This window comes from Rhinoderma darwinii, chromosome 2, assembly GCF_050947455.1.
Source record: "Rhinoderma darwinii isolate aRhiDar2 chromosome 2, aRhiDar2.hap1, whole genome shotgun sequence".
Taxonomy (NCBI): domain Eukaryota; kingdom Metazoa; phylum Chordata; class Amphibia; order Anura; family Rhinodermatidae; genus Rhinoderma; species Rhinoderma darwinii.
Window position 1 is genome coordinate 252,380,673 of NC_134688.1, and position 141,760 is coordinate 252,522,432.

The following is a 141,760-nucleotide window of genomic DNA, read 5'->3' on the forward strand; positions in this document are numbered from 1 at the left end:
CTAAAAATTCTAGACTGTTCATGTCTTTGACAGTGGGCAAACTTACAAAATCAGCAAGGGATCAAATACTTATTTCCTTCACTGTATATTTCTATCACATTATAAGAATTGTTATTATAATAATTTTTTTATTTAATGAAAGTGATTATATTTCACCCTAACACCCCCTTATTCTTTTATTGTCTTAGTGACTTATATTTCTATGGATGAGGATTTGTTGTAATTTAGAATAATACATATTATATTCTTTTACATCACTTTTCTTTGGTATCGTGTGACCTCTAAATCTATATATAGTACACACTATACTTTGAATATAACATGAAATACCTCGGGTTGTGCATTGAGCGTCAGGTGATCTCTCCCAGAGTTTTTTGCTCTGGCTGTCAATTATACCTGTGCAGTTTCTGGAGCCGCGCGTGCGCAGTATGGTCTTGACGTCTTGGGGCTTTGCTCAAGTGATATTTCGCTTGGCACGCATGCGCCGCCGATAAGGCATCTCATTGGTTCTTTACACATCACTTGACTAATCTCGCACTGTATTTAAACTGTTCTATCAACACTGCTTTAATACCCCTTGATAAAGCTAACCACGGGAAACGCGCGTCAGGGCGCATTCTTGGCATACAGGATACAGGAAACACGACTAGTATGGGTAAGCTATTTTATCTACAATTGTCTATACACTTATCCTTAGGAGACACTTTCCTCTTTAAAGTGTGAGGGGTCACTCCCTCTATATGACAGTGCATATAGATTCTCACAAACATGTTATTCAATGTGATTTACTGAGTAGCACGCACGTAATACTTATAGTACCGCTTCATCTCCTCTATAGACTTATTCTGCATGCACAGCGTGTATCTTATACATATGCTCTGTGTAAAACTTTATAATTATAGTTAACCCTGATATGGTGCACTAGCCCTTTGTATATGAGACTCTGTTGCTATCTTTATGTGTTATTGCTCTGTATGTAGCCCATATACAGTTATTGATTCAAATTCTATATGCAATATTCTATTTGCAAAATTTTAATAAGTGTTATTTAATAAAATTGTGATTTATTTTCCCTACTTTTTGAAATACTGGTAATAGTATACGACTCCTTTCTTTGTGTATACACTACCGTTCAAAAGTTTAGGGTGACTTAGAAATTTCCTTATTTTTGAAAGAAGAGCACAGTTTTTTTCAATGAAGATAACATTAAATTAATCAGAAATACACTCTATACATTGTTAATGTGCTAAATGACTAATCTAGCTGCAAACGTCTGTTTTTTAATGCAATATCTACATAGGTGTATAGAGGCCCATTTCCAGCAACCATCACTCCAGTGTTCTAATGGTACATTGTGTTTGCTAACTGTGTTAGAAGGCTAATGGATGATTAGAGAACACTTGAAAACCCTTGTGCAATTATGTTAGCACCGCTGTAAACAGTTTTGCTGTTTAGAGGAGCTATAAAACTGACCTTCCTTTGAGCTAGTTGAAAATCTGGAGCATTACATTTGTGGGTTCGATTAAACTCTCAAAATGGCTAGAAAAATAGAGCTTTCATGTGAAACTCGACAGTCTATTCTTGTTCTTAGAAATGAAGGCTATTCCATGCGAGAAATTGCGAAGAAACTGAAGATTTCCTATAACGGTGTGTACTACTCCCTTCAGAGGACAGCACAAACAGGCTCTAACCAGAGTAGAAAGAGAAGTGGGAGGCCCCACTGCACAACTGAGCAACAAGACAAGTACATTAGAGTCTCTAGTTTGAGAAATAGACACCTCAAAGGTCCTCAACTGGCAGCTTCATTAAATAGTACCCGCAAAACGCTAGTGTCAACGTCTACAGTGAAGAGGCGACTCTGGGATGCTGGCCTTCAGGGCAGAGTGGCCTTCAGGGCACAGATTTGTACAAGGTAAAAGGGATTTTGAATAAGGAAGGCTATCACTCCATTTTGCAACGCCATGCCATACCCTGTGGACGGCGCTTGATTGGAGCCAACTTCATCCTACAACAGGACAATGACCCAAAGCACACCTCCAAATTATGCAAGAACTATTTAGGGAAGAAGCAGGCAGCTGGTATTCTATCTGTAATGGAGTGGCCAGCGCAGTCACCAGATCTCAAACCCATAGAGCTGTTGTGGGAGCAGGTTGACCGTATGGTACGCAAGAAGTGCCCATCAAGCCAATCCAACTTGTGGGAGGGGCTTCTGGAAGCATGGGGTGAAATTTCTCCCGATTACCTCAGCAAATTAACAGCTAGAATGCCAAAGGTCTGCAATGCTGTAATTGCTGCAAATGGAGCATTCTTTGACGAAAGCAAAGTTTGAAGGAGAAAATTATTATTTCAAATAAAAATCATTATTTCTAACCTTGTCAATGTCTTGACTATATTTTCTAGTCATTTTGCAACTCATTTGATAAATATAAGTGTGAGTTTTCATGGAAAACACAAAATTGTCTGGGTGACCCCAAACTTTTGAACGGTAGTGTATATATAAGTGCAAAGTTTCTATTTAATACTTGGGAGGTGGTAATCTGGATTTAAAGACACCTAGCCCACTAATAACCGTCCTGCTGAGACCTATGTGTATGATATTGTATACAGTCAGCATCCATGAGTTTCTCTTCCGGTGCCAACTATGTCGAAAGTGCCTGCTGCCAATTCTTCATTCTGGAGTTTTATTCACGTCTGGCAACAAACCAAGTCCACCATCCTTCAAGCAGTTGATCGCATGAAAGCATATGCCGATAAGAGGAGAATGGTTCCTTCTTAGTTTCTCCCTAGAGTCAAGGTCTGGCTCTCTTCAAGGAACATTCATCTGAATATCCCTTGCCACAAATTCGCTCCCTGGGCTTGATTTTTGCGGGACGAGTTGTAGTTTTTTGTAGCACCATTTATTTTGCCACATAATGTACTAGGAAACGGGGAAATAATTAATTGTGGGGTAGAAAATGAAAAAAACAGCGATTCCTCCATGGTTTTTTGCGCGCCGTTTTTACGGAATTCACTGTGCAATTAAAACAACATGTTAACATTATTCTGTGGGTCAATACGATTATGTATGACTACAAATATATATCGTTTTTTCTATATTTTACTACTTTTACAAGTAAAACTCTTAAGTGTAAAAAAGAAAATTTATTTTGTGTCGCCAAATTCCGAGAGCCATAACTTTTTTATTTTTCTGTTGATTAAGTGGTATGAGGGCTTATTTTTTGCGGGATAAGCTGTAGTTTTTAAAAATAGACATTCTGGCGTTTACATTTTGTTTTTGTTCACCGTTCACCGTGCGGGTTAAATAATGATATATTGTAATAGTTCAGACTTTTACGGACACGGCGATACAAATTATGTTTATTTATTTATTTTTTTACTATGCTCTAGGGGGAAAATGGGAAAAGGGTTTTTTTTTTACTTTTTTTTTATTTTTTACACAAAAAAAAACCTTTATTTAACTAATTTTTACTTTTTTTATTAGTCCCACTAGGGGACTTCAACCAGCGATCGTTAGATCGCTTACACTATATACTGCAATACTAATGTATTGCAGTATATCGTGATTCTGACAGGCATCTATTAAGCCCTATTTAAATGCTGCGGTTGCTATTGACCGCAGCATTTAACGAGTTAAACGAGCGGGATCGCGCTCGAGCGCGATGCCCCTCGTTACTCTGAAGTGTCGGCTGTAACATACAGCCGACACCCACATCGTATGGAGCGGGTTCACTCCGTGAGCCCGCTCCATACTTCCCCTACCCGGCTATGACTTAACTGTATGTCATGTCGGGAAGGGGTTAATAAAATATAAACAAAAAGTTTATTTATTAGTGTTTTTGTCACGTTCTAATTTTTACTGTGTTCAAAATGTACTTCTCTATGGGGGCTGACATTTTTCTTTCATCGATTAACGACACATACAGAGATGGAATAAGGCACACACAACCCCATAGAGAATGCGCCGCTCCCACACAGACCAAAACAAAGCTCGTTCGCAGAGCGAAATCCGGCGCCATTTTCATGTGGACCGGAAGCCGCTGCCGAACAGTAAGATGACGACTTCTGGCCGCGGCTTCCGGCCATATGTTCAGGCGCAAGGAATAGGAGCGTAGACCAGCGGAGGCAGGTAATCTATGTTCGTGTATGTGATGTGTGTATTATGTTTGTGTGATACTGTCTGCTGAGCCCCGTATCTAATCCTCCTACACTGTGCAGTCGCTCAGAAAATGGCGGCACACAGTGTAGGAGGAAGATTCAAACCCTTCCTTCTCCTGTCACTAGCCAAAAGAAGGGAGGGGGGATTGTGTGAGGACACTAGAGGAGAGTGTGTCCACCCCAAATTTGCATAATAAATCAATGAGGTTGCTTTACCACAGTGACGATGCTGCAATTTTGGGAACTGCTCCCTCTAGTGCCCAGCACATGGAAATGTTATAAATTAGAATCTAATTTATAATATTTCCTGACTTGTGAAAAAATTGAAACAATTAAAACAATGTGTAATCACTCAAATACTAATTGTTTAACTGAAAAAAAGAAATTTTTAAAGCGACACATTCCCTTTAAGTCTGTGGTCCCGAACCGTTACAGCAAATCCCCTGGTTCTGCAGTTGCTCCTAGCGGTTATTCTTACACCTTTGAGGTAAAGGATATCCTGGACTTTAAGAGAGCAGGAGGAAAGACTTTCTTTCTGGTGGACTGCAAAGGGTTTGGTCCTGAGGAGAGGTCTTGGGAGCCTGAAGAGAACATTGATGCTCCAGCTCTGATTAAGAAGTTCCTTTTACACTCTGGACCTAAGAAGAGGGGGCATAAGGGGGGTACTGCTGTGCCTGCTGACCTCCGGCACACCCTACTTACCGGCAGCTGCGACCGCAGGACACACTCTTCATTCCGGCTTCACCCTCCCCAGAGACGTCGGCACACGCAGCTCCAGCTTCCCCACTGAATTCTGTAGGGTGCACGCGCTCGTTCATGGCCTTAGAGAGCCAGCGCGTGCACCTGTGCAAAGTTCCCTAATCAATCCCTAATACATCCTGGACTTTAAAAAGTGCTTTGCCCTTCCTCTCCTTGCCTGAGCGTTGTTGTGTCTGCCCATATTAGTCTTTGCAAATGGTCCCTTAGTTGTATCCTGTATCCAGTGTTCCTGTTTCCTGTATCCCGTATCCAACAATTTTGTTTGATCCAGTGTGTTATCTAGTGTCGGAGTCGAGAGAGTCATCTGTGCCAAGTGTCATCTGTGCCAAGTATCATCTGTGCCAAGTGTCATCTGTGCTAAGTGTCATCTGTGCGAAATGTCTTCTGTGTCAAGGGTCATCTGTGCCACGTGTCTGCTATGCCACGTGTCTGCTACGCCTACTTTCTACCACCACGCCGAGTATTTGCCAAATCATCTATCCAGGTACTCTTGACCTAGAGACTATTATTGACTTTTGCTTGGTCAGCTGCTGCTCTGCTACGGCGGAGCGGCCTAGTGGGTCCACATCCCCACAGCCGTGACATATATATATATATTGTGTGTGTTTTCATTTTAAAAATTAATAATTAGTACAAATGAGAGATTTTTCTTAGCTTTTTTTTTTTTATAGACCAAATTAAATCAATTGTTTATAGTAATTAAGTTGTCTAGTACAACCCACGGGGCATGGAGGGCTATTAGAGATCCATTATTTTGCTCTATCTTTCCTTGCCATACTCCAAGCCTCTGCTATTGCCTCTTTCATGCTCTTAATTGCCCTTACCTCTAACATATCATTCCAAGAGGCATAATAATTGGTATTCTGACCCACAATTTAATTGCGCAGGTCTGCTATGATATATTTCTGATAGAATTTTAAGCATCTTTAAAGCAAATGTATTAACCCAGCATTCTCCAGAAATACATTTTAGCAAGTTGTTCCTGCCATAAAGAAATCTACCACAAAGCTCAAGATTTCGATTAGTTAAAAAAAAACTGCAATCATATAAAGCCCCTATTTGTGTGGTCATTCTTTCTCTTATAGAAATTGCAATCTGAGAAAGAAAGCTATTAGTTTTAATTTTGCAATGACTAAAAAATTATTAGTTTTTGTTTTGGTTTTGTTGTTTATTATCAGTAATATTTTATAGAATTAATATTAATACATAGCAGAATGTTATAGTACTTTAAACACTTATCATATCATATTATGCAAAGAACTTCAAGATCCACTCATACCTAGCATAAGTATTTGGCTTACGAATAAGAAAGAGAATCAAGTATTTGTTTTACGTCCATATGCCTTTTATATTATCCAGATTTCTGAAGCAGCTATTGCAAATTCCATTTGTCCAGGGTGGCTTATAAAGTGTATAGAACATGCATGAAAATGGGATTCGGTTTTTTTGTGTTACTTTATGTAGCTATAATTTCATAAATTATAGGTATGTGAATAAAAAAATGACTTGACTGCGATGTATCTGTTTATCAATTATGTAAATTGATCTAAGTGCTCCGACTCAGTCATGTTTCTCTACAGGTTCTCTCATCTACCCGGCTATTTTTGCTAAATTACCATCTATTTTCCTTTGCCTGCTTCAACTGATGCTCGCAAAGCTTACCTGACCTCAACTGACCACCCCAAACCTGTTTTAAGGAGAGACAAAGCAGATTCCTCACCTGCAGCAATGGTTTAGCTGCCTAGCATTTCCACTTATAATGCAGACCAAAAAATGCAATTAAAAAATTGATTATAAAAGTGATCCATCGAGCGCAGCAGCCCCTATGGTCTTATGATTGCTTCGAAGTTCTCGGGAGCTGGACCCACACAGATCACATACTTATCTCTTATCTCTGTGATATGTCATCAATCACTATAAGTATAAAACTCATTAAGGTGAGCATACATAGACATAATTGGCATAACTATGAGGGATTCACGAGAAAAAATAAAATTTGTTTTTAGTGGTAATTTGGTTTCTAGTAATCCTCCATGACAGTACCACAGGAGGCTGGCTCAATGCCCTAATAGGGACAGAAAACACAAAGAGGTTACTATCCCCTCCCCATCTCCATCCATCAGTGTATTTCAAATAACTAAACAGGCAAATGCTCAGTCAGATTTATTTACACGAAAGGATATATAAGATACATGCTGTCATGGAGGATTACTCGAAACAGAATTACCTGTTAGAACTAATTCTATTTTCTTAATACATCCCCATGACAGCACCACAGGAGAATGCAAAATAATGATTCTACCTAGGGAGGGACAATTGCTTGAAAAATTTCCTCCTAAAGATACTTTTACTGACATTAAATCGAATCTGTAGTGTCTTGAAAAGATATAGACCAAGGACCAGGTAGCAGCTTTGCAGATCTACTTGATGGGGGCATTAGACTTCTCAGCCCAGGTAACTGATACAGCCTGAGTGTAATGGGCTCTAATCTTTTCTTTTAACTCTTGGGCTGCAAAAGCTTTATAGAGTCCTTTTTTGATCCAGTTAGAAATTGTTGTTTTTCACACTTCCCTTTCTTTATTGGTACTCTAAAATTTGACAAATACATTGTGGTCTTTTCTCAGAGGTTTCGAGAATTATTCTGTGAACATCTAAAGTATGAAATTCTTCTTCTTTGATTAGAAGGATTTTGACATAAAGACAACAGGATGATGTCTCGTGACATATGAAACTCTGAGACCACCTTTGTATGAAATGAAGGGTCTAGGAGCAGGATAATCCTATCATCCAGTATTTTCAAATAAGTTTCTCTAATGTACAAAGCTTGAATTTCACCTACCTTTCTGGCTGTGGTGATAGCGACAAGGAAGGCCGCATTCCATGATAGCCTTCTGAGATCTCAACCAGTTGATGGTTCAAAGAGAGACATAGATAGACCCTTAAAAACAATATTGAGATCCCAGGAAAGAAAAAGATTAAATGTTTTTGGAGTAAGTCTGCTAGCTGCTTTCAAAAAACATTTCACCCAGCGATGGTTGGCAAGAGCTTGGTAAATGTTTTTATTTAAGACTGAGATTTGGACCTTGAATGTACTTGGCTTTAACCGTTTCATAAGCCATGTTTGTAAGAAATCCAGAATTTTGGACACCTCTGGGCGAAGGGAATCTAGTGAATAATTGCCATACCATGAAACAAAATTTCTCCAAACCTTGGTATAGATTGCATCAGTATTTTTCTTCCTAATGTTTTGGAGTGTGAAAATAACCACATCCGACAGACCACTACCGATTAAAATTAGGCTTTCAGAAGCCAAGCAGCCAGCTGTAGTTTTTGTGGGTTCCGAGTGATAAATTGGACCCTGGTGCAACAAGTCCTGAGTGACTGAATTAGAGGGTTTTCCAACTTTAGACTGTTTAGCAGCACAAACCAGGCACCTTTTGGCCATAAGGGGACTAATAGAATTATTTTGACTCAGGGAAGACATTGGAGGAACCTTGGAATTATTCTGGGATGCAAACAGGTCTGCTTTGTGATGTCCCCAATTTTCTGCTATTATTTGGAAAACTCTGTCTTTCAGACTCCATTCCCCTGGATTTAAATCTTTGCGACTCAGGTAATCTGTTTTAACATTCAAGGATGCTTTGATGAATTGCTGAGAGCAATAGTAGTCGGGTCTCTGCCCAAAATGATATTTTTGTTGATAGAATTTGTAGATTCTTTTGTTTGATGCCCCCTTGATGGCAAAGATGAGCCACTGTTGTTATATTGTCCAATATACACTGACATACATAGCTCTTATCAGATGCACTGATACTTTTAGGACTTCTAAGGCTGGGTTCACACAGAGTTTTTTGACAAGTTTTTTGGTGCGGAAACCGCTCCGCAAAACTCGCCAAAAAATGGCCGAAAATGCCTCCCATTGATTTCAATGGGAGGCGGGGGCGGTTTTCTCCCGCGAGTGGTAAAATCGGCTTGCGGGAGAGAGATGGGACATGCCCTATCTTCGCGTGATTACGCCTCTGACCTCCCATTGACAATGAGAGGCAGAGAAAGTGTATTTCACGGCGTTTTATGCCTGCGGCGCTCAATGGCCGCGGGCAAAAAACACAGCGAAAATCGACGTGCGGGCAGAGGAAAATCTGCCTCAAACTTCCAAACGGAATTTTGAGGCAGATTTTCCACCTGCAAAAAACTCTGTGTGAACCCAGCCTAATACTGCATGCAGTTCTTCTCAAAAGTTTGATGAGAGTTGCAGCATCAACTAAGGCTAGGTGTCCTGGAAGGATTGGTGTAGAACAAGGGCTCCTCATACTCTTTTGCTGCCATCAGTGATTAAGGTTACTACTGGAAACTGGTGCCAAAGAACCCCCTTTTTAGACATTTCTTCTTCTCTAAGAACAAGGAATTCTTGTTAAAATTAGAGCTTGTAGAAGACTTGCATGGCTTTGACACCAAGCAACCGCTTGAATACATACCATCAGAGGGCCTCTGTCAGGGACACTTGTGTCTGCTCTTGGAAGAAAGATATTTTTCTTGTGATCCAAAGCTTTTTGTCTTGTGGGACAAAATACATCTGAATGTGGAAATCTAATAGGGTCGTCAGAAAAATCTTGCTGGTTGAGGGAAGAAAATCGGACTTTTCGTGGTTTATTATCCAATCCAGGTTTTCCAGTGTCTGGCGAGTCTTCTCTAGAAGAATAAAGAGAAGAGTTGCTGATGAAGCTATTACCAGGAGATTGTCCAGATACATAAGAAGATGTTGATGTTCTTTCTACTGAGAAATGCAATTACCTCTGCCATACAATTGGTCAATCTTCAGGGAGCAAAAGATATTCTGTATGGTGGGGATTTAACTTGAAATTACAGATCTTTTGATTTTAAATGATTGCAAATGTCAGAAACTTGTGATAAAGAGGATGAATGGGTATATGATAATACGCATCCTGAAGGTCGATTGTAGAAATCAGCAGTCTAGTCTTTCCCTCTCAATAGAATGCTGGACTTTATTGACTCCATTTTGAACTGATGATAAATTACATATTTGTTTAAGGGTTTTACATTTATTATAATTCTGAAAGGCCTATTTGGTTTCTCTACAAGGAAAAGGTGAGAATAATAACCAAATCCCTGTTCAGCATTTGAAACTGAGGATATGACTTTTATCAGTAGGATTTTCTGAGGGCCTATTTTCAGTGCTTATTGAAGAACTGTAGAATGCAACCTGGTTATCAGCAATTTTGTAGGAGGATAGGTAGAAAATTCTACTGTGTAGCCTTCTTTTATCGTCTTTAAAATCCATTAGTTGGATGTTATATCTTCCCACTGATCGTGAAATCTTAAAATTCTTCCTCCCACAGATTCAGCATCATTGTTTGCCCTCATTGGATCTATTAGGGTTAAGTAAGATGTTCCTCCCTCTGCCTCCTTTGGGGTAGCTCCATCCAGGGCGGATGGCGCCCTGTGCGGGACTCTCTATTGCCGCCCCCTACACAAACCAAAAATTAACCATATATATATAGACACGCACATACTGGAACATATATACTGTACATATATAAATACATATATTTAGACATACAGGCAAATATACATACACACATCTGGAATATATACATACAGGTAAATATATAGACGTACAGACACATATACACACACACACACACACACACACACACACACACAGGCAGATAAATACACAGACAGGGACATATACAAATACATAAAAGGCACATATATACAAGCACAGACACATTCACAAACAGACCCATATATACCCAGTACAGATAATGTCGTAGATTTCACGTGCAGCCCTATGTAACACCACAGATAACACACACTTATAACTGAGTACAGATAATGTAGTAGATGTCACCTGCAGTCCTATGTAACACCACAGATAACACACAGTAATAACTGAGTACAGATAATGCAGTAGATGTTGCCTGCAGTCCTATGTAATACCACAGATAACACAGTGATAACTTTCTGAGTACAGATAATGTAGTAGACGTTACCTGCAGTCCTATGTAACACCACAGATAACACAGTGATAATTTTCTGAGTACAGATAATGTAGTCTATGTTATCTGCAGTCCTATGTAACACCACAGATAACACAGAGTGATAACTCTGAGTACAGATAATGTAGTACATGTTACCTGCAGTCCTATGTAACACCACAGATAACACACAGTAATAACTGAGTACAGATAATGTAGTAGATGTTACCTGCAGTCCTATGTAACACCACAGATAACACACAGTAATAACTGAGACGAAACACGTGTCGGGGTTGACACCAGGGACGGCAATTGTCACGATGGGTATGAGTTCCTCCTCAGCATGTGTATTTTTTCTTAGCAAAAAGGCTTTTTCAGGACTGTAAACCCATTCTCACACTAAGTGTTTTATTGGTGCCTGTCAACATAGCTTTTTGCCCTGATCTTGCACCTCTGATATGTTTCTACTTGGTCTAACTTAGCTACGTGTTTTGCTCGCGTATAGTACTATTGCCTTGTACATTTGGCTTTATTCAGGGGTATTGAGTTACACTCATTTTTCCATATTTAATTTATTCTCTCATTCGAATTATAATAATAATTAAATTCCTTGCTGAACATGTTCTCTTGCCTGATAATATATCAGAAATATATATATATATATATATATATATATATATATGTACTGTATACAAATTGTAATACACTGTTAATCTATTTCTGTGTTCAAATTATGTCGCCTATTACTCATGTATTTGGATGTATTATGTATAATTAACCTGGTTGTCTTTCTGCACTGTGGAAATCATCTCTGTTTTTAATAATATTTTATTGTAGATGAATTCAATAAAGTTTATTTGTTTTAATACTATTTTGGTGTGTCAGACTCCAAACTTTAGGTTTTGCTAACACCACAGATAACACAGAGTGATAACTCTGAGTACAGATAATGTAGTACATGTTACCTGCAGTCCTATGTAACACCACAGATAACACACAGTAATAACTGAGTACAGATAATATAGTAGATGTTACCTGCAGTCCTATGTAACACCACAGATAACACACAGTAATAACTGAGTACAGATAATGCAGTAGATGTTGCCTGCAGTCCTATGTAACACCACAGATAACACAGTGATAACTTTCTGAGTACAGATAATGTAGTCTATGTTATCTGCAGTCCTATGTAACACCACAGATAACACAGAGTGATAACTCTCTGAGTACAGATAATGTAGTAGTGTTACCTGCAGTCCTATGTAACACCACTGATAACACAGTGATAACTCTCTGAGTACAGATAATGTCATACATGTTACCTGCAGTCCTATGTAACACCACATATAACACACAGTGATAACTTTCTGAATACAGATAATGCAATAAATGTTACCTGCAGTCCTATGTAACACCGCTGATAACACAGTGATAACTCTCTGAGTAAAGATAATGTCATAGATGTTACCTGCAGTCATATGTAACACCACATATAACACACAGTGATAACTCTCTGAATACAGATAATGCAGTAAATGTTACCTGCAGTCCTATGTAACACCGCTGATAAAACAGTGATAACTCTCTGAGTACAGATAATGTTGTAGATTATAAATATACCCAGAGACACATATAAACACACACACAGAGGCATATATATAAGGGCAGCAGAGTATATAAGGGGCAGCAGGGTATATAAGGGGCAGCAGTGTATATAAGAAGCAGCAGAGTATATAAGGGGCAACAGAGTATATAAGGAGCAGCAGAGTATATAAGGGGCAGCAGGGTATATAAGGGGCAGCAGGGTATATAAGGGGCAGCAGGGTATATAGGGGGCAGCATGGTATATTAGGGGCAGCAGGGTATATTGGGACAGCAGGGTATATAAGGGGCAGCAGGGTATATAGGAGGCAGCAGGTTATATAAGGGGCAGCAGGTTATATAGGGGCAGCAGTGCATATAGGGGGCAGCAGAGTATATAAGGGGCAGTAGGATATACAGGGTGCAGCACGATATATAGGGGCAGCGGGGTATATAGGGGCTGCAGGGTATATACGGGCAGCAGGATATATAGGGGCATCAGGATATATAGGGGCAGCAGGATATATAGGATATACACACAGAGACACACAGACACTTACCATCTCTCCATGCTGACAGGATCACAAGCTTCGTGCAGGACAGGCTGTGGGCAGAGCTTCCTCCTCTTCTCTTGTTCCTCGGCTCTTAGTCCATGTGTGTAACCAAAAACAGAGCACAGAGTAGAGGCAGAGCCCTGTGGCACACCCTACATGCTTGGGGGGGGCAGCACCCTGTGTGCTCGCACAGCTCGCACACCCCTAAGGCTCGCCCTGGGTCCATCTTCCTGTTTTAGCTTTTCCTTTGTATTGTTGAGGTTGATTACGGGTTGGACAAATATTTTTTAATATTTTTTGGTTCAGGTACAGCATTGTTCTTCTCAAGTACATATACATACTTGTCTTGAAAGGAAATAATGCACAGTTTAGATTTTGAGAAAGTGTCTCCACTCCACATCTTTAGCCATAAGGTGCGCCTAGCTTTATTGGACAAACCAGAAGCTCTGGCGGCTACTCAAACAGACTCTGCAGAAGCATCTGCGAAAAATTTAGTAGCTCTGTGGAGAAGTGGGAGGGATGATAGGATTCCCTCTCTAGTGATACCTTCTCTTAGATGATTCTCTAACTGAGAACATGGATCTAACTACACACATGGAAGCTACATTAGTTTTTAATAATGCTGCTGAGGTATCCCAGTACTTTATTTAATTTATGCTTTTCTATCCACGGGGTCCTTTAGTTTAGATAAGTCCTCAAAGGGAAGTGTAGTTTTCTTTGCTACTTTAGCCACTTGGATGTTGATTTTTGTCATTTCCATCCAGGTTTTTATCTCATCACCTTTAAAAGGGAATCTTCCTTTTAGCTCCCCTGGAATAGTTCAACGCTTTTTTTTTTAGTAAAGTCCCATTCATCTTCAATTAAGTCTTGTATGTTTTCATGGATAGGAAATACACGTTTCTTACTTAATTTAAGATCCGCGAACATTTAATTTCAGTAGGATCAGAGTAGAAGGGAGCATCTTCTACCTCAGGCATGGTGGGAACAAGGAGAAATATTCATGTCCTGTCTTAGGTGAAGTATCCTCCAGTCAGGGCAACTTTTAACCGGTTGAGGACCGCCCACTGTATATATCCGGCGCAGGTTTAAGCTTGTTTTCCCTGTAACCGGGGATGCTGAACTGCGCCTGTTACATTGAAAAAGTATAATGTAAAAAAAAATATAATGAATAAATAAAGTCCCCCAAAGGTATTTTCTGACCTTTAAGGGACAGACCTTAACAGGGACGGATTACCATTAGGGCAATCTGGGCAAGTGTCCAGGGCCCGAGGACGGAAGGGCGTCCAGTTCACCACCCTGGTTCTCCCAAACCGGTTGTTAAAATTACAGCCGATTCAGAGAACTGGGGTGAGGCGGGACCTCTCACCCAATTGTTTTTGCATCCTTAGCACGCAAAAACAATTGATTACTATTGCGCTGGCGAGACGGGAACTATCAGCTCCCACCTCGTCATTCGGCACTTTAACAATGACTCGATCGGCGTGATGACGTCATTATGCCGATTGCGCCGTTACCTCCGGATGACGCTGCCTGGTTACTGACCAGTGTATTGTCACTGGAGGACGGCGTGGGGACAGCGTTGGGGGCAATATCTACAGCGGGCACTATTTACAATGGGCAATATCATCAGGGGGCATTGTGACTGGCACTATCTACAGGGGGCATTGTGACTGGCATTACCTACAGGGGGCACTATCTACACTGGGCAATATCTACAGGGGGCATTGTGACTGGCACTATCTACATGGTGCATTGTGACTAGCATTATCTACAGGGGGCATTGTGAATGGCTTTTTCTACAGAGGGCATTGTGACTGGCACTATCTACAGGGGGGATTGTGGCTGGCATCTACAGGGGGCATTGTGACTGGCATTATCTACAGAAGGCATTGTGACTGGTGCTATCTACAGAGGGCAGTGTGACTAGCGCTATCTACAGAGGGAAGTGTTACTGGCATTATCTACAAAGGGCAGTGAGACTGGCATTATCTACAAAAGGAAGTGTGACTGGTATTATCTAAAGGGGGCATTGTGACTGACATTATCAACAGAGGGCAGTGTGACTGGCATTATCTACAGAGGGCATTGTGACTGGCGCTATCTACAGGTAACATTGTGACTGGCGCTACCTACTGGTGGCATTGTGACTGGCACTATCTACAGGGGGCATTGTTAGTATGTGTGGTGTTTTACTTTACAGTGTTTGATACAATTTAATTCATGGGGACAGTGTATGGTACTATTATATTCAGGGGCACAGTGTGTAGCACTATTATATTCAGGGACATAGAGTGTGGCGCTATGAGAATTTGACCTTCGTTTATAGATGCGGAAATGTGAGGAAAGTGAATAGCCGAAGACATCTGAGTGGCAAACTCTTCAGAAATGGGCTGTAGCCGGGAGAAGTCATCCCAGAGGTCTGGACCAGATGGAAAAGAAAAGATAAAAAGAACTAAAAATAATCTGAGGTGTCAACTGTGAGTCACTCAATGTAAATGTTTATTCTCCCTGTGACTGATCAGTACTGTAGTCACTGTATGATCTTCAGCGAGATGATGGGTGTAACTTTCATTTTTGTAAAACAACAACTCCCAGCATAGACCTAATCATTGTTCAGGCTATACTGGGAGCTGTCGTTTTATGTCCAACAAACTTATATGGCAGGGGTTAAATTGAATTTGCAAATAATCTCTATGCGGAGCTGTATTTTTGCTGCTGCTGTATTTATGTACTGAGCTTTGTTCTGGTGCTGTATATATGTACTGAGCTTGGTTCTGGTGCTGTATATATGTATGAGCATGGTTCTGGAGCTGTATATATGTACTGAGCTTTGTTCTGGTGCGGTATATATGCATGAGCTCTGTTCTGGTGCTGTATATATGTACTGAGCTTTGTTCTGGTGCTGTATTTATGTATGTCAGGGTGTGGACCCATTGGGCCGTAACGCGTAGCGGGATAGCAGCTGGCCAAACAGGTATATGCAATGTCTATAGTTCTGAAAGGATACCTGAGGCGATGTAGACAGTAGCGGTGGTTTCAGGCTAAGATGAGGCTCCGGCAGTAGACAGACGCCCGGCGGGGTGCAACACAGTAGATGCAGCGGAGAGCACAACATAACTCCAACTCTTCAAGGCACAGAGGCACGGGATATAGGCTACAGGCAGCAGGAACGGGAAACACTGGGAACTGGAAAACACTTAGGAGACCAATTGCAAAGACAAACTAGGGAAACACAACAATGCTCAGGCAATGATTGGGAGGGCAGAGTTCCTTTCATAGTCCAGAGGCATTCTGGGCTATTTTGCAGCTATTCTGCATGTGCGCATACTGGCCCCTTAAGGCCGAGCACGCGCTGGCTCACACACCCTGCAGGAGCCAGTCTCAGAGCGTGGGAGTGCAGGCGTCTCCCAGGAGGGAGATGCCGCCCGGAATTCACTTGTCCATGGCCGTTGTCATCAGGGTGTGTCAGGACGATGGTCTGCGGCCATAGACGTTATACTGGGCTTTGTTCTGGTGCTGTATTTATGTACTGAACTTGGTTCTGGGTCTGTATATTTTTACTGAGCTTGGTTCTGGGGCTGTCTATATGTACTGAGCTTGGTTCTGGTGTTGTATTTATGTACTGAGCTTGGTTCTGGTTTTGTATTTATGTATGAGCTTTGTTCTGGTTCTGTATAAAAGCACTGAGCTTGGTACTGGGGCTGTATATATGTACTGAGCTTTGCTCTGGTGCTGTATATTTGTATGAGCTTTGTTCTGGTGCTGTATATATGTACTGAGCTTTGTTCTGGTGCTGTATTTATGTACTGAGATTTTTTCTGGGACTGTATATATGTACTGACCTTGGTTCTGAGTCTGTATATTTTTACTGACCTTGGTTCTGGGGCTGCATATATGTACTGAGCTTTTTTCTGGGACTGTATATATGTACTGACCTTGGTTCTGAGTCTGTATATTTTTACTGACCTTGGTTCTGGGGCTGCATATATGTACTGAGCTTGGTTCTGGTGTTGTATTTATGTACTGAGCTTGGTTCTGGTTTTGTATTTATGTAATGAGCTTTGTTCTGGTGCTGTATAAATGTACTCATCTTGGTTCTGGGGCTGTATATATGTACTAAGCTTGGTTCTGATGCTGTATATTTGTATGAGCTTTGTTCAGGTGCTGTATATATGTACTGAGCTTTATTCTGGTGCTGTATTTATGTACTGAGCTTTGTTCTGGGGCTGTATATATATACTGAGCTTAGTTCTGGTGTTGTATTTATGTATTGAGCTTTGTTCTGGTTTTGTAGTTTTGCAATGAGCTTTGTTCTGGTGCTGTATAAATGTACTGAGCTTTGTTCTGGTGCTGTATATATGTACTGAGCTGTATTCTGGTGCATTTAATTTATCTAAATTTATGGTAGACAATGATGATCACAAATAAAAAAGTAAAAAAGCATATATTTTTTACTGTTTTTTTACAACTATAAGCCTAAAAACGCTAAAAAAAGGTAAAAATGATGTGTATAAAAATGCTAAGAAAAGAAATCTGCATTGATGATAAAAAAAAACATTGAAAAAATCACGCCGCTAGCCCAACATATAAAAACGTTACAGCCGTTTAACTAACGTTTGCTAAAAATCGCTAAACGGTGCCTGGTGCTGTAATGGTTAAATGTAGCCGTAGGGACCTTGCTACTTCATCCACCACTAAGGAGCGTAGAGCCACCCAAGACCATGCCCATGTCTGAAGCCACGCTATTCCGATCGCGTAGTTTGCCGCTGAATGCATGCTGAGCCGACACACAGCACGACAGGAAGCAAGACTGACACACCGCCGGGATGAATCCAGGCAAGATCTACAGACTACAACTGGGGAGCTCACAAATGAGGAACAAAGCCAGCTCAAAACACTTTAGCGTTACCCGAATGCGCAGGGGAAGTGGAAAATCCTGAGTCTAGGGGAGAAAGGATCAGTAACAGAGGAAGAAGGCCATGTGATCAACCTCAACTGCCCAGTTAGTAACTTAGTAGGACCCTGCCACTGACCACGGAGTCCCTCAGAATTAACCTCTTTCATACACCATAGGGACAGGAAAAACACTGACGGATGGTGGAGGGGAGGAGCTTTTAACCTCTTTGTGTTTCCTGTCCCTATTAGGGTGTGAAGCCAACCTTCTTTGGTGCGGTCATGGAAGATGTATTAAGAAAAACATTTACTAACATGCATCTTTCTTCTCTGTGCTGGAAAGATTGATAAAGGGCAACCCCTTTCACCTCTAATATGTTTAAATAAAAAATGATTTAAGGGTTATCTGACAGCATAAAAACACATCCCTTTTTTCATCTTCCCATGTATAACTACTGTGAAAAAGTAGATTTTTTTTTCATTACATACTAATTTTCAATATGATGGCCATGTTGCTTGTTTTCTACCTTGTTTGAGGCAGGACTTAGTATTTCAGCATGTGCTTAACTGGTTGCCGAAAAAAGAACTAGAATACTAGAGGGAGCGCCTGATGTCCCTGTCCATATAAGAAAAAACAAGGAGAAGAGGCAGCACTCCAGAGTAGATATGTCAAAAAATGAATTTATTCACCCATATGTGCAAAATGGTGCAACGTTTCAGCTGCTCAATGCAGCCTTTGTCAAGCAGTAATACACAGGTGTTCCAATACATTTATATCACCCACAATGGGTGGAGTTAAGACTCAAAATGTACATATAGTAAACATTAAAAGTGAACAATTGACTACTTATATAGATACGTCACATTAATAATTATAGTATCAATGTTACAGTGATAACAAACTAGCATTAGATAAGTAGCAATGCAATGCAAATGATAAAGATCGTGCATTATCAATCAGAATATCTCAATTCTAAATATCAACTTAAACCATCAGGTGTTTAAGATAATTCATATATGCGAGAGACCATGTGTTAATCTAATGCACCATTCTAACACGTCGACTCCAGCATCTAAGGGGACTAACTGCGCATGTCTCAAACCCAGTCATGTAACTGAAGAAGTCACATGACCACCTGTCAAACTACAGCAGTGTAGCGTCCATAGAAACAACTAACGTCCAAGGAAATGAGACACAAGTTTAGGCGCATGCGCGCCCATGGACTTAAAGATTACATAAGACGGAGCTACAGACTGCACATGTCTAGAAGAGCAAATATAGAAAAAGCGACCATGCAAGTCAACATATACTATATGCTCTATCCCATCTATCAGTGGAGATTTTAATAATGGACCCCAGGATTTCTGTATCCCGACAATGCCTGCCAACACCACTAGGTTTGGTCAGATAATATGTCAGATATGCACCCAAAAGGACACAGTGTGTCTATACCACACTGTGAAACTAGCGGTGCCATCATGCAGGGCTCTAATAATCCTAATGGGGCCATCCATTATGGAAAAACCTTATGACTAGCAAAAGTATAGCCGTGCTCACATGCACTGGTCCACACTAACATAGTAGTATAACAATAAACAATTGTAAAAAAAAAAAACGCTAGCAAGTAACTGTAACCCTCATTTATTCACATGGTCAAAAACCAAGACTGATGCTGTATCCTTCAAGTTGGGTGAACATTCAATTCAACATCTCAACAACGTCCAATATTAATGCATACAAACCTACAAAAAAGAAGTAATCATTTAAGAATATGCAATGCAAAACTATCAAAAAGTGTAAAGTGCAATATGTGCATATAAACCCCCAAAATATGTTCTCAATTTACCTCACTACTTTGAAGAACAATAAACGATAGGATAAAAAATGGTAGCCATAGTGGTAACTAGTTCCAATATCCACCAAGAAACGACAACTTAAATAAACACTTTTAAATTATAATCGAAATTGAGCGCTTTGGGTTATAAAGTATTAGGGTATGTTCACACGCTAGCTGTCATTTACGTGTGAAAAGGCAGACTGTTTTCAAGAGAAAACAGCTGCCTCGTTTCACACGTAAATGCTCCTCCTCGCATTTTGCGAGCCGTCTGAGACGCTCGTAAATCTTGAGCTGTGCTTCATTGAGTTCAATGAAGAACAGCTCAAATTACGTGGCAAAGAAGTGCCCTGCACTTCTTTGCCGAGGCAGTCCATTTACGCGTCGTCGTTTGACAGCTGTGAAACGACGACGCGTAAATTACAGGTTGTCTGCACAGTATGCAGTCTGCAAATGAATGGGCAGATGTTTGCCGACGTATTGCAGCCCTATTTTCAGGCGTAAAACGATGCATAATACGCCTCGTTTACGTCTGAAAATAGGTCGTGTGAACCCAGCCTTAGGTTTACTGATCCATTCTACCTCTCCTCTTCTAAGCAATTCCTCCCTGTCGCCACCTCTCCTAAGCAGTGATATGTGGTCAATAATCCAAAATCAGAGTTGATTAACCCAATGTTGAGCTTCACAAAAATGTCTGTGTATTGGTAATTCAGTTTTCTTAGTATTAATTGTAGATGTATGCGTATTCAGCCTAATCCTACACTCAGTGGTTGTCTCACCCACATAAAGGAGTTTACAATGGCACATAAGAACGTAGAGCACAAAATCTAACCTGCAGGTCTAATAGTATCGATTTTTATATATCTTACCCGTACTCAGGTGTATGAAGTTGTCACCTTTACACATAAGGCCACAATTAGCACAGCCAAGACAGGGATAACAACCCTTGCTATTGGTCGTCATATCCAGTCGACCTACTGCTGCCCTTAGGGCCAATGTCAGTCTTCACTAATCTGTCCTTCAAATTAGGGGACCTCCTATAAGAAAAAGGGGGGGGGGTACTCGGAAGGAAGGAATATCATAAAAGTTGCCTAACATGGGCCAATGATATGTATCCATGATATGTTGCAACCCATTGAATTAATTTCTCTTTTGTAGAACAAACAGTTGTCTTACTAGATCTATCAGTATCTTTAGCTTTAGCGATACGGGATTTAATCAATTTATCTGGCTAACCCCTTGACCGGAATTTATGACCTATGTCAATCAAACAGTCAGTCATAAATTACTCGTCAACAATCCTTCTAATCCTAAGCATTTGGCTAAAGAGAAAGGATATAATCATGTTGCGTGGGTGCTGACTCTCATACATTAAGAGATTATCATGGTCTGTAGGTTTTACAAAGAGGTCTGTCAGTAGACGGTCGGCTTTAACTGGTTGCCGACACAGGACGAGAATGCTCGTCCTGAGCGGTGAGTACTTGGCGCATTAGGACGAGCATTCTCGTCCTGTGTGACAGCCGTCTGTGCGCGCAATCGAGAGCGGGGCAACGGCTGTAATACACAGCCACGGCCCCGCTCTGACAGCGGAGAGAAGAGAAACATCTTCTCTCCGCCGTTAACCCTTTGAATGCCGCGATGAAAGCTGATCACGCTGTTCAAGGTGAGGGGACTGCACTTTGATCGAGTCACAGAAAATAACTGACACGATCTAAGCCCATAACTTGTATTGCCAGACAGCCCAGGGTCCATTGAAGTACCCCAGGGCTGTCTGAACATATTTCCTGTTGTTAGGGCATACTGTACCTATTAGGACGTGCCAGAGGCACGTGACAGGCAATAATGCTTTGGTATACTAAGTATACCAAAGCATTATAGCAGTGATCTACAGATCGCATAGTAAAGTCCCCTAGTGGGACTAAAAAAATAAGTAAGTAATGTGAAATAAAAATTATTAATAAAAATTACAGTAAAAAAATAAATAAAACCATTTTTTTAGCTGTGTCGACAGAAAAATAAAAAAGTTATAGCTCTTTGAATGCGACTATAGAAAAATGAAAAAAAAATGCCTTGGTCATTAGGGCCCAAAATAGGCTGGTCACTAAGGGGTTAAATATGTAAACAATTCAAAGAGTAATGAGTGTAGGTCCAAATGAGGAATATGTCGTCTATGTATTGCCACCATCCCAAAATCTTGGAGAAATGGTGGGACACATAGACAACAGATTCCTCAAGGTACGTCATGTAAATATGTAAGTGGGTTCCACATTAGGCCCCATGGCTGTACCCCTTAACTGGACAAAAAAAATTGTCACCAAACAAAAAATTGTTGCAAGTGAGAATAATTTCCGATAAACCCAGGGCAAATTCCTTACAATCAGAAGAGTAACTTGTTGTGTCCAAAGTCTTTTTAACAGTCAATAGATCCCTGTCATGGTTAATATAAGTTTATAGTAAAGTGGCGTCAAAGGAGACACTTGGTCCGGGGATTCCCCTCCTGAAGGAGCCCCTGACATCCCGGTCCATATATGGACAGGGACGTCAGGGGCTCCTACTGGAGCAGAATCCCCGGGAAAAAAAGCGTTGACAACGCTCTAGCTTGGTATTCTGCTCCTAGAGGCCGCCGCTGATGTCACTATCTATATAAGGATAGTTACGTCAGGGGCTCCCACAGGAGTGGTATCCCTGGCCAGAGCGTTGGTGACACTCTGGTCGGGAATTCCGCTCCCAGAGGTAGCCCCTGACGTCACTGTTTATATATGGACAGTGATGTTAGGGGCTCCTCCAGGAGAGGAATCCCCCCTGGCCAGAGTGTCACCAACACTCTGACTGGGTATTCCACTCCTAGAGGGCACCCCAGTGGCACTATCTACGTGGAGGGGGAGAGTGTAGGGCTATCTACAAGGGTGTGTGTGTGGCACTATCTACACGAGGGCGCGTGACACTATCTACACGGGGGTATGTGTGGCATCACCTACAAGAGGGTGTGCATGGCACCATCTACAGAGGGTACTGGAGAACTATCTACAGAGGGCACTGTGGCATATCTACATGGGGTGTGTGGCAATATCTACAGAGGGCACTGTGGCATTATCTAAAAAGGGGATGTGTGGCACTATCTACAGATGGCACTGTGGCATTATCTACAGAGGGCACTGTGGCACTATCTAAAAAGGGGCCATGTGGCACTATCTACAGGGGGCACTTTGGCAATATCTGCAGGGAGCAGTGTGTTGCACTAGTTATTGGTGGCAGTGTAGAGCACCATCTACAAGGGGCACTGAGTTTGTCACTTGACAGTTTTTTACGCTACCAATACTAGTCAGCACATATCACCTAGCCTTAGTGATAAAGTGAGAGATCACCTGCCTGTAAACAAGCAGATAACCAGAGAGAGATACCAGCCACCATAGTAGTTGTCAGCCAAACTAGTGCAGAAATTTTTGTTTGATTATTTGTATGCAGAAATTCTGGGAAGAAATCCACGCCCATTAGCCATACCCACTAGATGAGCCATGCCCCCATGAGAAACACCCAACAAAGAAGCCACACCCTAAGTTTCCCTGGAAAAAAAATTCAAATGTTGGCAACTAAGGTACACAGGCTAATGTACTGGTTTATAGATATATGCCAGTACATTAAATTTAAAAAATTTAAATGAAACATAAAAATTCCCCTATGGAATAGTAATGTTAAATAAAAAAAGTCTGAAAAAAATACACAGAAATGCAAATTTTTTACAATTAATAAACTTTACAAAATATAAGTCCCAAAACATGAAGTAATATACACATATTTGGTATCACAGCGACCGTAACAACTTGTACAACAAATTTATAACATTATTTATGATGATTGGTGTATGGTGTAAAAAAAAATATTAAAACTGCAGCAGAACTGCTTTTTTTCTGCATTTATGCCAAAATAAAAATTTATAGAAATTAAACGATAATGTAAATATTCCAAAAAATGGCACCTCCATAAAGTACGACCCGTCCTGCAAAAAAAAAAAAAAAAAAAAAAAGAAAATCTCACAGCTACGTCATACAAAAAATAAAACAATTATGAGCACCGGGATGCAAACAGGGAAATACCCAAAAATTGTTCTGTCCTCAAGGCTAAAATTGTCAGTGTCCTTAAGGGGTTATAAACTACAAATCCTGGCATCCTCTTCTTTCCCCTTGAGAATGTATTTGTCCGCCAACCTGCGCATGCGCTAGTATGCAATGTACTGTATATTAGCTGACTATGAGACCGCAAGGGGCTAGCATTAGTACTCTGTTCACTTACTAACCCAGCCCCTTGCCTCCCCCCTATTCGTGTTGGAACATCAGCAATCATGTGACTGCAAGGGGCTATCAATCTGACTCTTACAGAGTCAAGTAGTGCTGTATACCTAGCAGTACAGGAAGAAACAACAGATCAACCTGTACTGCGTAAGTAAGCTGTGGAACGGGCACTTGGGCATAGGGTAGTTATACAGTATGTGTGCAAATTTTTTAAATATCTTTTTTCAGTGCCCCCAAAAGTTCTATCCAGTTTCCACTTAGCAGTCCATTGTCCCTATAAATAGCAGTCACATTTCCACCAAAAGTGCCTGCCACTTTACTTTGGGTATTACAAACTGAACAAAATTTAGTTGGGTTTGGGAGAAAGGTGCAAGGAAGGTGCGAAGCAGAAACTTCAAGGGAAGTTTGAGAAACACGCTTGCAACACAGAAAAAAATAAACTTATACTTACCCAGAATTCTGTGTTTCTTCCACCAGGCCGGCTTCCTGGGATGACGTTTCATCCCATGTGATCGCTGCAGCCAATCACAGGCTGAAGCAGTCACATGTGATGAAACGTCATCCCAGGAGGCCAGACTGCAGGACGACAGAGGGACGCGTCACCATGGCTACATAAGTATCAAACTTTTTTTTTACCTAGGTGCAGTTTTCCGCGGCGGACACTCTGGATGAAAAACTGCACCACAATTTGGTGCGTTTTTTCGGGTGGAATACCGTGCGGCGCACAGGGCGGCTACGCTGTGTGCTTTTACGCAGCGTATCCGCCCTGTGTGAACACAGCCTTAGAATAAGAGCCAGTTGCAAGCAGACCAAGTCTCAGTTTTTGTTCTTTTCAATGTGAGGAACTGACATTCCAAGCTGTGTGTTGCTATACAAAATACAATAAGACTTATTTTAGTGGGAAGTTAATTTGTAACATTTGTAAATAGAATTTTTAAATAGTGTTTATGAAAATAGATAGCATCAAAGTGGCTGAATAATCTCGAGGCAATCACTTACAACCAGATCTGTATGGAGTTTTATGTTCTCCCTGTGTTTTCGTGCATTTCCTCAGAAAAAAGGAATTTATAGAGTAAGTCCCAATGGAGACAGTGAGCAATGGCAGCCTCTACCATAATAGATGAGTGAAGGCAGCCCCCCTGTCCCATTAATATCATGAGTTGCATAGCTTAGAAATGAAATGGGGTTGTGAAATTATGTATGCACCTGGTCAGGTTCGGACTGGCCCACCAGAGAATCAGAGGATCCTCCAGTGGGCCCAGGCTCTAAACAATAATGAGCCTTAAAGGTCCGGCAGAAGATAACCCCATTTGGAGGTGACTTTGGAGCAATCACTTACCACTGGGGCATATTTTTCATGAGTTGTTTCACAAATTACCTATTAGACCTTATTGATGATATATACTGTGTGTACAATGATAACAACAAGGACAATGATGAAATAAAAAGTAGATATGTTCTATATAGATGGAGGGTGAGCCCTCAAAATCATATCCTCTTGTGGGCCCAAGGAACCCCAGTCCGACGCTGCACCTGGTCAATAGATATCAAAATGCTCTAGTTTTATATTCCCTACGATTATTAAAGGAGATGGCTAGGATTAAAAAAGGACATATTTTTTTTCTTTTTTTTTTTTTACACTAGCAAATATTTTGCACCAGTTAATATGGGCAGTATTAAACTGTGAAATGCCGTGTGTATACATGGTTATAATACAACGTTTATAAAGGAATATGAGAGGGTTAACTTGTAAACTTTTTAACATTTGTGTCAAGAAAACCTCAACTTCCTTCTTGCAACGAGTAACTTTCCACCCACTTCAGCTTTGCAGTGGTTACAGGCAATTGCATAGTTAGAGTGAAATATGTCATTAAGGGCTGGCAAGGGATATTGTGTCACTTTAGTACTGGTATCAATCTTGTTTCACTATTCACATAAAGCAATTTCTTGTAATTCTCTCCAGTGGAAATCTGCTAGATGATTGGCGAAAAGTATACAAGCCCTGTGTAGCGTTATAGGCACCTCTTTCTGATAAAGGACATGGAGCTCTCACATCTTATACAGAGCTCACAAGTGGAGAATGTACGTGTATGCTGCCCCCTAATGCCTCCTGTGACGGGGACCCTGTGTGTGAGCAGCCATCACTTGATACTCTCTGCCTATCCTGCGGAGGGCACAAAACAAGAAAAGTGTGAACTATGGCTTCTGCATTGTGCTGTGGATTCAGTGGAGAAGAGGTAAATGTACCACTGCTGTTGGGTAGAAAAACTAGGCATTTGGTGTTTATAACTGTATATAATAACTGTATTATATTGATGTAAGCAAAATGTCAGATTTAAAACATGGCAAGATACCAGTAGTTTATTGTTTGTTCCCTTTATTATGTTCTTACATATGGGAATTTGGAGAAAATGTTAAATAAACGTAAATATATATTATACTATATATATATATATATATATATATATATATATTTTATATATATATATATATATTGTGCAACATGTAGAAATGAAAAATGGTTGGCACTGCCTTAGCTTGCAATGTCACAGACTCTGTGCTTCAGCTCGCTGGGACCTGTGGTTCGACAGCCTTTGTCTCGCGGTGCTCAGTGCGTGTTGAAGTTAGTTTCAGCAAATGACAACATATAGAAAAGAAGACAGCATGGCACTCACCATTTGCAAAAGGTTTCTCTTTATTCCAAGATTGAGGCAGGCAACACGGGATTCAAGAGACAACAGAGCCGACTGTTTCACGTCCTTCAGACGCTTTATCAAGGCCTTGATAAAGCGTCTGAAGGATGTGAAACAGTCGGCTCTGTTGTCTTTTGACTCCCGTGTTGCCTGCCTCAATCTTGGAATAAAGAGAAACCTTTTGCAAATGGTGAGTGCCGTGCTGTCTTCTTTTCTCTCTCTCTCTCTCTCTCTATGTATATATATATATATATATATATATATATATATATATATACACATATATATATACACACACATATATGCAGCTCACATGTACTCGGCTGCATGGAATCTGGCACTAAATAGAAGTAATCCAACATTTTACTCTAAATACTATAAAATAATTAAATATTAATACATTTAGATATTTAAATGCAAAGACAACCAATTTAGATGCTCACCAACAACAAAACAAATAATACATAACCATACAGTTATACATCATGATAACTAAGCAGAATAACAGGCCATAACAGCATATAACGGTTCTCACCGGTTTGTTCGTGGATCCTCTGTGTCGTCTGGGAGATGATGCTTGCAACCCAGGCAAAGCGGGTAGAGGCGGTCGGATGGAATAGCAGAAGTCAGGACAGGCAGCAGACGTTGTAACGGGTATGGAAGCAATAGGTCAAGGCAGGCGGCGTAACGGGTATGGAAGCAATAGGTCAAGGCAGGCGGCAGGCAAGGATAGTCAAGTTCAGGCAGAGGTCAGCAACGGGAAATCCAGACAAGCCAGAAGGGAAGGAAACAGAGAACCAGGGCACAGGGAAACTCACGGGGAACTTGGTTGAACAAACATGGATGAAAGGAAGGAGGAACCTTAAATAGGAAGTCTTTGGAATTAAGGCGCTGGCCCTTTAAGACAGAACAAGTCAACGCGTGCGCCCTCTAGTGACTGCAGCCGCACATCGAGGATGACGGCCGCGGAGGGAGGTAAGGGATTCACTTACCTGATGTCGTCCAGGACCAGCAGAGCATCCGGATCAGGTAAGTGAAGCTCGGGCTGAGCATGTGATAATGGAGGACACAGGAACCGGGGCAGAGGCCGTGGGGAAGGCGGGGAACAGCGCAGCAGCTGTTACAGTACCCCCCTTTACGCCCCCTCTTTTTAGGCTAGCTTGGAAACCTTCGCTCAAAGTCCTTGATGAGAGCTGGGGCGTTGATATTCTCCACGGGCTCCCATGATCTCTCCTCAGGACCATAATCTTTCCAGTCCACTAGGTAACATAATCTCCCCCATGTTCGTTTGACATCCAGGATCTCTTGAATTTCAAATTCAGCATCAGCCGCTGGCGCAGGATGGACAGGAATTTTCTTGGAAAATCGGTTGAGTATAGTGGGTTTCAGCAGAGAAATATGGAAGGAATTAGAGATTTTCAGAGACTGAGGAAGGCGAAGTCTGAAAGTTACTGGATTGATCTGTTTTGTTATCTCATAGGGACCCAGAAACCGAGGAGCTAGCTTGTAACAAGGGGTCTTCAGACGTATGTACCGGGTGGACAGCCAGACTTTATCCCCAGGAAGGAGCTGCGGCGGTATCCTGCGTCTTTTATCCGCGTTTCTCTTAAACCTGGCTACGGCTTTGTGGATGGAGTCCTTGGCCTTCTGCCAAATCCGTACAAAGTTGCGGTGGACCGTTTTAGCAGCTGGAACATCAGAAGGCACAGAGACTGGTAGGGGAATTCCTGGGTGCTGGCCATACACCAAGAAGAAAGGAGAAGAGCGGGTATATTCCCCCGTATGGTTGTGGTAGGCAAATTCGGCCCATTGAAGTAGACTTGCCCAGTCGTCTTGTCACGGAGACACGAAATTCCTGAGGAAACTTTCAAGTATCTGGTTTATCCGCTCTACTTGACCATTGGATTGAGGATGGTACGTGGAAGAGAAGTCTAGTTTGACCTCCAGTAGTTTGCACAAGGCTCTCCAGAACTTGGATGTGAACTGAACTACTCTGTCAGAAACAATATGCTTAAGAAGACCATGAAGGCGAAATATGTGCTTGATAAACAGCGTTGCCAGTCGGGAAGATGACAGAAGGCCTGAGAGAGGTACGAAGTGCGCCATCTTGGAAAAGCGACCCACTACAACCCAGATCACGGCACACACAGCAGAACTAGGCAGATCGGTGATGACGTCCATGGCAATGTGCGACCAGGGAGAGTCAGGCATGGGCAGAAGATGCAAAAGGCCAGCAGGTCTTAAATGGGAGACTTTATTCTGAGAGCAGGTGGAGCAGGCTGAAACAAAGTCTTTAGTGTCTTGGGACATGGAAGGCCACCAGTACTGACGGATAATCAAATTAAGAGTCTTTTTTATGCCAGGGTGCCCAGAAACCCTGGAGGCATGACCCCAATGAAGAACACAATCCCTTTGTTTAGGGGGTACGTAGGTCTTTCCTCTGGGAATGTGTACCACTTTAGCTGGAGCAGCGATCCCAATACGTTTAGGATCTATAATAAAATGTGGGCTGGGCTCTTGGTCTGTGGGGTCAAAACAGTGAGATAAAGCGTCAGCCTTGGTACTCTTTCCAGCAGGTCTGTAGTGAAGCTGAAAATTGAATCTGGAGAAGAATAATGCCCACCGAGCTTGACGAGAGTTTAGGCGTTGAGAAATCTGTAAGTATAGGAGGTTCTTATGATCTGTGTAAATGATGATGGGATGTCGTGCACCCTCAAGCAAATGTCTCCACTCCTCCAGGGCCAATTTAATAGCTAAAAGTTCTTTATCTCCAATTCCATAATTTTTTTCAGCTGACGTGAATGATTTGGAGAAAAAAAACACAGACCACCAGTCTCCCTCTACAAGTCTTTTGTGAAAGAATGGCTCCGACTCCCACAGATGAAGCATCGACCTCCAGAACTAAGGGTTTGGTGGAATCCGGTCTATGTAGGACTGAAGCAGAAGAGTAGGCAATTTTAAGAGCTTGGAATTCAGCTTCAGCCTCCGTGGTCCAGTCTTTGGCATTAACCCCCTTTTTGGTCAGAGCAGAAATATGAGCTGTCATAGAGGAGAAATGAGGAATAAACTGGCGGTAATAATTTGCAAATCCCAGCAGGCATTGGACAGCTTTGAGTCCTTGTGGACGAGGCCAGTTGAGAATAGAAGATAGCTTAGCTGGATCCATTTGAAGTCCCTGGTCGGAAATGACATACCCCAAGAAAGGCAGGCTGGTTTTCTTGAACAGGCATTTCTCTAGTTTGGCAAACAAAGAGTTCTCTCGTAGACGCAGTTATACTTGGCGCACATGCACATAATGAGTTTGAATATTGGGAGAAAATATTAAAATGTCATCTAGGTATACCACCACACAGCTGTACAACAAATCTCGAAAAATGTCATTAACAAAAGCCTGTAAAACCGCAGGAGCATTACAAAGTCCAAAGGGCATGACGAGGTATTCAAAATGCCCATCACGAGTGTTGAATGCGGTTTTCGATTTGTCTCCCTCGCAGATGCAGATTAGGTTATAAGCTCCACAAAGGTCTAGTTTGGTGAAAATTTTCGCCCCCTGTAGGCGGTCAAAGAGTTCTGAGATCAATGGTAACGGGTACTTGTTCTTTAGCGTGATATTATTCAATCCTCTGTAGTCAATACAAGGACGCAGGGAGCCGTCTTTTTTCCCCACAAAGAAAAACCCTGCGCCAGCAGGAGAGGAGGACTTATGGATGAATCCTCTCTCCAGATTTTCTTGACTATACCGAGACATGGCCTCCATCTCGGGCAAGGACAAAGGGTAGACTCTACCTCTGGGAGGCGTGGCGTTGGGGACCAGGTCTATGGCACAGTCGTATGGCCTGTGAGGTGGCAGCGATTCAGCTTACAGAAAACATCTGAGAAGCTTTTCTATGGAGTAGGAAGTCCTGCTGAGTTAGGTTCTGTAGGCTGAGGCATGGGTGGGCAAATAGATTGTAGACAATGCTGGTGACAGAAGTCACTCCAGCGGGTAATTTGACCTCCAGTCCAGTCAATAACAGGAGAGTGCTTCTGCAACCACGGTAGACCTAGTAGCAAAGGGTTCAGAGAGTTCTTTAAGACATAGAAGGAGATACGTTCCTGGTGCCGTGCCCCTGTTAACAAGAGAATTGGCTCGGTGATGAGAAAGATAGTTTCCTGTAGAAGCCTCCCATCTACAAAAGCAATGACAATGGTTTGGTTAGTCTTTGCACTGGGATTTGGTAGCGATTTACCAAGGACTGGCACAGAAAATTCCCAGTGGATCCGGAATCTAGGAAAGCTTGAACGCAGAAAGTGGTTCCTGCAAAGGACAGCTTTGTGGGTATGGTCATCTTCTGAGAGGAAGGTATTCCACCTAGGGTAGCCTCTCCTACTTGCCCTAGGCGTTGGAGTTTTCCGGCCTCACTGGACAGTCCTTGAGGAAATGCGTTTTACCACCACAATACAAACATAAATTCAACTTGCGTCTATTCTGGTGCTCCTCAGGCATGAGTCTTGTTCTCTCTACCTGCATGGGTTCGTCCAACCGAAGGGAAGATGAGGCCAGAAGAGATCTTTGGAAGGTTGGTGCCAACCGTGATGTCCGATTGCCTCGAGCAGATTCTTGTTGTCTCTCACGGAAACGTATATCTATACGATTAGCAAGAGTAATCAAGTCATCCAAGGACGGTGGAAGGTTTGATTCGGCCCGCCAGACCCTCCCAGAAGGTAGATACCAAAGCCTCATTATTCCACTGGAGTTCAGTAGACAGGGTGCGAAATTGAATGGCGTATTGGCCTACTGTGGAGGTTCCTTGCCGGAGCTTGATTAGAGAGGAAGCTGCAGAAGAGGCTCGACCCAGTTCTTCAAACACCCTTTTAAAAGTGGAGAGAAAGTTCTGAATGTTGTACATGATGGGGTCATTTCTCTCCTACAAGAGCGATGCCCAAGCCAGACAGTAGGGACAGAATGCAGGCCACCTTAGCCCGGTCTGAGGAAAAATGATGCGCCATGACTTCAAAGTGGATGGTGCATTGGTTAACAAATCCCCTGCAGGTTTTGGGGTCTCCCTCATAGCGGGCAGGCGTAGGTAAATGTAGTCCTGGACTGTAGAGAGGAGCTTGCGGCAGTGGTGCTATCAGAGGCGCCGGAGGCGCTAGTTCATTCAACCGAGTGGACACATTCTGCAGTAGCTGAAACAGCTGATCTTGGTGGACTCGTTGTCTAGAAAGCTCCTGAGCCAAATCAGCCGTGTCAGGCAGGGCTGTGTCATGGGGATCCATGGCTTGTTCAACCTATAACGGTTCTCACCGGTTTGTTCGTGGATCCTCTGTATCATCTGGGAGATGGTGCTTGGAACCCAGGCAATGCTTGGCACAGCGGGTAGAGGCGGTAGGATGGAAAAGCAGAAGTCAGGACAGGCAGCAGACGTCATAACGGGTATGGAAGCATTAGGTCAAGGCAGGCGGCAGGCATCGTAACGGGTATGGAAGCAATAGGTCAAGGCAGGCGGCAGACAAGGATAGTCAAGTTCAGGCAGAGGTCAGCAACGGGAAATCCAGACAAGGCAGAAGGGAAGGAAACAGAGAACCAGGGCACAGGGAAACTCACGGGGAACTTGGTTGAACAAGCATGGATGAAAGGAAGGAGAAACCTTAAATAGGAAGCCTTTGGAATTAAGGCGCGCGCTGACCCTTTAAGAACGTGACAGCGCGCGTGCCCTCTAGTGACTGCAGCCGCACATCAAGGATGACGGCCGCTGAGGGAGGTAAGGGATGCACTTACCTGACGCCGTCCAGGACCAGCAGAGCGTCCGGATCGGGTAAGTGGAGCTCGGGATGAGCATGTGGTAATGGAGGACGCAGGAACCGGAGCAGAGGCCGTGGGGAAGGCGGGGAATGGCGCGGCAGCCGTTACACAACATGTGCTACTACAGGGTTAATACATGGTTAGTACCTGTATTAAGAATATGAATGATAATTATAAGAATTTAAAAACACTGATATAGATAATTATGTATGTTCAGTTCTATCAGTTCATTCTTAAAATGTTAAAGGGGTTTTCTAGTTTAGAAACCCTATTTTCATATACCCTTTTTGGGAATTCTGAGTTAATAGAAGAAGGTCCATTCTTCAGGATCCTCATCTCCTGGTCAGAGTGTAGAGCGGTTACAAACAGCGTCTCTTGTTCTGGAGGACCTGCCCTGTCCTGCATTACACAGACAACCCATTGATTTGAACGGGCACTTGAACGGGCCAATTTGTGATCTGCTTTCCAAGGCAGAGGACCACTTTAATGCTAGTGAGCTATTTATTACAATTCCCCCATGTTCCATAGCAAAATTCAAAATACCTTATGTCAGAACTAGAAATGTAATTTAAAAAATGAGAATTAAACTTAAATTTATCTTTTGATATCATATAGGATAACCCTTAGATGTGATCGGTATTAGTGTCTACCCTGTATGTTAGAGGCACACATAGCCTTAAGTACATCTTCAGTACTGATATATTTGTTACTAAATTACTAAATCTAAATCAACAATATATGTCGTGGCAGGTGGGCAAACACTTTTTGATCAAAATGTGCACTAAGAACCTCCCTTTTGTAAGTAGATTTAGCATGTAATTCATATTTATTTATACTTAGCAGTTTAGGTTACATTAGTGTTCGCAGTGTGCTGTCGCCATTTTTTTGTCTGCTACATATATATACATATATATATGTGTATATATATATATATATATATATATATATATATATATATATATATATAGCAAATAAAAATATAAACGTTTTGGGACACCTACACATAACACCTACAGGGGGTTTTATGGTTTTATGACATCTCATTCCAAATCCATAGGCATTAATATGGAGTTACCTCTCCCCCCCCCCCCCCCCTCTTTGCTATTGAAACAGCTTTTACTCTCTCTTCTGGGAAGGCTTTCTACAAGATTTTGGAGTGTATCTGTGGTAATTTTTGCCCATTCATCCAGAAGAGCATTTGTGAGGTCAGACACCGATGTTGGATGAGAAGGCCTGGCTCGCAATCTCCATTCTAGTTCATCCCAAAGGTGTTCGATGGAGTTGAGGTCAGGGCTCTGTATGGGCCAGTCAAGTTCTTCAACACCAAACTCACCCAATCATGCCTTTATGGACCTTACTTTGTACTCTGGGGCAGTCATTCTGGAACAGAAAAGTGCCTTCCCCAAAATGTTCCCATAAACTGGAAGCATACGATTGTCTAAATAGTCTTGCGTGCTGAAGCATTAAGATTTCCCTTCACTGGAACTAAGGGGCCAAAGCCAACCCCATGGAATTATTCCTTCTCCACCAAACTTTACAGTTGGCACAACGCAGTCAGGCAGGTAACGCATACCTCCAAAACGTCCTGGATTCAGCAGGACAGTCCTGAAATTCCATCTGGTGTCCTGCTGTCCCGGGCGGCCAGTGGCATGTCCCGGTGTCAACTGTATCTGCGTCCTCAGGATGCAGATATAGTTGAATCCAATGCTGAAGCAAGGAGCCATCAGCTATATATGGACAGTGACGTCAGTGGCTCCTCCTGGAGCGGAGTCCTCGGCCACAGTGTGGCCGAAGCTCTGACTGGGGATTCCGCTCCTAGAGGGAACCCTTGAAGTCCTGGAGCGGAATGCCCTGCCAAAGTGTTGTCGACGCACTGGCCGGGGATTTCGCTCCTAGAGGGAACCCCTGACGTCACTGTCCATAATGCATGAGGGGGTAATTTTTTATTCTATTTAACTCTCTAACATTATGACTGTGTGAAGAGAAGCAAGGGGATCTGAAGCTCTATCTTAATAGAATCTCCTTCCCCTATAAAGATATACAGTATTATGAAATTAACCAGCACAGAATTTTAGATCTAAAAATAAAAAGATCAACTTAGACTACCAGGGTTGTTCACATCAACCCCTTCAGTACCCTACTCAGGGATCTGCCCGTTAACTCGTTAACTGCCCTAGATCACCACAGATAATTTCATTAACCCCTTCATCACCCCTTAAAATGTATCATAAATGCAGCAGCACAAATTTCTGTTTGGACTCCAGACTAATAGCTCTTTCCGCTGATACATTGTAATAAACCATCAGCAGTGTGACAGTAAGCTCATGTTCAGACACAATGGATAAATTCCGCGTACATGGTTTTAAAAACACAGCAAAATTCTGCATGTGTTAGGGTATGTGCACACACAAAATTAAAAACGTCTGAAAATACGGAGCTGTTTTCAAAGGAAGCGTTTTTAATGGCTATTTTTTAGCTGTTTCTCTATAGAGTCTATGAAGAATGGCTCCAAAAACGGCTCAAGAAGTGACATGCACTTATTTTTCACGGCCGTTTTTTTAACGCGACCGTTTTTCAAAACGGGCAAGTAAAAAAAACGGCCCGTCGGAACAGAACTCACTTTTTCCCATTCAAATCAATGGGCAGATGTTTGGAGGCGTTCTGCTTTCCGATTTTTCGGCCGTTTACAGCCCGAAAATAGCCCATGTGAACATGCAGATTTTGCCTCAGGTTCTACCCGACACATTAAGGCCGGGTTCCCACATAACGTACAGTAGCAGCAAAGTGGATGAGATTCAGAAAATCGAATGCCGACGCTGCAGAAAAAAATCACAGCGTAAACATTTATAAATTGACCTGCGGTACGGAATTTAATCCCGCAGCATGTCAATTTATGCTGCATTTTGGTTGATTTTCCGTTGCGGGTTTTCCCCATTTAATTCAAAGGGGATGCAAAACCTGCAACAGAAAGCCAAGTGTTGCGACTTTTGCGGCGTATTCGCAGCCATTACGCCGCAAAAATTGCAACTACGGAAAATAAAAATCATACTTACCCAGAACGCCCTCCTCCTTCCTGCAGTCCGACCTCCTAGGATGACGCTGCATCCCATGTGACCGCTGCAGCCAATCACAGTCTGCAGCGGTGGACACATGGGATGATACATCGTCCCAGGAGGCCGGCCTGGATGACATCAAAGGCCGGCCTCCTGGGATGACGTTACATCCCATGTGACAGCCGCTGCAGTCAATTACAGGCTGCAGCGGTCACATAGGCTGCAGCGTCATCCAGGGATGCTGGACTAGACTGCAATGGAGTAATGCGTCACCATAACAACGACCTACATAAGTATGAGCGGTTTTTACTGCTGCTTGCTGCAACGGAAATTCTGTCTGAAAAAACGCACCACAATTTGGTGTGGTTTTCGGACGGAATGTACTGCGGGTTCAAGGTCGGCGTATCCGTCCTGTGGAAGGTACTGCAGGTTCAAGGTCTGCGTATCCGTCCCATGGGAACCCGGCCTAAGGCTGCGTTCCCACATAGCGTAAATGCTGCGAAAATTTTTCAATCCCACAGCATGTCCATTTATGCTGCGTGTTCTGTGCGGAGATGCTGCGCGTTTGGCCCATAGACTTCAATGAGGGAGCAGAAATTCCGCAACAGATTTATGTTGCATTTTTTTTTTACAGCGTTTACGCAGTGGAAACGCAGTAAAAACCGCTGGAAATCCACAGGTGCACATATACTTAACTATAACCAGTGTTTAACACTAAATCCGCAGGTATAACGGCTGCGGAAAAAATGCAGCGTTTCCATAGCAATGTGAGCAGGAAAGCCACACTATGGGTCAGTCCACACGTTGCATAAATACTGCGGATTTTCCGCAACAGAATTCATTGATGCCACTAAGGAGGCACTATTACTGTGCGGGGCACAAATACTGGCAAATTACTGTTAACTATTACCGCATTAGGCACTATTTTTTGGGGGTTAACCATAGTTATGACAGCATTATTTCTGAAGTTTATTATTTGGGGGCACTTTACTACACAGCAGGTACAGCAATGAGGGCACCTGGGGCAGCAGCAGGCACAGTAAAGGTGGAAGCAGCAGAATGGTACTGTTAAAGGGCGGCATGATAGGAAGTTTGTGTAAAGGGTAAAGAATATTTGGGGAGGGTGCTGGAAAAGCGAGGAGCCAAAGATGTCTAGGCAGAAAATTTTGCAGAGATGAGTCGTGGCTTGGAGACGTCGTCATGGCAGTCTGGGTCAGATGAAGAAGAGAAGGTAAAGTAAACAACTCGAATCGGAGAAGATGTCACATGTGAGTCACTGGAATGAATATACAGTATTCACTTATATGGTCAGCAGAGCGCCTGTGTAAAACTAGTATCTACCACTATATGGTCAATCTATGGTGGTATATTGCTTCTTTAATAACAGTATTGTGGTATTATTCAGTCACTATGTGATGGTAATATGTGGTCATGGTGTGGACGTATTATTCAGTCACTATGTGGTGGTAATATGTGGTCATTATATGGAGGTATTATTCAGTAACGTTATGGTCGTATTCTTCAGTAACTATGTGGTGGTAATGTGTGGTCACGGTGTGGAGGTATTTTTTGTGTTTTACAATTGATAAAAAAAATTGGGCAAATAAATAGGTCCACACACAATCGCTAAGTGAATACAGATAGTTGACTTAAATGCAAAAGATACATTAACTCCTTAATGCCTCAAGCACACTACAGTTAAATTCTTCAGTGTGATATCCGTTTTTTTAACATATAGCACACTGACCCATTAATTTCTTTGGGGCCATGCATACATCCCTTTTAAGGGAACATTTGCTAAACGAACATGGGCAGACACAACAATGCTCACGCAAGGAGGAAGAGGGCAGAGTGCTTATCATAGTTCCTGGTATGCTGGGATAGGATGGGGGAGATTTTCCTGGTGCACGCGCTAGCCTTTTAAGGCTGGGAGCAAGCGTGCTCGCCCTAATCACAGCAGCAGCCGAGGGCAGTATTGTGTGCCGGCGTCTTAGACGAGGGAGACACCGGCACAAGCTCACAGGTTTGCGGTTGTGGCTATTGGCGGGTAAGTAATGCCAGCGGTCCGCCATTACATTGTGCATCTTAGAAATTATGCAATATCACTATATCACTTGTATGCATATTTTGAACTGTACAGTACATATCTTAATCCCTTAATGTAACCTGACGTAAATGTACACCATGGATCGCCTTACATAAAGCCCCCGTGACGTTATTTATGTCAGGATGATGGAATGGGCAAGGGAGCTGTAATTGAAAGCAGGGCTCCTGCTCTAACAGCAGGGATCAGAGAAACTGCTGATCCCAGCTGTTTAACCCTTTACATAATGCCATCTAAAGAACTTGACAGAGGAAGGGAACTCCATCTGTGTGCCTATCAGCACCCTAAGACACGATCATGTGGGAAGGGAGGGGGTGAAAATTCTACACAAGGTGCCATCTAACTAATCTAAGGTCGGCCTTTGTCTCTGTAAGCCAATTTCACTTGCAGTCACATGAACATGCGCCTGGTATTTATCTTCTGCTTGTGTGATTTTTCCCATTCTGAACACATGGTTATCTCCCCTCTCCCCCTCTCTACTTTCCCCTTTGAAGAACCAAAGTCACACATCACATGACTCTTATTTCCACTGCTCCCTGCTCTTCCCATTCCTCTTTGTCCAATTTCACATGCTGCGCAGCAGATAGCGCCCTCGCCCTGGTGTCAGAGCAGGCAAAAAGGTCATTCTGCCACATAAGACACCAGTATTATAAATGGCACATGGTAGATAGGGTGACCTGTTACAGATTTTGCATTGGGGCTCAGAAGCCTCAAGTTACACCTCTGTCACATATGATCGGACTAACAAAATGCTATCCAGTCATAAAAGGCTATCTCCAGCAGTTTCTATCTTAAATAATACACAATTTAGCCTAAGTACTCATCTGTCGATCTAAAAAAGGTCTATGCTCATGTCTCATAACATGGTGATGACAGTATATGAAATTTAACACAACTACTTCTTCTGTAGTGTTCAAAACATCGGCATGTTGAAGAGCAAAGAAAGCACTAAAGATGGAGAAGCAAGATCAAGCTCAGGAACTGTCACTCTAAAGTGTAAGGATTTGCGGGTTATTCAGCTGGATATACCTGATATGGAAGAAACATTTAATGTTGCCCGTTCTGTCCAGGTCAGTAACAGAGTAACTCCAAGTCTGTGTAATCGGATTTGATGTGGTACAACCCATCAGCCTATACCAATACAGAAAATAGAAACAGAGGTCTGAGTCTACACTGAATTTTGCAGTTCTATGCAGACCAGTAGCAAGTCAAAAGGACTCTCACTTTTTGTTTAATATACCAGCAATGCGAGCTGCAACTTGACCCAAAAGTGATGCCTTACAATCATTTTGCCAAAATCGGCACACATACAACATCCCATGGAGTATGGCACCATCTTTTTCATACACCAGCACATAGAGTGCATACAAAGACACGTCCATACAAATATATGGCATCACTAGGAGATACCGAAAGCTCAATAGGATAACATTACCATCGTATTACCATTCCATACCACATAGAACTGGGACGGACTCGTAATTTAAGTGCTTAAGACCTTAGTTATTATCCCTGGTTATGCAAGAATCTGGATAAGAACAATTTCCAGTGGGATTAAAGCTGTAGTAGAAGCTCATGTGTTTCCCACAGTTGACAGAAGACCAGCCAAAAGGCAATGGTCTATGTCCATAACGGTAAATTCAATGGCACCAAGATGTCATCACAGGAAAATGGAGTATGGCAGCAGGAGACACAATATGCGTAGTGCCTTAATTTTAATGAGCATGTTATGATTATATGTCTGCAGGCCCTCTCCTCGCTGGATAACATTTCTCTCAGCTACCCATATTTCTTCAGACCAGCAGGTTGCAAGTTAGGAAAAGGATGGGCGAGAGATGCCATGGAAAATTTTTATCACAAGCTTAAAGCCAAGGTGATGTTATTCTTCATTAAAGTCTTCTAGAAATTCTAACTGCGAGATTTGTAACGTCGTTTAATACATGTCTTCCTAGACAGATGCTTGGAGACTGAGTGATGTGAATGAAAACTTTAAGGTTTGCCCCAGTTATTCAGAGAAGACTATTGTTCCAGTATCCTTTTCTGATAACTCTCTGAAGCGAGCGGCAGCTTTCAGGCAAGGCCGCAGATTCCCTGTATTGAGTTACTACCACGCAAAGAACAAAATGGTATGTTATGGAAGGCATTGTTTCAATTTTCTGCATTGTCAGGTTTTACAATCTTTTTGTGACTCTTATAATGTCCACCATGCTGTTTCTTTTTGTATGTATTGTAATATTATGTTTGTTGAATGAGATTAAGCAGAAAATATATTATTGGATTCCAATTATTTATAATTATTTTTCAAGCCTCCTATATTACATCATAATATTCCGTTGTTAAATATATGTCTGGTGAGCTTAAAGGGGATCTTTGGGCCTGACAAGTATTCTATTTAACTGAACCTTCTCACGTTGTTCTATGTAATCTATGTTGTGATTCAGGAACTCCTATAAATAGTATTCATATCAGGGATGTCGCCCTTAAAAGAAAAGTGCCAGGGCTATAATGTCTGAAGAACATGTTTGTGGGTGTGGTTATGAAATTAAAGGGCATGGTTATGCAAATATGGACTGAGGTAAGGTATTACATAATTTCTAGGTTGCTCGTTTATGCAAAAAAAAAATTGAGGTTCTGGGTGCAAACAGGTTATTAGCAAATAAAACTATATCATATTTTATGTTCCATCTTATCACCCCAAGACTGAGCATGCACTCTGCTATAATGTGACAGATGAGTAATAGATATCAAATATTCATTGTGTGTTCCAGGGGCTCCATTACTGCCCACACAGTAATAGTGCATCCCACTTAGCAAAAGTGACCCCTTAATGCCCCCTACTTAGTAAATGTGCCACCTTTGTGCCCCTTACACAGTAATAGTACCTCCAATTTAGTAAAAGTTCCCTCTTAGTGCCCTCCATACAGGTAAGCCCCAACACAGTAAACGTGTTTCTTTAGTGCACTGCCCTAAACACAGTAAGGGTATGTTCACATGGCGTATTTTCGGACGTTTTTCGAGCCGTAAACAGCAGAAAAACAACCAAAAAAATCACGCCTCCAAACATCTGCCCATTGATTTCAATGGGAAAAATGTCATTCTGTTCCGATGGGGCGTTTGTTTACGCGCCCGTTTTGAAAAATGGCCGCGTAAAAAAACACCCACGAAAAAGAAGTGCATATTACTTCTTGAGCCGTTTTTGGAGCCATTTTTCATGGACTCCAACGGCTCCAAAAACGGGCAAAAAAAACGCAGCGAAAAATGCGAGTTTGCTTAAAAAACTGATGAAAATCAGGAGCTGTTTTCCCTTGAAAACAGCTGTTTTTTCAGATGTTTTTTGCTAAGCGTGTGAACATACCAGAATAGTGCCCAGAGTAAAAATGGTAAAATTAATATTACCACATTCCAAAGATGAACAGAGTAGCCCAGGCTACAGGACTTATTATTGGGGACACTATCTCTGCATAGACAAGTCGTGGCTGGGAGAAGTCTTCAAGGTGGGCTGGATGGGGAGAAATGGGAAAGTGAACGACTCCAATCAGAAAAGACGTCACCTGTGAATCACTGGATTTAATAGTTAAGTATTCATTGCACTGTATTTACAGCATGATTATACTTTGCAGAGCGCCAGTGTAGAACTGGTATCTCACCACTATTTGGTCACTGTATGGATAATATCATTGGCTTTTATGTCATGGAGTGGAGGTATTTGGTGATTGAATTATTCAGAGTTTTACATTTATACAGTTATACAATTATATATACATTAGTGTTTACAATGAGGCAATTTTTTGGAGGGCAGGGCTGATGCTTCTATGGATACAGTTTCCAGACCCCACAATGCTGATTTTCATTATAAAGTAATTTATTCAGGGATAGTGTTCTGTTGAGCTGGTGTATCTAAGTCTGACGTGTTGTCGAAAATGTATTTATAGCTTTACTATCTTCAATCCTTCAAGACCCTACCAATGCCCCTGAATGGTATTATTCAGTAATAGTATTGAGGTATTATCCAGTCGTGGTATGGTGGTGTTATCCAGTTGTTGTATGGTGGTTTTATCCAGTCATCGTATAATGGTGTTATTCAGTCACGGTATAGTGGTGTTATCCAGTCAAGGTATGGTGGCGTTATCTAGTCATTGTATGGTGGTGTTATCCAGTTATACTATGGTGGTGTTATTCAGTCTTTGTATGGTGGAATTATTTATTTATTATTATTTATCCACGGTATGGTGGTGTTATCCAGTCGCAATATGGCAGTGTTTTTCAGCCATCCTATTTTGTTTTCTAGTCACTGTATGGTGGTTATTCAGTCACAGTATGAAGTGTTATGCAGTCACAGTGTGGTGGTGTTATTCAGTCACAGTATGATAGTGTTATGTAGTCACAGTATGATGGTGTTATCCAGTTACTGTATGGTGGTATTATCCAGTTACTGTATGGTGGTATTATCCAGTCACTGCATGGTGGTGTTATCTAGTCACAGTATTATGGTGTTATCCAGTCACGGTACGGTGGTGTTATTTAGTCATGGTATGGTGGTGTTATCCAGTCACAATATGGTGGCATTATCCAGTCACTGCATAATGGTGTTATCCAGTCTCGGTCTGGTGGTGTTATTTACTCACAGTATGGTAGCGTTATCCAGTCACTGTATGGTGGTATTATCCAGTCACTGCATGGTGGTGTTATCTAGTCACAGTATGATGGGGTTATCCAGTCACGGTACGGTGGTGTTATTTAGTCATGGTATGGTGGTGTTATCCAGTCACAATATGGTGACATTATCCAGTCACTGCATAATGGTTTTATCCAGTGATGGTATGGTGGTGTTATCCAGTCTCGGTCTGGTGGTGTTGTTTACTCACAGTATGGTAGCGTTATCCAGTCACTGTATGGTGGTATTATCCAGTCACTGTATGGTGGTATTATCCAGTCACTACATGGTGGTGTGATCCAGTGATGATATTGTAGTGTTATCAAGTTACAGTCTAGTGGTGTTATTTAGTCACGTATGGTGGTGTTATCCAGTTACAATATGGTGGTGTTATCCAGTTACTGTATGATGGTATTATCCAGTCACTACATGGTGGTGTTATCTAGTCACAGTATTATGGTGTTATCCAGTCATGGTACGGTGGTGTTATTTAGTCATGGTATGGTGGTGTTATCCAGTCACAATATGGTGGCATTATCCAGTCACTGCATAATGGTGTTATCCAGTGATGGTATGGTGGTGTTATCCAGTCTCGGTCTGGTGGTGTTATTTACTCACAGTATGGTGGTGTTATCCAGTTACAATATGGTGGTGTTATCCAGTTACTGTATGATGGTATTATCCAGTCACTACATGGTGGTGTTATCCAGTGATGGTATAGTAGTGTTATCAAGTTACAGTCTAGTGGTGTTATTTAGTCACGTATGGAGGTGTTATCCAGTCACTGTATGTCCATATTATTTAGTCATTGTATGTGGTTATATTTAGTCATTGTATTTGTTATTTGGGGGTAGTGCTTATCTATGTATACAGATTACAGATTCTGGTACAACATGGTGTGCCCTGTTTGTCCCAACAGAACATGTGACTCTTGCGGAACACAATCCACATCACTGAATACCAGGGACTGGCTATGCGCTAGGCAGCAATAAAAAATTTCTACAGCATCAAAATTGATTATCAGTAAAAACCGATAGTTTTATTATTGATTTTCTCCTTTATTAACACTGACTAATTATCATTACTATTGCTCAGAAACAAGCGAAAGATGGCAATAATTGGCAAGTGCAAATAAGACTTTAAATGGGAGAGTACCCAGGCTAAGTGCCTAGGGGGGTTTGAGCTGTAAATACAGATCTAAATCGCATCTCAACCATCTATGGCAGTATAATGTTGTTGCATAGCAAGCTGGATATAGTGCTTGGTAAATTAATAGTGAGCTTGCTCTTTCTCCAAGTTAGCTTAGAGACACTATCCTTCAACCCTAAGGCCCTTTTACATGGGCCATTGATCGTTTGTACGGTACGAACGCTTCCCGATCCCATTCCCGATCATTGCCCTGTGTAAACGGGACAGAGATCAGCCGATGAACGCGCAAATGCTCGCTCATTAGCTGATCGAATTTTTAAACTGGCCAGAAAAATGGTTCGCTAGTCGGCCGTACATCTGCCTGTATAAACAGGGGATGTGTTGCCAACAAGATGCAAAATGTATGGGGATGAACGATCATATTAAAGAGAACCTTTCACCTGCCCATACATGTGCAGCTGAGTGCAGCATGTAATGGGCAGGTCTGCACAAACCCTGGGGCACTTTAAAAGAAAATTCTACCCTCCTACGTTATTTAGATATCGGTGCCGTTATATTTGGCGCCCGATATTTAAATAGGGTTATTTAAATATCGGGCGCCAAATATAACGGCAATGGGGCGTGTAAAGGCAAGGGGGCGTGTTACTATGGCTGTGATACTGTCCAATTAGCTACGGACAGTGTTACAGCAAGAGCTGGAAAGAGGAGAGCGTGTGCGCGCACACGCTCTCACTTTTCAGCTGTCAGCAGACAAGGACAAGACTGATCTCTTGCAAGAGATCAGTCTTGTACTTGTCTGCCGAACTGGCAAGGGGGCGTGTCACTGCTATGGACAGTCAAAGAGCTGGAGAGAGGAGAGGGCGCATGCGTGTTCTCCTTTTCAGCTCTTGCACTGTCCGTAGCAGAGACACGCCCCCTTGCCAGTTTGGCAGACAAGTACAAGACTGATCTCTCGCCAAGTGATCACAGTCTTGTCCTTGTCTGCCGAGAGCTGAAGATTGAGAGCGTGCGCGCTCTCCTCTCTCCAGCTCTTGCACTGTCCACAGCAGTGACACGCTCCCTTGCCATTACTCGCCCCTTGCCAGTTCGACAGACAAGTACAAGACTGATCTCTCACGAGAGATCGGTCTTGTCCTTGTCTGCCGACAGCTGAAGAGTGAGAGCGTGCGCGCGCGCGCACACAATCTCCTCTCTCCCGCTCTTGCTGTAACACTGTCCGTAGCTGATTGGACAATGTCACAGCCATAGTAACACGCCCCCTTGCCATTACACGCCCCATCGTTCGTCCTCATACTTGCAATCAGCGCTCTGTTTTGTCTGTACTGTCGATCGGCACTCGTTTCAGACTGAATATCTGCCCATGTAAAAGGACCTTTAGGGTATGTTCACACGGCAGCCTCCGTTACGGCTGAAATTACGGAGCTGTTTTCAGGAGAAAAAAAGCTCCGGAATTTCAGACGTAATGGCAAGTGCAGGCACTTTTCGCTGCGTCCATTACGGACGTAATTGGAGCGGTTTTTCCATGGAGTCAAGGGAAAACGGCTCCAATTACGTCTCAAGAAGTGACAGGCACTTCTTTGACGCGGCCGTCTTTTTTACGCGCCGTCTTTCGACAGCGGCGCGTAAAAAAAATGATCGTCGGCACAGTACATCGTAAAACCCATTCAAATGAATGGGCAGATGTGTGCCGACGCTTTGGAGCCGTATTTTCGGACGTAATTCGGGCTAAAACGCCCGAATTACGTCCGTAAATAGGGCGTGTGAACCCAGCCTAAGCGTTATGCCACTATGATTAAATCTTGATCTATTATGTTGACACATTCAGGGTGATTTTCTACAAAGTGGGGGCGGTTGGATGCTGACTACAAGCTCACCAATGTTTTTGCATCTAGCGAGGAGAGTAAAATGTAATCATATAAATGGAGTTGATGGTAGTTAGCAATAAAGGTTGGCGATTGGTGGACAGTAAATATATTCATGAGTAGCCAGGTAACTGAATGCAATCTTGTTTCTAATTATGTTATTTAACAATTTTCGCAAGAGAAAGTCAATTAAATTTTGTCATTGATGTATAATTTTTCATAGGTTGAATTGTATTGGGACATTCTGCTTTGACCCAGTTAAATGAATGCTATCGATTTCTAAAAAAAAAATAGCTTTTCGTTTTTCCTAAATGTTTATTTTGACAATGCATAGCATACGCTACGTACAATTTTTCTTATTACGTATTTCCTCTATTTGTCTTAGGTTTTGTTGCGATCTGCTCAGCCTCTGGTTGGTCCCACCCACAACTGTTGTAAAGATGATGAGATGTTGCTCGATGCTGCACTAATGGGCCAACCGCAAGGATTTATTATCGATATTCGTACCAAACAGGACGCTAAGCAAGCAAGAAGCTCAGGGGGTGGCACTGAAAAGAAGATCAGATATCCCAAATGGAGTTTGCTGCATCGCCCATTAGAGAGGTGATTATACCAGAAGCAATTATGCAGTCTTTTTCTTAGGGAGCCCACTTCTAGACCTAACCAATCCTTATGTCTTTAGGGGACAGGCTCTACAGAGCAGCCTGACACGCTTGGTTGGCACCTGCTATGAGACCTATCTGGGAAGGAATCATTGGCTCAGCAAGTTACAAGCTTCACAATGGCTGTCGCATGTCAAGGAAGCGCTAAGTACCGCAGGCCTGGCTGCTGAATGTATTGAGAGGTGCAGTTAAAAATTGTGTATGCCAGTCTTGATAAAATATGTCCAGCTTTATTCGAGTATTTGTGAAATGTACATGGTGGCAAAAATGTGACTACTTCATATTTAAGTGACATTTATAATATGTATATACTCAGAAATCCCTCTTTATGTGCAGGAAAGGTACTTGTGTACTTGTACATGGGGCAGAAGGGGCTAACAATACATTGCTGGTGACATCCCTGGCACAACTTATTTTGTCCTCCGACTGCCGTACAATGGTTGGCTTCCAGGACCTAATTGAACGTGAATGGCTACAGGTAGCACACACAGGCTTGTTTATACACATTCCAGACATGCAGTGCTCATGGAATATGGGATATGCAATTTGGTTATTGCTATTTTGTTTTCCTGCTTTCACAGGCTGGCCATCCTTTTCAGCTACGTTGTGCCCGATCTGGGTGGGCACAAGGCCGTTTTCAGCAAGAATCACCTAACTTTCTCCTTTTCTTGGATTGTTGCTGGCAAATTACACAACAATTTCCTATGGCAATGGAGTTTAACGAGAAACTTTTATGTACGCTTGCAACCCACGTCTACAGCTCAGAGTATGGAACCTTCTTATGCAACAATGAAAAGGAAAGGCAAGTCAAACACAGAGTACATTAAAATAAATCATATAAAACATGATGCTTTAAAGAGGCTCTGTCACCAGATTCTCAAATCCCTATCTCCTATTGCATGTGATCGGCGCTGCAATGTAGATTACAGTAACTTTTTTTTTTTTTACACGTTCATTTTTGGCCAAGTTATGAGCTATTTTATATATATATATATATATATATATATATATATACAAATGAGCTTTGAAATGGACAACTGGGCGTGTTTTTTTTCATATGTCCAACTGGGCGTGTATTGTTTTTAACTGGGCGTGTTTACGTGTATGACGCTGACCAATCAGTCACGAGTCAGCATCATACACTCCTCTACATTAATTTACACAGCAGCGATGTGCAGCCACATAAACAGAGATCAACGTTAATCAAGTGTCCTGATAATGAATACAGATGAAATCCAGCCTGGACGTCACGTGTATTCAGAATCCTGACACTTCTGAATCTTTTCTGTGAGATTTCCAGCAAGGGAAACAAAATCTCGTTAACCTCGTAATCTCGCGAGATTACGCGTGGCTTGCTGTAATCTCACAGAAAAGATTCAGAAGTGTCAGGATTCTGAATACACATGACATCCAGGCTGGAGGTCATATGTATTCATTATCAGGACACTTGTGTATGTGGCTGCACATCGTTCTAGTAAGAACACTATGTGCTGTGTAAATGAATGGAGAGGAGTGTATGACGCTGACTGGTCACTGATTGGTCAGCGTCATACACGTAAACACGGCCAGTTAAAAACACAATACACGCCCAGTTGGACATACGAAAAAAAACACGCCCAGTTGTCCATTTCAAAGCTTATTTGCATATATATAAAATAGCTCATAACTTGGCCAAAAATGAACGTTTTTTTAAAAAAAAACACGTTACTGTTATCTACATTGCAGCGCCACATGCAATAGGGATTTGAGAATCTGGTGACAGAGCCTCTTTAAGGGTACGTTCATATCTGCGTTGGAGGCGCCGTAAAATAACTTAGAAAAACAGCAAAATATATTTTCCAGTATAACCACTGAAACCTGAGAAAACAATAAAGGCTATATATTTTTTTTATCCTTAAAATGATGCTACACCTTTACTTAACACAGCTATATATTTAGTAAATGTAAAATTTAGAGCAGGAAGGCGCACCTCTACCTCCCCATAAAGAAATTAGGCAAAAACCCCATGTAAGAAAGCAAACTCAAATAGGTAGTTCTATGATGCTCCTGGAATAGTTTCGTCATTGTGGATTGTACAGTTTTAATGTCAGTTTTTCCCATTTAAGTTACGTAAGAAAAATCCCATTCCCTACAACGCAACATCTGTCTGCCGTGGTAAATTACTGCCGTTGGCATGCCGCGACAGACAGTACATGTGAATGTGCCCTAGAAAATTAAGCTACATTACTCTTCTGTGCGTGTATTAATTGGCGCAGTTACAGTACTCATGCATTTATTTTACCTAAATTCTACATCCTAATTGAATAAAGTGTAAAGGAAAGGTTTATGTGACTTTTTTTTTTTTTTATGGCAAATCCTTATCTTAATAAACACCTTTTGCAAGGGGGTTATACAATTTTAAATAACACATCCAGAACACATCCAGAAGTCCAAAAATACGGAAACCCCACTAACAGCTGGTGTATTAGAACTTAACTTTTGTCACGCTAAGACCTAATACATATACTAGTTTATTGACAATTGACAAACTAGTATATGTGTTGGGTGGATATTTTAGGGTGACAAAATACACCAGCTGTTAGTGGGGCTTCCATATTTTCGGACTACTGAATGTACGTAGTCTATAGGTGTTCTTTATCTTGGTTTAAAGGCTATGGACACCTTTGCATTGATTTTTTTATTTTTTTTGGTTCATTTGCATCCTAAATGCAAAATTAAACAACTTTCGAAAAAAAAAAACTGCCCTAAGGCCTCATTTACACGAACGTGATATACGTCTGTGCGACGCGCGTGCTTTTCAAGCGGGTCGCACGGACCTATACAAGTCTATGGGGGCATGCAGACAGTCCGTGAGTTTTGCTCAGCGTGAGTGCGCTGAAAAAAACTCACGACATGTTCTAAATTTCTGCATTTTTCGCGCATCACGCACCCATTGAAGTCAATGGGTGCGTGAAAACCACGAAGGTCGCACGGAAGCATTTCCGTGCGAACTGCGTGATTCGCGCAAGAGCTGTCAAATTCTGAATGTAAACAGAAAAGCACCACGTGCTTTTCTGTTGACAAACATCCAAACGGAGTGTCTTAGAGATGAGCGAACCGAACTTCACCGGGTTCGGCCGAACTCGTTGTGACCGAACCCGGCAAAAAATTTTCCGGTACGCGACGTCAGGAGACAGTCACTGTCCAGGGTGCTGAAAGAGTTAAACTGGTTCAGCACCCTGGACAGTGACTTCCGATCACAATATACATGAACGTGTAAAAAAAAAAAAAGGAGTTCTGACTTACCGATAACTCCCGGCTTCTTCCTCCAGTCTGACCTCCCGGGATGACAATTCAGTCCAAGTGACAGCTGCAGCCAATCACAGGTCAAGCACAGGCTGCAGCAGTCACATGGACTGCCGCGTCATCCAGGGAGGTGGGGCCGGATGTCAAGAGAGGGACGCGTCACCAAGGCAACGGCCGGGAGACCGGACTGGAGGAAGCAGGAAGTTCTTGGTAAGTATGAACGTCTTTTTTTTATTCACAGGTTGCTGTATATTGTGATCGGAATTCACTGTCGAGGGTGCTGAAACAGTTATTGACGATCAGTTAACTCTTTCAGCACCCTGGACAGTGACTGACATCGACTAGCCTCATCTCTATGATGGCGGCTGCGCGAAAATCACGCAGCCGCGCATCATACACTGATGACACACGGAGCTGTCAAGTACCTATTGCGCACGCAAAACGCTGCGTTTTTTTGCATGCGCAAAACTCACACGCTCGTGTAAATGAGGCCTAACACTGATGCTGTAGTCTGTGCAATTCCTTTACACTGGATTCACACATACACATGCAGTTTCTCTGGCAGTTTTTTTGAGACAAATACTGGAGTGGATTAAAAAAATTAAATAAAAAAAACAGTATAGAGAAAAGACTGCATTTGTGATTACAGCCTGAAGGTATGTTCACATGCAAAAAAAGTGGTAGAACATTACGAGGCGGTTTTCAATGCAAAACAGCCTCTGATTTCAATGAGTTTTTGAAGCTGAAAAATATAAACCTTTTTTTCATTTGAAGCTTATTTTGAGGCTTTTTTTTTTATTTTTCATAGTGACAATGGAAAAACAGCTCCAAAAACAGCTCAAGAAGTGACATGCAACTTCTTTTTACGAGGTGTTTTGAGTTGAGCCGTGTAAAAATACACCTCATGTGAACAGCAGTGTATTTGCCATTGAAATGACTGGGAAACTGCAGGCTTCTTTCGAGTGTATTTTGGAGCATAAAACGATGCTCCAACATCAGCCCGAAAATAAGCCGTCTGACCATACCCTTACATAGATGGCTGTAGTGCTGCTTCTGACATATCCCAGAGCACAATGCACCTAGCTGCTGTGGCACAGGGCTAAGATCATCTGCTCTCACCCCTCTTTGCTCAGTGTAAGGGTACCCACACACATTGCAGACTTTTTTGGGGAAAAATCCACACATAGCCCCTTCTACATTGAAAAGGGCGACTTTCTCTGTGAATAGAATAAGCATGCCGTGGATTTGAAGATGCTGTAATTTCCATGTGTAAACCGTTCAGTAGCACGTAGAGATTTGTTGAAATCTCACCTGCATGGCTGGTACTGAAATTCACTGCAATTTATTCTGTCTGGATCCGGCTTAGAAGATATCAGCAGGGATAAAAACATCTAATCTAATTCTAAGCTGCCTAAATGTAGGTGTATTAGTAAATCTGCCTCATTGTGTTTGACGAGTTAAAGATTAATATAAATAAAAGGATTTGACTTAACTTTGCACCTGCAGTCTTATGTAAGGTTACGGCACCTTCAATTTGTTTCGAGACACAGCGCAACTGAACCATGATCGGAGTCTATGAATTGACGTTTAGCCCTAGTCAAGTGAAAGGAACCAAGCCGAAACATCTAACAGCATAGAGAAGCTGCTTCTGGAAACAATACGAAGGTTTACCTGCAAGTTTGATTTTTTGTTTTCTGGTATTAAAATTAATGTTTTTCCTCAGGTATTTTTACAAGGTACAAGAAAAGACTCATTCTCTTTGGGGTATTCTGAACAACTTTAGGCAGAGAAAACACCTTGTAAACCCAGTTTACGAAAGAAATGAATTAGCCATTTGGCCCTCAGTGGCCCCACAAAGTATACAACTATGGGAAGGTGAGCACAAATTATGTAGTATGCATTTGGACATAGCCATAAAGAAAATATTAACTCACATTCTACTTGATCTTACAGGTTTTTTCCTCAGATACTTAGTGCCCACAGAACATAAAGAGATGCAATGGCAGCAAATATGGGAGCTAGTAGGTGAAGATCCCTATTAAATTGCTGTTAGACCTGTCAAAATGCGGTCAACAAATGCCAGTCATTTACCCACTGAAGATGTTCCTGAAAATTACAACTATGCGAAACTCTGACACGGACTTACAGGATAGGCATCTATAAGCAGTAGAGTTGTTGTTTTTTCTGGAGATCTATTTTGCATAACTTTCCAAAGGAATATTCATATGGACAAGACCAAAGATATACACCATAGATTATTCAGACTTTACTTTTATTTTCCATGTCATGAGAGGTTATCCTCAGAAAGAAGCCTTCTAAGTACTACTGGGATCACGATGTATCTTTGCTATGCATAAAGAGCAGACATATTGTATATAAATAGTGGTGCACTTGGTGGCACTAGAACAAGCTTAGGCTGGGTTCACACCTGCGTTGGTGTGTTCCGTTTTGCTCTGTCAGAGGAACAGAACGAAATAATGGAACCAACGGTCTCAAGTAAACCCTGTCGGATCTCCAATGGAGGCCCCTAACGGAGCCTCCGACGCAGATGTGAATGCAGCTTTACAACTACCAACCTTCTAAACTGTGTTTTTGGCTACTGAAGGCTTCCCAGCTATACATATTTGACTGACAACACCTGAGAAGGAACTTGCAAATACTTGTGTCAATAGAGTATTATTTAAGGACGGGAGAAATAAATATTTCTTGAAATGGTTACAGGTCTAATTTTTATAGGAGAATGTATGAATTTGGTGTGGCAGCACTATAAATGTATGTTAATAGTGAAAGTGCTGGCTAATAGAAAAGAAACCAAAACAAAAAACCCTGATGTAATAGGGTAGAGACTCCATCCAAGCTTGCTTTAACCCCTTAGTGACAAGCCTATTTTAGGCCTTAATGACCAAGCTATTTTTTACATTTGTCCATCGTCTCATTCAAAGAGCTATATCTTTTTTATTTTTGTGCCGACATAGCTGTACAAGGTCTTGTTTTTTGCAGGACAAGTTGTATTTTTTAATAGAACCACCAGTCTGTGTGTGTTCTCGCGGGAGTGAACACAGCACAAGCCGCTCTGACACTGTCCGTAGCTGATTGGACAGTGTCAGAGCGGAGACAACACGCCCCCTTGCCATTTAGTTACATAGAAACGCCACATTGACAGTTCAGGGGCTTATCTACATATCTGGCGCCAAATATAAAACGGCACCGATATATAAATAACGGAGGAAGATAAGAAAAAAAAATTAAAGTGAGACAGGGTTTGTGAAGCCCTGCCTATTACATGCTGCACATGTATGGGCAGGTGAAAGGTTCTCTTTAAACTTTATTTTTTTTACCAGTCCCACTAGGGGACTTCACTATGTGATCCTTCGACCGCTTTTATAATACACTGCAATACTTTTTATTGCAGTGTATTACTTGCCTGTCTGTAAAACAGACAGGCATCTGCTAAGCAATGCCTTTATTAGGCCCCCGGCTGCCGTAGAAACCACAGACACCCTGCTATCTTACTCAGGGTGTAGGTGGGGTGAAAGAGGGAGGTCCCTCCCTCTTGTCAAAACCACTCCAAGACGGTGCTCGCTCTTGAGCGGCTGAATCTGAGGGGTTAAACGAGCGAGATCGATACAGATATCGATCTCGCCGGTTAGAGTAGGGCTGCTCCCTTCTCTCAGCTAACTCCGGGGGCTGAGTGATTTAACGGCTCCCTGCTCTATTTATTTATTCCAATGCAACGCCGTAAAAAGGCTATTGCATCGGAATAAAGCCCACTTCAGTAATGCCTGAATATTCCAGTGTTTTCTGCCTCAGCTAAGCCTTTAGCTTATAAGTTTCAGTGTGGGTCCCACCAACTAGAACCTCACCAATTCCATGAATGTCAGTTTTGCCTCGGCTGTCAATAGAGGGGGCAACACGTGTGGTCTACTCTCCAGTAATATGAATTCTAATTGACATTTCTTCCCTTGTTTGAGCATACCCTCTAACACAGGGGTCTCAAGCATGCGGCCCCTGGGGTTGTCATCTGTGGCCCGCGGGACACAGAGCCGCTAGTATCGGCTCTGCTCCGAGACTCTGGAATTCCCTGACATCGCTGTCCACATATGAACAGCGATGTCTGGGGCTTCCCCAGAGCCGGAGTCCCGGGCAGAGCGCTAGTACAGGCTCTGCTCCGGGACTCTGTCCATATATGGGCAGCGATGTCAGGGAATTCCACAGTGTGTCAGGGTCTTGCCCAGAGCGGAGCAGAGCGCTGGTGTCGGCTCTGCTCCGGGACTCTGTGGAATTCCCTGACATCGCTGCCCATATATGGACAGTGTGTCTGGGTCTTCCCCAGAGCGGAGTCCCGGGCAGAGCTCTATTATCGGCTCTGCTCCGGGAAAGCCTCTGACATCGCTGTCCATACATCGACAATGATGTCAGGGGCTTCCCCAGAGCAGGATTCCCAGTGATGTCAGGAGCACAGCTGGAGTCCCAGGAAGAGCCTACTAGCGCTCTGCCCGGGACCCCAGCTCTGGGGTTGCCCTTGACATCTCTGTCCATATATGGACAGTGATGTCAGGAGCAGAGCTGGAATCCCAGGCAGAGTGCCAGAAGCGGCTCTGCTCCGGGACTCCAGCTCTGGGCAAGCCCCTGACGGCACTGGGGCAGCCTCTACAGAGGGCACTGGGGCAGCCTCTACAGAGGGCACTGGGGCAGCCTCTACAGAGGGCACTGGGGCATTATCTACAAGTGGGTCTGTGGCCTTATCTACAGAGGGCACTGTGGCCTTATCTACAGAGGGCACTGTGGCCTTATCTACAGAGGGCACTGTGGCCTTATCTACAGAGGGCACTGTGGCCTTATCTACAGAGGGCACTGTGGCCTTATCTACAGAGGGCACTGTGGCCTTATCTACAGAGGGCACTGTGGCCTTATCTACAGAGGGCACTGTGGCCTTATCTACAGAGGGCACTGTGGCCTTATCTACAGAGGGCACTGTGGCCTTATCTACAGAGGGCACTGTGGCCTTATCTACAGAGGGCACTGTGGCCTTATCTACAGAGGGCACTGTGGCCTTATCTACAGAGGGCACTGTGGCCTTATCTAGGGGTGTGTGGCAGCATCCACAGAGGGCACTGCGGCAGCATCCACAGAGGGCACTGCGGCAGCATCCACAGAGGGCACTGCGGCAGCATCCACAGAGGGCACTGCGGCAGCATCCACAGAGGGCACTGCGGCAGCATCCACAGAGGGCACTGCGGCACTATCTAAAAAAGGGCTGCCCAATCTTGACGTGTGCTAACTGAGCCGCTGGACTGCATTTAGCGACACTTAAACGGGAAAGCTGGATTGTTGAAACAAGCACGTGGAGAAATATATCAAATTTTAAACCTAGCGCTATTATTATAGTAATGTAGTATTATTATTCTAGTAATATAGTGTTATAGTAGTTCAAATAACTAATTGATTAACAATAATTTTGTATTGTATCAAATTTGAAAGTAATGCGGCCCGTCAACTTCCCATTTTTTCTATATGCGGCCCACTTACCCGGCCGAGTTTGAGACCCCTGCTCTAACAGATATTATGGCAAAATATAAATCGAAAAAATCTTATCGTTACAATTGATTAGGCATAGTTAACGTTTATTACTTCAACACAAAGTAAAACAAATGTGATGGAATTTCGTGTTTTAAGTCTTATAGGCTATGTAAACCTTCAGTCACTTTAATTGTAATGTAGGTTTATTGTGAACTGAACATTTGTAATATGCATTTATTAAAAATGCTGTACCCTTTCAGCTTCTATGTATTCACTTTACATAGAAGCTTCGGCAAGCCGCTGCAAGTCGAATCCATCAGAGCTGTACTAACTGCTCGGCTGACAGCGGCTCCTTTGTGCTTCTGACACACAATCTAATCCTAATACTGATCTGTCAGCCGAGCCGTCAGTCCAGCACACTGAGGGATTCGGCTTACAGAGGCGTTATGCAGCTTCTATGTAAAGCGTATACATAGATGCTGCAGCGCTGAAATGGTACAGCTTTTCTTTAATAAATGTACATTATAAATGTGCTTATCACAATATACATACAATTTTAAAAAAAAACGTTTAATAAAAAGCCTTTTAGCTATAAACTAAAGCAGTTTAAACGTTTTTTTTTTATTGCAAATGTTAAAAAAAAAGTCATTAACATTTTTAATTTTGACTTTGTGAAACAGAGGCTACCTTTATCGCCAGCTGTTTTATATTCTGTCAAATCTTGGTAAAAATAGTCTCCAAGCAATCATTGAGTGGAAGCGCAGATATTGGAACACTTTTTTAATTTTATTAATTTTCTGTAGGGTTTCCACACTAATGTAAAACAGTGTTACACATATAATGCTCACACTATGAAATGTATACCTTCTAAAACGTTACCACTCTGGTGCACCACAGTTCATCTGGGAGAGGTATTGTGTATGTAACCACACTGACACTGCTATAAAGATTACTTCTAACCTCCTAAACGGTCGTTCCGCAGGGCAGCTATCAATGGCAAAATTTTAGCAAAGGTTATGTTACATATTGTGTGCACTGAATGTATTTGCACTATGTAACCCCATTTTACAGAAGTATAGAATCCCTTTAATACATCCACATACAATGTATGTACTTTGCAAGGTTTTTAAATTACATTTTTCAGGATAGAATTTTCTTTAATTGTATTCTGAACAGCCAGCAAGGTGACATCAGCTCAAGATTCAAACTCAAAATCAAAATATTGCTGATCAAAGTAATGTATTCTGACATATCCATCTTCTCCACCACTGCTGTAACTGTAGAGAGATGAAAAAAAACATATCACAATCATGTTACGAATTGATACATATTCGCTAGAAGACCACATGAACTTTCACTTACCTTTTGCGATCTGGGTGGAATGCTAAACTGTTAATGGGTCCAAAATGACCCTTCACTCTCCCAAATTCCTCCTCAACGCCAACATGAAAAAATCTGGAAATAGCAGACAGTTAGTACCTAATGGCTCCATTAACTTAGTATCCCTGAATACATTTGTTAGCGCAATCTTGCTTACCTAGCCTCAAATTTGCCAATCCTGGTGGATGTTGTTGTGACATCCATGGCTTCCTGTCCTCCTCCCAAAACAACCTGCACAACAGTTAATGTAAAAAGTCAAACTTCGCTTGCTTGCAGTTTTAGTAAAGGTTTAAAATGAAACAGGTCACCAGGACAGAGCCCTTTTAATTGGGGCATCTATAAGGGCAAAACACAATAGCTCCCTCACCCTCAATGAGAAATCAGAACTGCTAAGGGGCAAACGTTTTAACCCCTTAACGCTCCATGACCTACTATTAGGTCATGCTAACTAGAGCGTTCGCGCTCAGTGACCTAATAGTAGGTCATGGAGTAAACACGGCGCCGTTCGTGCGGGGCGCGTTCATGAGCTGTGACAGCTGCTGTTTCACACAGCAGACTATCACAGCTCAATGTGCAGGGACCGATCGCGGAGGTCCCCCGCCGATTAACCCTTTAGAAGCCGCGTTCATTAGCGACCGCGGTTTCTTAAGGGTTAAGCCACAATCGACGTCCCGATCCACGATAGCGGGCCGCGATGGCTACTATGGCAACCAGAATCCTAACAATGGACTCTGGCTACGCCATCGACGGAAGCCTAGTGGGTCCTGACGAAGTCAGGACCCACTATGCTTGCTGTCAGTGTAGTGCAGTGTATTAGAATAGCGATCAGGGCCTCGTGCCCTCAAGTCCCCTAGAGAGACAAAGTAAAAAAGTGTAAAGAAGTAAAAAAAAAAAAAGTGTAAAAATAAGAAAATAAAAGTTTTAAAAGGGATAAAAGTAAAAATCCCCCTTTTTCCCTTATCAGTCCTTTATTATTAATATAAATAAACAAATAAACTATACATAATTGGTATCGCCGCGTCCGTAACGACCTGAACTACAAAATTATGTCGTTATTTATCCCGCGCAGTGAACGCCGTAAAAGAAAATAATAAACCGTACCAGAATCACAATTGTTTGGTCACTTCATCTCTCAAAAAATGGAATAAAAAGAGACCTAAAAATGGTACTGATGGAAACTACAGTTCATTACGCAAAAAATAAGTCCTCGCACGGCTTTATTGATGGGAAAAATAAAAAAGTTCCGGCTCTTAGAATAAGGTAACACAAAAAGTGAATGATTTTTTACAAAACGTATTTTATTGTGCAAACGTCACAGGACATAAAAAAAACTATAAACATCTGGTATCGCCATTATCGTATCGCCCCGCAGAATAAATAAATAAATAAATGAAAAACAAGTAGAATTGCTGTGTTTTAGTCACCGCGCCTCTTAAAAATAGAATAAAAACTGATCAAAAAGTTGCATGCACCCCATGAATACTACAATGAATTCCTCAAGGGGTCTAGTTTCCAAAATAGGGTCACTTTTGGCGGGTTCCACTGTTTTAGCACCACAAGACCTCTTCAAACCGGACATGGTACCTAATAAATTAAATGAATTAAATGTCACCTCTATTTTGCTCTAAATTCATGTGAAACACCTAAATGGTTAATAAACTTTCTAAATGCTGTTGTGAATACATTGAGGGGTCTAGTTTCTAAAATGGGGTATTTGAGAGGGGTGTCTAATATATGGGCTCCTCAAAGCAACTTCAGAACTCAACTGGAACCTAAAAAAATAAATAAAAAGAGGCAATTCTTTGCTTCTTACATTATACTGATAATGAGCCGTGCCCACACCGAGAAGACCCCAGTTTTGACCGTTTGTATAAACGGAGACCCTTATTAGACCGTATCAGTGCCCGGTTTGTCCAAGCATACACCCCCGAGAAGTGTATTTCTATTGCGGAGTCCTTGGTACATTTTAAAGGGAGGCTTCAATTCCGCCAGTACCTGCCGGGTAAGAGGGCAAGGTATGGCGTGAAGATGTATAAGCTGTGCGAGAGTGCATCACGGTATACCTACAAATTTAGGATATATGAAGGGAAGGACACCAGTATTCAGCCCCCAGAATGCCCCCTTTACTGGGAGTTAATGCAAAAATTGTGTGGGATTTGGTGCACCCACTGCTGGACCAGGGTTACCACCTCTACCTGGATAATTTTTATACCAGCATCCCACTCGAGGTGCCTCGCTTCCAGAAGTCCTGCGGCATGCGGCACTGCTAGAAGAAATCTGAGAGGCCTCCCTAAGACTCTGCTTGGGCAAACACTTAGAAGGGGTAAGAGCAGGGCACATTCTAGCAGCAACATATTGTGTGTCAAGTACAAGGACAAGAGAGATGCCACACCAGTACCCATGTACCTGTACGAGGCACCAGTACAGAGACCCCCAAACTAGACTGCATCCTGGACTACAATAGGTACATGGGAGGGGTGGACATGTCAGATCAAGTCCTGAAGCCCTACAGCGCCATGCGGTGTGGTATAAGAAGGTGGCCCGTGCACATCATACCGATGGCATTGTATAATGTGTACGTGCTACGTTAATGTGCAGGCCAGAGGGGAACTTTCCTGGAATTTCAAGAGGTGGTTATCAAGAAACTAATCTTTAGGGACCAGGAAGGGGGGCCACACACATCGTACCAGGGCAACACTTTCCAGGAGAAGTTCCCCAAATTGGCAAGAAGGGATAAAGTCAATAGAGGTGCAAAGTCTGCTATAAGAGGGGGATAAGGAAGGACACAATATATCAATGTGACACGTGTCCCGAAAAACGAAGGCTCTGTATGAAAGTGTTTTAAAATTTATCATACATCCCTTGATTTTCAATCTACCCCAGTTTTACTTACCCTGATGCACTCCGCACAGCTTATCCCCCCTCGTCTTTCCCTTCTGAGCCCTGCTGTTTGCCCAGGCAGCTGATAACAGCCACATTGTGGGTATTGCCATACCCAGGAGAACCCACATTACAGTTTATGGGGTGTATGTCTCCGGTGAAAATGCTCACTACACCTCTAGATAAATGCCTTAAGGGGTGTAGTTTTTAAAAAAAGGGTTACTTCTTGGGGGTTTCAACTGTACTGGTACCTCAGGGGCTTCTGCATACATGACTTCGCACCTGAAAATCCCCAGTAGGCCAAATGGTGGTCCTTTCCTTCTAAGCCCTCCCATGGGCCCAAACGGCAGTTTATCACCACAAATGGGGTATTGCTGCACTCAGGACAAATTGGGCAACAAAATGGGGTATTTTATTCCATGTCAAATGCGACATGGCACCCGAAAACCAATCCAGCAAATTCTGGACTCCAAAGAACACATAGCGCTCCTTCCCTTCTGAGGCCTCCCATGGACCCAAACGGCAGTTTTTCACCACAAATGGGGTATTGCTGCACTCAGGAGAAATTGGGCAACAAAACTGGGTATTTTGTTCCCTGTGAAAATAAGAAATTGTGATGAAAATGACATCATATTGGAAAAAATGTCATTTTTTTAATTTCACAGCCCAATTCAAATACGTGCGGTGAAAAAACTTTGGGGTCAAAATGGTAACAACAACCATAAATGAATTCCTTGAGGGATGTAGTTTCCAAAATGGGGTCAATTCTGGGGAATTCCTACTGTTTTGGCACCTCAACACCTCTCCAAACCCGGCATGCTGCCTATAATATATTCTAATAAAAAAAGAGGCCCCAAAATGCACTAGGTGCTTCTTTGCTTCTGAGGCCTGTGTTTTGGTCCAGGAGCATACTAGAGCCACATGTGGGACATTTCTAAAAACTGCAGAATCTGGACAATACATATTTAGTAGTGTTTCTCTGGTAAAACCTTCTGTGTTACAGAAAAAAAATTAATAAAATTGAAATTCAGCAAGAAAAATGAAATTTGCAAATTTCAGCTCCACTTTGCTTTCATTCCTGTGAAATGCCTGAAGGGTTAAAAAAACTTTCTAAATGCTGTTTTGAATACTTTGAGGGGTCTAGTTTTTAAAATGGTGTTTTATGGGGGTTTCTAATTCATAGGCCCCTCAAAGCCACTTCAGAACTGAAGAGGTACCTTAAAAAAAAGGCTTTTGAAATTTTCTTAAAAATATGAGAAATTGCTGTTATGTTCTAAGCCTTGTAACGCTCAAGAAAAATAAGAGTGTTCAAAAAACAATGCAAATCTAAAGTAGACATATGGGAATTGTGAACTAGTAACTATATTGGGTGGTATAACCATCTGTTTTACAAGCAGATGCATTTAAATTCAGAAAAATTCTATTTTCTCTAAATTTTGCAATTTTTCACAAATAAACACTGAATATATCGACCAAATTTTACCACTAACATAAAGCCCAATGTGTCACGAGAAAATCTCAGAATCGCTTGGATAGGTTTAAGCATTCCGACGTTATTACCACATAAAGTGAAATATGTCAGATTTGAAAAATGGGCTCTGAGCCTTAAGGCCAAAACAAGGCTGCGTCCATAAGGGGTTAAGCATAAAGGTATTTACTTACATGATCATAGAGTGGAGACAGTGCTGCAGAGTTTACTGGTCTCTCTGTACGAAAGGTCTTCTGATGTTCTAGGGTTGTGCAGTCAAAGAGCTGCAAAGGAAACATTGATTAACTCCTTACACTAACATAACCATGTATGCGTGAGAACAAAAAACAAAGCGGTCCTCAAACAATTTTCAACTTTAAGCTCTTTTATATGAATAGTGCCGTAAAGAAAAAGGTTTGTTTATTTTTACAACACAAAACTAAAATCATACATGTTAATGGATATCTTAATTTTTTTTTTTTTATATAACGGAAGCCAATTGCAGAAGTATACAACTGTAAATGAATACAGCCGCATAGGTTTGCATCCCTTTTGACAACATAGAAATTCACTGCCTGTCTAAACGTTTAAAATTATTTTGACAAAATTCTAGAAAATAGGGCACGAGATGCCGAGGATCTGGGTATAGGCGTTGGCAACACAGATCGTGAATGCTTAATGGAGATATCTTAGGTCACAGTACACTAGGTTGTGTGTGTGTCTGAGACAAACTGGTCACAATTCACATATCGCTGCGACACTCCACAAAAGTGATAACAAATAATAGTTGGCCTGTTTGCCACAGATAAGCAAGATTCCCAACGTGTTTCTGCTCCCCTATAGCATAGGGGAGCGTTCTCAGGGGTATAAATTGAGTGGATATAACTAAATGCCGGTCAAGACATATTATGCGGTTTGTTTGGTTTTCCGGCATGCACTAGACACCGATTGTCTAGAGCGCGCCGGGGAAACCCTAGAGTCTTATACGGCTAAAGCCCCACCTCCTCTGGTCGCGTCAACGGGATCTAGATCAATCGGTGAGTAAGACGTCATAAATAATGCCCACCGAATAGGACTGCCCCTTAGTATCATCGTGACAAATAGAATAGATGCATAAAGCATCAATGATCTCTAGGAGAGCTTCAGGCGGCCATACATACACCGCTGAACAACACTACAACGAATATAGTAAGTAAGGAAGTAAAAATTCACATGAGTGAGTGCCATACTAACAACGAGAGGAATATATCTTTATGAAAATAGGGAAATATGTCCCAAATGGATAGAAGAACGGAATGGAAAATAGATAACCCCGTGATTACTGGAGGAGAACCGTAACATGCTGATATAAAACAAATAATTACAGGTTCTGATAAACTTAATGGAGGTAAAGCAAAAAAGGGAGAAGGTGTGGCATAAATGCATGTCGAAGTATATATGGAACAGTTCGAGGAGAGAATTGAGCAAAAATGTGATGGCTTAAATTGGAAAAAATTCAAATATTTAAAGAAAGGGAAGGTAGGATATTTTTTCATTAAAGCCCAGTGGTATGATAGTTTGCCTCCTTCTGCAAGATCCGCCTGTCCCAATCACCCCCTCTCAACGGTGGTTGAACATGTTCCATCCCCTGAAATTTAAGAACCATTGGGTCCCCAGAGTGGCACTCCCATACATGCCTGGAGAAAGATGTGTCATGCTTCCCAATAATATCACATACATGATCCCTAATTCTACATCTGAACTCTCTCTTCGTTTTTTCCAACATATTGTGTCTCACAGACAAGTAATAAGATACACTACCCTTTTAGTAATGCAGTTAATGAAAGATCTCATATGGAAAACTTCTCCGGTTGTCTTGCTCTTAAAAGTTTTACTGTTCCAAATGGAGCTACATGCTTTACATCTGCCACATCGATACGTTCCCTTCAGGTTGGATGACAACCAAGTTGTAGTACTCCTAGCCTCAAAATGACTGTGTACTAGTCTGTCTTTAATATTTCTGCCTCTTTTAAAAGTAATCTGAGGCCTGTCACCAACAAGGCTGCCTACATCTGGGTCTGCTTTGAGGATGTCCCAGTAGGAGGTGAGTATCTTCCTAACTTCATGGTGTGCAGCATCAAGAGTTCGTATCACTCTGATGGTTTCCTCCTTCTCTGGATGTATTTTAGGATTTAGGAAAGATTCTCTATCCGCCACCAGGGCACGCTGGTATGCTGTTTTTAGAACACCACTGGGGTATCCCCTACGTTCAAACCTCTCTATTAAACCTCTTGCTGACGTCTTGAAGTCTGACACAATAGTGCAATTTCATCTTGCTCTCATGTATTGTCCCTTAGGTATGCCCATTTTGAGGGGTTTGGGGTGCCAACTCTCCCAACTTAGTAAACGGTTTGTTGCAGTATTTTTTCTAAACATTTTTGTCTGAATGTAGCCCAAATCGGTTTTCTCTATTTTAATGTCAAGGAATGTTATGGCCCTTTATTTGATTTCAGAAGTAAAATAGAGGCCCATATCATTGATATTCAAGATGGATACAAATTCCTTGAACTCACCAGATGTACCTGACCACAAAATGAACACATCATCAATGAATCTGAGCCACGTCAAAATGGAAGTATATTTCTCCATTTTCTCACAGAACATAAATTCCCCTTCTCCCACCAGCCCAAGAAAAGGTTGGCATAGGTAGGGGCACAGGGGCTGCCCATTGCCACCCCCCGAGTTGGCGAAAGATTTTGTGATCAAAAACAAAAACTTTATGTTCCAATACAAAACGGAGCAATGTTAGTACAAATTGGTTGTGTGCATGAAGAGTCCCTCTATCCTGGAGAAAGTACTCCACAGCTCCACACCGAGTGGGGAATGGAGCTATAGAGAGCCTCCACATCAAGGCTAGCCAAGAGAACGTTGGGATCACATCGAATACCCTCAAACTTCCTCAGCACCTCCATCGTATCTCTCACATACGATGGAAGTGCCGTGACAAAAGGTCTAAGGATCCTATCCACATAGATGCTGGAATTCTGGGAAACACTGCCAATGCCAGAGTCAATTGGTCGACCTTTCAAAGTCCCTTGTGGATTTTAGGGAGACTGTAAAAAGTGGCCACCTGTGGACAGTTTCCCAAAATAAATACCAATTCATTGGCATCAATAATCCTATCACGCTTAGCCTCGACCAAGATACATTTAAGCTCAGTTAAGTAATTATGCGTGCGATTTTCATCCCTCACGATAGCAAAGTTTATCCTTAAGAATGTTCATGCACATGGTAATATATTTGGTACGATCCATAATAACCACATTTCCCCCCTTGTCTGAGGGTTTGATTATAATATCAGAGTCGTTCTCCAAAGTCTGAAGGGCCAGCATTTCTTCCCATGACAAATTATGATCCAAATGTTTGTCAACTTCCAATTTCCTAAGTTGATCGGTGACAACTTTCAAAAACACATCCATCAGTGTGTTGTCATTAAAGGGTGGATTCTTGGTTGAGGGTGCCCTCAAATCAGTGAAGGGGCCCTCATCCAAATCTCTCTGGCCCTCATCCCATAAATCCTGAAGAACCCTAACATAAGGAAGATCTTCCTCCTGGATCCCCAATTCCGCACATTGTCACTTATCATGTGTCCTGAAAAACTTTTTCCATTTTAATTTTATAATGAATAAATTGAGGTCTTTGACCCAGGAAAAAAGATGAAACCTATTGGCAGCTATAGCCTTCCTAAACACTTTAATCTCATCACTGGTGAGATTTCTGGCAGACAGATTGATAATCTGCATTTCATCATTGTGGCTAGGGGTACCATAGGTTAAACCACCCTTTGATCCCTGAGAAGATAATAAGAGATGGGATGGCTTGTGCCTAAAAAACCCTCTCTGTTGGGTGCTCTTCCTCTATTTCTACCTCTTTGTGCAGGACGTGAAGAAATTTTACCCTGAGGCCTGTTACGGGCTGTCCACAGCGGATACCTCTGGGTTTCGGAGTATGATATATCCGGCTTGGAGGATGATAACTCGGTGTCGACCTCTTGATACCCATTGGGCTTGGGACCAGTCAAATACCCTACCCTTTCTTAAATCGGTGGTATCACGAACATACCGAAAAGGTTTTCGTTCCTTAATATGCGCCGTAAATTTTTCAATAGCTTGTTGTAGGGTAGTTTCTTTTTTCTCAAATTCTGCACTCCCAGTGACTTGATCAATCCTTTCCCTAAGTTCCTTAGAGCTACGCGCCAGGAGACTTTTTTCCTCCTCTAATAAAAGGCCCATAAACCTAAGAGATGAGTCTATCGACTCCTTTTCCCATTTTTTGAGCAGATCTCCTGAACGCAGCCTTGCTGCTGGAATGAGGGTAATTCTAAGCCCGAGACAAACTGGTCACAATTCACACATCGCTGCGACACTCCACAAAAGTGTTTTCCCTGGGCGCGCGCTAGACCAGTCATCAGTGTCTAATGCACGCCGGAAAACCAAACAAACGTCATAATATGTGCTGACCGGCATTTAGTTATATCCAGGCAATTTATACCCCTGAGGACGCTCCCCTATGCTATAGGGGAGCAGAAACGCGTTGGGAATCTTGCTTATCTGTGGCAAACAGACCAACTATTATTTGTTAGCACTTTTGTGGATTGTCGCAGCGATATGTGAATTGTGACCAGTTTGTCTCAGACACACTCAACCTAGTGTACTGTGACCTAAGATATCTGACACTCCATTAAGCATTCACGATCTGTGTTGCCAACGCCTGTACCCAGATCCTCGGCATCTCGTGCCCTGTTTTTTAGAATTTTGTCAATAAAATTTTAAACGTTTAGACAGGCAGTGAATTTCTATAATTCAACTTAAACGTACACCTTTTTTGCACTGATCTCTTTGGAATATACTTTTTGACAACATGCTTTTTATGGCTGAAGATGGTGTGAACATAAGCAATGTTATACTTTCAGGCGGTTTTGTTTCATGAGAAGGTTCTCAAGAGTTGCAACATGGCTATAAAAACTCCACTCTTGGTGTGAAGGCAGAGTCGTGCCTGACCATACTTTTCACCACTATAAATTAGTTTTCTTTTATATTTTCACACCATTAAAAACTAATTTGAGAATCGAACATCTATAAAACATTTCTTAAAAGGAAGAAACTTCTTAAAGGGACTTCAAAAATGGACTTATTGTTTGAATACATTTTGTGTGTTAAATGCGATGTACATCTTTGAAATAGACATTTTTATTATTAAAAAAAATAAAATTATCAGTGTAATTGGTGCAACTGCTTAAATACATTTTATTAAAAATTATTTGTACTTTGAGATACAGTTGCTTTGTATCCTGTATACAGAGCAGCTGCATCTAGCACTGAAACCTGTATCTGTCACATCTAATTTCATAACCTAGATGCCATCGATTAAAGGTGGATCCAGCGTGACAGAGGCATGTAGGAGCTGCTAACACTGAACAAAGTCTTTCACTGATTCAAGTCTCAGCGCACGATACAGCTGCTCTGTATACATGATACAAAGCAGCTGTATCTCAAAAAGTAAAAACGACAATAAAATGTATTTAGGAAGCTGCACCAATCACAATGATGCACAATTTTATTAAGAAAAAAAAAAAAAAGACATTTCAAAATAGTCTTTAAAAATTCTTTCGAATGTTTTTTTTTGTTTATTTTCAATTTTCTTTGTGATTTACAGATTATAATTTTTTTTAAAAAAAAAGATTGTTTCACTATCTGGTTTTAAGTACAAAAATATATATATATGCAATACATTCCCTTCATTAGTCACTATCAGCTGTAGAAGTTCTTTACCTTAGCCGTGCAGTCTTTGGATGCTGTGATAAACATGGTCATATCTCTGGAGGCCTGAATATCATTTATCTGCTTGGAATGCTCCTTGATAGTGTTGTCAATCTCTCCAGACTAAAGAAAACAAAAAGGTTTAAAGAATCCACACACATCCCTACAAGTTTAATGGTTTTTTACATCAAAGATTCCAGATGGGAAAAAAAATCCACTAAATTCCATACAATAACAAAAAGAGGCCAAAGTGTAAGTAGCTGGTGAAAATGACCGGTTGCTCACCTTTGCACTATACTGGTTGAGCTCTCCATTTTCATGTCCAGCGATGATGTTTTCTCCTAGAGGCCCCCATACAGCACTTGTAATCTTTGACTCACTACAGTTAATCTTCATGTAAGGCTGGTTTTCCTCTGCAAAGTTTGCAGAAAATAAACCATCAGTGAGATCAAGATGTTCATGGTCATATACAATTCATATGGATTATGAATATTTAAAGTGTATGCAATCTTGTACTGGTCCCGAGTTACAGTCTATTCTATAGCCCAGAGCTGCATTCCCAATTCTGCAGAGAGCTAAAATCTTCCAGCATTCTCTGCTGGCTAAATGTCTGATGATTTGCATACTAGATATAGTCCAACAGCCACTAAACAATAATCGGATTTAGGAATAGAGCAGTGAATTAGAGACTTTTTTTTACTCAAAAAGTAAAAATGGACATGTAAAATCAGAAGTTAGAGCTGTAGCCAAAATTTGGGAATATGGTTTGGCTGTGGTGGTCATTTTTGGGAAAAATAAAGCAGGAAGTGTAGGCATAATAGGGGTCACACTTTTAAATTAGCTTCTGAGAAACTGGTGACCAATTGTCATTTTAACCCTTTGGGTATGTGCACACGTAGTGACCAAAAACGTCTGAAAATACGGAGCTGTTTTCAAGGGAAAACAGCCCCTGATTTTCAGACATTTTTTTGAGCAACTCGCGTTTTTCACGTCCGTTTTTGGAGATGTTTTCATTGGCACAGTACGTCGACAAACCCATTCAAATGAATGGGCAGATGTTTGCCGACGTATTGGAGCCGTATTTTCAGGCGTAAATCTAGGCATAATACGCTTCATTTACGCCTGAAAATAGGTTGTGTGAACCCAGCCTTTCAAGACGAGACTCATTTTAGTTTATATGCTTTTGTTTTTTCCTCTCTGCCTTCAAAAAGTCATAACCTTTTTAGTGGACAGCCATATGAGGGCTTAATTTTTACGGGACAAGTTGTACTTTTGTAATGGTACTATTTAATATTATGTGTGATGTACTAGGAATCTGAAGAAAAAAAAAATTAGAATGGCTGGAATTGGAAAAAAACAGCAGTTTCACCATATTATTATGGGTTTCTTTTTTACAGCGTTTAATGTACGGTGAAAATGACACGTTATCTTTAGTCTGCGGGTCAGTGCGATCACAGTGGTACCAAATTTATATAGTTTGTGTTATGTTTTAATAGCTTTAAAAAAAAAAAATTCAGTTTGAAAGAAACGAAAGATGTTTTGCATCCATAGTGTGACCCACGTAACTTTTTTAAATTTCTGGGTACAGAGCTGTGTAAGGAGTCTTCTTGTACGTGGAAGGAGGAAAGATGGTTTTATCAATACCTTTCAGGGGAATGTCTGGCACATCTATCACTTTTTATTACATTTTGTTGTGGGGGTTGAAGTGGCAAAAAAACCAAACAGTGAATTGGCCATTTTGACCTTTTTTCGAGCTACGACGTTCACCGTATTGGATCAATATTTTTATACTTCGGGCATTTTCTGGGTGACTTGAACCTTCGATCATTAGATCACTTATGCCATAGACTGCAATATCACAATATTGAAGTCTATGGCAAAATTACTGCATTGCTATTGAGACCTGGCAGGTCTCAATAGCAATCTTCCTCCAGCAGGGCTGGGAGCGTTCACAAGACTCCCAGCTGTTACAGGAGTACACGGGCACACTATTTAGTCGCACGGAAGCCGGTGACCAGCCCCGAAGCGAAAGGGGGAGTAAAAACCCTTCAGATGCCGATGGTCACATGGCGTTACTATTGAAAAATGGCAACCATAACAAAACAAATAATGGTCACTCTGTAAGGTCCTTTTCACTGATCTTGATGCGGAAACTGTTGATTTCAATGGGAGGCAGAGGGGTTTTTCCCACAACTGCTTTTGGCTACTTGCAGGAAAAAGAAAAAAAAAAAGCGGCATGTCCTTTCTTGCCTAGGTTTCCACATCTGACCTCAAATTGAAATAAATGGGAGGCTGAAAAACCTGTGGCGCTCATTTCAGAGCGTTCTTCGCCCAATTTAATGGCCGAGAGTGAAAAACACTGAAAACTGGCTCAAAATTCCTGAAGATATTCTACGGCAGATTTTTTTCAGCCTGCAAAAAAAACTGTGTGTGAACAGGGCCTTAGGCTGGATATTTTGGATGAAGTTTTTTGAGCAAAAGCCAGGAGTCGATCTAAAAGAGGACATATACGAGTCTTTACTTTATACTTTTTATTTTTCTATCCAATCCAGTGTTTAGCTAAAATAACTGCATCAAAAACAGTCACAAAACCTGTGTGAGATATATCAGCCTCAGTAAAACAAACATAATTACCATAACGTGTCTAGCGCTCTAACGACTGATATTTTATTTTTCCTTTAAGCTGTTCAGGTGTGTCTGACAAGAAGCTATCGATGGCAGAATGGTGAATGGAGCTCTCTATAATATGTATGGGTTTATTCATCTGAAATGCTACAGTAAAAGACCGCATTATTACTGCACTGCAGAAACCATGGGTATTTACACGCTGCGGTGGGGTTGGGGGAATTCAGATTTGCCACAATTGCATTTTTGTGTACAACTGAAACAGTGTTGAATTAGAAACTGTCAGTAAATTAGTGACAAAATCTGTATGTAAACATACACGGTTATTGTGGTTGGGTAGAGGTGCCGAAATGACTTTTTAAAAAAATTTATAAGATGTACTATAAATCGAAGTAGGTTAACGGTTGAAAAATCTTTGTTAGAACAAAGTATTGGATCCTGTATGGCAGCACATATACTACAGTTCAGTATTACGGAGCTATAGGCACTCCCGATGCCATATGGTGCATTCTTCTAGGGAATAATACATACGTAATATGTCATCGCAATGAAAAACATTCTCTCTCAGGAAAAAAAAAAAAACCTCCGTATGAAATCAGAGGTATACAGTTGTTCAGTACGGACCCATAGATTTCTTGTGCATTAGCCTTACTTGAAAACACTGTTTTGGGAACCTTTTTTCTGAATAACATTTTCATCCTCACCAATCTGAGATGGGTCCCTTAGGTCGAAGAAGTTGACAAAGCACTGGTAACCCATCTGCTTATCTGTTGAAAACATGATGATATTTCCTCCAAAGTCAAATCCACAAGTTCTGACAGCTGAATTTGTTTCCAGCAAGGCCAGCTGTTTTCCTAAAGGTCAACAAAAACGAAAAGCAGACAATAAGGACAACCACAAAACCAGAAATGTACAAAAATAAGCTTGAAATAAGGAGGACTGCAGTAAAATGTGGTTTTAGGTGAAACGTAAGCGAGTAGGTTTTAAAAAAATCAAAGTCCCAGATATTCAAACCATTATTTTAAGCCATTAACCACTTCCCGCACCTTGACGTAACTGCACATCAAGGGGAGCAGTAACTTTGCGCACCTTGATGTGCTGTTACGTCTGTACTTTGACAGTTAATCGCAGCGGCCCATCGCCACGAATTTCGGCAGTTAACCCCTCAGATGCAGCGTTCGATTGCGATCACCGCATTTAATGTGTTTAGCGCAAATCGGCAGCCCACACGTGAAACCATGGGGGCTGGCGATGGTACCCATGGCAACCGGACACCAGACAATGACTTCCGGGTTGCCATGTACAGAAGCCTATGAGGACCAGCCGGAGTCTTGTCCTCATAGGCTTCCTGTCAGAGTGACTGTCACGTCACAATGATAGTTACAACACATTACACTACGTAGGTAGTCTAATGTGTTCTAGCAGCGATCAGAGCTGCAAGTCTAAGGGTATGTGCACACGGTGAGAGACTTTTACGGCTGAAATGACAGACTGTGTTCAGGAGAAAACATCTGCCTCGTTTCAGCCGTAATTCCTCCTCTTCGCATTTTGCGAGGCTTCTCTGACAGCCGTAAATTTTGAGCTGCTCTTCATTGAGTTCAATGAAGAACGGCTCAAATTACGTCTGAAAGAAGTGTCCTGCACTGCTTTTGCCGAGGCTGTATTTTTACGCGTCGTCGTTTTACAGCTGTCAAACGACGACGCGTAAATGACAGGTCATCTGCACAGTACGTCGGCAAACCCATTCAAATGAATGGGCAGATGTTTGCCGACGTATTGTAGCCCTATTTTCAGACGTAAAACGAGGCATAATACGCCTCGTTTACGTCTGAAAATAGGTCGTGTGAACCCAGCCTTAATGTCCCCTAGTGGGACAAGTAAAAAAAAAAAAATGTTTTATAAAAGTTTAAAAATAAAAGTTGTAAGTTACATAAACAAAAAATACTTTTTTTCCTATAATAAGTCTTTTATTATAGGAAAAAAATGAACACGTTAAAAAAGTACACACATTTGGCATCACCGCACTGCGTTCGTAACGACCCAAGCTATAAAACTATAATGTTATTGTTCCCACACAGTGAAAACCACAAAAAAAACAAATGTCAGAATTACAATTTTTTGGTCACCACCCCTCCCAAAATATACAATAAAAAGTGATAAAAAAAAAAGTCATATGTACCCCAAAATAGTACCAATAAAAAAAAAGTTATGGCTCTCAGAATATGGGGACAAAAAAATTATTTTATAAAAAAAAGTGATTTTATAGCGCAAACGCTGCAAAACATAAAAAACCTATATACATAAGATATCGCCGTAATCGTATCAACCTACAGTATAAAGTACAATTTTAATTTATAGCGCAGCGTAAACTACGTAAAAAAAAACCGAAAAAAAAAAACATCGGCAGAATTGCTGGTTTTTGGTCACCTTGCTTGCCAAAAAAATGGAATAAAAAGTGATTAAAAAAACGAATGTACCCCAAAACTGTACCAATGAAAACTACAGATTTTCCCGCAACAAATAAGCCCTCACACAGCTCCGGTGGAGAAAAAAATAAACAAATTCTGTCTCTCGAGAATATTGGGATGCAAAATGTGCAGAGTGTTCCAAAATCGGATAAGATCGGGCGCCATTTATCAGTGCGATACCGGCCACATATCTATGAACTATTATTTATTTACCCCATTATTATACCCTGATGTTCTCCGCACAGCTAACATACGCCCCCACATTATAAACTGAAATACAAGTAAAATCCCACACAACTATTACCAAGCAAAATCTGCGCTCCAAAAGCCTAATGGCGCTCCCTCCCTTCTGAGTCCTACAGCGTACCCAAACAGCAGTTTACGTACACAGATCTAGCATCGCCATACCCAGAATAATATTTTATGAGGTATTTGTCTTCAGTGGCACAAACCGGGCAGAACATAGTGCACTAAAATGGCATATCAGTGGAAAATTTTAATTTTCACTCCGCACCACCCGCTGCGCATTAGAGACTCTGTCACCACATTATAAGTGCCCTATCTCCTACATAAGGAGATCGGCGCTAAAATGTAGGTGACAGTAATGCTTTTTATTTTAAAAAAACGATCTTTTTTCACAAAGTTAGGAGCGATTTAAGTTTATGCCAATGAGCTTTCTTAATGCCCAAGTGGGCGTACTTTTACTTTCGACCAAGTGGGCGTTGTACAGAGGAGTGCATGACGCTGACCAATCGGCATCATGCACTCCTCTCCATTCATTTACACTGCACTAGCGATATAGTTATATCACTATGTGCAGCCTCATACACAAACCATAACATTACTACAGTGTCCTGATAATGAATACACATGAAATCCAGCCTGGACGTCATGTGTACTCAGAATCCTGACACTTCTGACTCTTTTTTGTGAGATTCCAGCAACGGATACGAAATCTCGCGAGATCACGGAGCTAAACGAGATTTGGTTTCACTTGCCGGAATCTCACAAAAAAAGATTCAGAAGTGTCAGGATTCTGAGTACACATGACGTCCAGGCTGGATTTCATGTGTATTCATTATCAGGACACTGGTAATGTTAGGGTTTGTGTATGAGGCTGCACATAGTGATATATCTATATCGCTAGTGCAGTGTAAATGAATGGAGAGGAGTGCATGACGCTGATTGGTCAGCGTCATACACTCCTCTGTACAACACCCACTTGGTCGAAAGTAAAAGTACGCCCACTTGGGCATTAAGAAAGCTCATTAGCATAAACCAAAATCGCTCCTAACGTTGTGAAAAAAGATCGTTTATTTAAATAAAAAGCATTACTGTCACCTACATTACAGCGCCCATCTCCTTATGTAGGATATAGGGCACTTATAATGTGGTGACAGAGCCTCTTTAAGGCTCGGAGCCCATTTTTCAAATCTGACATATTTCCCTTTATGTGGTAATAACTTCAGAATGCTTTTACCTATCCAAGCGATTCTAAGATTGTTTTCTCGTGAGATATTGGGCTTTTTGTTAGTGGTAAAATTTGGTCGATATATCCAGTGTTTGTGAAAAATAGCAAAATTTCTAGAAAACTTGGAAAAAATAGAATTTTTCGGAATTTAAACATATCTGCTTGTAAGACAGAGGGTTATACCACCAAAATAGTTACTAGTTCACATTTCCCATATGGCTACTATACAATGGCATTTTTTGAACCTTCTATTATTTTTCTAGGATGTTACAAGGCTTAGAACATAAACAGCAATTTCTGATATTTTGAATAAAATTTGAAAAGCCTCTTTTTTTTTTAGGTACCAGTTCAGAAGTTGCCTTGAGGGGCCGATAGATTAGAAACCCCATAAACACCCCATTTTAGAAACGAAACCCTTCAAAGTATTCAAAACAGCACTAGAAAGTTTATTAACCCTTTACGCGTTTCACAGGACGTTAAAGACAAGTAGAGGCGAAATTTACAAATTTATTTTTCTTGTCAAAAAATCCTTTTTATTCATTTTTTTCTGTAAAACAGAAGGATTTACCAGAGAAACGCAACTCAATACTTATTGCCCAGATTCTGCCGTCTTTAGAAATATCCCACATGTGGCCGTAGTGGTTCTAATGGACTGAAACACCGGCCTCTGAAGCAAAGGAGCACCTAGTGGATTTTGGGGCCTTGTTATTATCAACCATGCCCGGTTTGAAGAGGTCTTGTGGTGCCAAAACTGTGGAAACCCCCCAAAAGTGACCCTATTTGGCAAACTATACCCTTAAAGGAACTTATCGAGGGGAATAGTGGGCATTTACACTTTAGGTTTTTTGCTGCATTTTGTGGAATTTGGCTGTGCAATTGAAAATCAAATTTTTCCGATAAAAGGTACAAATAGTTTTTTTTTTATTAGGAATATAGGAGAAAAAGCACCCCAATATTTGTAAAGCAATTTCTCCCGATTACGGCAATACCCCATACGTGGTCATAAAATGCTGGTTGGACACACGGGAGGTCTCAGAAAGGCAGGCGTTCTATTTGGCACGTAGATTTTGCTGGATTGCTTTCTAGGCACCATGTGGCATTTGCAGAGCTTGAGGTACCAGAACAGGGGAAAACCCTTAAAAGTGACCCCATTTTGGAAACTAGACCCCTTGAGGAATTCATTGCAGTTTTCATGGGGTGCATGCGACGGTTTGATCAGTTTTTATTCTATTTTTAAGTGGCGTGGTGACTAAAAAACAGCAATTCTACTATCGTTTTTTATTTTAAAAAAATTACAGCATTCACCGTGCGCTATAAATGACATTCACTTTAATATGCGGGGCGATACGATTATGGCGATACCAGATGTTTATAGTTTTTTTATGTCTTATGGCGTTTGCACAATAAAATATTTTTATAAAAACTCATTTACTTTTTGCATTGCCGTATTCGAAGAGCCATAACTTTTATATTTTTCCATCAAGAAAGCCGTGTGAAGACTTGTTTTTTGCGTTTTTAGGTACATGCGACTTTTTAATCTCTTTTTATTCCATTTTTTGGGAGGTGAAGTGACCAAAAAAATTGGGATTCCAGTATGGTTTATTATTATTTTCTTTAAGGCTGGGTTCACACGACCTATTTTCAGGCGTAAACGAGGCGTATTATGCCTCGTTTTACGCCTGAAAATAGGGCTACAATACGTCGACGTACTGTGCAGACGACCTGTAATTTACGCGTCGTCGTTTGACAGCTGTCAAACGACGACGCATAAATGGACTGCCTCGGCAAAGAAGTGCAAGGCAATTCTTTGCCACGTAATTTGAGCTGTTCTTCATTGAACTCAATGAAGCACAGCTCATGATTTACGAGCGTCTCAGACGCCTCGAAAAATGTGAGGAGCATTTACCTGTGAAACGAGGCAGCTGTTTTCTCTTGAAAACAGTCTGTCTTTTCACACGTAAATGACAGCTAGCGTGTGAACATACCCTTTTGGCGATCACCGCGCGGGAAAAATAACTAAATACTTTTTTTGTTCAGGCCGTTACGATACCAATTATGTATAGTTTATTTGTTTATTATTATTTTTTAATAATAAAGGACTGATAAAGGTAAAAATCCCCCTTTATCCCTTATTACTTTTAAACTTTTTTTTTTAACCTTTTTATTTTGTCCCACTAGGGGACTTGAGGGCAGGAGGCCCTGATCGCAATTCTAATACACAGTGTATTAGAGCTGTCAGCTGCTCGCTGACATCAAGCATAGTGGGTCCTGAGTTTGCCAACACAATCCGACACTACAGCACAGCAAGCCTAATCTCGTTTGAAATGACAGGTTACATCGTAATCTCGCGAAATTACGCTTGCCTTGCTGTAAATATCACAGAGACGCTACAGGAGTGACAGGATTCTGAATACACATGTCCCAGCTAGAGGTAATGTATATTCATTGTCAGGACACTGCAGTAACGTTATAGTGTTTTTATGTGGCTGCACATAGCGATATAGCTATATCACTATGTGCAGTGTAAATGAACGCCCACTTGGCCAAAAAGTAAAAAACACACCAAGTTGTTCATTAAGAAACTCATTAGCATAAAGCTAATTTAGGTCATAACTCCGTCAAAAATGAGTTTTTCTAAATAAAAAACACTGCTGTAATCTACATTACAGCGCCGATCACATCATGTACAATATAGGCCACTTATAATGTGGTGGCAGAGCCTCTATAACCCCTAAGCCACGATCGCTATTGAATGCAGCTTCTAAGGGGTTAAACAGTGGGGACACCGTGATTGGTCCCCGCTGAAGGAGCTGCGGCAACTGCTGTACGAGACAGCAATTGTCACAGCTCCTGTGTGTGTCGGGACGACGACCGAAATGGCCGACCCATGACGTACTATTAGGTCATGGAGCGCGAATGATGCACTTACCAGGACCTAATAGTATGTCAAGGAGCGGGTAGGGGTTAAATCAAGCAACATCAAAGAGAGCCGGCAACACAGTAAATGTTCTGGTGATAAGTGAATCAGCGGAAGAGAATTGCACAGCTTAGAAAACCATGTGGTTTAAATGGAACAGACTTAGAAAAGAACACAATATGTAAGATTACAATTGAGATTTTTTTTAATTTACCTGTTTCACAGTCCCATAATCTGCAGGAGTTATCTGCTGATCCAGAAAGAACATGACGTGTGTCCCCTGCACACTTGAGTTAATGATGTTAACATGTAAAGATCAGTGCTAGATCACTAATAAAGTTAAACTCTAAACAAAACTGCATTGGTCAAACCACCTCCAGCTCATTTTGAAGCTCAGCTGTTCATTTTAAACAATCTATAGCAGCGATACAGGCTAAACATTTTTTTATAAAAAATATATCAAATAGGCGCTTGACCGGCGGCAGCGCTCACACAAGACCGCGGACTGACCGGCGGCAGCGCTCACACAAGACCGCGGACTGACCGGCGGCAGCGCTCACACAAGACCGCGGACTGATTGACTAAGCAAATAGTTTACATAAAATGATGTGCTTTACGTTCTGGTTGTCTGCAGACGCTACTAGGGGAGCTGCAGGCAACCAGAATATTATGTTTTAAACCCATGTCTATGCAGCATGGCTTCAGGCAGAATTTATTTATTTTTTTAAATCACTTGGGCGCCTTTGGCTCCTGGGTCTAACATTTTAGGAGCCAAATAACATTGAAGTTCATGTCAACTACATAGCAAAAGACAGATTAAAAGCTGAACATTTATTAAACTTTTAAGGCTCTGTTCACAAATATTTCTGTTCAATTTGGCTCGTTACTTTTTGACGGTCAAAATAGCGTAGCATGCTTCAGTATCGCATCCAGCAAAGAAAAAAATAACAGATACCCGACAAAAACCATGACTGATCCAATTTGTCAGTAGAGGAAGAAACTGATTCCGCAATAATTGATCATGATAGATCATAACGGATCCACCATGGCTCCTGTAAAAATCGAAGCCATGACGCAAGTGTGAACAGAGCCTTATAATTCAGTTAAAAGGTAAGTGTGTGTTACCTTTTAACATAGTTACATAGTTACACAGAATTATTAAAAGTTACATTTTAGATACCTTTGGTCTAGAAATAAAGCCTCAAATAGATACATCAGATTCCAAGGTTGATCCAAATAACTAATTGGCAATTTCTATTTTCTCAGTGATATTTTTAATCACTTAAAGGGGTTTTCCCATGAGAGACATTTATGACATATCCATATGATGTCATAAATGTCAGATAGATGCGGCTCCCACCGCTGGGATCCGCACCTATCTCCAGTACCGGGCCCCCTAAACCCCATTCAGCCGCTCTGTGTTGTGGCTGAATGAGGTGAATTCCGAACATGAAAAAGATTACATGGTCGTGAGTTACGTAAACAGCATAGCTCGCTGAGCTATGCTGTTTCCGTAAGTCAAATATAACTGAATGGTAATTACGGAAACTGCGTAGCTCGCATGCTACGCTGCTTCCGTAACTCCCATTCATTACTATGGACGTTACGGAAACAGTGTAGTTCAGCGAGCTATTCTGTTTACCTAACTCACGACCATGTAATCTTTTTCATGTTCGGAATTCACCTCATTCAGCCATAACACAGAGCGGCTGAATGGGGTTTAGGGGGCCCGGTACTGGAGATAGGTGCGGATCCCAGCGGTGGGACCCGCATCTACCTGACATTTATGACATATCCTGTGGATGTGTCATAAATGTCTCTCGTGGGAAAACCCCTTTAATCTGTGACATTTAAGAAAAGTCGGAATCAAAAGGATACAGTCAACATCCACACACCACACTGCTCCTGTGTGACCATTGTAGGTTCCCAGACGTTCTCCGTTCACAGAGTACCAAACGTTAACCACCTAGGAACAAAGATATAAGAAACATTAAACGAAGATTACAGCATATCCTGCCTGTGTAATTTAACAGAGGATGGTGGGGATCACCCCAATATTTCATTTAACAGTGGAAAAAGTATTAGACTTTCAATGTCAGTAAATTACTTACTGGATCTTTAGCAACTGTGAAAAGCAGGTCCCCATCTCGGTTGTACTTTATTTGTGTGATAGATCGCTCATGGCCCTGAAGCAGGATGGGTCTCTTAAAACAAAAATCATTTTAAATTGGGAGACAGGTTTGATTTACAGTAATTCATTAGTCATTGATTATAAACAACAATTTAAAATAAAGCTTAAGATGATATACTGTATTTCATATAAAAGGCAGGAGATAACTGACCTGACTCCATTTTATCTTAGTGTAGTCAGGACCCCTTCCAATATCTGCGTGTAGTAGTCTGTTCCACCACACAATGTGCATCTCTCCACGACTTGCTGCACTATCGTGGAACATACCACAACTCACATATACTAGAGGAGGGTTCTGACTACATTAGGCCATGTTATGTTCACATAATGCAAAATTGACATATTTTGGTCCAGATTTTGACCCTAAAGATCCTTTCAAGTGAACCAGGTTGAGCAGTTTTCTAATACATACTTTGTGTATCAATGTCACAGATTTCAAGACCTCTGCTTGTAGTCTTTGAATATGAATCTTCCATTACAGAGGAGGAAAATCTGTCCTGATCATGTAATGATCACAGATGCTCTGCTCATAACAGGACAGAGATCTGATAACTATACTGTAACAAACCATGCACCTGTGTGAGCATCACATGACCAGTACAGGTTTCCAACTATCTAATAGACAAGCAGCTTGAAAACCGTGAACAATTGATACTATATTATAAAAGGGTGCGAATTTACCTAATGCAATGAATAGGCGTTATAGGCATTTATCTGCATTAAACGGCTGCGGGTCTCATACAGAAGAGGGAGACCAGGAGTCTGGTGACCACCCTTTGCAGCAGTCTCCATACAATTCAATGGTGAGACGGCTCCACATCTTGGGTCATAAAGATCGGAATACCGTTTTGAAGATTAGATCTCCCGCCATCACCAATTTCTGCAGACATATCCTTAATCGACATGCCCTCTGAAGTACATGCGAGTATGTAGTGGACTCGTATTCAGCTGATCTCCAGTTTATTGTGAAACAGACTGGGAAGAAATATTGCTGTGGAGACCTAATACGTAAGGGACAGGGAATTGTCCGAACTTGCCTTGACCGCAGATATAAGAGCTCATAATGTTTCCGCTCACTCACCATTATGAACGCTGCTGCCGGTTGTACTCGGGCGCGTGTTAAAGAGACCCGGAAGTGGGGATGATAGAGTATTTACTTCCGGCTCTCTATGGTACTAGCACCGGAAATGCTGTCACCACAGGGTAGAGAAGCCGGAAGTCTGATCTTTTTACTTATAGCCCTGTACATAGAGTCTTTGCCGGCTATGACTACCTGTGGCCTCTAGTTCCCAATGGCTCTTTCTGCAGGCGATGCGTTGTCTCTTCTGTTTGTGGCCGTACTCTGGGGGGTTACCAACCCCTTCTTGAGAAGAGGAGCAGAGGGGGTTGAACGTGTGATAGTGGAAGGGAGAGTACGGAGATTGCTGTATGAGGCAAAGTTCCTGATATCTAACTACAGGGTGAGAGACACCAGGGAAACTGTAACCAGTCCTATACAGACTAATAATAGTGGTGTCTCCTTAAAGGCTATGTTTTTTTTTTTTATCAGTGTGATTGTTGCAACTTTCTGAATACTTTTTATTAAAAATAATTTTTACATTTTGAGATACAGCTGCTTTGTATTCTGTATATCGTGCACTAAGATCTTAATCCGTCAGACGGTTCAGTGATCGGATCGATCTGCTATCGATCACCACATCTAAGTTCATAACTTAGATGTGATTGATAACTGGTGGATTCTGTGTGAGCCGCTGACACTGAACCCATCAGTCCTGTGGACCTGACGGGTATAGGCTTTAGCGCTAGATATAGCTGCTCTGTATACAGAATACAAGGCAGCTGTATCTCAAAACGTAAAAATTATTTTTAATAAAAAGCATTTTGAAAGTTGCACAAATCCCGCTGAAAGACTTTTTTTTATTTAAAAAAATAACTATTTCAAAGGTGTATATAGCTTTTAATGGTTTTATTAACTAGCTGCTTTCATGTGCAAAAAAACAGTAAAATTATCCATGTCAAAGTACACGTTATACTGACACCGTGTGCCCACCTCTGAACAGCATTTCACAGTTATTGTAACGTAAAAAGTTGTGTAACTTGCGATATACATTACATTATTTATCTTGTACCAATCCTGGCCTGCATTACATTCCAGAGCTGCAATCACGATTCTGGATACTTCAGAGCTGACATCTCCCAGTATTTCTTGCTTCCTCAATATATACACAGTTTGCTGTGGTGACTTGGATTCTGGGAAGTGTAGTCTACACCAGACCCTACAGTAGTCTGATATATGGAAAAGTTAGGAATGCCCATATACATTAGACCAAACTCGGCTGAACCCACCGATCTATTGTGTATAGGGGGGGCACCTGACTCTTCCACACTGCAGATGTTGGGGGGAAAGAAGGAAAAGGTATGTTTGATTCCAACATGTCTCATCCGTTGTTCCCACAGAAGATATGCCGCTGCCAGAGGGGTAGGGGTAGCCGCAGCTTACTCCCCTCTCCCCATTGACATAAACATGCCGGATTTACCACAAATCGTCACATTTTCAAATTGATTGTTTATAGCCGCATGTTTTTGCATGTAACCAACAGTTTTACCCGTAAAACCACACGGATTTGCAGTAAAACCATATGTTGCCACGGGTTTCAGCTGCTCTGTGCCCACTACTTGTGAACTGTTAGCTAAACTGTTAAGTGTACCTCGAGTTATAAAGAAAAAACATTAGGCCTTGTTCACACAGTGATGCAAATGAAGCATGTATTTTTTAAGCTAAAGCCAGGAACGGAATCTAAGTAGAAGAAATATATAAAGGAAGGCCTTAACCCCTTCCCGTCGTAAGCAACTTTCAGATTTTCATTTTCGTTTTTTCCTTCCCACCTTCCAAAAGCCATAACTTTTTTTATTTTTCCGTCGATCTAGTCCTATGAGGGCTTGATTTTTGCGGGGCGAGTTGTAGTTTTTCTTAGCGCTATTTATTTTGGCATATAATGTACTAGGAAATGGGAAAAAATGGTTTGTGTGCGCTTCGTTTTTACGGAATTCGCTGTGCAATTAAAACGACATGTTAACTTTATTCTGCGTGTCAATACGATTACGGCGATACCAAATATATATAGTTTTTTCTATATTTTACTACTTATACATGTAAACAACTAAGTGTAAAAAATTAAATTTATTTTGTTTCGCCAAATTCCGAGAGCCACAACTTTTTTATTTTTACGTAGATTAAGTGGTATGAGGGCTTATATTTTGCGGGATAAACTGTAGTTTTTAATGATACAATTTTGGGAACATGCAATGTTTTGATCACTTTTTATTCTATTTTTTGTGGGAGATGAAGTGACCAAAAAATAGTGATTATGGCATATACAATTTATTTATTTTTTTACGGCGTTCACCGTGCGGGTTAAATAATGATATATTGTAATAGTTCAGACTTTTACAGATGTGGCGATACCAATTATCGCCCCCTCTTTCTACTGATTTAAATGCTGCGGTCGCTATTCACCGCGGCATTTAACCGGTTAAAAAAGCGGGAACGCGCTTGAGCGCGATCCGGCTCGTTACTGTGAAGTGTCGGCTATAACATACAGCCAACACCCGCATCGTATGGAGTGGGTTCACTCCGTGAGCCCATTCTATACTTCCCCTACCCGGCTATGACGTATGGATACATCAAATGTCGGGAAGGGGTTAAAGTGTCACCTCTCCTGGATCCAATTCTGCATCATATCTGCACTGTGTGAGCCTTATAGTGCAACACTATGCAAAATAATATTTTACAGTATTTCGTTAGGGAGAAAAAGAGAGAGGGAAGCGCTTCATGTGGGGACCTTAGGTTGTTCAGGGTGGGGGGGAGTTGCAGTTATGCTCACTTTTTTAGTTGTGCAGTGAGACACAACCACTCAATGTGTGTTATAGACAATGTATTCCATCTACAGAACTGTCAGCCTAGAGTCGTTCCCGGGTCTCTCGAAGAAAGCCGGTAATTCGATCGGAATAAAAAGGTCTAAAAACGAGTAGTTACTTTGAGACTCTCTGTGGCGCTGTTCCTCAGGAAAAGATGCAAAGACTCTTTTATCACATAAAAATAAAACGCAGTGCAAAAGATTACGCGTTTCAAACCCGAACCGGGCTCTTTATCAGATAGAAACACTATGATGATAACAGTGAGTTCAGGCTGACCTGACTGTAAGGGTATGTTCACACGGTGTTTTCAGGCGTATATCGGAGCGTTTAAGCCTCGAAAAACGCCTGAAAAAAACGGAAGCTGAACACCTACAAACATCTTCCCGTTGAAATCAATGGGAAAAACAGCATTTAGTTCATACGGGGCATCTTTTTACGCCTTCGTTTTAAAAAACGGAGCGTAAAATGACGCTCCGTAAAAAGAAGTAGCATGTCACTTCTTGAGGCGTTTATTGGAGCTCATTTTGCATTGAACACGATGAAAAACGCCACAAAAAAATGCCTCGAAGCCTGAAAAGAAGCCTCAAAAGAAGCTCCAAATGAAAAGAAGCTTCATTTTCAGCTTCAAAAACGCTCCGTACTTTCAGACGTTTTTGAGTTTGTGTGTGCACATACTCTTATTATAACATGACGAAGAGTCGGGTTCGGGTTCAAAACGCGTAGTCTTGTGCACTGTGTTTACTTTTTATGTGATAAAAAACTTTTTTATACATGAAGATAAAAGAGCCTTTGCATTTTTCAATGAGGAACAGCGCCACAGAGTCTCAAAGTTACTACTCGTCTTTAAAGAGGCTCCATCACCAGTTTCAGCCTGGAGGCGATGTCTGGTCATTCTCCCGACGCTCCGGTGAAGAAACTGCGGGAGTAAGTGACACGAGATCACGTTGTGCTGTGACTAAAGCTGGACATGAATGAAGAGAAGTGTATGATGCTGATTGGTCTCGGTCTTTGATCATAACTTTGTCACTAATAAATGTTTGATTTTTTTTAAAAAAACAACAACACAGTAGTTATCTACAACACAGCGCCTATTAGATTAGGTTGGAGATAGGGAAGTATGAAACTGGTGACAGAGCCTCTTTAAACCTTTTTATTCCTACACATGATACAAGTGTTGTATTTGTCATTTTACTTCTACTTTATAACTAGTCATTTTAGGAGCAGTGTTCTGGAGTTTTCAAATTCCAAAAATAACTTTAAAAAAAACAAAAAACCTTGCAACTTTATATAAGAATTGATATGTTATATATTGTATAATGATATATACATTCTTTTATTTCAGTACGTTATCCCATTTTTACTGAACCAGAGTGGGTCAGTGGTTTTCTACCTTACATTGGCCTCAACAGGTATATTGTAGAACATGTTGTGCACCATCTTGAGTAGGATATTATTACAAGCTCACCTCTATTTACTTACTGCTTTGCAGATCTGTCACTAGCCGTACCTATCTGTAATTCCCTTGCACTGGTCTTCACAATAATAACTGGAAAGATCCTCGGCGAGGACCTAGGAGGAAAGGGTAAGTCACTAGAGTCATTTCTGTTGCAGTACTAGTTCAGTATCAATAAACATGGTTTGCTCACCTTAGCCTATATTCACATTTGCGTTGGAGGCTCCGTTAGGAGCCTCAGCTGCAAATTCTGTCAGATGTGACTTTTTTTTATTTCCTGCATATAAGTCTGTTTAAATTTAGTATATCAAAAAATGCAAAGTATTAATTTCACCTATATTCATTAGCATTATTATGCATTTATTACATTATTTATTTTCATTGTTAAGTTACTTTTCATGTTCTATTTTGATGTTTTCTATAGGAGCTTTTTTTGGGTTGCTTCTTACTACACTGGGTATTTCAATCTGTGTGGGAAGTTCTGTCAATGACTGAGGCAAATTGCCAGTTTATGGAAAAATATTGAGCTCTATGGGATTAGGAGACAATAAGAACAGCAGATTGATACCTAGATGGAAAGCATGTAAAGAAGACATCCGTTTCACAGCTCTGTACAGAAGGTATGGCTAAGATAATATAACCACGAAAAAGAATGTGTTTAAACTGATCTGTACATCTCCTTTTTAATTTTAGATGCATCAAGTGCCTGGATAATGAGAGAAACTCCAATGTGAATAAGCCAAATTTTCTATGAAAAAGACTATACTGGGAACTAATTAATAGGACCTGTGCACGATACTCTCATGGCGTCCTACAGTTTACACGGAAACTGTACCGTCCAGTGCGCAGGAGCCTTTCTCCATGCCCAATGTACGGTTGGGAGGGACATCGCAAGTGGAATTACACTTTAATGCTAATTTTAAATGATGTTCTTAGATGCAATGTAGTGATTTATATACAGAACACTGTATACTTAAAACACAGAGATACAAAAGAATATATTTTGTGTAATAAAAGTGAAAACGTAAAGTCAATCACAGCCTAATCCGTTTATTGTAACCAAAAATATAATGTGGCTTGCCCCTTATATGATACCTATGTCTGAGAAATGGGGAGAAAGCTAGGTTCTCTTAAAGGCTTTGGACAACTTTGCACTGAATGTATTTTTTCTGTTTAACATTTCCTAGCATTTTGCTGCTGTATAGTCTGTGCAGCTCCTGTACATAGCTGGTTGTGCTGCTGTTCCTGTGGTCAGCAGCAGGGTGGGGGAGAAAGTTGTACACAACAGATCAGTGTGAAGAGAGGAGAAAGCCTTCAAGTCCTCAGGTAGTATACATCACAGAGGCTGTTAGTATCAGAGTGAAGATATGAAAGAGCAATATACAAGGCAGTCTACAGGGAGAAGGGGGTAAAAAGTACAGGCTATCAGTGCAAGGAGAAAGTAGAGAACCATGCACACTCTGCAGGGGAAAATTACACATATCTCAGCATCAGTGTCTGTCAGCACAAGGAGGAGATCCCCCATTGGCTGTAGAAGAGGAAAGCAGTACAGAAATGAAGCTGTGCTTGTCACGGTCACAGGGTGTGGACCCACTAGGCCGCTCCGCCGTAGCGCTGGCCCCATCTCCTGGACTAGTTCAGGTACCTAAGCGTTACTATCTATTACTGACTTTCGTATAGACTGTGACCTGGTCAGCTGCCTCTCCGCTACTACAGACCGGCCTAGTGTGTCCACACACCCTGTGACCGTGACAAGCACAGCTTCATTTCTGTACTGCTTTCCTCTTCTACAGCCAATGAGGGATCCATGGCTGCGGGTGTCGGGAGGTGAGCAAACCCGACGACCCGTGGCCATGGACGCTACAGTGCTGATACATAAGAGCTAGTGGAGGCAGCAGCATCCTGGATACAGCATGTATCACTGGGAGGGACAGACAACATGAGAATAGTCTGAAACTAGGAGCAGGTTGTAAACTGCATATCAGGGGGTCTTCAAATAAATGCAGGAATAAAGATTCAGCCTGAAACTTAGTGCAACTTTTTAACTCCAGGTAAGTATTAACATATGTAAAAATATATTTTCTTCCATGTCGAATGTGCCCATAGCCTTTAACGGAATGTTGTGTGGGTATTCTAGTTTTTATTTAACTCCTTAGAGACCACTAGCTGTCTTGACAGCAGGCGGCGAGGGCATGATCAAAGGGAACACTCCCCCTTTCGATGGCATCACCGGGTTTCCTGGCGAGTCGATCAGAGACTGGGGAACCTCTCTGTACTCAGCCCTGGAGACCTAGAAAGGACTGTTCAATAAGCCTGCTGTTAGGGCACACTGTGTTACCCTAACAGCAGCCTGTGTCATAGTGACACAGTATAATGTATTAGCATACTCCTGTTTGCATGTAAGGGTATGCTCACACGCACACTTAAAAACGGCTGAAAATTACGGCACTGTTTTCAAGGGAAAACAGCCTCTGATTTCAAGGCGTTTTTGAAGCGGAAAATTAAGCTTCTTTTAATTTGAAGCTTCATTTGAGAATTTTTTGAGGCGTTTTTCATAGTGTCAATGGAAAATAAGCTCCAAAAAACGCCTCAAGAAGTGAGGTGCTACTTCTTTTTACGAGCCGTTTTTTTAATTCAGCAGCGTTAAACAAAGGCTCATGTGAATAGCACAGTGTATTTCCCATTGAAATCAATAGGAAACTGTTTGCAGGCTTATTTCAAGTGTATTTTGGAGCGTAAAACTAGGCTTTTCTACTCCAAAATCAGCCTGAAAATAAGCCATGTGAACATACCCTTAGTATTGTCGTGGAAATCCATCGCTCAAAATATATTAGACTGAAATTTATACGAGTACAAACAGACCCTCAAGGCCAGACTCCATTAGTCAGTATACTAATTAGGATATTTCACCGATATATATCGAGAGAGGAGAAGAAAACACACAGACACTCTGATATGTTCAAAATGCTCCTCTGAAGGATTTATTACCAAACTCAAACTGTTAAACTGAAATTCAGAAGGGGTGTCGGCTTGAGGTAAACCAATCAGAGACAATGTAACAATATTTATTATTCAGTAAAAAGCATACAATAAAATACATCCCAGATACATCATTATAATTCTTCACACATCAGGTTTTGCAGGTGTCTAATCTCTTTTGGACAGAATGTCTTCGTGGAGATGGGGGAGACCTTCCTTCACGCATACTTGCCACCCTCCCATCTCCCTCCCTGTCCATCTTCACATGGGAACCAAGGTCAAAGATAAAACATACGAAATCAACATTACTTGTATTAAAGGAACAATGACTTTTCTATTCACTACAAAAGAACCAAGATGGGAACTCCAGACAAGATGGCTGCTGCACGAAACTAAATCATTTAAACATTATCATCACTTTCACATAATACATATCTTAGTAATTCGGCATCCTGCTTGATAATTCACAATGTAATTTCATACAGAGAATATAAGCAAATAAATAATCCTTCACAAACCCCCCTTTTTCTCATATTAAATTACAGAAATTATATATTATGATTATGAAACTCAAACAATATATCAATAGGGCCACAACTAATATGATACCATCACCAATGTCCGGTTAGGGTATGGGGTCCCACCAGTGTATTGACAAGTCATGTACATCATCGTCCTCTTCTTCTCCTGTCTTCTGATTAAAACACTTGATACTGCTGATGGATTCACTCAGGTCTTTGGTCCTTACTTTGAACTTTGCTGATGTCATCAGGACTTGGTTTGGTCCTTCTCATCTTTCAGACCCCGTCTCTTTTGTTTACGTCACCGGGCTGTACACAACACCTCATGCTGTGAGCCTGGGGTGAGATCCCACGTAGGCGGATTAGTGGAGTGTTATTGTGACACCACAAACCCTCCACTCATCTGTCTTCTTCCTCCGGTAAGTTACTTGTCTGGGCGGCTGCTTGGAATTGTGACACTGCCGTCAGTTCATGACAAACGCATTGTACTGGCTCCTGCTGCGCCTGCCGCACCTCAGTAATGGAGTTCATCGTATTAAAAATCTTTTAGTTCATGTTTACTGGCACTTGCTGGGGACCCCCAACCCTTGTCAATTGTTAAAATAAATACTAATCTGGTGATAACATCTACGTACTATAAAAGTTGTTCTAAGTACATACAATAACAATATCAGGCCCTTAAACTAAATCAAACAAACACCTTTTATATAAGAAAAACTTCTCTGTTCCAATGGACAGGGCACCTAGAAGATGTGTAATTATTGGGTACATTTAATTTGCACTTGGTGTCACGCTTTCCAGCAGGATTTGTACCTTGATCTGAGCTGATTGCCTGGAACATCTCCAGCTCACCAAAATATACACAGATTCCACATGTTTATCTGACAAATGTCGCAAACCAATTTTTCTTACTCTAATTTGTATTGCATGGGAAGGCCTCTCAAGGTCTGTTCTCTTCGTGGGAGGCGGGTATGATAAGGTTGGCACCGGTCTGCCAGGACTGTTCTGTAGGCAAATCAAACAGCTCTAACAGAATTTAGCAGCAACAGCTGTAAAGCCTGGGACATACCAATTAGATCTTACTAAATCGATCATTGCAGTCTTGGGGCATATGTGAGGTCATACACCATCAATGCAAGTGCCATCAAGAGTGCCTTGGGTGTTACCGGTTCACGTTCCCTTATCCGTCCACATTCTGTTAGAATCTGGTTCTCACGCCTTTCGCTCCCAGTTGGACTCTTCCTGTGGAGAACAAGCTTTTTCATTGTATAAACATTAATTGATCTTAATCAAATAATTAATTTGAAGAAAAACATTAACAAATAAAATTTTTACATCAAACGTTCACATTGAGCAATAACTAGAAATGGTACATGCAAACTCATTTTTCTTCTTTTTATATATATATATATATATATATATATATATATATATATACACACACACACACACACACACACACACTGTACAGAATTTTCCTTTCACAATAACAACGACAAAAAACAAATAACTAAAAATGTTTTCAAATGGGAATATTCCACTTCTGTACCTTTTATCTGTCGCATGACTCTAATAGTCCAATGCTAAGGCTGGTCCAGAACTTAACTTCAGTATTTAATATTCCCACAACACTTCTTGAATACAATTATTAAACAAACTAACTTTGGAATAACATCTGGAGAACTGCTGACATCTTATTGTACAAACATCAGGTCAATACTTGGGATAACATTGTTCCCCTGTCACTTACATACAACGTCTGCAGTGGGGAAAATACAGGCCGGGCTTCAGGCCCCCCTGAGAACAGGTCTACACACACGAGCACATTGTCATACACTTCTACCTCGGGTAGTTGTATGTTCTGCAGTCGCTGGGACTGTTAATCTGGCCGGGCTGCACTTTTCACAGGTACCTTTGTTGTTTTACCTATGTCATGCCGTGCGCACATCATGCCGGCTGCTAGAAACCTAGTGGTGGCATTATTGTATCCAGGGACAAGCCAATTTACTGATACCTGGCTGCATATACCCTTGTTGTCAGTTCTGTCTTCTCTCGCTCTCTCAATTGGCTTACCCGATGATACAATAAAATTCCTACTACCGATGGGCCCATAATTGTGGGCGATGCCAAAAGCGTACCTAGAGTCAGTGTAAATGTCGGCTGTCTTACCTTCTGCCAGGTTACAAGCCTCAGCGAGCACCTCCAGCTCCGCTCCTTGAGATGAACAAGAAGGTGAGAGTGGTTTCTGGGTGATTTACCTTGTGCCTCGTATCCTGTTCTACACATACTGTATATGATGAAATATGTCTACATTACAAATTTACATTGGAAACCCATGTCACATATAGATAGAACATTTCAAAAGGGTGGAGTTTTATTGTTCCACATTCATCTGATGATCCAGAACACTTGTAAATCCCACCCACCATGTCCTGTAAATACCTGATTAATACAAAAACAAACAAAATATGTTACTGAAATCTGGCATAAAATAAACAATATTGAAACAATTTTTTTTGTTTTGCCTTCTCCACATCTAAATCTGTAAAGACTCATCTGTGAGTGACGTCACCTCTGCCTCCTGTGTAAATTTGCTGGAGGGGGATGGTCTCTTACACAATACCTCATATTGGGTGGAGACTACAGCACAGCTTACCCAGTGCCATATTCACAGTTCTGGAAGGATCTGGAACCATCTACACAGAAAAACCTCAAAATGTAGGTTACTGTCATACACATTTAATCTGGGTTACTCCTTGAAGCTCATACACATTTTGTAGATCTCCTAGAACCAAATTCATTAATTCAAAACAAAATAAAACACAAAACAAAACTACCTGATCAGTCCCTTCAACATTCCCTCCTATTTGGACTCTGCGAAAGTAATGTAGCAGGGTTCAAAACTACATATCAACATAATAAAATTAGGCACTCTATCGGGGTGGCACTAATTTAACCCCCTGTAATACACAACAGCCTGGAACAAAAAAGACTTTCTCCTGACAAAAATACATTTTATCTTTAAAATGACCTGCAACCATTTACCTGTAAAACATCTCACATTTTCTAAAATAACATTTAGGCAGCACCATAGCACGTGCCTCATGTGTGAAAACAAAAAAAAACAAGACAAATGTAATTAGTTATTCAATAACACAGAAAATAATATATCTGGTAATATTAATTACTGCAAACCAATAAGCTGTACATAAAAATAGGGAACAGAGGGGGCACATACATTTTCAAGACCCCGTGTCTCACAATATCTGTATTTTAATTCATTTGAATCAACATCAAAACATTCCAACATTAAATCTTATCACATTAGAACACATTAATCTGCAGTATAGCTTTTATCTTTTTACAAACATATCCAGCCGGCTGTAATATTTTTCTCGCTTGGTGTAGTTACAGACGACTGCGCGTGCGCGAAGATTAGACACATTACATAAAAAATGAAAAAAGTGGAACTGATTTTAACCCCATACACAAAACACTAAAATTTTTAGACATTACTGCTGTTAAAAATAGGAAACATACAATATAGTTCTGCTTTTATTGTGGCCATTAGTTTCAAACTTCAGACATGTTACATTACACACATCACACAGATGTCTCATCACATCACACATGTTACATTGCACACATCACACAGATGTCACATCACACCTGTTCACATTACACTCTCCCCCGTTCTGACCCACGTTAGTCACTGCAATGTACCCGGCTGCTCCGTTTTCTTCACTCTTCCAATGAAAATTTACACCTGTATTTAAATTGTTCTTTCCCACATCATCTTACTTGTAACCACCTGTAATCAACTGCTTTGTCCTTTTAACTTATGCCTTGTCCTGGCCACTCCACTCCCTTTCTCAACTTTCCACAAACCATTGTCTTTATCACATGCAAACATCCATCTTACGGCTGCCAGCCTCTTCAACAATTTTTTTACAGTGTGTTATTTTGCCTTCACATACTTTACAATTAAAGCCCCAGCTCCTTTTGCTCATTCTAATGTTGGCCGGGACCAGTGCCCCAAAGCATCTTTGTCCAACTTCCTCCTGACCCCATGGTCGGAGAGCAGTAGGGTGATTTCCGGTAAATCCCCCACCTCCAGGCAAACAGGCCATGCCACGTTTGCCGACAGATATCTCAGACCAGTCTATCTCCTAGACTGTCTTACCAATACGATATCAAAAGTCGTTCCTCCAGACATTCTAGCAGTAGGATCCTCTGATCCCTCACTGGATTGAACATCAAGAACAGACAAAATGCTGCCAATCAACAATTACAAGAGCAAATTCTTCAACACAATCGACATTCATGAACCTCCATTGATTCAAGAAGGAGTTGGTAACACTTCACTTATGCAGAACACTTGCTGCCGGGGGGGTGTCTTTCGGTTCATACAGCCTGTGATGTAGCATATATCCCAAACTCTTTCCTCTAGCACTTTGCAATGGTTTCACATGCAAATTATATTTAGTAACATATATATTATCCTCCCCGCTCAGTCGTTCACTCTGTGGGTTTTAGTTTAGGGGGCTGTTATCTATGTTGGTGATAATTTCTTTACGGGCTATGGGTCTGATCCAATACCAATGTTCTTCACTGTAATTACTACTACGACACAGGTGGCACCTGGGATAAGTGTCAGGGTCATTCAATGAATACAGGATGTTATATTACAACGGTATTCAATCCAGCGGTCTGATGTTATACTACTACAGACTTAATTACTTGGATGTTATTTTACATCAAAGGTATATGCCGGATTATCATGTGCTAGAAATCAGTCTGTACTGATTCCCACCTTATGCCAGTCTGGCAATGCATACAACTGGTTTATGGACCCTTACACACAATATCACTGGCTGGCAATGAGCCAGGAAAATATAAATAATTTTCTAATACAGTATTCAAAGTTTTCCCTGTTGCACTGGGTAATGGTATTGAGTGCAAATTCAATATAGACACAATTGCTTCTCCTTGCACTGGATTCTACATTATCAGGACTTAACCATTGAAGCCCCTGTGGTACTACAGGATATTACTCACAACTATCCAACTGTCCTCTCACCTACAAACAGTCAGTACCTCCCAACTATAATACCAGACAAACGGGTAACAGATCAACTATTAATCCTCAACAATTTTACACAACTAAATAACAAATGACACTACAACAAAGCAGCAAGCAGAAGTTTTGTTTTTTCCTCACAGTCCAGACTACAATCTTTGCATTTCAAATACTTCACATGTGAGTTACGACTTCTCTCCGCCATGCGCTACGTCACTGCATTCCAAAGGCGGAGGTTTTACACTTCTCACAATTTTCCTGGTTAACTATGTAATTGCTGGCAAAAATTCTCTCATGTCTTTCATATCAACAGTTTAAGATCACGTACACACCTGCAATCCTTCATCACAAAAAAAGCTTCAACATACCTTTTTGGATCCATCTTTCAACCCGTTCTGACTAAAGAGCCTCGTCCATAAAGAAGTGACGTCTGACAGCTAGATTCCAAGGCTTACGCAATACATGTGTGAATGGTGTAAGAATAAGCTCCTTACCTACCGCGGATTTTTGTAATTCACAGATGCAAAGCCAGACCTCTCCAGTGACAGCTTATCAGACGTGCAATCTTCCCGGGTTTCGGCACCATTACTGTCGTGGAAATCCATCGCTCAAAATATATTAGACTGAAATTTATACGAGTACAAACAGACTCTCAAGGCCAGACTCCATTAGTCAGTATACTAATTAGGATATTTCACCGATATATATCGAGAGAGGAGAAGAAAACACACAGACACTTTGATATGTTCAAAATGCTCCTCTGAAGGATTTATTACCAAACTCAAACTGTTAAACTGAAATTCAGACGGGGTGTCGGCTTGAGGTAAACCAATCAGAGACAATGTAACAATATTTGTTATTCAGTAAAACGCATACAATAAAATACATCCCAGATACATCATTATAATTCTTCACACATCAGGTTTTGCAGGTGTCTAATCTCTTTTGGACAGAATGTCCTCGTGGAGATGGGGGAGACCTTCCTTCACGCATACTTGCCACCCTCCCATCTCCCTCCCTGTCCATCTTCACATGGGAACCAAGGTCAAAGATAAAACATACGAAATCACCATTACTTGTATTAAAGGAACAATGACTTTTCTATTCACTACAAAAGAACCAAGATGGGAACTCCAGACAAGATGGCTGCTGCACGAAACTAAATCATTTAAACATTATCATCACTTTCACATAATACATATCTTAGTAATTCGGCATCCTGCTTGATAATTCACAATGTAATTTCATACAGAGAATATAAGCAAATAAATCATCCTTCACAGTATAAAATAAAGTTGTAAATAAATTATCCCTTCATGTGGTTTGAAAAAAAAAAAATGAACGTAAGGGTATGTTCACATCGCTTATTTTCGTAAAGGCCCCAAAAAATGGCTGAAAATACGGGGGGCTAAATGCCTCCAAACATCTGCTCATTGACTTCACGGGGCGTTTTTTACGTTTTCAATAGAGAAACAGCTCCAAAAACGGCCATACAAACATATCAAAAAACGCTTGATGCTTACAAAACGGCTGAAAATCAGAGGCTGTTTTCTCTACAAAACAGCTCCGTTTTTTACAAACGTTTTTTGTTAAGCGAGTGAACATACCCTAACAAAGAAAAAGAAAGAAATGTCCACATAAAAACAAAAAGGGATTAGTATAAAATATATTTTATTGCCCATACATTACATAAAAACAAAAAACCTACAGGTATCAACATGATGGTAATAACGTGAATAATTAATTGAATAGGTTATTTAGTGTGAAACACAAACAGTAAATAAAATAAACAAATAGAAAATCACTTTTATTATATTCACGCTGCAAAAAAGTAATTTATTTGTACCCCCAAGCTGCGCTGGGAAAAAAATGTCTGCATCAATGAAGTAAGCAATAGGGTTATAGGGCATACATGTGTTGGGCCAACATAGAGAAGTGAATAGAACTGCATCACTGCCTCTAGAGAGAAGAATGTAAGATCTGCTCCTACACAGACACTGACAGACATAAGATTCTGCTGTATGTGGGAATTCTTTATATTTCGTAAAATACTATTCACCTGTTATATACCTGGACAATGTTACCTGAATGGCAGTAGTCACATGATGAGTGGGTGGTGGATCACATGACTGACGGCATCTTTAGTCCATTCAGCTATCCTATCATGCTTTACCATAAACTAATCTGGTGACTATACAATTGCAACTGCACTGGTATAATAAAGGCATGTGAACAGAATTTCTAATACATGTATATTAGAAAACTGTATGATCTCCTATTCTACAAGTCCATAAATAAAGAATGGACAACCCCTTAGCCAGTTGCGGACCGGCCATCAGTGGCATAGCTATAGGGGTCGCAATGGTCGCAGTTGCGACCAGGCCCCTAAGCCTGGGGAGGCCCGCAGGGGCCCCGTTGCCACACAGAACTGAGTGCGCTGGTCGCGCTTCTAACTGTATTTGCATCCTTTGGATGCAAATACAGTTCAGTGCAATGCTGGAGCCTCGCTCCAGCATTCACTGCGCCACGAGCGGCTCGGTGCAGGCAGGCGCGATGTAGTGACGTCATTGCACCTGTTTGCGCCGAGTCACTCACAGTGCAGAGGAGGAGAAGGATCTCCTCACCCCGTCGTGGGAACGGGGATAGGTACGTAATTATGTTATTGTTTTTCTATTTGGTACGTACATATGGGGGGTATTATACTGGATATGGGAGGGGGGCTCATATGGTAGCTGCTGAGGGAGCATTACACTATATAGGGGCATTATACTGCATAGGACAGCTAAGGGGGGAATTATACTGTATGGGGAGGGCATTATACTGTATGTGGCAACTGGAGGGCATTATACTGTATGTGGCAGCTATGGGGGGCATTATACTGTATAGGACAGCTAAGGGTGGCATTATACTGTATGTGGCAGCTATAGGGGGTATTATACTGTATGGGGCAGCTATGGGGGGTATTATACTGTATGTGGCAGCTATGGGGGCATTATACTGTATAGGACAGCTAAGGGTGGCATTATACTGTATGGGGCAGCTATGGGGGGCATTATACTGTATGGGGACATTATACTGTATGTGTCAGCTATGGAGGGCATTATACTGTATGGGACAGCTTTGGGGGGGCTTTACTGTGTGGTGGCATTATACTGTATGGGGCACCTGTGGGGGGCATTATACTGTATGTGGCAGCTATGGAGGGCATTATACTGTATGGGGCATCTATGGGGGCATTATACTGTATGTGGCAGCTATGGAGAGCTTTATACTGTATGGGGGGCATTATACTGTGTTTGGCAGCTATGGAAGACATACTGTATGGGGCAGCTAAGGTGGGCATCATACTGTATGGGGCAGCTATGGGGGGCATTATACTGTATGGGGACATTATACTGTATGTGGCAGCTATGGAGGGCATTATACTGTATGGGACAGCTTTGGGGGGCTTTACTGTGTGGTGGCATTATACTGTATGGGGCACCTGTGGGGGGCATTATACTGTATGTGGCAGCTATGGAGGGCATTATACTGTATGGGGCATCTATGGGGGCATTATACTGTATGTGGCAGCTATGGAGAGCTTTATACTGTATGGGGGGCATTATACTGTGTTTGGCAGCTATGGAAGACATACTGTATGGGGCAGCTAAGGTGGGCATCATACTGTATGGGACAGCTATGAGAGTCTTTATATTATATGGGGGCATTATACTGTATGGGGCAGCTATGGGGGGAATTATACTGTATGGGGGGCACTATACTGTATGAGGGCACTATACTGTATGTGGCAGCTATGGAGAGCTTTATACTGTATGGGGGCATTATACTGTATGGAGACGCTATGGGGGTGCATTATACTGTATTGGACAGCTATGGGGGGCTTTATACTCTATGGAGCATTATACTGTATGTGGCAGCTATGGAGAGCATTATACTGTATGGGGGCATTATACTGTATGGGACAGCTATGGGGGTATAATACCGTATGGGGCAGCTATGGGGGGCTTTGTACTGTATTGGGGGCATTATACTGTATGGGGGCATTATACTGTATGGGGCAGCTATGGGGAGCATTATACTGTATGGGGCATTATAGTGTATGGGGCAGCTATGGGGGGCATTATACTGTATGGGGGCATTATATTGTATGGGGTGCATTATAGTGTATGGGGCAGCTATGGGGGGCATTATACTGTATGGGGGCATTATATTGTATGGGGTGCATTATACTGTATGGGGCAGCTATGGATGGCAATATACTGTGGGGACAGCTATTGGGGGCATTATACTGTAGGGGCAGCTATGGGGTCATGATATTGTGTGGGGGCAGCTATGGGGGCATTATACTGTGTGGGGAAGCTATGGGGGCTTTATACTGTGGGGGCAGCTATGGGGAGCATTATACTGTGGAGGCATTCATGGGGTCTGTCGGGCAAGGCGGCTGGGCATAGGAGTGCACGGTGGTCTGGTGGTGTTGGGGAGGGGTAGGGGGGCCCAAGCTGAATTCTTGCAACAGGGCCCATGAATCTTTAGCTACGCCCCTGCTGCCCATAGACTACAAACGTCCTGGCAGGTTGTAATTAACTCTGCAGGGACGTTCCAGAACATCCTGCAGAGTCAGCTTTTTTTTTTTATATTTTTTTTATTATACACACAGATATAATACAAAAAAAACAGACATTTGTATCCCTGAAATCTCACAGAAGCATACAGAATGTAACATTTGAAATTTTAGCTACATGTCAACATTACATTTCATCCGCTATCTTTCCAGGGCAGTACTGGAATCTCTCCACGCCACACAAAACTAGACATCTATGTCTATACAATCCCCTGCACATATTGAATTGACACATAGCATAAAAACAAGCCAAAACAGAATTCTAACTGTAAGTGTAAACAATCATAGCTTTAGCTTCGGCGGACCTCTACCCTCTTATTCTATACAGAGTCAGCTTTTTTGCCGCTCCATTTCCATAAGTTGTATCTTCTACCAGAGGCTGCCGGAGAGGGAGAAGAATAATGTAATGTAAAAAACACACACACACACTTTTTTTTTCAGTAAAGATATTTTTTCATTAAATATATTTGTCTGTCTATTTATCTGCTAGGCGGTGACTTTGACTGCGACAGGTCGTCCGACCAAAGATCGCTATGTCCCATTCACAATATTACAGTCTGTTCACTTCAATGGGAAAAGGCTGTAATACTGTGAACCGTCACTACAAGTGTGTGGGTGATTCACAGTTTGAGCAGTAATGGAAATGAAGGGGAAGCGGAGCTCGTACAAGCGCTGCAGCCCCTTCATAAAAGCTGATCAGCGGGGTTGCCAGCAGTCGGACCCCGACCGATCACATATTTATGGCCTATCCTGAGTATAGGCCATCAATTTTTGTGGACAGGACAAACCTTTTAATTGTGTTTTGGCTCTTTACAACATCTATAATGGTCATATGATGTCAGAAATCCAGCTTTGGAAAATTGCTTTCCAAAAGCCAGAAAATTGCTTTCCAAAAGCAAGTGGCCGCTGAACGCCAGCATTCTCTACTTACCTACCGCAGGACACTGAGAACTCCCCAGAGACACTGGCACACACGTCTGCATCTTTCTGCTCTTTCCCCTAGGATGCGCTCGTTCACGGTGCTAAAGGGCCAACGTGCGCACCACTGAAATTGACCCTATCCTATCCCAACTCACCCTGGACTTTAAAAAGGACTCTGACCACTTCCGCCTTGCCTGAGCATTGTTGTCTCTTCCCATGTTTGTTCTGCAAATGGTTCCTTAGCTGTATCCTGTTTTCCTGTATGCCGTATACAGTAATTGTGTTTAGTTCAGGTGCGAAGTCTAGTGTTGGAGTTGAGTTCACATCTGTGCCCGGTGCCCGTGCCGGCCTGAGGGTCCAGGCGACTACGCTACTTCTGCCAAGTCAAGTGTCTGCCAAGTCTTCTATCCAGGTACTCTTGTCCCAAAGACTATCATTGACTTTTGTTTGGCCAGCTGCTACTCCGCTAGGACGGAGCAGCTCAATGGGTCCACATACCCCACAGCCATGACAGTACGCTCAGGCCATGAATCCCGCTGGTCAACCCAAACTGCAGTCCAGTTAATACAAGCAGACATGCGTGATCTTCGAGCACAACAGGATCAGCTTCTACTTGCAGTTAATCCATAGTTACCTGTTTGGATTCTCCACCCGTGGCTACTCTATTTCACCTCCTGTTAACTAAGCTGCCTGTTCTGGGTCTGGAATTTCATTACCTCTACCTCTTCATTACGACAGGGATGCAAAGACCTATAGAGGCTTCATGAATCAGTGCAAGATCCACTTCAAATTACTTGCTCATCTCCTCTCCTCTGATGAGGCCAAGGTCGCTTTTATTATCTCCCTCCTCTCTGGCAAGGCCCTGGCATGGGAAAATCCCATCTTGGAATGAGAGGGTCTGGAAAACTCTAATTTGCCACTGTTTCTAGAGACTTTCCATGCTGTGTTTGAGGAACCCGACCGAACATCTTCTGCAGCTGCCTCACTGCTGACTCTCATCCAAGGAGATTCGATTGTAGGGGAGTATGCCATCCACTTCCGCGCATTGGCAGCGGAGCTGGCTTGGAATAATGAGGCCTTAGTGGCAACTTTCTGGCAGGGACTTGCCTCTTATATAAAAGACGAGCTGGCAGCTCGAGAGCTTCCATCTTCCTTGGATGCTTTATTACTCCTGGCAACCCAGATCGATATGAGGATCGAAGAGCGCACTCTAGAAGTTCGCCGGGAGAAGAGGTTTTGTCTACTGGCACCCAAATTTTAAAGACCCCTACTGCCCTCTACTGTTGTAGCCCCAGGGGCGCCAATGCAAGTAGATAGACTCAGACTGTCTGACCAGGAGCGCCAGCGTAGACGTTCGACTGCTGGGATTGCCATGGCTTTTTCTGCATGCTCCAGTCCTTGATTGGAATTCCGGAGAGGTCCTCCAATGGGGACCCTGATGTCTTCACCGCTGCCTGCCTCAGGTTCATCCTGTTATTTTTCCACTGCCTCAGTCACTCTCTGGACTGCCTCCACAGTATCCTAGTTACGCAGATGTTTTTAGCAAAAAAGGAGGCAGAGGTCCTTCTTCCTGATCGTCCCTATGACTGTCCTATCGAGTTGTTCCCTGAAGCCTCACCCCCCCCCCTCGCGGACGGGTTTATCCTCTTTCCTTGCCGGAAACCCAGGCCATGTCAGAGTATGTCAAGGAGAACCTAGAGAGGTGTTTCATCAGGAAGTCTACTTCACCGGTCGGAGCTGGATTCTTCTTCGTGGAGAAAAAAGATGGATTACTTCGACCATGCAACCGATTACCATGGGTTAAAACAAATCACGGTCAAAAACAAGTACCCCTTGCCGCTTATCTCTGAGCTCTTCGACAGGATTCATGGAGCCAAGGTTTTCACTATGCTGGATCTATGCAGGGCCTATAACCTGATCCGTATCTGCAAGGGTGACGAATGTTCTTCTTGGAGGTTGATGCCTCTTCCATTGGTGCTGGAGCACTAATTTTTCAAAAGAATTCCAAAGGTAAGGCAGTATCATGTGTTTTTTTTCTCCAAACTCTTCTCTCCTGCTGAGTGCAACTACTCCATTGGGGACCGAGAATTACTCGCTGTCAAGTTGGCCTTGGAAGAGTGGAGACACCTGCTGGAAGGGGCTGCTCATCCAATCATCTTCACAGATCAAAAAAAGCTCACATATTTGCAGACTGCACAGCGACTGAATCCTCGACAAGCCAGATGTTCACAGTTCTTTGCCAGATTTCGATTCCTTTTTTATTTCCACGGACAAAAACATTAAGGCCGATGCCCTGTCCCCGTCATTCAAGACTGGCGACTCTGATGAAAGTCCTCAACACATTATTGATCCTCCTAGAATTGTTTCTGTAAACCCCCTACAGATCAGGGACATTTCCCCTGGAAATATTTTTGTCCGCCCTGCTAACAGGAAAAGGATTCTCTGCTAAGGGGCATAATTCCAAACTGGCTGAGCACTCTGGCGTCCGTAAGACTCAGAACCTTATTGTTCGTCATTGGTGACCCTCGCTACCTAAAGATGTCTTGGACTATGTTTCCTCCTGTGCTAACTGTGTCCTAAATAAAACTTCTCTTTCCAAATCTGCTGGGCTGCTCCAACCTCTACCGGTGCCTGATGCTCCCTGGCAACATATCTCCATGAGCTTTATCACTGGTCTTCCCCCTTTTGCTGGATGTACTACTGTCTGTAACGTCCCTGGTCGCTGACCACGAACTCCTTACATCCAGTCGATGCCCTTCTCTCAAGAGATGTCTGCACATACGGCCATTCTGCTCCACAGTGACCACCAGGGTGCGCCCACGAGCTCAGTCCAGACTTAAAAACAAATATGGATTGGACCCTTGGTAGCTGGCAGGCTAGATACAACAATTGAAAAACAGATGCCAGAGGCAGATTAGCCCTATTTCCCAACTACCATTAGAATTGTTTAATTTTTCTAATAATCTTTATTATGCTGAATTCAGCAAACAGACAAAACCAACATAAATGGTTACAATTCTCAATGCATGGATCGGGTCAGCAACCATTGATGGTTGTTTCAATGTGCACGTGTATTTGCCGTCTATGCTTGCAGACCGGCAAAGTCTAGAGACCGTTGATAGCAGCAGCGGGCTCCTAAACAGTTAGATTGTTGAAACCCAAACTTCCAGCATGTATTTAAAATTGAAAAGAGAGCCCCCCCCCCCCCCGACATGTTTCGCTACGTATGTAGCGTCCTCAGGGGTTCATGGGGCCACTGGCGGCGCGCCGGAAAGTTCTCTCTGTTATGGGAATCCTCCATGACGTGTCAAGGGGTGTGTGCGCGAATTGGACCAATCGCAGTGGGGGTGGGCAGGACTAGCTCTCCCCCGTTTGAGCGGCAGGTGGAGCTGCCAATGAGGTAGTGGAAAGCCAGAACATCTGAGCAAGAAAACAAACTCACTCCTCCATTCTCTCAGTACAGCCATATTGACATCTTTGTCAAGATGGTATGTACTGATCTTCGTAAATTAAGAAATAATAAGTCAAAGGTTTTCGGCAACCTCAGTACTAGTGAGAAATTGGCACTGGATGACTTATGTAAAAATAACGAGATAGTTCTAAAACCCTCTGATAAGGGAGGAAATGTAGTTGTTATGAACCGATCAGACTACACACAAATGGTCCACAAACTATTAGATGACACTACTACCTATGTCATATTGGCAGGTAATCCTACCGACCGGTTCCTGGTCGAACTGCACCTCCTCCTTACAGAGGCCAAAACCAAGAATTTAATAACCATGGATGAGTTTAAACGACTTTATAACTCCAACCCTACTCTGGCAACGTTTTATGCCCTGCCAAAAATCCATAAAGCTGTTCGTCCCCCCCCTGATAGACCAATCGTATCAGGAAATGACAATCTCCCACAGGGAATCAGTCTATATGTAGACGAATTTCTTTCACCTTTCGTCTCTTCTCTACCCTCCTTTCTAAGGGATACCAAAGACACTGTCGCCAGGATCCAGGAGATCAATGTCACTCAAACTACTATACTTGCCACCATTGATGTGGAATCGTTATACACCAACATGCAGTCAAACACTTTTTGAGCACCAAAGGTACTCAATTTCATCTGCACAATGACTTTGTTCTATCACTATTACAATTTCTGCTCACACATAACTTCTTTATTTTTGACAGAAAATACTATAAACAAATAAAAGGCACAGCTATGGGCACTGTATGTGCACCCACTTATGCAAATTTATTTTTGGGGTGGTGGGAAGACACCATTGTTTTTACGGATGATTTACTTTTTTTCACATCACACATTTTGTTTTGGGGGCGATTTATCGACGATATTCTCATTTTTTGGGATGGTGATCTTAATTTATTTAATGATTTCATTTTGGTACTTAATAATAATGACATTGGAATGAGGTTCACCCATGAAACACACAAGAGTGAGATCAATTTCCTTGACTTGAAGATCTCTCTGGACCCTGGCGGCAATGTACATACCGATATTTTTCGCAAAGCCACTGCCACGAATAGCTTTTTACATTGGCAAAGTCATCACCCACCAGCCCTTAAAAAGGGTATACCAATAGGGCAATATCTCAGAGCCAAGAGAAAGTGCTCTGATGAACAATCTTTCCAGATTGAATGTGATGGACTATATAAGAAATTCGTGGCACGTGGTTACCCTAGAAAATGGCTACACAGGGCCTATGCCAGGGCTATGGCAACTGATAGGCAGAATTTAATTCAGGACAATGGCACAAATCTCGTCAAAGCCGAGTCATGCAGTGCCATTCATTGTATTGGCACATACGACGTCTGTTCCTCTCAGGTTATAGACATCCTCAAAAAACATTGGTCAATACTTACCACCGACCCAGACCTTAAAAATTTGATTTCAGCGGTTCCAAGTATCACTTACCGCAGAGGTAAGAATCTACGTGAATTTTTGGTACACAGCCACTATTCTACAAAAAATAGTTCCCAACAAACTTGGTTAAAATCTCCAGTCAGGGGCTCTCACCCCTGTGGTCGCTGCTCCTTCTGTCCCCTTATGCCCATGACAAAAACCTTCACTAATCTAATCCACCTGATGGTAAAACCTATGTTATCAAGCAGTTTATTAACTGCCATAGCAGTGGGGTGATATATATAGCAAAATGTCCCTGCCCAAAACTGTACGTGGGCAAGACTACACAGGAATGAAAGGAACAGTGTCACGAAAAAAAAAATTTTTACATCATTTTGATTTTAGTGTTTTATTAAAAACTTTTATATTTATTTGTGTGTTTGTGTTTTACTTTTTTTTATCTTTGAACTTTTTCTTCCCTATGGGGGCTGCCATTTTTTTTTCCATTTCTGTATGTGTCGATTAATGACACATACAGACATGGAATACGGCAGGTACAGTCCCATAGTGAATGTGAACGGGGCCCGTTCCATTCACTATGCTGTACGCCGTCTGTGTGGGAACGGCGCATGCGCCGCTCCCACACAGTCCAAGTTGAACTGTGCGCCGTCCTGCGCCATTTTCCTGTAGACCGGAAGTCGCGGCCGGACAGTAAGATTACTACTTCCGGTCGCGGCTTCCGGACTTGTGCACTTGGAGCGGCGGTAGCAGACGGAGCGGACGGACCGGAGGGAGCGGCGGCGACTGGAGCAGGTAAGTTATTTCTATGTATGTTCATGTTTTACTGTGTGTTTACTAGTGTATGTTAACCTACTACACTGTGTGTTAGCTCAAAAAATGGCGACACACAGTGTAGGAGGTTTGACCGTTCAATCCCCTCGTTTCTCCCGGCACTAGCCAGGATAAAGGAGGGGGGGATTCTGAGAGCTCACTAGAGCGAGTGAGTTTTCCCAAATTTTGCAGCATAAAGCAATGTGGTTGCTTTACCACATGCAATGCTGCAATTTTGGGAATTGCTCCATCTAGTGACCAGCACTGGGAAGTGTTACAAATTAGAATCTAATTTATAATATTTCCTGACTAGTGAAAAAAAGTAAAAAATTAGAACAATGTTTAATCATTTTTACACTAACTGTTCAATTAAAAAAAAAAAAAAACTCGCAACACATTCCCTTTAAGGAGGAGAATTTCCAAGCATCTCGGCACGATCAACCACAAAGAGGACACAACTCTGTCCAGACATATGCATCAGCTACATGGTGGTAACACTAAGCTACTCCAGTTCTGGGGGGTTACCCAGATTAAATTGGGACCCAGGGCTGGAAATCTAGACCAAATTTTACTGCAAGAGGAAGCACGATGGATCCATCGCTTGCATTCTCTTAGCCCCTCTGGTCTGAATGAGGGGTTTACCTTCGCGGCTTTTCTCTGAGACTAACGCATTAAGTTCAGTGTCACGATTATCGATTTACTGGCTCATAACCTAGCCTTTATCCTTACGCTTTCTAATTTTACTTCTTATAGTAATATAACATAGAACTACAGACACCGTCCAATCATTTAGTTCTGTTGGCCCCATATCGTCTCTGTTTTTCTTATGGTACCTTCATCCTCCATTGGTTTGTACTAAGGACCATTGGGGTTTTTCGTAGAACATCCCCCTACTTTTACACCTAAGGTAAAACTATTAAACTATTATATTATCTCCTATACTATTTGCCTATTGTTGACTCAAGTGAGTCCGTGGTATCTGTTTTCTATTTTTCTTTAAAATTAACTCAATATGCATATCTAATATTAGTATCTCCTGTACTTCTAATTAAACAAGCTTGCTTTAATACATCATCTCTATCCATGATGGTCCATAGGAATGGGCTTGTAACCACCTTGGTGCCGAACTAGCATGCAAATGTATACATACACTTTTAGTCAGGTTTATATATCTGTGTCTCTTGTTATTATTTCGGCAGTCTTATCTGCCGTTATACCACTGATCCCTATCTATTATATATTTATTAATTTCTTCCTAGGAGTTGGCGTACGATGTCTTTATTCACTAGCATGTATTCAATATACATGCCTAGCACCAGCCCTTTTCTCTTGTACAACTGATCTAAATAGAAATGCACCACTTACCTATTCGATGATCTCTGCGAGCGGTTTGAGTTGTAAGTGCCGAATAAGCTCTGAAGCGCATGCGTGAACTTTCTTGCTCAGATGTTCTGGCTTTCCACTACCTCATTGGCATCTCCACCTGCCGCTCAAATGGGGGAGGGCTAGTCCTGCCCACCCCCACTGCGATTGGTCCAATTCGCGCACACACCCCTTAACACGTCATGGAGGATTCCCATAACAGAGAGAACTTTCCGGCGCGCCGTCAGTAGCCCCATGAACCCCTGAGGACGCTACATACGTAGCGAAACCATGTCGGGGGGGCTCTCTTTTCAATTTTAAATACATGCTGGAAGTTTGGGTTTCAACAATCTAACTGTTTAGGAGCTCGCTGCTGCTATCAACGGTCTCTAGACTTTGCCGGTCTGCAAGCATAGACGGCAAATACACGTGCACATTGAAACAACCATCAATGGTTGCTGACCCGATCCATGCATTGAGAATTTTAACCATTTATGTTGGTTTTGTCTGTTTGTCTGTTTGCTGAATTCAGCATAATAAAGATTATTCGAAAAATGCAACAATTCTAATGGTAGTTGGGAAATAAGGCTAATCTGCCTCTGGCATCTGTTTTTCAGTCCAGACTTAAGAAGCCAGAGCGCACGCATGTTGGTGATTGAGCTAATTGCTCCAGAGCACCCTGGGCTATAAGAAGGTCCCAGCCCCATCGTCCCACACCTGAGCTTTGTTGTTGTATTCCAAGTCTGTCTTGCAAATGGTCCCCTAGTGTTTCCTGCTCCCAGTGTTCCCTGTTCCTGTGTCCTGTAACCTGTATCCTGATCCAGTGCCGTGCTTAGCTGTAGCCGTGCTGTGCTGTATATCACACCTGTCCTGATTCGCCACGCCTGACGTCTACCTGCTGTCTAGTTCCTGCCAAGCCTGGCTTGCTACTGTCCGATCTGCCAAAGGTACCCTATATAAACTGTAGACTCTGACCTGCGCCCTGTTGGCCAGCTGCCATACCGCCAAGGCGGTACGGCCCAGTGGGTCCACGAACCCTACGTGACAGTAAGCTCAGGCCATGGACCCCACTGGTCGATCCAAGACCATGACGACGTCACAAGAGATGCGGGCGGATATGCTAGACCTCCGGTCTCGACAGGACCATCTCCTGCAGGCTTTGAACATTCTCACATGTCGGCAGGAGGCACGAGCTTCCGTTCCTCCTACTACACCTCCTGTCAGTGTTGATCCTCAGACTAAACCTCCTGGCAGTGTCGACCCGCGTTTTTCTGTGCCACTTCCGGACCGCTATGATGGAGACGCAGGCACCTGTCGTGGATTTTTGAACCGGTGCCAGATCCACTTCGGCCTGTATACTAGGACATTTTCGTCTAACGGCGCAAGGGTCGCTTTCATCATCTCTCTCCTCACTGGCAAGGCTCTTGCATGGGCGAACCCCATCTGGGAGAGACAAGGACCAGGGACCCGTGACTTCCAGGGCTTCCTCCGGACTTTTCGCATGGTGTTTGAGGAGCCTAGACGGGTCTCATCTGCAGCAGCTTCCTTGATTAACCTACGCCAAGGAGACACCTCCGTGAGCGAGTACGCCATCCACTTCCGCACCCTGGCGGGAGAACTGTTATGGAACAATGAGGCCCTGGTGGCTGTATTCTGGCATGGACTGTCTCCTAAAATCAATGACGAACTTGCCGCTCGAAGCCTGCCATCTACCCTGGATGACCTCGTCCTTCTGTCCGCCCGGATTGATATGCGGATCCGAGAACGCTTCCAAGAGGTTCGTCGGGAGGGAGGCCTTCCTAGTCTGGTCCCTACTTTGCAGCAACCCCTCCTGTCCTCAGATGTCGATCCTCCTAAGGAGCCTGTGATGATGGACCAGTTTAAGCTATCCACCCAGGAGAGACAACGCAGACACACTTTGGGACTCTGTCTATATTGCGGCCTTGGTGGCCATCTTGTGCAAGAAAGGACTTCTGTCTAAACTATCCATACCAGTGACCATAGTGTCTGGCGAGAGAACGCAACAGGTCTCTGCGTATCTGGACTGTGGATCCACTGCTAATTTCATCCGTAGAGACCCGGTGGATCTTCTTCAATTACCCACCACCCCCCTGGAGAGGCCGTTGACGGTTGCATCAGTGAATGGACTACCTCTGCCAGACCCAGTTATAGCTGTGACCAAGCCGCTGAGGCTCCAAGTGGGAGCTCTTCACTCCGAACACCTGTCGTTCTATCTAAAGCCGTTAACCCTGTGTTGCTGGGCCTGCCTTGGCTTCCGACTACATGCCCCAGTCCTGGACTGGAATTCTGGAGAGGTTCTCCAGTGGGGCCCTAAGTGTCAAAGCTGATGCCTGGTGCAGATTCGTTCGGCACAGCCTTCGCTGCCTCGGTCATTGGCAGGATTGCAACGTCATTATGCTGCATTTTCGGACGTCTTCAACAAGAGGGAGGCGGAGACATTACCTCCACACCGGGCGTATGACTGCCCTATCGAGCTGACTACTGGTGTATCCCTTCCCCGTGGTAGGGTATATCCTCTCTCCTTGCCAGAGACTCTGTCCATGTCCGCCTATGTGAAAGAGAACTTAAAGAGGGGCTTCATACACAAGTCTTCCTCCCCGGCAGGAGCCGGGTTCTTCTTCGTCAAAAAGAAGGATGGTTCTCTTCATCCTTGTATTGACTACTGAGGTCTCAACCAGATCACGGTGAAAAATAAATATCCGTTGCCACTAATCTCAGAACTGTACCATCGTATAGGTGGTGCCAAGATTGTTTCCAAACTAGACCTGCGTGGGGCTTACAACCTAGTCCGAATTCGCCAGGGTGATGAATGGAAGACTGCACTTAACACCCGTGATGGACACTATGAATATCTAGTAATGCCCTTCGGCCTGTGTAATGCTCCCGCGGTCTTCCAGGAGTTTGTTAATGACATTTTCTGTGTCCTCCTCTATGTTTGTGTAGTAGTCTACCTTGATGATATCTTGATTTTTTCTGTAGATCCTTTGACGCATCAGAGACATGTCCGTCAAGTTTTGCTGCGGTTAAGGGAGAATCGTCTGTACGCTAAGTTGGAAAAGTGCGTGTTTGAAAAAGATGCTCTACCCTTCCTAGGCTATATCGTCTCGAATTAAGGTCTCGAGATGGATCCTGAAAAGGTAAAGTCTGTCCTGGAATGGCCACGCCCTCAAGGCTTGAGGGCCATACAGCGTTTTCTGGGATTCGCCAATTTTTCCAGACAGTTTATTCCAAACTTCTCCTCACTGACTTCTATCTCTAATCTCACTAAGAAGGGCATGAACGCCAAGGTGTGGACTCCTGAGGCAGAGTCCGCATTCAATAGCTTGAAGAGTGCCTTCACATCAGCCTCTATCCTCCATCATCCAGATGTCTCTCTACAGTTCTCGTTGGAGGTGGACGCATCCTCTGTCAGTGCTGGTGCACTCCTGTTCCAGAGAGGCTCCAAGGGCAAGTCAATGGTATGTGGATATTTTTCTAAGCTCTTGTCTTCCGCAGAACTCAACTACTCGATTGGGGATCGGGAGTTACTGGGCATCAAATTGACTCTGGAGGAGTGGAGACATCTACTAGAGGGCGCAGCTCATCCCATCCTGATTCTTACGGACCACAAGAACCTTACATATCTTCAGACAGCCGACGGCTGAACCCTCGTCAGGCCAGGTGGTCACTGTTCTTTACCAGGTTCCAGTTTGAGCTCCATTATCGCCCGGCCGACAAGAATGTGAGGGCCGATGCCTTGTCCAGGTCTTTCGAGACAGAAGACACCATGGAGATTCCACAGAACATCATTGATCCGTCTTGCATTGTCTCTGTCAATCCCCTGCAAGTTGGGGACATTTGTCCAGGGAGCACTTTTGTGCGCCTGGCTGACCGTGGAAGAATCCTCCGCTGGGGACACTCCTCTAGACTGGCAGGTCACACAGGGACCCGTAAGACTCAGGATCTGATTGCTCGTAATTTCTGGTGGCCCACGCTGCCCAAGGACATTATGGACTTTGTTTCTTCCTGTTCAGTATATGCAGCCAAAAAGGTCGCTCACTCCTGCTGGTCTGCTCCGGCCAATGTCCCCTGGCAGCATATAGCTATGGACTTTATTACGGACCTGCCTCTCTCTGCCGGATGCAGTACTGTCTGGGTGGTGGTGGATCGATTTTCAAAGATGGCCCACTTCGTTCCTCTGACCGGTTTTCTTTCTGCTCCTCTGCAGGCCAAGCTGTTCATACAACACATCTTCCGCTTGCACGGCTTGCCACAGCATATTGTGTCTGATCGGGAGGTTCAGTTCACCTCGAAGTTCTGGAGAGCCCTCTGCGGACTCCTAGGTATAAAGTTGGACTTTTCCTCGGCCTACCTTCCTCTGTCCAATAGTCAGGTCGAGAGGATCAATCAGATCTTGGAGAACTACCTACGCCACTTCATCTCCAAGCAGCATGATGACTGGGTGCAGTTACTTCCGTGGGCTGAGTTCTCTTACAAAAATCATACCAGCGAGTCCACACAGAAGACACCGTTCCTTATTGTCTATGGCCAGCACCCACAAATTCCTCTCCCAGTCCCTGTTACGTCCGAGGTGCCAGCTGCTCACACGGCTTTTGGGAACTTTCTGCAGATCTGGAAGCAGACTCAATCCTCCATCCTGCTGGCGGTTGAATGCATGAAGCGGAAGGTGGACACAAGGAGAAGAGAACCCCATCAGTTTCTTCCTGGCACGAAGGTCTTGCTGTCCTCCAGGAATATTCGACTGAGAGTGCCATCGTACAAATTTGCTCCCAGGTACCTCGGTCCCTTCGAGATCCTGCAGCAGATCAACCCTGTCGCCTACAAGCTTCGGCTGCCTCCTACCCTCAAGATCCCCAACTCCTTCCATGTTTCTCTCCTGAAGCCAGTGGTTCTGAACCGCTTTACCAAGACTCCAAGCCCTGCGGTTGCCTCCAGCGGCCCTTCAGACACCTTCGAGGTTAAGGAGATCTTGGACATTAAAAAAGTAAGAGGAAGAACCTTTTATTTAGTAGATTGGAAGGGGTATGGTCCAGAAGAGAGGTCCTGGGGGACAAGAGGAGAATCTCAACGCTCCTACCCTTTTTTTTTTTTTTTTAAATATCTTTATTTTGTTCTACAGCAGTACAAAAGGGAAAGAAGTACATAGTACATACAAACATGTAATAAGAAAAAATATGCAATGCTATAGATACCCTTGGGGGGAAAGGAGGTCGGAGGGAGGGTTGAGGGAAATGAAGGGAAAAAAAAGAAAAAAAAAAACAAAACAAAAAAACACATAAATAAAAATATGCCTTTTATCTCCATCTTACTTGTTACTCTGAGAACCTCAAGCAACCTCCTGAGGGCCGGGTCGTTCTCCCATTCATTGAATCAGAAGCCTCAATCTGGCGGCCACAAGGTACCCCCGGAAGTAAGGAAAGGATAGTCCCCCTTCAGACGTATTCTTGCACAAATAAACCTGTTTCATCCTAACACGTTTTCTTCCCCAAATCAATTCATTTAGTAAAGATTCCAACATCTTAAATGTATTGTTGTCTATCCACACTGGTGTTGCGGTCAGTACATATAAGACCTGTGGGAGCACCACCATTTTAACCAGACCAATCCTATCAGCCCTGGATAAGGGAAGTTTCTGCCATACCGCTATTTTTGATCTGACCTTCTTGATCACTGGTAGCATATTCAAGGCACTAAATCTCTCAGCAACTCCTGAGACAGTTATACACAGATATTCAAATGGCTGGCCCAATCTTAGGATAGAAAGATCTCCAAAAGGGGAGTCCTGTTCCTGATCCAATGGCAGAAGAGAAGATTTGGACCAATTGATTCTAAGACCCGAAAATCTACCATAGGTCTCCAATACCTGCATCATTCTATGAACGGAAGTTGGGGTTTCCTTCAAGCACAATAAAATATCATCAGCATACAGAACCATTTTATCCCCTTCCCCACCACAGCCGCATCCCTTAATCTCTTTATCGCCCCTAATCAACATGGCTAATGGTTCTATAAAAATAGCAAATAGAAGCGGAGAGAGGGGGCAACCCTGCCGTGTTCCCCGAGACAACATAATTGGTTCAGATAGTTCACCATTTACATTTACCCTGGCCAATGGGGCAGAATACATTATTTTAACCCAATTTATAAATGTATGCCTAACCTTGTCATTACTCTCCATAGGAACCGCCACTCCACCCTGTCAAACGCCTTGATAGCGTCTAAAGACAGGATGGAGCGGAGCTCCCCCTCTCCCATTTGTATATTAGTGTACAGTCTACGCAGACAATTACTAGTACTTTGACCCGGAATAAAACCGTTCTGATCTGGGTGAATGATTCCTGGGATCACCTGCTGTAGCCTCCTTGCCAACACCTTAGCTAACAGCTTCACATCTGTATTTAATAAAGATATGGGCCTGTACGACCCTGTATCCGTCAAATCCTTGTCCTTCTTAGGAATCAATACGATCGTGGCTTCCGACATAGATCTAGATACACCCCCTATCGCATATGACTCCTTAAAGACTTCCAAAAGACAGGGGAGAAGCAACTCTCCATAACGTCTGTACAGCTCAAAAGGTAATCCATCCTGACCGGGCGAGGAGTCCCCTAGAAATCGACCCAAGTGCCTCCCTCACTTCCTCAACCGTCAGGGGGGCATCCAATTGTACCCTCTGCACCTCCGTCAATCTTTCAAAATTCAGACCACCCAAAAATTTGTCTATGGACGCATAATCCTCAAGCAGTGTGGAGGTATAGACCTCAGAGTTAAATTCCTTTTGTACAACGTGTGATTTATTAGAGAGAGTGCCCCGGCGACATCCTAGACATAACGTTCAAAGAACGACTAAAACATGAGAAAACCTTCTTGTCATGATATTTCATCCTCCAAACGTCTGATAATCCTACCTCCTCACAGAATATTGCAAGCCGAGATTTCCCCTGACTCCTGCCGGTCTGAACCCCCTGAAGGCTAAACCGATCCATACGACTATCCATAACGTTATTCAAATCACCAATAACCAACATCGGACAGTACTCATGATCATTCCTAAACTTTACCAGATTACTTAAAACATCTAATGAGAAAGGGGGGATATAAATAAAAGCCAGAAGGCAAGTACGCCGCTCCAGCTCTCCATACAAAAAAACAAACCTTCCATCCCTATCTATCCACTTTGAGGAGACCTGAAAATTAATTTTATTATGAATCAAGACGGTGACCCCACGAGAAAAAGTGGAAAAATAAGAGTGAAACTCCTGACCCACCCAACCCCTACTAACCCATGACTTACGTTCCGCAGTTAAATGAGTTTCCAATAAACAAATAATTGCTGGGAGATGTTTATTAATAATATCAAAGACCACCACCCTCTTAATTCTGTCTGCCAAACCTCTTATATTCCAAACCATTATTTTAGTCACTGCTATTTATAGTAAGAAAAGAGAAGGTGAAAAAAAAGGGAGAAAAAAAAATAATAAATTGGAATAAAAAAAAACAAAAAAAACAACCTCCACTCTTTCCGCCCCCTCCACGACCTCCCCACTGACCACCCATTCCTCTAAAGACCTGCGATAATTCAGATCGCAGCTCCCTTCCTAGATCACACCTCACTATCCCCAATCACCCCGCCCCGGCTACCCCGATGCACAGATAGTACCCAACTCAACCCAAACCCTTGGAGTCCAGCCAGACCCCAACTTTCTCTGCTGAATCAAACAAGAACGTTTTTTCTTGGTATATAACCCGGAGTTTTGCAGGAAACAATAATGAATATGCCAGACCGGCCGAAATCAGCCGTTTCTTGATTGCCTTATAGCTACTCCTTTTCTTTTGGGTTTCATATGAATAGTCCGGATATAGTGCCACCTCTGCCCCATTAAACATCAGTGTGCCCAGCTCTCTTGTACTCCTCAGAATAATGTCCCGGTCTCTTGAACAAAGAAGCTTCATCACAATGGTGCGTGGGTGGGCGCCCGGGACACGTCTTTTGGCTGGGACTCTATGAGCTCTCTCTATATGAAACACTTTGGAGAGAATCCGCTCTCCAAGAAGACCCCCAAGCCACTTTTGTATCCCTTCCGCCAGATCTCTTTCATCCTGCCCCTCCGGGCAGCCCACCATCCTGATGTTAGAGCGTCGGGATCTGTCCTCCATATCCACCATTTTGTTTTTCCAAAATCTACATCTCAATTAAAGCTAGCTGTTACAAGATCTAACTCCTGTTTGGAGGACCTGACAGCACAGATGGGGGCAGTTCAGTCCGAGATGGTACTGATGAGGAATGACCTTAAGAATATCCGGGAGAAACAACTAGAAGCTGAATGCAAAATTAACAACATGGAGAAAGAAGTTAAGGAAGCGAAGAAGGGATTAGCAGGAGCTCCTACCCTCATTAAGAGGTTTCTCTCTCGTTCTGGTCCCAAGAGGAAGGGGCGTAAGAGGGGGGATACTGTAACGTCCGTGGTCGCTGACCACGAACTCCTTCCATCCAGTCGACGCCCTTCTCTCAAGAGATGTCTGCACATATGGCCGTCCTTCTCCACAGTGACCACCAGGGTGCGCTCACGAGCTCAGTCCAGACTTAAGAAGCCAGAGCACACGCATGTTGGTAATTGAGCTAATTGCTCCAGAGCACCCTGGGCTATAAGAAGGTCCCAGCCCCATCCTCCCACGCCTGAGCTTTGTTGTTGTATTCCAAGTCTGTCTTGCAAATGGTACCCTAGGGTTTCCTGCTCCCAGTGTTCCCTGTCCCTGTATCCTGTAACCTGTATCCTGATCTAGTGCCGTGCTTAGCTGTAGCCGTGCTGTATACCACGCCTGTCCTGCTTCTGCACGCCTGACGTCTACCTGCTGCCTAGCTCCTGCCAAGCCTGCCTTGCTACTGTCCGCGCTGCCACAGGTACTCTATATAAACTATAGACTCTGACCTGCACCCTTTTCGCCAGCTGCCATACCGCCAAGGCGGTACGGCCCAGTGGGTCCACGAACCCTACGTGACACTGTCTGGGTTGTCGTGGACCATTTATACAAGATAGCACATTTCATTCATTTAACTGGCCTTCCCTCAGCTCCTCATCTGGCAGTTCTATTCACTCAGCACGTTTTTCATCTGCACTGACTACCCCTCCATATTGTGTCTAAACGAGGTGTACAGTTCATGTCTAAGTTTTGGAGAGCCCTATGTAGGCTTCTAGATATGAAGCTCGACTTTTCTTCTGCTTATCCACAGTCTTTCTAGTATTTGGAAAGGATCAACCAAATACTAGAAAATTATCTTCGCCATTTTGTTTTTGTTCAACATGACAATTGGATACAGCTTCTGCCTTGGGCTGAATTCTCATCCAATAACCATACAAGTGAGTTTACTGCTTTTCTTCGTTCTTCATTGTATGCAGTCAGCTTCCACGAGTTTCTCTTCGGGTGCCAGCTATGTCTCAAGTACATGCAGCCAATTCCTTTGTGAGTTTTCTTCACATCTGGCAGCAAACCAAGTCTGCAATTCTTCAGGTAGTTGATCGCATGAAAAGATATGCCGACAGAAAAAGAAAAGTTCCCCTCATTTTTCCCCCGGAGTCAAGGTTTGGCTGTCTTCAAAAAACATTTTTCAAAAGACCCCTTCCCACAAAGTAGCTCCCAGGTTCCTCGGTTCTTTCAAGATTTTACAACAGATTAATCCTGTGTCCTATAAGCTTTGGCTACCTCCTACCCTCAAAATTCCCAATTCATTCCATGTGTCTCTCCTAAAGCCTGTGGTCCTGAATGATACAGCAAATCCCCTGGTTTGGCAGTTGCTTCCTGCTGTTCTTCAGACTCCTTTGAAGTAAAAGAGATCCTGGACTACAAGAAGGTAGGAGGAAAGACCTTCTACTTGGTGGACTGGAAAGGGTTTGGTCCTGAGGAGAGGTCTTGGGAGCCTGAAGAGAAAGTGGATGCCCCAGATCTCATCAAGAAGTTGCTCCTGCGCTGTGGACCTAAGAAGAGAGGGTGTAATGGATGTGTACTGTAATGCCCGCGGTCACAGACTGGCTTTCTCTACTTACCGGCAGCTGCGATCGCAGGACACTGGGAACTTGCCGGCGTCTCCCTCCCTAGAGACACTGGCACACGCGTCTGCATCCTCCTGCTCCTTCCCCTAGGGTGCGTGCGCGCTCGTTCCCGGTCTTAAAGGGCCTGTGCGTGCACCAGTAAAATTGTCCCTGTCCTATCCCTACTCACCCTAGACTTTAAAAAAGTACTCTGCCCACTTCCTCTTTGCCTGAGCGTTGTTGTGTCTTCGCATGTTTGTTTTACAAATGGATCCTTAGCTGTATCCCGTTTTCCCATATCCAGTAATTGTGTTTAGTTCCAGCGCGAAGTCTATTGTCGGAGTTGAGTTCACCATCTGTGCCCATGCCGGCCTGAGGGTCCAGGCGACTACGCTACTTCTACCAAGTCAAGTGTCTGCCAAGTCAAGTGTCTGCCAAGTCATGTGTCTATCAAGTCATGTGTCTCCCAAGTCTTCTATCCAGGTACTCTTGTCCTAAAGACTATCATTGATTTTTGTTTGGCCACCTGCTACACCGCTATGGTGGAGCGGCCCAGTGGGTCCACATACCCCACAGCCGTGACCATTCATTGTAAGCTCCGCCTTGCACCCAGCGTGTAAGAAATGCACACATATTTGGTATTGCTGAAGTCGGCAGGCATTGCCAAATATATATACAGGTGTGTTTACCCAGTGGCATTCACCAGATGTCAAAAAACATCACTTCAATTCACATATTCAAATTTTTTTCCATTTTTCCTTCCATATTTAAAAAAAAGTAAAATATATATATATATTCTTTTACACAATATGAAAGCCCAATATGTTCTAAGAAAAAAAACGACCAAATAGATGAAGGTTGGAAGAGTCATAGAAGAACAATTTGATTTTAAATTGGCAAATGGCTAAAACTTGATAATGGGCTTGGTCAGAAAGGGGGTAAAGCTTCTGGTCACCAAGTGGTTAAGCCCTTTCAGGCTTGGTCAGTCAGGGTTTAATACATTTATTTTTAAAATAGGAAACCATACAGTTTCCTCATTTACATTAGTTTAATCTGCTCACAAACCTTTTTTTTTACCAGTGCAGTAGACTTTCGTCCCTGCACAGTTGAATGGTATTGCCCCTCGATGTGTCCTGTGTAGTGCATACATGAGCTAATTGAATAGGAAACCCCTGGTGAAAAATGAAAAAGTTCTTCAAGTCACCCCGAGCTTCAGTTAGCAATAAACTTATAGAACACATGCCGATACATAAATAGGACACATCCATGGGCTGACTAAATAGGACTAAACATGGTGCCAGTGATGTGGCCTGGAGCAAATCCAATGTCATTTAACCCTTTGAGCTATCATGTATACATAAGCGTAATGTGATTGATGCCATGTTTAGTCCTATTAGCTTTTGGATTTTCTACATAAGATACATCTACAGGCTATACCATTCAACTGGTATGAGAAAGGTATGTGAACAGTATTTTAAATTCCGCTGCTTCTATTGGCCTTGGTAATCATGTGACTGGTCACATGATTGCTGGAATGCAGTGGAAGAGTGCTGCTGAGTCTAACTAGACCACGGGTCTCAAACTCGGCTGGGTAAGTGGGCCATATATAGATATAATGGGAAGTTGACGGGCCGCATTACTTTCAAATTTGATACAATCCAAAATTATTGTTAATCAATTAATTATTTGATCTACTATAACACTATATTACTATAATAATAATACTACATTACTATAATAACACCACTGTGTTTAACATTTGAGATATTTCTCCACGTGCTTATTTCAACAATATTCCAGTTTAAGTGTCGCTAAATGCAGTCCGGCGGCTCAGTTAGCAGTGATTGGCAGACACACATGTCAAGATTGGGCAGCCCCTTTTTAGAAAGTGCCACAGTGCCCTCTGTGGATGCTGCCACAGTGCCTTCTGTGGATGCTGCCACAGTGCCCTCTGTAGATGCTGCCACAGTGCCCTCTGTAGATGCTGCCACAGTGCCATCTGTAGATGCTGCCACAGTTCCCTCTGTAGATGCTGCCACAGAGTCCTCTGTAGATGCTGCCACAGTGCCCTCTGCAGATAATTCCACAGTGCCCTCTGTAGATAATGCTACAGTGCCCTCTGTAGATAATGCCACAGTGCCCTCTGTAGATTATGCCACAGTGCCCTTTGTAGATAATGCAACACACCCCTAGATAATGCCACAGTGCCCTCTGTACATACTGCCACAGTGCCCTCTGTAGATGCTGCCACAATGCCCTCTGTAGATGCTGCTACAGTGCCCCCTTTAGATGCTGTCACAGTGCCCTCCATAGATGCTGCCACAGTGACCTCCGTAGATGCTGCCACAGTGCTCTCCGCAGATGCTGCCACAGTACCCTCCGCAGATGCTGCCACAGTGCCCTCTGCAGATAATGCCACACACACCCCAAGTAGATAGCTCCATTGGGGCTCCCTCTAGGAGTGGAATCCCCAGCCAGAGCGTTGCCGATGCTTTGGCTGGGGATTCCTCTACTGTTGGAGCCCCTGATGTCACTGTCCATACACAGTGACGTCAGGGGAACCTCCTGGACCGGAATGTGATATCAGCGGTTTTAGCGTGGGCTTCGTTATTCTTTTTAAAGATTCGTCAGTTATGCTGTTGTCGGGTAACTTAAAATCTGCTAAGGATAACATGGAAGTGGTTAGGCAAAAATTATCTAAAGAGGTTACATAGTTACGTAGTTACATAGTTACATAGTTAGTACGGCTGAAAAAAGACACATGTCCATCAAGTTCAACCAAGGGACGGGAAAAGGGAAGGAAAAATTTCTACACATAGGAGCTAATATTTTTTTGTTCTAGGAAATTATCTAACCCTTTTTTAAAGCCATCTACTGTCCCTGCTGTGACCAGCTCCTGCGGTAGGCTATTCCATAGATTGACAGTTCTCACGGTAAAGAAGCCTTGTCGCCTCTGCAGCTTGAACCTTTTTTTCTCCAGACGGAGGGAGTGCCCCCTTGTTTTTTGAGGGGGTTTTACAAGGAGCAGGATTTCACCATATTTTTTGTATGTGCCATTAATATATTTATATAAGTTAATCATGTCCCCCCTTAGTCGTCTTTTTTCAAGGCTAAATAGGTTTAATTCTTTCAATCTTTCCTCATAACTTAAAGGGAATGTGTTGCCAGAAAAACATGTTTTTTTTTTAAAAATTAAACATTTAGTGTGTGGGTGATTAAACATTGTTCAAATTTTTTTTATTTTTTTGCACGAGTCCAGGAAATATTATAAATTATTTCTAATTTATAATACTACCCATTTTTGGTCACTAGATGGAGCTGTTCCCAAAATTGCAGCATTGCAACGTTGGGTTAAAAGCCCTCGCTCTAGTGAGCTCTCAGCATCCCCCCCTCCTTTATCCTGGCTAGTGCCGGGATAAACGAGGGGTTTGAACGATGTAACCTCCTACACTGTGTGTCGCCATTTTTTGAGCTAACCCACAGTGTAGTAGGTTTACATACAGTAGTAAACACACACAAACACGAACATACATTGAAATCTCTTACCTGCTCCTGCCGCCGCGGCTCCCTCCGGCCCGTCCGCTCCGTTTGCTGCCGCTGGTGCAAGTGCACAAATCCGGAAGCCGCGACCGGAAGTAGTAATATTACTGTCCGGCCGCGACTTCCGGTCCACAGGAAAATGGCGCCGGACGGCGCCAATTTAGAATAGGACTGTGTGGGAGCGGCGCATGCGCAGTTCCCACACAGACGCCGTACACTGCAGTCAATGGGACGGGAGCCGTTCGCAGTCCCTATGGGACTGTGGCTGCCGTATTCCATGTCTGTATGTGTCGTTAATCGACACACACAGAAATGGAACAAAAAATGGTAGCCCCCATAGGGAAGAAAAAGTGTAAAAATAAGAAAAAGTAAAACACAAACACACAAATGAATATAAACGTTTTTAATAAAGCACTAACATCTTTAACATATAAAAAAATAATTTGTGATGACACTGTTCCTTTAAATTCTCCATGCCCCTAATTAGCTTCGTTGCTCTTCTTTGTATTTTTTCCAACTCCAGGGCATCCTTTCTATGAACTGGAGCCCAGAACTTAACTGCATATTCTACACCCAGATCCTTCTCAACAAGTGAATCCGCCAGTGTAGCTCCCCCTAGGACATATGATGTATGCAGGTTGTTGGTACCCAGATGCATAACTTTACATTTATCTACATTAAACTTCATCTGCCAAGTGGATGCCCAAACACTTAGTTTGTTTAAATCTGCCTGCAATTCATGAACATCTTCCATAGACTGAACTATATTACATAGCTTGGTGTCATCTGCAAAAATAGAAATAGTGCTATTAATCCCATCTTCTATATCATTAATAAATAAGTTGAATAATAGTGGTCCCAGCACTGAACCCTGGGGTACACCACTTATTACCAGGGACCATTCAGAGTAGGAACCATTGACCACAACTCTCTGGATACGGTCCTTGAGCCAATTCTCAATCCAATTACAAACTATATTTTCTAAACCTATAGTCCTTAATTTACCCATTAGGCGTCTATGGGGGACAGTGTCAAATGCCTTTGCAAAGTCCAAAAATACTAAATCCACAGCGGCCCCGCTGTCTAGGCTTCTGCTCACCTCTTCATAAAAACAGATTAGGTTAGTTTGACAACTTCTGTCCTTAGTAAAACCGTGCTGGCTGTCACTTATAATGCTATTTATTGTCACATAATCCTGTATATAGTCCCTCAATAGCCCCTCAAACATTTTCCCCACGATGGATGTTAAGCTTACTGGTCTATAATTACCCGGGGAAGACCTAGAGCCCTTTTTGAAAATAGGCACCACATTTGCGCTGCGCCAGTCCCTTGGCACTATACTAGTCACTAGAGATTCTCTGAATATTATGAAAAGGGGGACAGAAATAACTGAACTAAGCTCTTTAAGAATTCTAGGGTGTAACCCATCTGGTCCCGGGGCCTTGTGCACATTTATTTTATTTAATTTAGCTTCGACCATATCTACATTCATCCAATTCAGTATATCAACTGATATATTAACAGCACTGGCACCGGCTACATCAGCTGCTCTTTCTTCTGTTGTATATACAGAGCTAAAGAACCCATTTAGTAACTCTGCCTTCTCTTGATCCCCTGTGATCAACTCCCCATTACCATTATCTAGGGGTCCTACATGTTCAGACCTTGGCTTTTTAGCATTTATATACTTGAAGAATTTTTGGGATTTGTTTTACTATCCTTGGCCACCTGCCTTTCATTTTGTATTTTTGCTAATTTTATTACATTTTTACAGATTTTATTAAGATCTTTATATTTTACAAAGGCTACAGCTGTTCCCTCAGATTTGTATTTTTTAAATGCCCTTTTTTTGTCGTGTATTGCCCCTTTCACAGAAGGTGTAAGCCATGTGGGGTTTAATTTGAGTCGTTTATACTTGTTACCTATAGGAATAAATTTTGCACTATAATAACTCAAAGTAGATTTGAAAATCTCCCATTTATCATTTGTTCCATTATTTGACATTAGTTCTTCCCAGTCCATATCCTGAATTGCAGCCCTCATCCTGGGGAAATTGGCTTTCTTAAAATTAAATGTTTTTGCCCTCCCAGCCTGCGTTTGTTTTTTACAGTATAAAGAAATCCATCATCTACAGCCAGGCTCTGCGATACATACGGATCTGTTCAGACTGTGAAGACACAAAACAACACCTGCTATCACTGAGGAATACATTCTTACAACAGGGATACCATCCAAGGATTATAGATGATCAGATCTACAGAGCAACAAGAATTCCAAGGAGCAATCTTCTGGAGTACAAAAAGAAGGAAGACAACAGCAGGGTTCCCCTAGTGGTCATATACAACCCCCAAATGAACATCTTGAGGAAAATTGCTGCTGATCTCCAACCTATATTTAACAAAGACAATAAACTGAAGGAAATATTCCCAGATTTACCACTCCTTGCCTACAAACAGCCACCAAACCTAAGGAATCTCCTGGTCAGAAGTGCCCTCTCACCACCATCAGAGACTGGCACTTTTCCTTGCAACAGTAGAAAATGCAAGACCTGTACCAACATCTGGTCATCAAACACCATCCAGATACCAAACACGCAGCAGGACTATAAAATCACTGGCACGTTCTCCTGCACATCCTCCAATGTAGTGTACATGATCCTGTGTACAAGGTGCATCAATAAAGGAATCTACATTGGAGAAACAATACAAAAACTACAAACCAGGATGAATCTTCACAGACATACAATAAAACAGGAGGTGGATACACCCGTGGGAAAACACTTCTCTGGACCAGACCACAGTTTGGCAGATTTAAAGGTACTCATTCTGAAGGGTCATTTTAAAAACAACAGAGAAAGAAAAATTTGGGAATTCAAGATGATGATAAAATTCCAGTCATTGACGCAAGGCCTCAATCTAACACCAGGATTTATGAGCCACTACATGGACACACGTCACGTCCCCCATCAGACTGACTCCAGATGCCTTAACTCCTAAGTCATCACCCCTATAACCTCAGTTTTATTGCCCCGGCTTATCTTAATGATATATCACTTCATGTACTAATTGTCTTTGTGTAACATCTAAATGTTGTGCTTTTTTCTAAGTCATTCATTTGTAAACTGCCTGAAGAAGGGGCCTCTGTGCTCTGAAAGCTTGCATATAGAACTTTTATGGTTAGCCAATAAAGGTATCATACCTATTATACTTTTGTCTTTTTTGACACAAAAGTATTTAACATTTCTTACAGTATAGGTAAAATGTAACTATATTATGATCACTGTTACCGAGGTTTTCACAAACATTGACATTCCCAACAAGATCTGCATTATTAGAAATGACCAGATCCAACAGAGCTTCACCTCTAGTCGGGTCTTCCACAAACTGGCCCATAAAATTTTCCTGCAACAGGTTGAGGAAATGTCTCCCCTTTGCAGTTGAAGCTGAACCATGACACCAATTAATATCCCGGAAATTAAAATCTCCCATTATCACTACAGTACCCGCCTGTGCAGCCAGCTCCATCTGTTTATATAGCTGAACTTCCATCTCCTCAGTTATATTGGGGGGCCTATAGATTACACCAAAAGTAATTTTTTCAGTGTTTACCTCCCTTTCTAGTTCCACCCACAAGGTTTCAACCTCCTCACAGTATTCACCCACTATTGTCTCTTTCACACTCGCCTTCATATCATTTCTCACATACAGACATACACCACCACCTTTCCTATTTGTCCTGTCTTTCCGAAAAAGTGTAAAACCCTGTAGATTTACAGCCCAGTCATGTGAAGAGTCCAGCCATGTTTCAGCAACACCAACTATATCTATATTTTCTTCCAGTATCAAGGCCTCCAGCTCCCCCATTTTGCTTGCTAGACTTCTGGCATTTGTGAACATACACTTTAACTTGCCTGTCAGTTTTTCACTTTTATTATCAGAAATGTGATTTGACATTAATTGGTTAGGTTTGACATTAATTAATAGGTTGCATTGGGTAGGGTGGCTGGCCCCTTCGAGGAGCCCCCTTACCCAAACTTGAGAGTTTCCCCTCTTGGCTTGGTCCCCAAAAAAGGTAGTGCTAAGTTTAGGATGATGGGATATCGAAAGAGGAGGTGGCGGTGTCATACACGTAGTTTGATGTAGCGGTACACCTAGTTCGTAGCGCAGGTCCCGGAGCACTATTGGTGAAATCCAACATAGAATCTGCCTTTGGTCTGCTTCCGGTCCACCCGGACTGTTTGCATTTATTAGGTTGTTTCCTGGATGGGCTGTTTTTTCTAGATATGTGTCTCCCGATGGGTTGTTCTATTTCACATTGTTATTTTGAGATGTTTGCTTCGTTTTTAGAATGGGTAGTGCGTTTTGAGACAGGTGTGTCTTCCATCATACACTATTTGGACGATTTCCTTTTTGTAGGCCCAAGTGATCCCGGGGTTTGCGCTATGTTATTAAGCGCATTCAGGAAGATCATGTTGCGTTTTGGTGTTCCCGTGTCGGAGGAAAAGACGGAGGGCACAGTTACGATTTTGTCTTTCCTAGGTATCGAGATAGATACACGCGAAATGGTATTTAGACTTCCGGCTGACAAACTTATGAGTTTGGTGTTGCAGGTAGATCAGGTAGCTAAGTCAAAAAAGATTACCCTTAGGCACCTACAGTCTCTCTTGGGTCTCTTCGTCTTTGCTTGTTGTACTATGCCAAAGGGCAGGGTGTTCTCTCGTCGGTTCTCTTTAGCTACAAAGGGCGTCCTTAAACCTGATCATTTTATTAGGGTGTCCAAGAGTATGTGGGGTGATCGCATCGTATAGCACTCTTTCTTACATTTGTTTAATGGTCGTGCAGTTTGTCAGGACAGTGAGGTTTCCAATGTAGATTTTCGTTTGTTTACCGATATGTCGGGTAGCTGGGGTTTTGGAGTGGTTTTTGGTAGGCGCTGGTGCAACGCACCCTGGACAGTTCAATGGCAGTCCCTCGGGTTGACTAAGAACATCACTATGTTGGAAGTTTTCCCTATTGTAGTTGCTCTGGAGTTATGGGGTACATATATAGCTAACAAACGCATTTGTTTTTGGACTGATAATACGGCAGTTGTCCAGGCAGTGAATAGTTTGTCTTACAACTCTTTGCCTGTGTTAGCACTGCGCCGTCGTTTAGTTCTGAAATGTTTGTGTCTCAATGTATGGTTCCGTGCTAAGCATGTACCTGGTATTGACAACAAATTAGCTGATGCTTTATCTCGTTCGCAGATGTCTGTTTTTCAGGAGTTGCTTCCGGAGGCAGCAGGGGAGGGGGGGTTCCCCCCCCCTCACTTGTGGGCCCTGGTCGAGAACAACTTGTGAGCCTGCTTGAAGGTTCGGTGGTTTCGTCTACTTGGAAAAGTCATTGTCGGGCTTGGTTTAAGTGGTTGGAATTTGTTGGCGGCGTATTCCCGAGTGATGCGACTAGGCATCTTAACATCACGCTGCATTTACTGGTCCAATTGAGGAAGGTGGGTAGCAGCGTGTCAGTGGCGAACAAATTTTTGGTTGGGGTAGCCTTTATGTTGAAGTTTTAGGGTTCACCAGGCATTGAAGGGTTGGAAAAAAGAACATGTCTCACGCGATATGTGGCGAATAAAGGCGAATGGTTGTCAGTCAGCTAGGTAGGGGGGGAGACGTGCCCTGTATCGGCCGTCTGGGACTTCAGGTCCCGGCGGCCTTCCGGTCTGCAATATTTGAGCCACGACAATGGCCTCCCTCTCTCAGTTTACGGCGGTTTTTAAGTCTTTGCCTGGGTAAGCTGGGCTTGCCGGCTGCGGAGTTTGGGACTCACTATTTTCGCATAGGTGCGGAGGCCACCGTGCTGGGTTTGGGTGAGGGGCAGATCAGGCGTGTAGGTAAGTGGAACTCAGATTGTTATAAATCGTATGTGTGGCCTGATTTACTGTGTTAATGGTTTTAGTTTTTCATTTTCTTAATTTATGTTTTAATTAGGTTGTTTAAGGCCACAGATATGGATTGTTGGACATTCCTATATCCATTGGGCCTCCAGGCGCGCTGATCAGCGCAGCCTTGGCTCCAATTTTGGTCTTGCGCAATGCGATGTGCATTGGAGAGGCATTAGGGGACTACGGTGGGTACAACTGTTGCCCGAATTAGTGTCCATTAGCAGGGAAATGAGGGGTCCGGTAGTTCTCATTATCCATGCGGGGGCAATGACTTGGGCCATATTAAGTTGGCCGAGTTGTTGTCCTTGATAAAAACTGATTTGGATCACATGAGGGGCCTATTCACGCGGTGCGTTCTAGTGTGGTCTGAGGTGGTTACTCGCAAGTTTTGAAGGAAAGCGAGGGACGTCGCGGGCATTGAAAGGGTACGTCGCCTTTTGAATGTTCGATTTTCACGTTTTGTAAGTTTTTTGTCAGGAATCGGGATCCGGCATCGTGAGCTGGAGGGGGATAACGATGATCTGCTGGGTCCGGATGGCATAAACTTTAACTATATTGGCTTAGACATTTTCCTGTTAGGTCTTTTGAAAGGTGCTGAAAGGGGTTTGGCTTTGTTGGGTGGGGGTGGTCGATGAAACTAGGAGGCATCTCGCTTCCCCTCCGTGATGGAGTTATGGTCTAGAAGGCGGGATAGGACACCCTACATGCCCGCTGCTGGACCGCAGGTGGGGCGTATCAGGAGATAAGAAAAGATACACGAGTTGATAAATATGCCTTCAGGCCAAGCGTTTACAAGTTAATTGTTTATGTTGAATAAAGCTGTGGCCATTCCCAAGAATTTACCATAAAGAAGTGTCTTGGTCTTTATTTTTAGTTAAGTGATAAAGTGAATGGGCTAAGGAAATATATAAGTACGGACTTTACATGCAGTCCTCAGACCACTTGTCACCATATACAACCTGCGAGAAAATACCTGCCTACTGGAATGATCCTGGAAACAAAAACTAGCGGACCGAACAGAGATTGTAATTCTATTCATATAGTGTTCTTACTAAATAACAATGCTCTAATTAATAAAACAAAACTCTATAACTTTTGCTTCGTTCACATCTGTGTCAGGGTTCCGTTCTGGTGTTCCGTCTGAGCTTCCTGTCAGAACGGAACCCTGACTGAGACCATAGGTTTCCGTTTACATCACAATTGATTTCAATGGGGACGGATCCAGTTCAAATGGTTTTCGTTTGTCTCAGTTGTGCAAGGGTTCCGTCGTTTTGACGGAATTAATTTATTCTGTCAAAAAGAACCCTTGCACAACGGAAACCATTTGCACCGGATCCGTCACCATTAAAATCGCTCTGACGGGAAGCTCCGACGGAACGCCAGAACGGAACCCTAACGCAGATGTGAACAAAGCCAAACTCTATAGACAATATATATATATATACTTATACCTAGAAATTCTACACAACCTCAAGGGGGCACTGTTATATCAACAACTAAAGGAATACCAAAATAACCCATAATACCTTTGTAATAACTTAAAGGGAATGTGTTGCAAATTAATTTTTAAAGTTACTTATTTTTATTATATTTTTTTTTGTGTATTTTTTTGTCTTCCACAAGGTGGGAAGTATTAAAAATGTAATAATAATTTGACATGTTTTCCTATGTTTGCCACCAAAGGGAGCACTTCCAAGAATTACATCAAGTTGAATCAAGCAAAGCAAACTGACTTGTGGGCGGGAAACTCACCCCCTCCCTAATTTTGGCTACAAGCCTGGAAAAGGTGTCTTCAAATTGCTAAGCCGAGTCCAGTTCCATTTTTTAAGAGATTGTACAATGGTAGCTGGCAGAAACTCTAGTACAGAACAAAAGGCTAAGAATGATTAAAGTAAAAGAGGGAAGACTCTGTGGTGAATGACTTTTCAGTTGATATGTTCACACGGCGTGTTTTTGACGCATTTTTTATCTGCTGAATATCTCAATTTAATGGTCGAACAGACTAATTTATATGCGGAACAATTTCTCAGCCACAATCCCACGTCCTACTATTCCAAAGGCCAAATTTGGACCTCCACAAACTCAGAGGAGTTTTGCAAATTTTGGGGCCTGTTACTGAATATGGGCCTCATAAAGAAGCCCAGCATTAGGGACTACTGGTCATAAGATATCCTATATAATATCCCCCTTTATGGCACCATTATAACCAGAAAAAGATTTGAGGTCATCCTTAAAGAGGCTCTGTCACCAGATTTTGCAACCCCCTATCTGCTATTGCAGCAGATAGGCGCTGCAATGTAGATTACAGTAACGTTTTTATTTTTAAAAAACGAGCATTTTTGGCCAAGTTATGACCATTTTTGTATTTATGCAAATGAGGCTTGCAAAAGTACAACTGGGCGTGTTTACAGTAAAAGTCCAACTGGGCGTGTATTATGTGTGTTACATCGGGGTGTGTTTACTTCTTTTACTAGCTGGGCGTTCTGACGAGAAGTATCATCCACTTCTCTTCAGAATGCCCAGCTTCTGGCAGTGCAGACACACAGCGTGTTCTCGAGAGATCACGCTGAGACGTCACTCACTTCCTGCCCCAGGTCCTGCATTGTGTCGGCCACATCGGCACCAGAGGCTACAGTTGATTCTGCAGCAGCATCAGCGTTTGCAGGTAAGTAGCTACATCGACTTACCTTCAAACGCCGATGCTGCTGCAGAATCAACTGTAGCCTCTGGTGCCGATGTGTCCTCGCTCGTCCGACACGATGCAGGACCTGGGGCAGGAAGTGAGTGACGTAACAGCGTGATCTCTCGAGAACACGCTGTGTGTCTGCACTGCCAGAAGCTGGGCGTTCTGAAGAGAAGTGGATGATACTTCTCGTCAGAACGCCCAGCTAGTAAAAGATGTAAACACGCCCAGATGTAACACACATAATACACGCCCAGTTGTACTTTTACTTTAAACACGCCCAGTTGGACTTTAGCAAGCCTCATTTGCATAAATACAAAAATGGTCATAACTTGGCGAAAAATGCTCGCTTTTTAAAAATAAAAACGTTACTCTTAGGGGGGATTCACACGAACGTGTATTCGGTCCGTGCGGGCCGCGTGGTTTTCACGCGCCACGCACAGACCAATACAAGTCTATGGGGCAGTACAGACAGTCCGTGCTTTTTGCGCAGCGTTTGTCAGCTGCGCAAAAAACGCGACATGTTCAATATCTCTGCGTATTTCGGGCATCACGCACCCATTGAAGTCAATGGGTGCGTGAAAACCACGCAGGTCGCACGGAAGCACTTCCGTGCGAACCGACTGAAACAGCGCACCAGCTGTCAAAAGGATGAATGTAAACAGAAAAGCACCACGTGCTTTTCTGTTTCCAAACATCCAAACGGAGTGTCTTTTTAGATGAGCGAACCCGGACAACCGAACCGAACTTCACCGGGTTCGGCCGAACTCGTTTTGGCCGAACCCGGCAAAAAAAATTCCGGTACGCAACGTCAGGAGATAGTCACTGTCCAGGGTGCTGAAAGAGTTAAACTGTTTCAGCACCATGGACAGTGACTTCCGATCCCGATATACATGAACCTGTAAAAAAAAAACGAAGTTCTCACTTACCGATAACTCCCGGCTTCTTCCTCCAGTCTGACCTCCCGGGATGACAATTCAGTCCAAGTGACAGCTCCAGTCAATCACAGGCCAAGCACAGGCTGCAGCGGTCACATGGACTGCCGCGTCATCCAGGGAGGTGGGGCCCGATGTCAAGACAGGTGCGTCACCAAGGAAGCGTCACCAAGGCAACGGCCGGGAGGGAAGTTCTCGGTAAGTACGAACTTTTTCTTTTTTTTTAACAGGTTGCTGTATATTGTGTTCGGCATTCACTGTCGAGGGTGCTGAAAGAGTTACTGCCGATCAGTTAGCTCTTTCAGCACCTTGGACAGTGACGGGCGTCGACTAGCCTCATCTCTATGATGGCGGCTGCGCGAAAATCACGCAGCCGCGCATCATACACGGATGACACACGCAGCTGTCAAATGGTTTTTGCGCGCGCAAAACGCTGCGTGGTTTGCGCGCGCAAAAACGCAACGTTCATCTGAATCTGCCCTTATCTACATTGCAGCGCCGATCTGCTGCAATAGCAGATAGGGGTTGCAAAATCTGGTGACAGAGCCTCTTTAAATTCCTGCACTACACAGATAATACCTGCTGCTCACTCCCAGATGATCCAAATTTTGACCGTTTATATAAAATAAGGCCTGTCATCAAGCATTTTAATAGAAAATTTGCCCAAATGAGTCTCTCATCAGTTTTAAAGGAAGGCTCCACTTCTGTCAATACCTCCAAAATCAAAGGGCCCCGTATGGAATCTATTATATAACCGAGAAGGACGTCGTGTCTGAAGCTCACATAGAGCTCCGCCCACAGCCAGAAGACTGAGGAAGATGTGAATGATTAGTGACGTAACTATAATGTCCCTCCCTCCCATACACAGTATAATGCCCCCTCCCTCTCATACACAGTATAATGCCCTCTCCCTCCCATACACAGTATAATGCACCCATCTCCCTCCCATACACAGTATAATGCTCCCATATGTACGGACCTAGTAGAAAAATAATAACATACATACTTACCTATCCTAGTTCCCACGCCGGGTGGAGGATCCTTCTCCTCCTCCGGTCTGTGCGATGTGAGTGACTCGGTGCAGACAGGCGCGATGATGTCACTACATCGCACCTGCCTTCGCTGAGCCGCTCACAGTACACTGAGCACAGTGCAGAGGAGGCAAAGGATCCTCCACCCATCGTGGAAACGGGGATAGGTAAGTATGTATGTTATTTTTCTATTTGATTAGTACATATGGGGGCATTATACTGTGTATGGGAGGGAGGGGGCATTATACTGTGTATGGGAGGGAGGGGGCATTATACTGTGTATTGGAGGGAGGGGGGCATTATACTGTGTATGGGAGGGAGGGGGCATTATACTGTGTATGGGAGGGAGGGGGGCATTATACTGTGTATGGGAGGGAGGGGAGCATTATACTGTGTATGGGAGGGTGGGGAGCATTATACTGTGTATGGGAGGGAGGGGGCATTATACTGGTTATGGGAAGGAGGGGGGCATTATACTGTGTATGGGAGGGAGGGGGGGGCATTATACTGTGTATGGGAGGGAGGGGGCATTATACTGTGTATGGGAGGGAGGGGGGCATTATACTGTGTATGGGAGGGAGGGGGGCATTATACTGTGTATGGGAGGGAGGGGGGCATTATACTGTGTATGGGAGGGAGGGGGCATTATACTGTGTATGGGAGGGAGGGGGGCATTATACTGTGTATGGGAGGGAAGGGGGCATTATACTGTGTATGGGAGGGAGGGGGGCATTATACTGTGTATGGGAGGGAGGGGGGCATTATACTGTGTATGGGAGGGAGGGGGGGCATTATACTGTGTATGGGAGGGAGGGGGGCATTATACTGCGTATGGGAGGGAGGGGGGCATTATACTGCGTATGGGAGGGAGGGGGGCATTATACTGCGTATGGGAGGGAGGGGGGTATTATACTGCGTATGGGAGGGAGAGGGGCATTATACTGCGTATGGGAGGGAGGGGGGCATTATACTGTGTATGGGAGGGAGGGGGCATTATACTGTGGGGGCAGCTATGGGGAGCATTATGCTGTGTGGGGGCAGCTATGGGGGGCATTATGCTGTGTGGGGGAAGCCATGGGGGCATTATACTGTGTGGGGGAAGCCATGGGGGGCATTATACTGTGTGGGGCAGCCGTGGGGGGCATTATACTGTGTGGAGGCATCTATGCGGGGCATTATACTGTGGGGGCATCTATGGGGGGCATTATACTGTGTGGGGGAAGCCATGGGGGGCATTATAATGTGTGGGGCAGCCGTGGGGGCATTATACTGTGTGGGGGCAGCTATGGGGGGCATTATACTGTGGGGGCATCTATGGGGGGCATTATACTGTGGGGGCATCTATGGGGGCATTACACTGTGTATGGGAGGGGGCATTATACTGTGTATGGGAGGGAGGGGGGGCATTATACTATGTATGGGAGGGAGGGGGGCATTATACTGTGTATGGGAGGGAGGGGAGGCATTATACTGTGTATGGGAGGGAGGTGGGTCATTATACTGTGTATGGGAGGGGGGAATTATACTGTGTATGGGAGGGAGGGGGGCATTATACTGTGTATGGGAGGGAGGGGGCATTATACTGTGTATGGGAGGGAGGGGGCATTAAACTCTGTATGGGAGGGAGAGGGGGCATTATACTGTGTATGGGAGGGAGGGGGGGCATTATACTGTGTATGGGAGGGAGGGGGGGCATTATACTGTGTATGGGAGGGAGGGGGGCATTATACTGTGTATGGGAGGGAGGGGGGGCATTATACTGTGTATGGGAGGGAGGGGGGCATTATACTGTGTATAGGAGGGAGGGGGCATTATACTGTGTATGGGAGGGAGGGGAGGCATTATACTGTGTATGGGAGGGAGGTGGGTCATTATACTGTGTATGGGAGGGGGGAATTATACTGTGTATGGGAGGGAGGGGGGCATTATACTGTGTATGGGAGGGAGGGGGCATTATACTGTGTATGGGAGGGAGGGGGCATTAAACTCTGTATGGGAGGGAGAGGGGGCATTATACTGTGTATGGGAGGGAGGGGGGGCATTATACTGTGTATGGGAGGGAGGGGGGGCATTATACTGTGTATGGGAGGGAGGGGGGGCATTATACTGTGTATGGGAGGGAGGGGGGGCATTATACTGTGTATGGGAGGGAGGGGGGCATTATACTGTGTATAGGAGGGAGGGGGCATTATACTGTGTATGGGAGGGAGGGGGGCATTATACTGTGTATGGGAGGGAGGGGGGCATTATACTGTGTATGGGAGGTAGGGGAGCATTATACTGTGTATCGGAGGGAGGGGGCATTATACTGTGTATGGGAGGGAGGGGGCATTATACTGTTTATGGGAGGGAGGGGGGCATTATACTGTGTATGGGAGGGAGGGGGCATTATACTGTTTATGGGAGGGAGGGGGGCATTATACTGTGTATGGGAGGGAGGGGGGCATTATACTGTGTATGGGAGGGAGGGGGGCATTATACTGTTTATGGGAGGGAGGGGGGGCATTATACTGTTTATGGGAGGGAGGGGGGGCATTATTCTGTTTATGGGAGGGAGGGGGGCATTATACTGTGTATGGTTGGGAGGGCGGGCATTATACTGTGTATGGGAGGAAGGGGGCATTATACTGTGTATGGGATGGAGGGGAGGCATTATACTGTGTATGGGAGGGAGGGGAGCATTATACTGTGTATGGGAGGGAGGGGGCATTATACTGTGTATAGGAGGGAGGAGGGCATTATACTGTGTATGGGAGGGAGGGGGGGCATTATACTGTGTATGGGAGGGAGGGGGGCATTATACTGTGTATGGGAGGGGGGGCATTATACTGTGTATGGGAGGGAGGGGGCATTATACTGTGTATGGGAGGGAGGGGGTGCATTATACTGTGTATGGGAGGGAGGGGGGGCATTATACTGTGTATGGGCGGGAGGGGGGGCATTATACTGTGTATGGGCGGGAGGGGGGGCATTATACTGTGTATGGGCTGGAGGGGGGGCATTATACTGTGTATGGGAGAGAGGGGGGGCATTATACTGTGTATGGGAGGGGGGGCAATATACTCTGTATGGGAGGGAGGGGGGCATTATACTGTGTATGGGAGGGAGGGGGCATTATCCTGTGGGGGCAGCTATGGGGAGCATTATGCTGTGTGGGGGCAGCTCTGGGGGGCATTATGCTGTGTAGGGGAAGCCATGGGGGGCATTATACTGTGTGGGGCAGCTATGGGGGGCATTATACTGTGTGGGGGCAGCTATGGGGGGCATTATACTGTGGGGGCATCTATGGGGGGCATTATACTGTGTGGGGGCAGCTATGGGGAGCATTATACTGTGTGGGGGCATCTATGAGGAGCATTATACTGTGTGGAGGAATCTATGGGGGGCATTATACTGTGAGGGGCAGCTATGGGGGGCATTATACTGTGTGTGGGCAGCTATGGGGAGCATTATATTGTGTGGGGGCAGCTATGGGGAGCATTATACTGTGTGGGAGCATCTATGAGGAGCATTATACTGTGTGGAGGAAGCTATGGGGGCATTATACTGTGAGGGGGCAGCTATGGGGGGGCATTATACTGTGTGTGGGCAGCTATGGGGAGTATTATACTGTGTGGGGGCAGCTATGGTGAGCATTATACTGTGTGGGGGAAGCTATGGGGGACATTATACTATGTGGGGCAGCTATGGGGGGCATTATACTGTGCGGGGCAGCTATGGGGGGCATTATACTGTGTGGGGGAAGCTATAGGGAGCATTATACTGTGTGGGGGCAGGTATGGGGAGCATTTATATATATATTAACAGACCACTGCATTCATTTTGCTAGCAAACCCGTGTATCAGGTTTTTTCTAGTAGTAAAACTATATAAGATCTGTGAAAGTTCCACTGTGTACACGCATTGTTTCAGGATTTATGGGGGAAGGGATTGCAAAATTGACCCCCCCAGAGTGCCCCCCTTCCCTTAGTGTCAGAGGAAAAATTGTTTGGGATCTTATACACCCGCTACTTGACCAGGGATAGCATGTCTATATAGACAATTTTTATAACAGCATCCCTCTCCAAAAGTGCCTATGGCACGATAAAAATCAAAAAATCAAAGGGCCTTCCCAAAACCCTCCTGGGCCAGACATTGCCAAAAGGAGAAAGTAAAGCAATGTGCAGCGAGAATATGCTGCTCGTGAAATATAGGGACAAGTAAGATGTCCACATTTTATCTAGCATCCATAAGGATAACAGCATCCATGTTCCACTTCATGGCTCCAGCAACACAACTGCCAAGCCTGCCTGCGTACTGGATTTCAACCGCTTTATGGGTGGGGTGGATTTATCTGATCAGGTCATAAAGCCGTATAGTGTCATGCGGAAAAGTAAGACCTGGTTCAAAAAGCTGGCAGTCCACCTCACCCAAATGGCAATGTATAATATATTTGTGGTGTCCAGATACACAGGCAATAGAAATACGTTTCTCCAATTTCAGGAGACAATTATCAAGGCCCTTTTATTTGACCACCCAGAAGGGGGTGGACACTTCTTCGGGAGATTACAGTTGCCGTATAATCCCAGGCCAGCACTTTCTCTCAGTAATACCCCCACTGAGAAGAAAACAAGACCCCTGAAAAGATGCCGGGTGTGTTCCAAAAAAGGCATCAGAAAATACACTATTCACCAGTGCGAGACATGCCCCACAAAGCCAGGCCTATGCATCAATGAATGCTTTAAACTTTACCATACCTCCACAGAGTTTTAGATTATTTTATTTATACACCCGTTCATTTTACAAATTGGCCATTCTAAATTGATTTTTTAAGCTGAGTGATTTTATTTTCATATATTTCTGCCGACTTACTAAAATTTAAAAGAAGCCCAAACAAAACTAAAAATTCTTACTGCACCCCTGGATGAATACCTAAAGTGGTTTCACGTTATAATTAGTCACACCTAATTAAAATATTTTTGAAAACCCCCTAACAAAATTTGAACTGTACCCCTAGATGAATACCTTGAATGGTATAGTTTTAAAAATAAGGTCAGTTGGAATCACTGAAATAGCATACTTCAGATAAAAATTTAATTTTTTATTTGACGGCATCATATCATATAAATGTAATTTTCCTTCAATAAATATTTTTTTAAATAATTTTACTGAGTTTGCCTATTATTATAACTATGTCCTGCCATATAAAGCTGTTCTATTAATTCTTATAAACTGTTTGGTGATATGGGCATAGTTCTTTATATTTGGAGGTTACTCAATTTACGAGCTGTTCCTGATCAATAAATTATGGGCTTTTTTGCTGTTTTGTTCAGGTTGTGGCACAACCTGTTAAACCCGAAAATACTTCCAGGAAAACTGACAATATCTTAGGAGATCAGTGATCCTTTACTGTCCATAAAGATGGTGTTGGACAGTGCCCTTTTATATATTCTGTAGGTGATTGGTTGTTTTGCGCACATTACGGTTCCTACTTTGCCGGGCAGGGACCTGTAATGGTGTGTCCCTTGGCACGTTCGTCTCTGATATAGAGATTGATGGGGCTAAAGAGACGTTGTATGACCAGTCCTTTCGAAAAAAAGAAGTGACATTATAAAGCCCTGTTCTTTCATCCTGTGAACATGCTCAAGTTCTAAACTTTTCCTCCAGTTCTCAAATATATTGCCCTTCAGTCCAATACAGTTCTAATTTTAATTCTCTCTGCTTTAACTGTTGTTAACATCTATGGACTGACACATTTGTTGGTCATCTGCTTTGTTAGCATGACATAGTTACATACACTGGCAAATGTACTTCTACGGGTTAATATGCTGTGGAAGGCAACCATACCACAAAAATAATAGATTTGGTAAAAAAATGTCCACCTAAATCCCATGATTACGACTATGAAAAACTAGCGGTACAAACACTCATTAAACCAGTGGATAAATACCTTAGGGGTGCAGTTTTCAAAATGGCGTCACTTCTAGGGGTGTCATATCGTTTTGCCAGCTCAAATCCTTTACAGGCATGGAGTGGGACCTATCAAGTCATTCAAGCTAAAATTATGTTCTTGAAGGCCAAAGGGTGCTCCTTTGATTTGGGGCCACACTGTGTGGGCATGCAGCAGATTACGGCTTTAAAGGGGTATTTCTGAACACAGGAGAAACTAGGTAATAAATGTTGGGGTGCGTTTCATCAGTTTCATGTGCTATGTTGGAAAAATATGTCATAGAAATGATGCATTGGTGAAATAAAAAAGAAAATGTTATTTTTCATGCCAGATTTCCACAAGATTCTGCAAAAACACTATTGGGTTAAAAAAAAGTGATCACACCCCTTGAAAAATTCCTTGAGGGTGTAGTTTCCAAAATTGGGTCACTTTTGGGGGGTTTCTACTGTTTTGCTCCCTCCAGGGCGTTGCAAACGCCACATGGCACTGAAAACCATTGCAGCAAAATCTGCGTTCCAAATGGCACTCCTTCCCTTCTGAGCCCTGCCGTGGGTCTAAACAGCAGTTTATTACCACATATGGGGTATTGACGTAATCAGGAGAAATTGCTTTACGAATGTTGGGGTTCTTTTTCTCCTTTATTCCTTGTACAAATTTGAAAATTCTATGTTTTTTCAGAAAAAAAGTACAGTTTCATCTTCACAGACTAATTCAAATAAATTCAGCAAAAAACCTGTGGGGTCAAAATGCTAACTATACCCTAGAAAAATTCCTTGAGGGGTGTAGTTTCCAAAATGGGGTCACTTTTGGGGATTTTCATCTTCACAGACTAATTCCAATAAATTCAGCAAAAAAACCTGTGGGGTCAAAATGCTAACTATACCCCTAGAAAAATTCTTTGAGGGGTGTAGTTTCCAAAATGGGGTCACTTTTTCGGTTTCCACTGTTTTGGTCCTTCCAGGGCATTGCAAACGCGACATAGCACCGAAAACCAATCCAGTAAAAGCTGCGCTCCAAAATCCAAATGGCGCTCCTTCCCTTCTGAGCTCTGGCGTGTGACTAAACAGCAGTTTATTACCACATATGGGGTATTGCCATAATCGGGAGGAAGATAGGGGATATAGGGGAAACTGCTCAGTCCATGAAATGAAGATGAGGAGAGCAGACATAGATACGGGAACAAAATGGGCACCTGGGGCTGTGGCTTGTACACACGGTGTAAAGGATTTGCCAGACAAAGCTTCTGTGTCAACGCCCGTGGGCAATCAGTCTGCACCTGCTCCTATGTCTGTGAGACTGACTCCATCTTCCACCACTCAGGATGGCAGGCTTAGGAGTGGGAGAGCCTATCACAGCCTGGCCAGACGGAGCTAGCTACCGCCCACTGTCTATTTATACCTGCCTTTCCTGTTCCTCCTTTGCCTGTGATTCTTCTATGCTTGTTTCCTGGCTTGCTACTGCTGCTTGTACTACTCGTCATCTGCTTGTTATTGACCTTGGCTTTCTGACCACTCTCCTGCTCAGCATTTGGTACCTCGTTCTCTCCTGGTTTGACTCGGCTCGTTCACTACTCTTGTTGCTCACGGTGTCTCCGTGGGCAGCTGCCCCATTTTCCCTAGCTTCTGTGTACCCTTGTCTGTTTGTCTGTGTTGCACTTACTAAGCGTAGGGACCGTCGCCCAGTTGTACCCCGTCGCTTAGGACGGGTCGTTGCAAGTAGGCAGGGACTGAGTGGCGGGTAGATTAGGGCTCACCTGTCTGTCTCCCTACCCTGTCATTACATAATCACAGGCCCATATACCTAGTCTACCCTGGTCCCTGACACATCTATGGACCCCCTTGAGACCCTGGTTCAGCAGATGCAGGGCCTCTCCCTACAGGTCCAGGCCCTGGCTCAGAGGGACAACCTGCGTGATGCTTCCCTGGTAGTGCCCCCCACCTCACCTCTCGAACCCCACCTCAAGTTGCCTGACCGGTTCTCAGGGGACCGGAAGACTTTTTTCTCCTTTCGGGAGAGTTGTAGGCTCTATTTTTGCTTAAAGCCCCACTCCTCAAGTTCTGAGAGCCAGCGGGTGGATATAATTATGTCCCGGCTGCAGGACGGACCCCAAGAATGGGCCTTCTCCTTGGCTCCTGACGCCCCTGAACTTTCCTCCATTGATCTTTTCTTTTCTGCTCTCGGGCTCATTTATAATGAGACTGACAAGACTGCCTTTGCCGAGAGTCAGCTGGTGACCTTACGTCAGGGTAAGAGACCTGTAGAGGAGTATTGTTCTGACTTTAGGAAGTGGTGTGTAGCTTCTCGGTGGAATGACCCTGCCTTGAGGTGCCACTTAGGTTGGGTCGGTCGAACGCCCTGAAAGACCTGCTAGTTAGCTATCCCTCTGCTGACTCCCTAGATCAGGTTATGGCTTTAGCGGTACAACTTGACCGACGTCTCAGGAAACGACGACTTGAAAGTTTTTGTGCCTTCTCCTCTGACTCCCCCATGATGCCTCCCGAGGTTTCGTTGCGTCGTTCTTCCACGGAAGACTCGGAGGTACCTATGCAACTCGGGGCCTCCGTGTCCCCCCAACAACGTAGAGAGTTCCGCAGGAAGAATGGTCTCTGCTTCTACTGTGGGGGTGACAAGCATCAAGTGAACAACTGTCCTAGGCGTAAGAATAAGCAGCCGGAAGAACTTCCGCGCCTAAGTGATCATCTGGGAGGTCACTTGGGCGCACAGGTATTTCCCGTTAAGATGAAACCTAATAAAATCTTGCTTCCCTTTCAGGTCTCTTTTGGTGGTAGGTCTGCTACCGGTAGTGCCTTCGTGGATTCAGGGTCTTCTGCTAATATTATGTCTGTGGAATTTGCTATGTCTCTAGCTATGCCATTGATTGATTTGCCTAAACCTGTCCCGGTAGTGGGTATCGACTCCACTCTTCTTGCTAATGGTTATTTTACACAGCATACCCCTGTTTTTGAACTCCTTGTTGGCTCCATGCATTTGGAGCAGTGCTCTGTACTGGTGATGCAGGGATTATCGTCCGATTTGGTTTTAGGCCTTCCCTGGTTGCAGATACATAATCCCATGTTTAACTGGAATACTGGGGATCTTACCAAATGGGGTAATGAATGCATGACGTCATGGTTTTCTGTTAATTCTATTTCTCTCCCTGAGGAGGTGAACACTCTACCTGAGTTTGTTCAGGACTTCGCTGATGTTTTCTCTAAAGAGGCCTCCGAAGTGTTACCTCCTCATAGAGAATACGATTGCGCTATCGATTTGGTACCAGGAGCTAAGCTCCCTAAGGGTAGGATATTCAATCTCTCTTGTCCCGAACATGAAGCCATGAGAGAGTATATGCAGGAATGTCTGGCCAAGGGTTACATTCGCCCCTCTACTTCTCCGGTACGTGCTGGCTTCTTCTTCGTAGGGAAGAAGGATGGTGGTCTTAGACCGTGCATCGACTACCGGAACTTGAATAAGGTCACTGTAAGGAACCAGCACCCCCGTCCTTTGATTCCTGATCTCTTCAATCAGGTTCAGGGGGCCCAATGGTTCTCTAAGTTTGATCTACGAGGGGCTTATAACCTTATCCGCATCAAAGAGGGGGATGAGTGGAAGACTGCGTTTAACACGCCCGAAGGTCATTTCGAATACCTCGTCATGCCCTTTGGGTTGTGTAATGCTCCTGCGGTCTTCCAGAATTTCATAAATGAGATTTTAAGAGACTACCTGGGGGTATTTCTTGTAGTGTACCTTGATGACATACTTGTGTTCTCCAAGGACTGGTCCTCCCACATTGAGCATGTCAGGAAGGTGCTCCAGGTCCTTCGGGAAAACAAACTGTTTGCTAAGACCGAAAAATGTGTGTTTGGGGTGCAAGAGATACCATTTTTGGGTCAAATCCTCACTCCTCATGAATTCCGCATGGACCCCGCCAAGGTCCAGGCTGTGGCGGAATGGGTCCAACCTGCCTCCCTGAAGGCGTTACAGTGCTTCCTGGGATTCGCTAATTATTACAGGAGATTTATTGCTAACTTCTCGGTCATCGATAAGCCTCTTACGGATCTCACTCGCAAAGGTGCTGATCTCCTCCACTGGCCTCTTGAGGCTGTCCAGGCTTTTGAGGTCCTTAAGAAGTGCTTTATCTCGGCCCCAGTGCTGGTTCAGCCCAACCAAATGGAGCCATTCATCGTGGAGGTTGACGCCTCCGAGGTGGGAGTGGGTGCTGTCTTGTCCCAGGGTACCAGGTCCCTCACCCATCTCCGTCCCTGTGCCTACTTCTCCAGGAAGTTTTCGCCCACTGAGAGTAACTATGATATTGGCAACCACGAACTCTTAGCCATTAAATGGGCATTTGAAGAGTGGCGCCACTTCCTGGAGGGGGCTAGGCACCAGGTAACGGTCCTTACCGACCACAAGAATCTGGTTTTCTTAGAATCTGCCCAGAGGCTAAACCCGAGACAAGCTCGATGGGCGTTATTTTTTACCAGATTCAACTTTTTGGTCACCTATAGGGCTGGGTCTAAAAATATTAAGGCTGACGCACTGTCGGGTAGCTTCATGTCCAGCCCTCCTTCGAAGGAAGATCCTGCTTGTATTTTGCCTCCAGGTATAATCATTTCCTCTATTGATTCTGATTTAGTCTCAGAAATTGCGGCTGATCAAGGTTCAGCTCCCGGGAACCTTCCTGAGAACAAGCTGTTTGTTCCCCTGCAACTCCGGCTAAGGGTACTTAGGGAAAATCATGACTCTGCACTATCTGGCCATCCAGGCATCCTGGGTACCAAGCACCTCATTGCCAGAAACTACTGGTGGCCTGGGTTGCTTAAAGACGTTAAGGCCTACGTCGCCGCTTGTGAGGTTTGTGCTAGGTCCAAAACTACCAGGTCACGACCAGCGGGCTTACTATGTTCTTTGCCCATTCCCCAGAGACCTTGTACCCATATCTCCATGGATTTTATCACCGATTTGCCTCCATCTCAAGGCAAGTCGGTGGTGTGGGTTTTAGTAGACCGCTTCAGTAAGATGTGCCACTTTGTGCCCCTCAAGAAACTACCCAATGCTAAGACGTTAGCTACCTTGTTTGTCAAACACATCCTGCGTCTCCATGGGGTTCCTGTCAATATTGTTTCTGACAGAGGGGTACAATTTGTTTCATTGTTTTGGAGAGCCTTCTGTAAAAAGTTGAAGATTGATCTGTCCTTCTCCTCGGCTTTCCATCCTGAAACTAATGGCCAAACGGAGAGGACTAATCAGTCTCTAGAACAATATTTAAGGTGTTTTATCTCTGACTGTCAACATGATTGGGTCTCATTCATTCCCCTCGCCGAATTTTCCCTTAATAACCGGGTCAGTAACTCGTCAGGGGTCTCCCCCTTTTTCTGTTATTTTGGGTTTAATCCACGGTTCTCCTCCGTTTCACCTGGTAGTTCCAACAATCCCGAGGTAGATGTCGTTCATCAGGAACTGTGCACAGTCTGGGCCCAGGTTCAGAAGAACCTAGAGGCGTCCCAGAGCATACAAAAGACTAAGGCAGATAGAACACGTTCTGCTAACCCCTTGTTTGTGGTCGGGGATCTGGTGTGGCTATTTTCTAGAAATTTGCGCGTTAAAGTCCCGTCCAAGAAGTTTGCTCCCCGGATTATAGGGCCGTACAAGGTCATTGAAGTCCTTAACCCTGTCTCCTTCCGACTGAAGTTGCCCCCGTCTTTTCGAGTGCACGACGTCTTTCATGCCTCCCTCCTTAAACGCTGCTCCCCGTCCTTGGCTCCCTCGAGGAAACCTCCAGTCCCTGTTCTCACCCCTGAGGGGGTAGAATTCGAGGTGGCCAAGATTGTGGACAGCAGGATGGTCCAAGGCTCCCTCCACTACCTGGTCCATTGGAGGGGATACGGGCCTGAGGAGAGAACTTGGGTACCCGCCCGGGATGTTCACGCTGGGGTATTGCTCAGGAGGTTCCACCTTTGTTTCCCCAATAAACCAGGTCCACCTAGAAAGGGTCCGGTGGCCCCTCATAAAAGGGGGGGTACAGTAAAGGATTTGCCAGACACAGCTTCTGTGTCGACGCCCGTGGGCAATCAGTCTGCACCTGCTCCTATGTCTGTGAGACTGACTCCATCTTCCACCGCTCAGGATGGCAGGCTTAGGAGTGGGAGAGCCCTGTCATTACAGAAGCCCCTGTAGATAGTATCCTACATAGAAGCCCCTGTAGATAGTGCCCACATATGGACTCCAGAGCTGCAAGGCAATATTGCTAACCACTGAGCCACCGTGCTGCCCTACATATAGCTTCCCCTATAGATAGTGCTCCACGTATAGTCCACCTCTGTAGATAGTGTCTCACATATAGCTCCCCCTGTATATAGTGTCCCACATATAGCCCACCCCTGTAGACTGTGCACTACATATAGCCATCCTGTTGCTAGTGCCCCACAGGTAACCCACCCCTGTATATAGTGTCCCATATATAGCCCACTCCTATAGAAAGTACCCTAAAAAAATAGCTCCCCTATAGATAGTGCTCTACATATAGCCCACCCATGTATAGTGTCTCACATATAGTGCCCCACATATAGACCCCCCTGTAGATAGTGCCCCACATCCCCACATATAGACCCCCCCTGTAGATAGTGGCCCACATATAGAGCCCCCTGTATATAGTGGCCCACATATAGAGCCCCCTGTCTATAGTGGCCCACATCCCCACATATAGACCCTCCCTGTAGATTGTGCCCCACATACAGACCTCCCATGTAGCTAGTGCCCCACATATAGACCCCCCTGTATATAGTGGCCCACATATAGACCCCCCCTGTATATAATGGCAAACATAAAGACGACCCCCCCCCTGTAGATAGACCCCCACTATAGATAATGCCACTCACATTTTTATGAGAAAAACATATATAAACTTGACATACTCACATGATCCCGTTCCCACGCTGTTCACTGGCGATGCAGACATGCTCTCTTCTGAGCATGTCTGCATGTCTGCTGGAGCTGAGCGAGCGTCGTCCAATGACGCTGATTGGCGGGGCAGAATGACTTGCTCCGTCAATCAGCACCTTCCAAGCATGGAAGCGGCGCGATGATGTCATCGCGCCG

At 43.1% G+C, this 141,760-nt stretch overlaps 3 protein-coding genes across 3 annotated transcripts; 2 read left to right on the plus strand and 1 right to left on the minus strand.

Annotated features, from left to right (window-relative positions):
- Positions 1–24,615: 24,615 nt before the first annotated feature.
- LOC142741090 (myotubularin-related protein 9-like) lies at positions 24,616–52,017 on the plus strand. Its single transcript, XM_075850486.1, has 11 exons — positions 24,616–24,681; positions 26,029–26,302; positions 38,611–38,770; positions 39,448–39,573; positions 39,653–39,826; positions 45,751–45,968; positions 46,048–46,209; positions 46,364–46,505; positions 46,609–46,829; positions 51,036–51,187; positions 51,266–52,017. Exons 2-11 carry the CDS (start codon positions 26,106–26,108, stop codon positions 51,352–51,354), a joined length of 1,641 nt encoding a protein of 546 aa, XP_075706601.1. The 5' UTR covers positions 24,616–24,681; positions 26,029–26,105; the 3' UTR covers positions 51,355–52,017.
- Positions 52,018–54,919: 2,902 nt separating this feature from the next.
- EIF3I (eukaryotic translation initiation factor 3 subunit I) lies at positions 54,920–79,218 on the minus strand. Its single transcript, XM_075853134.1, has 11 exons — positions 79,112–79,218; positions 77,951–78,043; positions 77,718–77,805; positions 76,054–76,119; positions 69,688–69,837; positions 66,644–66,771; positions 66,371–66,481; positions 60,755–60,844; positions 56,370–56,443; positions 56,195–56,287; positions 54,920–56,109 (listed from the first exon to the last, which is right to left on the minus strand). Exons 1-11 carry the CDS (start codon positions 79,112–79,114, stop codon positions 56,028–56,030), a joined length of 978 nt encoding a protein of 325 aa, XP_075709249.1. The 5' UTR covers positions 79,115–79,218; the 3' UTR covers positions 54,920–56,027.
- Positions 79,202–84,435, plus strand: TMEM234 (transmembrane protein 234). Its single transcript, XM_075853135.1, has 5 exons — positions 79,202–79,490; positions 83,291–83,357; positions 83,438–83,530; positions 83,826–84,021; positions 84,095–84,435. Exons 1-4 carry the CDS (start codon positions 79,323–79,325, stop codon positions 83,894–83,896), a joined length of 399 nt encoding a protein of 132 aa, XP_075709250.1. The 5' UTR covers positions 79,202–79,322; the 3' UTR covers positions 83,897–84,021; positions 84,095–84,435.
- The last annotated feature ends 57,325 nt before the right edge of the window (positions 84,436–141,760 follow it).

What these genes read in the sequence shown, in the direction of transcription:
- LOC142741090 (XM_075850486.1), top strand. Translation starts at nt 26,106, where the DNA reads ATGGAGCTCTCACATCTTATACAGAGCTCACAAGTGGAGAATGTACGT. An exon ending in TTGAACGTGAATGGCTACAG is followed by an intron (nt 46,506 to 46,608) that starts GTAGCACACACA and finishes CTGCTTTCACAG; the next exon opens with GCTGGCCATCCTTTTCAGCT. An exon ending in TGCAACAATGAAAAGGAAAG is followed by an intron (nt 46,830 to 51,035) that starts GCAAGTCAAACA and finishes GTTTTTCCTCAG; the next exon opens with GTATTTTTACAAGGTACAAG.
- EIF3I (XM_075853134.1), bottom strand. An exon ending in ATTATGGGACTGTGAAACAG is followed by an intron (nt 69,838 to 76,053) that starts GTAAATTAAAAA and finishes GTTGACCTTTAG; the next exon opens with GAAAACAGCTGGCCTTGCTG. An exon ending in TGTCTCCACTCTATGATCAT is followed by an intron (nt 56,444 to 60,754) that starts GTAAGTAAATAC and finishes ACTGTTGTGCAG; the next exon opens with GTTGTTTTGGGAGGAGGACA.
- TMEM234 (XM_075853135.1), top strand. Translation starts at nt 79,323, where the DNA reads ATGGCTCTTTCTGCAGGCGATGCGTTGTCTCTTCTGTTTGTGGCCGTA. An exon ending in TCCTGATATCTAACTACAGG is followed by an intron (nt 79,491 to 83,290) that starts GTGAGAGACACC and finishes CTTTTATTTCAG; the next exon opens with TACGTTATCCCATTTTTACT. An exon ending in CGAGGACCTAGGAGGAAAGG is followed by an intron (nt 83,531 to 83,825) that starts GTAAGTCACTAG and finishes TGTTTTCTATAG; the next exon opens with GAGCTTTTTTTGGGTTGCTT.